This window comes from Zingiber officinale, chromosome 10B (assembly GCF_018446385.1).
Source record: "Zingiber officinale cultivar Zhangliang chromosome 10B, Zo_v1.1, whole genome shotgun sequence".
Lineage (NCBI taxonomy): Eukaryota > Viridiplantae > Streptophyta > Magnoliopsida > Zingiberales > Zingiberaceae > Zingiber > Zingiber officinale.
In genome coordinates, this window is record NC_056005.1 from 96,348,429 (window position 1) to 96,492,607 (window position 144,179).

Here is a 144,179-nt window from a genome sequence, read left to right on the forward strand (position 1 = left end):
AAATCAACCTTAGATTGGGAGGTATAGGTATAAATACCTAGGTCTTTTATTCCTAACCCTAAGTTACTTAAGTTAATCAACTCCCAACCTAACAGAATATCATATGTTTTCCCTCGAATTTAATAATTCTATCCCTTTAAAATATGTCATGTAAATTTAATTAAAATTCCAAAAAAAAAGTTTCTAAAATTCGTAGAATATTTTATAAGTTAATCCTTTAGTTAAAGCTTGTGTGACACATTTTCGTAAATAAATTCATTAATTTCGCTCGTGGGTCCTTACAATAAATGTCTCCCTTATGTGCTAGTCACTATTCCAAAGGCTAGTAGCTGCCCGTGATTTACCTCCTCCGTGTTAGCATTGGAACGAATTGACGAAGACGCTAAGGACGAACATATTCATCTTTTTTGCCACCAAGAGGTAAAATACGACCAATCTTCAATTAACATCATATGGTCACAAATCATGCAAAGCCAAACAAGAACATTGCAAAACATGAACATCAATGCTTACAAAAACACGGACAACAATCACAAACCCAATTCAGCCTTTAAACCTCATGATGTAGCTATCATCATTCGGAACCATGCAAAGTCAAATATGAGCATTATATTGGCTTGAGATCCATAAACATGTCGACAGGGATTTGAATTTTGCGAGAGATCCACTCGACATTTGGAGTAACCCCTTGATACCGGCTCTTATTGTATGCTTCTCATATGTAATAGATCAAGCTTAAGATGCCTAGGTATCGAGCATTTGTTTTTCGACTACCATCTTTGTAATTTCGCCTAAGGACCTGCTGTAATTCATCAAAAGAGTAGAAAACTATATTAATGTTCAACCATTGCTTCACTTTGTTCCATAATCCGCAAGCCATATAACATTCAAAGAAAAAATGATGATTGATTCTTCTTGATGCTGATACAATACATATTCCTTTTTTGGTTTATATTCCATTCTATAATTGGTTTTAAGATTACCATTTGCTAGCATCCATAAGATGAATCAATGTTTTGGCATGATTTCCGATCTCCACACTATAGAATTCCAAGCCACCTTCGAACCCCTTGGCATGAAGAATTGATAAGATTTGACAACTCCTTTTGCTTCCCCAATGAATCAATCCATCATTGTCATATTTGCTCTACCAAATTCTACTTGAGGTGCTTAAGATCTTGTTCTGAATTTCTATATGTCTCTTGAACAAAGGTGAGTCCGAACCCTTGATTTCCCATGCCCAAAAATTAGCCCCTTTCATATAGTGTTGATGCACCCACTTCACTCATAAGGAATTTGTTTTGGCATTGATATCTCATAATATCTTACATAACAAAGCCTCAGTCCATGTAAGAAGGTTCCTAAGTCCATAACCACCATCTTGCTTTGAAAAACAAATCTTTAACCAAGATATAGGTGGGTGCTTTGAAGACCAAACAAACATGCGACAAATTACTTTGATCTTGTCAATTACTCCACTAGGAATTGGAAGCATTGAGAACTAAAAACACTCCATACCTTAAAGAATCGTACCCATTAGTTTCAAACGCCCAATGTATGATAAAGTATGCTTGGGCCAAACATTTATCCTTCTTGTGATAGTATCTAGGAGAGGCTCATAGTTAAGAATCCTTAGCTTTTCCGCCGCTAATGGAATGCCCAAGTATTGAAAAGGAAATGAACCTTCTTGGAACCCCATGAGATCAAGAAGTTGTCTCTTTAAATTTGCATTCACTCTAGCCATATAAACTAGTGTCTTTTGAGAGTTTACCCATAGTCCCGAAATCCCTCCAAAGTGGTCTAAACATTCCACTATGTGTTGTGTAGATGATATATCCGCATGACAAAACAACATTAAATTATTCGCATAAATAAGATGTGTAATGGCCACCTCCTTGTACATTGGATGATAATGAAAAGATGGTAATGTGACGGTGGTCTTGAGCTTCCTTGATAACACTTCAATGCATAGGCCGAACAATAATGAGGAGAGGGGATCCCCTTGCCTAAGTCCTCTTTTGCCACTAAAGAAACCATATATGCCACCGTTTGGTGTGGGGTGGGGACTCGGCCGACAGGAGGTCAAAGTGGTCAACATCCGACAGACGTTCGACCGGATGAATTACCTTCTTCGACCGAGCGAATTACTTTCCTAATCAGCAGGAGGAATAGCAAACCCGACATTATGACAGCTCGGCCTGACGCCGAATTTTTGACGCTCATAAGGAGAAGCGGGAAGAAATGGAGGCCGAGCGGCCATTCCGCTCGGCTAACAGTGGATACGGCATCCGACCATCCGCCTGGAGGGAGTTAGCCGACGTGGCCTCCGCTCGGCCCGGGAAAGGAGCTAGCCGAGCGGTCCCTCCGCTCGGCCCGGTAAAGGACAGAGGGAGCAGGTGGCGAGATCTTCCTAGGAACTAGTGTCGCCGACAAGAGGCATAGCCGGCGGCCTGGTCAGACAGAGAATCGTGCGGTGGAAACTTTCATTGTCACATCAGAGATATGCTCGTGTTATTAAGGTAGGGTATCGGACATGCTTTACTGACACGTCCATTTCAGGTATGCTTTGAGGAGCGTGCATGCCTAGGGAAGCGTGCACACGCCCCTGGGGAACCCTATATAAGGACCCCCAGATTTCGACGGAGATATGCTCACTATGTTACTGTAGCCACAATTCACATTTCTTCTTTGCTTCTTTCCGTCGGAGATTTGACTTGAGCATCGGAGGGCCATCGCCGGGGAACCCCTCCCCGGCTCAGCACTGTGTTTGCAGGTTCACTCGGCAAAGGATCTATGTCTTTGGAATCTTCAACCAATCAACAAGAGCGCCACATTCCCAGCATCCATCGACTCAGCTCTCGGACATGATCACATGGGCGTCGTCTGTGGGAATGTACCTGAATCCGAGTCAAGAAGATGGAAGAAGTTGGACACAGCTCACTGTGACGCTCTTTCAAGAGGAGCTAGACGCGCTCGTACAGACGCGAGCGGCCAAGATCATAGAGAAGCAACAGAAGGCGCTGGCCGAGCGGCTGGCGCAACAAACAACCTCAGCATCTGGAGGCCGAGCAACGCACGAAGACCGGCCGGAACAACTCTCCATATGGGGTCAAAACAAGGGTCCGATGGGAACGCAAGCAGAGGCACCGCTTGCCCTAATCCCATTCCATCGGGCCTTGTCCCAGACGCCCTCTGAGATCACGCAAATAAATCGAGACCGATCTTCCTCAGACGAAGCTCTTGCTTGGGATGCGAGAAAGGGCAAAGCACCCTGAGCCGACTCATCCCTCGAGCGGATCAACCGCCAATTCTCCGAAGCAATTCTGCATGATCCTCTGCCAAGGCACTACGTGTAGGACCGTTGGGCCGGCTAGGAGGGGGTTGTTGAATATCCTGCTAACACAAAGAGAAAAACAAACCCTCCTCGAACTCTTTAAGCTAACACTTGCATAAATAAACTAAGCAGTAAATTAAAAGCATAAAGAAAAAGCGAGGCAAAAGTATTTACTTGGTTACAACCGATGTGGTTGTTAATCCAAGGAAGATTAAGCTCAATAAAACTCCTTCAGGCGGAGAAGCCTCTTACAATGTTGAAGCACAGAAAATAGAAGCTTAGACTAAAAGAGAGCGTGCAAGCACTGGATTTACAATCAGTGAGTTCATTTCACAGCTTCTGGACCAAGGCTATATTTATAGCCTTGGTCGGGGCGCCTGGAAGGGTTCTGGGCACCCTGGGGGATAAAACTTATCCCCCACCGTTCAGATCGAGTCAAAACTCGATCTGGTCAATTTTACTGCTCAGGACACCCCGGAGGGCTCCGGGCGCCCCGGAGCCTAAAGTCAACGGTTGTTGAATTTTTCGTCCGGGACTTCTTCTCTGGTTCAGTCCCACCTCGGTCCGGTTCTTCTCCTCCGGATCCACTTGCTTGGGTGATCTCTGCCATCCGGAAAAGGGCTCACCTGAACCCAACTTCCGGTCTTCTCAAGCAGCCTACCGCTCTCGCTTCTCGTCCCTCGGAATCGTTGCGTGTTTCCTTCTCGTCCACCAGCGTACTCATCCGCAGTCTTCGTCCCTCGGTCGCACCGCGTGCCGACCTTCTCGCTAGCTGCGTCTCTTGCTCCCCGAGCAATCTTCCGCTCCGGCTTTCGTCCCTCAGAACCACCGCACGCTTCCTTCTCGTCCATCGGGGTACTCTTCCGCAACGCCTCGTCCCTCAGACGCACCGCGTGCCGTCCTTCTTGCTAGCTGCGTCTTCCGCTCGAGTACCTGTGCTCCTAAGCTCCTGCACACTTAGACACAAGGTTAAAATAACGCAGGACCTAACTTAACTTGTTGATCACACCAAAACAACCTTGGGGTTCCAACAATCTCCCCCTTTTTGGTGTGATCAACCCAAGTTAAGCTAGGGTTACAAATAGACATAGAATAAAAATAATTTATTGTAATAACATGCAACATGATAGAAAAAATTGAATTTCAACCTCCCCTAGACTTATACTTTCCCTTCTCCCCCTTTGATCACAATAAAAATGGGGTTTCAAGAAAAACAATCTAATGGTTTGACACTTAGAAAAATTATAGTAATCTATTTCAATATTTTTCGGAGAAAAAATATTTCCAAGTTAAAGAAAAAATTTTCTAAGTTAAAGAATGACTTTTGAAAAATTTCTAAGTTTTCACCAAAAATAAATCTTTCTAAGCCCAAAAATTTATGTAAGAAAATTTAAGAAAATTGATAGCATTAAAAAAAATTCTATGCATTTATTTATTTATTTTATACTGATATTTATATCAGCAAGTTTTAAATTTCCATTTCAATTTTTCATAACTTCTCAAATTACACTTTTTCAAATTTAAAGCCACAGATATTAAACATGCAATAATTTGTATCATGTTAATTTCTATTGTTTTTTGAATTTCAACTTCACAAAAATATTCAAATAGCATAGATTCTAACTTGATAAAATTTTTCGACAATATAAAAGATTCTTTCGGCAATGTGCAAAATTCGTTCGAAAGAATATTTTGTAATTTGCAAGAATTTTTTAACAACAAAAATTCTAATTTACAGGAATCTATTAACAATATATTTCTTAATCCGAAACACCTTTTCGGTGACTCAATTTCTAAATCGTAGAATTCCTTCGAGAGAGTGATTTGTAATTCGAAAAATTCTTCTAATTTGCATAATTCTTTTGTCAAAATATTTTTAAATTTGCAAATTTCTTTTGATAATATTTCTAATTTGCAAGACAAATTTGACAATTGATTTTCTAATTCAAAAAACTTTTTCGGTAATTCAATTTTTAAATCGCAAAAATCTTCAGGCAATTTTTCTATTGAATTAACCGGTTGTTCAGAAGGTAGAGACCATACCTTACTTACCTCGTTGGTCGTTGGTTCTCCCCCTGTTGAATTAATTTCTTCCGAAGATTCTCCCCCTTCATCGATCTCGGGATGTACTTCGGCTGTTGGGGTTGTCTCGGTAATTTCTTCCATCTCAGATTCTTCTAATGACGGCTTGATGTCTATTGAGGGGACGACTTCAATCGGTTCTTCATAGAGTTTTAAGAACTTTTCCCAAAGTTCTTTTGCGCTGTTATATTCGCCAACTCTATCAAAGTCTTCGTTTGGTATTGCGGTTAAAATGTTTAATCTGGAAGCCGATTTCTGAAATTAATATTTAATTAAATTTATAACATGGATGGATTTGGATCAATAATATTAAGCATCGTTTACGATCTAAGTCTAAACCACTAAGAACAGGTAAGTTAAATTTGGAATCAATAATGTTAAGTTCCATTTGTGATTCCTAATTTAATTTCTAAAGAACACAATAGGTTGTTAATAAAGGTTCAGAACTTGTACAAAATTTTTGTACAGGGGAACTAGTATGATATTCCGCATAGCAACCAACACTTCGGACTTGATCCCTGGTGAACATGAACTAATCCCTGAACATATGATGAAGCACTCTAAGATAAACATGCAGCATCTTGGCAAAGTGCAATGAATTCTAAAATAGAATCTATTTACTCTAATCAGGTCTGGGAGCTTGTAAAATCATCAAATGGTGTAAAAGTCATTGGATGCAAATGAGTCTACAAAAGAAAAAGAGGGACAGACGGGAAGGTGGAAACCTTCAAAGCATGGCTTGTAGTCATGCTTAAGTCTATCCAGATTCTTTTATCTATTGCTGCTCATATAGATTCTGAGATTTGGCAAATGGATGTCAAGATAGCTTTCCTTAATAGAAGTCTCGAAGAAAATATCCATATGAAGCAACCAGAGGGATTTATTGCGAAGGGCAAAGAGCATCTTATATGTAAGCTCAATCGGTCTATCTATGGACTGAAGCAAGCTTCGAGATCTTAGAACATCCGGTTTAATGAAGTAATCCAATCTTATGGATTTATTCAGTGTCTGGATGAGTCTTGTGTATACAAGAAGAGTGACGGAAACGTGGTGATATTTCTTTTACTATACGTAGATGATATTTTTCTCATTGGCAATAATGTCAAAGTGTTGTCAGATGTAAGAGTATGGTTGTCCAAGCAGTTTGATATGAAGGATTTGGGAGAAAGTGGACATATTCTTAAGATCAAAGTAATAAGGGATCGCAAGAAAAGAATGTTGTACTTATCCCAAGCTTCATACATCGATACTATTCTAGCACGTTTTAGCATGCAAAACTCCAAGAAAGGTTTTCTACCTCTTCGGCATGAAGTACCTTTATCTAAAGAGATGTGTCCTAAGACATCAAAGAAGATAGAGGACATGAAGGTAGTTCCTTATGCTTCGGCTGTAGGAAGCCTAATGTATGCAATGCCATGACGAGACCAGATATCTATTTTATCGTGGGCATGGTTAGCAAATATCAAGGTAATCCAGGATAGGGACATGAGACTGCTGTAAAGCATATATTGAAGTACCTTAGAAGGACTAGAGATTATATGTTGATTTACCAGGCAGATGATTTGCAATCATGGAGGAGTGTTAAGCAGAAATGCGTTTCGGACTCCACCATGGAAGCTGATTATGTGACAGCCTCTGAGGCAGCCAAAGAAGTTGTATGACTCAAAAACTTTTTGATGGACTTAGATGTGATTCCTGGTTTGCCCAAAATTATCACAATTTATTGTGATAATAGTGGTGCAGTAGTAAACTCAAAGGAACCACGAGCCCATAAGACAAGTAAACACATTGAGTGCAAGTACCACCTGATACGAGACATCGTAAAGTGAGGAGAAGTTGTTGTCGCCAAGATTGCATCAGAAGATAACCTGACAGATCATTTCACTAAGGCCCTTTCGGCGAGAGCTTTTGATAGGCATGTTGAGGGAATGGGGATCAGATGTATGACGGCATAGTCTTTTAGAATAAGTGAGAGATTGTTAGAATATATGCTAAAAGCCTAGCTTTTGTATAAATATTTATTTTGAAATGAGAATCACATTGGTCAAATGTCTGCATTTAGTTAAATACAGTTGTCCATTTAATTTATATTGTAGATAACATGGTGTGTAGTGTCACACAGAAGATCATGTTATCAGTTCTTTATAAATTATAAATAGTAGCTCACAACCAAGATGGATTGGGACAAACCATTGGAATGGTTGTAGTGTAATTTGGTATTAGTTTATCTTAACTATAAAATTACACTAGTACACTATGTGTATATTGAGCAGGACCATTTGAAGTTGTTCCTTTTATACTGACTGCATAAAAGAACATACCCTCTGTTATTATGGATGTGTGTACTCTTAATCCCGATATAATAACAAGCACATATACTTAGTATTTATTTCTTTAATTTATCAATGGGTGAGATTTATTCGTTAAATCAATAGGCCCAATAAGTTAGAAAATAATATTATTTATATGATATGTTGTTGATTATAGAAGGAAATAATGTCCTATTTATTAGGATGATGATGTCCCCTTGAGGAGCACATAAGGATTGTCATGTAAACCCTACAGGTGAACTTACTTTTGACATGACAATGAAGTTGAGTGGTACTACTCTTGGAGCTAGATGTTAATTAAGTGAGTTGTCAGTAACTCATTTAATTAATGAACATTCGATATCTCAAACACAGGGAGAATAACGCACTCATGATAATAAGGAGCCCATAATGTAATATGGGATTGGTGCGGTAGTCCAATAATAACTCTTTAGTGGTATGAGTTATTATTGATGAACTTGAGTTGGGTGTTCTAGTCGAACACAGGAAGCTCAAGCTCATCAGGAAGCCAAGACCAATTCCTCCTCTAGGTCCCTGTTGTAGGCTCTATAAAGTCTCGCATTCACCCATTTTGATTATCCTTCCTACTCATGAAAGGGGTCAGCCAAGCCTTGCTTGGTGCCCACGATGTGGGTTGGCCAAGCCTTGCTTGGTGTCCAAGCAAGGGGCCGGCCATACCATAAAAGAAGAGAAAAGGAAGTTTTTATTTAAAATAAAATTTTGTTAAAATCTTTCCTTTTATGGTTATCTACAATGGTTTAAAAGAGAGATTTTAATTTTGTTAAAATCATTCCTTTTTTGTAAACAATCATTATAGGAATAAAAGGAAGATTTTGTTTAAAACAAAATTTTGTCATCTTTCCTTTTATAACTATTTACAATGGTTTAAAAGAGATATTTTAATTTTATTAAAATCTTTCATTTTTTTTTGTAAACCATCCACAATAGAAATAAAAGAAAACTTTTATTAAAACTTTCCTTTTCTGCCGCTAGCAAAGAATATAAAAGAGGAGGAGGGTGGTGCCCAAAGACAACCTAAGTTCTCTCTCTTTTATTCTCTTTGGTAGTCGACCTCTTCTTCGCTCTATCTCTCTTTAAGTCAGCGCTCCACTTCTTCCCTTTCTTCCCTCTAGGGTCGGTACCCATCTCACCTTGGTGGTCACGGGTTGAAGGAGAAGAAGAAGAAGAGAAGAAGCACTTGGTGGTCAGTTGCTTGGAGGAGAAGAAGAAGAAGGAGGAGGCGCCTCTTCACATTACATTCTTTGGTGGCTGAAAGTTTGGAAAGGAAGGAGAAGGTTGGGTGTCTTTGTCTTGGTAGATCGTAGCCCACACGACGTCCAAGAAGAGGAGAGGAATACAGCAGAAGATCAAGAGGTCTTTAAGCTACAAAGAAAGGTATAACTAGTTAATTGTTTCCACTGCATACTAGTTTAGTTTTTCTTTGTATGGATCCTGAAATACCAACACAAAAGGCTAGCGATTTTGTGCTTCGATTGAGATTTCTGTAGTTAAACCTAAGGATACTGTAAGGAGTTTAAATATTCAATTTCTTTGAAAGGCTTTGTCTAGGAAGTGATGGATGATCTCATACCCAAGAAGGTCGAGTGCCTCGCCAACAACCTAGAAGCCAATCTTTGAAATAGATATTTAATCAACTTCTGTAATATAGTTTAACTTCTGATAAACATATGAGTTGAACTTGGATTAATAATGTTAAGTTTCATTTGCAATCCAAGTTTAACTTTTGAAAAGCACATGAGTTGCTAGGAAAAAGTTCTGTGCTTGTATAAATTTTTGTACAGGGGAAATAGAACGGAATTCTGAGTAGCACCCAACAATCCTTACACATTTGGATCAGTGTGGGGGTTGTTTCGCTGTTGCCCAACCGATGTAGCCTTTGCCTGACAATTCTCTTATCAATGACCCAATTTGTTGCATGTTTGGCAAAAATCTGGGACCATTTCATATATGATTTTTCAAATCCACTTGAACACCAGTAGGTAGGGTGATGGGGACTTCATGAGCACATTCACCAATAGTCGGAATCTCCACCATAAGCCTTACATACTCCAACCGTTCCCTTGTCCTAGTCAAATTATCGGTGTACAACGGTTTGCCAATTTTCGATCCAATCTTGCTTAGCACAAATTGGCTCCAACAATCTGGTGGGAGGCCATGGATTTGTATCCATGCTAGCACAAAGCGTCCATCTTCATCAAATAGAAAACATTTGGTCATAATCTTCAAGAACATCGGAACACCGAAGGTAAAGTAAGGTCCTCCTTGAAGAACTTTTTGGCGGTCTTCTTTTTTATGAAACTTGTACAATACCCAACCACTCTTGTGTAGGAAGAATTTGTGAGGTGTCTTCCATTGAGAACCAATGTATCAAACTCCATCTTTGCCTGGATGATGACCCATGAAGCAACCAACCAAACAAAACCCCATTGCATCCTCCACATTGTCTATGTCTTCAAAATGGAAAGTTAATCTTTCTCCTTTTGCTTCGTATTGATCTAAATTCATAGCAAGCTTAGTTTTGCGATTACTTTTGAAAAGTCCAGCCTAATCTTGATTCTTTGGTGGATGATCAGTCCTCTCCTTGTTCACAGCATCATTCCTTCGGTCCGGCAGAGTATTAGGCGCCGAAGCTTGTTGTTCTTGCATCTCCGACAAGGTCTCCCCCTCCTCCACCAGTGGTGGTGGAGGTGGAGGACTTCCTTGGGCTTGTGGTGGCTGAGGAGAAGCCTCTACACGTTGTGGGGTGGCCACCTCATCAGATTCCTTAGCCGCATCAACATGTTCGTCTAACTCAGCAATGTCCGATTTGTCCGGTTGTCCACATGCGCTTGCCACATAGGATGCTTCATTTGCCACCTCATCTTCATTTGCCAATTGTGAAGTATCTTTCATAGTAGCAAATCTATCTTCTTCAAATGACATAGGATGTGGGCCCTTGGTTAGATTCAAAGGAGAGTATTTGAGACCTTTCTTCTTCTTTCCCATTCTGATGCATCCACGTGGAATTCAAAAACCAGCAATGCAAAGTTAACCACAATTGAAATGGAAGAGAAATTCAGACACCACGATGCTTAGAAACCAATATGAATGAGATACGTGCTTCACCAATCACCATGTGCATGCAAAATAAACTTATGGTCCCAACCAATCACCAATTCGAATTTGCCACACTAGCCTTCCAAAAATGCAATACTCGAATTAAAGTCAATAGCTACACCAATTAATAACCTTTAATGTGGAATGATATGGCAAGATATTTCCTTTCCTGGAATGAGATAACCGGAGATGTAGTTCACCGGAAAAGCTTCATCAGAAAACTTCAATAACGTGTATTGCAGCAGGAATTGACTGAGCAAATTTCTTCCTTCAGGAGCCAGGTGAGAGGAGAAAAGAGGAACCAAAGAAAACCAAGGAAATAAAAAAAAACTAAGGAAACTAAAGAAGAAAGGGGAGGAGAGGGGATGAATGACAATACCAGCGAGAAGATAACCCTATGACGGAGAAGAAGAACACCCCGATATAGCCAGTGGAATATTCCTCAGCACCCTCTGAATCCACCCAAGACCCACCGGAGGGAAGTAGTCCACCACGAGTCAACGACCACCTCCAAGAGGAAAGGAAATTGGGGAAGAGCCTTCCAAAGTCACCAGAGAACAACCCTAGGAGTCACTCACCTCACCGTGTGGAAGATGGCTGAAACTCCTAGAGAGAAGTTGGAGCTTCTCTCTCTAGAAAACGGACACCCATCCTCAGAGCTCTTTTGACTGAGAGCTCTTTCACGATTACTGAGAGCTCTTTCATACTAAGAGCTCTTTCACTTTTTTTTTATAAAAGGTAAATTATATATCATCAAGAAAATATGTACAAATCTACATGTCCTACGATATCCAGTCGATCCTGACGAAGTGTCAGATTCGGTTGGCTATCTGAGGTATGGACTCCAATGAGCCCATGTACATGCAATGTACGTTCACTGTACCAGCCTCTCAAAATACATCCAGTCTCACATGCTCTCACTATACCATCCTCCCAAATACAATCAACGTGATGCACTATCACACTAGCCTCTGAAGATACCAAGAAGGCGCCAATATCGTAGTGCTCAACCTCCATGTACCTAATCTCATCAGTCCCAACACTATGCAATGTGTATCCCAGCTCCATCCATGTCTTGTATCTCAATAGTACCGGCCCACTAAAATCTGCATCAAGAGTATATTCGGCCTTGCCCGTAGCTCATCCTCAACCGCATCCACTGGTATCTCCCCGTCCGCAGCAAGTGCCCATGAGTGTATCCGCCTGCTATAGTGCATAGTCCATCCCCTGTATGCTGACGCTACTAATCCACATGAGGTCACAAAGTCACCCATACCAAAGATATCATCCCGCAAAATGTCGTCGCCCCATTTTTACCAAGTGGTTAGCTATCAACGGATTTGGCGTGTCTTTACCGCGAACCATTTGCTGCGGACTAGATAGATTTTTCTGATCGATCTATGAACCTTCTTGGACTTTTTGGAAAAGCCCCAGCCATCAATGGAACTGAGAGCTCTTTCTTTCTTTTTTTTTTTTTGATGAAAGGTAAATTATATCATCAAGAAAAAGGTATACAATCTACATGTCCTAGGATAACCAGTCGATTTTGACGAAGTGTCAGATCCTGCTGGCAATCTGAGGTATGGACTCTGAAAAGCCCATGTACATGTCATGTACTCTCACTGTACCAATCTCTCAAAATACATCTAGCCTCGCATGTATGAGGACTGTAAAATCCCATATATATGGCATGTGCTCTCACTGCACCAACCTCTCCAAATACTCTAGTCTCAAGTGTTGCCACTGTACCATCCGCCCACATACTCCATGTCACTAGCTCGTGAGTATGCTAACCGGGTGTCAATATCTTAATGCCCATCCTCTATGCATCTGATCCCGTCAGCCCCTGCGCAGTATCCACATCATGAGTGTAACTGGCCCTGCCCACATCTCGTCATCAGCCTCATCTACCGGTGCTGCCTTGTCGGTGGCAGTAGTCATAACCATCTGCTACAGTCTGCAATCCAACTATAGTGTGGGAACTACACAGATCCGTATGAAGCCACAAGTTCCTCACACCAAGGCTATCATCCCGCAATCGATCGTCACCCCACTTTTAGCAAGTGGTCAGCTATCAACGGATTTGTCGTGTCCTTACCTCGAGCCATTTGCTGCGGACTAGATAGATCATTATGGTGAATCTATTCACCAGCCTCACCCCTACCTCTCCCCCCTCAACCCCACTCTATCCAGCGTACAATCTGCACTGCCCATCTCAAAATAGCCTCCCTTTACAAAATGACCTTCCTTATACTCTATACCATCTCCCTATACTCTATACCATCTCCCTCACTACATATAATACACAGATGACCCCACCACATAAAAAAACAAGTTGTGGGGCCCGCACAAATCTAACTCTCAGCCAACTCTATCCATGCAGGTCTACTCCAAAAAACAGCCTCAGGCCTCCATGTAATCTTCGTGGCGGCTCCGCAGCGAAACTCCAATGCAGCAAGAAAGCTCCAAACTATGCAATTTTTTCCCCTAAAATCTACACACTGTGCTGTGCAATTTTTTTTCCAAAATCTACACACTGTGCTATGCAATTTTTTTCCTAAAATCTACACACTGTGCAGCTGCACAGATCATAGCTGCACGAATTCAAAATCTGCACACTGTGCAACTGCACATTTTTTCCCCTAAAATCTACAGACTGTGCAGCTGTATAGATCGCAGTTGCACGTTTTTTTTCTAAAATCTACACACTGTGCAGTTGCACAGATCGCAACTGCACGTTTTTTTCTCCTAACAGCTACAGACTGTGCAGCTGCACAGATCGCAGCTGCATGTTTTTTCCCTAAAATCTACACACTGTGCAGCTGCATAAATCGCAGCTGCACGTTTTTTTTCTCCTAAAAGCTACAGACTGTGCAGCTGAACAGATTGCAGCTGCATGTTTTTTCCCCTAAAATCTACACACTGCACAACAAATATAGTTGTGCCGCTGCACAAAAAGCAGCTGTGAAGCTACACAGAAGCTATAAGGGGGGGGGGGGGGGGGGCTGATCTGGGCTCCGTGAGTCTCCTCGCTAGTGGACATCAAGGCAGCTGGTGAAGTATCCGATCCAGGCTGGTGTCCAAGGAACGGTAGACATGGGTCTGGATCTTCCGAAAAACATGGTCCCCATCAAACGACTCCCTCTCAAACCTCAAGCGACTACGTGCCTGCCAGACGTAGTGTATCAGTTCAGCAATAGCAACATGACACGCTCGCACCAACAGTCCTGTCCCTCGGTAGTGTCGCACATAGACCTGCAACATCCTCTGGTATGTCATCATCTCATGAGTCATGTGCAGCCAGTCTCGGATCTGGTCCCAAAGTTGTCGTATTTGTAGACATCCGAAAAAGAGGTGCTCCTTCGTCTCCTCCTCCCTGCCACAAAAGACACAAACCTTGTCGGCATCCCCTAGGTACTCCAACCAATCCCTGGTAGACAACCTACGGTGTGCGAGTAACCATAGGGTAAATCTGTGGCTGGGTTGGATGTGCTTCTTCCAAACTATCCCTGCCCATGGCACACGGGCTCCAGTATCACGGAAGAAATTGTATGCTTGGCTGATACCCCGGCAGCTCAAAGTATGTTGGTTGAACCAACCATGCAAGATCTGCTGCGCAACCTCTATGGAACCAGCTGATGTGACCATCTGCTCTCGTATCTGTGCTACCTCTTAAGAAGCAGAGAATCAATGTGCTTGGCCCTCCATCGCCAAATTTATGTGTCCTGCAGATATGTGTGGTGTACCCATCGGATCCAGAGAGCATCCTGTTGATCATGTAAGCGTCATAGGACTCTAGATAATAAAGCAGTGTTCCATGCAATCAACTCCCTAAACCCTAGCCCACCTTCTTCTTTGGGCTTACACATCTCCAACCATGCAATGGGGGATGCTTGGATGTCCAAAGAAAGCTTCGACATAAGATATAGATACGCTCGACAACTCCTATCGGCAATGGCAAGATCGACATCCAATAGCATTCCATCCCTTGGAGGACAGACTGGATCAACTGCGCTCTTCCTGCATAAGAGAGGGTGAGTTTCGGACATGCATTAATCCTCCAGCTCAAAGCATCAATCAGTGGGGTGTAATCCACAATCTTCAACTTTTCTGATGCCAACCCAAGATATCTATAAGGCATGGTTCCCTCTTGGAACCCTGTGATGACAAGCAAGTCCTGCCTCACATCCTCCTCTACTACAGCCATGTAGAGACAAGATTTGTTGAGGTTCGATCTTAGGTCAGCCATCATCACAAAGTCTCCCAAGCAGTCCATGAGTATAGTGACGGAGGAACGGTCGCCACGGGAGAATAAAAGAAGGTCATCCGCATATGCAAGATATGCAATCCGAAGGTCCTGACACCTTGGGTGAAAATGAAAATCTGCTCTCCATGTCTGCTGACTGAGCATCCGAGTCAAATATTGCATACATATCCTGAATAGGTATGGCGATAGTGGGTCACCCTGCCTCAATCCTCTAGCACCTCTAAAGTATCCATGCATGTCACCGTTAATAGACAATGAGAAACTGGTGGTAGTGATGCACTCACGTATCCAGGCGATGTAAGTGGGGGGGAACTGCAGCCCTGCTAATGCTTCCAATAGGAAATCTCAATGCACGGTGTCAAAAGCTTTCTAGAGGTCTACCTTCATGATGCTCCGTGGAGAAATTTTTTTCCTTGTGTAATTCCTCATCAACTCCTGTGCTAAGTTAATATTATCCGTTATATTTCTCCCTTTGAAAAAAGCAGCCTGTGCTGGATGAAATATATGCCCAATTACTTCAGCAAGTCTGGAGGATAAGATCTTCGAAATTATCTTGTAAAACACCGTGCAACGTGATATGGGTCAGAAATCCACTACTCGACTTGGTTGTGACACCTTTGGGACTAATGAGATGAGGGAATGATTCCACTATTTGAGGAGCTTCCAATGCCAAAAAAACTCAGTTATTGTAGCCACCAAATCACCCTTGAGGAGGTCCCATGAGTGCTTGAAGAACTTTGATCCATACCCATCCGGACCCGGTACTTTTTGGTCACCTATGCTAAAGAGTGACTTCTTGATCTCCTCCTCCGTCGGCATAAGTATCAAGCTTCCTTGCTATTCCAGATTTAAAGTTCTTCCAAAGTTTAGGCAATCGGTGTTAAGTGGTATCCTTTGTAGACTTGTGCCGAGCAACCCTTGAAAAGTTTCCACAAATTCATTTACAATCTCATTCAAGCATGTTGTGGTACCACCATTTCTTTTCTCAATCACCATAATTTCTCTCATTCTATTTGTTCTCTTGACTAAGGCATGGAAATAAGTAGTGTTCCGGTCCACCTCTCTAAAGTATTTGCACTTTGCTTTTTGCTTACAATATAAGAAATCTGCCCTGTTGAGTTGATCTGCCCTTTTCCGGACCAGCTGGTATCCTTCCTCAAAAGTTCCAATAGCGTAGCCAATTTCCTGCATTCTTTGAAACTCCTCTTGCGCCCGAAGTGATCTCTCCTTAACATGCTGAAAATGAAGCCTGTTAAACTGCTTAAAAGTGACCTTTAACCTTTGCAACTTCAACTTAAATCTATACTGTGTCATGCCCCGCCTTGTGTCCAGCCCTAAGTGAGTCCACTGCTCCTCCACCACACTATTGTAATATTCATGAGTGATCCACATGTTGAAGAATTTGAAAGGTTTCTTTGTTTGCTCCATAGCTTCCATAATGGTGACCACACATGGAGTATGATCAGAGATGTAACTCGGTGCTAGGAATTTAGCCATTCCCCTCATGTCCTCTTCCAACCACTTCTTATTAACCATGCAACGATCCAACTTGCAAAAGACCTCGTTGTTGGACCAAGTGTATTTGCAACCTACTTGAGGTAAGTCCTCTAGCCCGTTGCGCATAACACAATCTTGGAAATATGATATTTGATAAGTAGTGATCGACGTACCTCCTTCCTTGTCTTCAACTGAAAGTGGAGAATTAAAATCGCCAAGAAGTATCCAAGGTGTGTCCATGTCATCCCCCAACATATCCAATCCTTCCCATAATTTCCTTCTATTTCGAATGTTGAGCTGTCCATACACAAAGGTGACCTGAAAGGTTCTGTGTGTCACTGCACAAGTGATACATCCATGTAGAAACTGTTCATCGAACTTTATTATCCCAAAGGTGACTTTGTGAAGGTCCCAAACAATGAGTACTCGACTTCTAGAGGAGTCATCCTTGATGTAGTGTTGCATTTCTAGATGTTGAAATCTTCTATCCTTCAATTTCTGCATTATCGGTTCTGTTAGCTTTGTTTCCATGATACCCATCACTGCCAACTTGTGTTTCAGAAAGAAGCTCTGTACTTCTCTCTGTTTGGGGCCTTGGTTAAAGTCTCTCACATTCCATAATGCAATCTTCATGTGGAGGTTGATGGCCTTGACCGCCTTGCCATTTTGTTTCTAATTTGCACTCTATCATCCATTCCAACCCCTTTGTTGCACAAACTGATCCCAGATCTACTACCTGCTGTGCCATCCTGCTTGGCTGGCAAGAATCTGTTCTTCCGGAGGTCAGCTTGTGCCTTTGTTTGCTGTGCCATTCTACTACATGTTGTGCCATTCTGATGCATAGTTTGTTCAGGTTGCTGCAGGTACATGCTGCATTTCTGCTTGCTGTCCCTTTTCTTAACTGAACTCATCCTCTCTTTGACTGCAGAATCCAGTTCTCCACTGATTGCTTTTTGCGCATGCCGACTTTGCTAGAAGGGAGTTGCTGGCAGTGTCGAGACCAGATCAATTTCCTTTTCATTCATTACTCTAATATGCATCTGGTTTGCAAGCATTTGTCTTTTGGCTAATCTTGCTCTGGTTTGCATTGTCCATTACTGCTGTGAATTCAATTCCACTGTTGTGCCAGCATCCGGATCACTGCTACTATTTCCATCATAACTAGTATCAATAAAGCCCTGCATTGGGGATGAGCAGTCCTCTCCTGTATCCGATTGCTATGGGTTGGTGGATTCTGAATTGCATTTCCTGCTATCACTAGTCTCAGACAGACAATTTGATTGGAGTTAATGGCTAATGATAGGTTGTGAGTGTAACTGCTGTGGTAGACAATTTGTTTGCTGTTCGCCATTGATCATTATTCCATCTGATTCTGTTGGTACAACCCTTTGTATTTCATTCCGAATGCATTGGCCAGTATCTGAAAATCCAATGTGTGCACTGTTCTGTAGGCATTTCCCAGTTCCCTGAGAGCACTATCCAATTTCTGAACCTCCCAGCTGTGCATTATTCCAGGGGCAGTACCCAATTTCTGATGACTCAATTTGACCTTGTTGTATTTCAGTTGGATCGTTGCTGCTGGAATGGTGAGCTGTGAACATCCTTGCTGAATGCTGCAACAGATCTTGTGCCATTTCGGCTTGATATGTGCTGCTGGATTTATGAGCTGTTAATATTTTCACTGAATGTTGCAACAGATCTTGTGCACAGTTGGGATTCAAGCCAAATGCCTTGTTTAAATTCTGTTTCTTCCTTTAACAGAGTTTGCGACTTACTGATTTTGGCCCTCGGCTGCTAACTTTGAAACCAACCCTCAAGTGTTTCCTTTGAAGTGCTGAGCAGACTTGTCTTTGCATTGTTATACAGGCAGCTCCATTTGTAGCTTCCTTTGCAATCAGACTTTTCTCCTTGCTTCCAGTGGACCTTACTTCCTGACCTTGCTGGGTATCAATTAATCCGTCCATGTACAGTGTGGTTTTGGCCTGCTGATTGTGTTCTTTGTGTAAGGTTGAAGTTCCTTGTGCAGGCCTCTGTTCTGATGGGGTTCTAGAACCAATGGCGTTTGAAGTTTGAGTAGTTTTAGTGCCATACTGCTGCTGAGAGTGCTCTTGTACCTCTGATACCCTTTTACTAGTTTGGTTCTGCACAACTGTGGCATTCAATGCTCTATTCAGTAATTCCTTGCCTATTACACTGTAGTGTGCCATTGATCTCTGATTTCGCTTAATTGCACTGCTATCTATGGTGCTGTCCGGACCATTAACTGCCTTACCTCCTGCTTTAACTATCTGTGGTTGTTGCTGAACATGTTTGAAGATCTGATAATCCATTTCATTTCTGTCAGATATTGTTGAGTCATTTATGTATCTTGGTCGCAAGTTCTTAACTCGTATCCTTGTCTTTGTTGATCTCTAGACCCTCCTCTTGTTGCAGTACTGTAGCATGCTAGCTCTTTGTGCAGGTTCTGAAAACCTCTGTGCAGATTCTGAATTCCTTGGTGCAGGTTCTGATAGCAAGCCATGCAGAGGCTCACGATTTCCTGAGGTTCCAATATGTGCAGCATTCTCCTTACCTGGCACTACAAATTCCCCTTCTTCATAACCATCATCATTCCTTCTTCTCTGCTCATTCAATTTTGAGAGAAATGTATCCTGCACTTCTTTCAATTGCCTCTCTTGCCCTTCTTTCGATCTATTTACCCCAATATCATCTATTTTGTGTGCTTTTTGGTTGAGCAGTGGAAAATCTTGTTGGTAATGGCCCAGTTTATTGCATGCCAAGCACAACTTGAGTGCAGCCTCGAAGCTAATCTGCAAGTCTAGTTCCCTGTCGTCTGGTAATATTACCGGAATACTCTTCGGCAGGGGCTTAGTGACGTCTATCTCCACCAAGACCCTAGCAAAGCTGATTCTGTCCTTATCTTTCGTGACTTGATCCGTGTAGAGTGGATTGCCAACCATTGACGCCACCTTGCTAAGCCCTGATGGAGTCCAGCAGTCCAAAGGTAACCCAAAAATTTACATCCAAAGCGGTACCTGTGTTTGTGGCTCAATTTGGAAGCTGAAACATGGTGGGATGAGCTTCATATATAATGGACAGCCATAGATAACTTATGGACCACCGTGCAGTACTCGATCAGTGTCCTCCTTCGTATCAAATTTGAAGACGAGCCAGAGGGTATGATGATGAAACAATTTGTGAGGCACCCTCCATCGTCGCGTAAATTCCTTCAGCGCCAGCCAACCTGGGAATCTTCCAATCCCTATGAGGCAGTGCCCCATTGCACTCTCAATGGGCTCCATGTCAGTAGCTAATAGCATTGCTCCGTTCCCCTGCGTCGGCACCCTACTAAGCGTCATTTCACCGTTGCAGTGACGATTGCCCTTAAACAGGTCTGACCATCGCTTCCCTGGCATAGTTGGTGCCTTGTTCACCACGGAGGCCTTGGCCCTCCAAGCACGCGAGGTTTCTCCAAACACAGGTTGCCTTGTGGCCGACGATAGCACTGACCCAACCATCCTGCACTCCAGAATTCGCAACAAGGAAGATGCACAATAGACTAATACTTACAGCCATTGATTTGAGGGTTTTGACTTTCTTTATGTCCTCTGAGACTCTATCTAGTCGTCCAGTCGTCGTCCCACTTTGTTGACCTAAGTATGTGACTGCAACGAATATGTGAAGTTACTGTGTCTGGTAAGTTAAACAGGTTATGGATCTCGCACTATCGGATCTCGCACTATCGGATCTTCACCCATCAACCCAATCCAGCATCTCGCAGCTTTCAAACCTCCCTCCCTCGGGAACGTGAATCCTTATCTTATGGTTGCTGCTCCCTGATTGGTTGGTGCTAGGGTTTTGGCAGAGACCCGTTGGCGCAGTGGGCGATGCGCAGCTTAATCGTCCTCATTCGCTCCGTCGCCGGAGGCGGCAACTCCGTCGCCAGTGGGTCGGCCGCTTCAGCAACTCTAGAGTGATGCCATCGCCAGTGTTATTCAGCCTTCTAGAAGGTTCCCTGGGGAAGTTCCTCTGAAGTGTTGTCGTCGTCCTCCACTCCTAGCGCCGGTGCCCCGGATCTTGGACTTCTACACTGCCTACGGTGCCTATCCGTCGTCAAAGCTGCTTTGGTATACTGTGTCTGATGTTCTCTATGTTTGCCTCTGTGTGCTGTGCTTGTTTTTGTACTTGTGTTGTGCTTGTGTTTATACTTGTGTGGTTTGATGGTGTCGTCGTACGTCGGTGTGACACCCTTGCTCAATCCTTTAGCTGCTCTTGACACACCGTCCCAACGGCTCGCTAACGTCCAGCCCCTCAATCTGCTAACCCCTGTCGTCGCCACGAACGGGACGGGAGAGTCGCGCTCTCTAAATAGGCGTTAATCAAGTGAGTCTGGGTGTTGATGGGGCCTGCAGGAACCTACCGGCGATCTCTCGCTGGCGTCACAGTGTCGGCGGCAGGCCTGGATCTCCACCTGTACCATTGTTTCCTATTCCAACGGCCCCACACACTCCCGCACTGCACAGCAGTACGTCACGCTCTCAACCTCACCAGACTGAAGAGGTGGCTGGAGTTCTAGAGAGAATCCAGAGCTTCTCTCTCTAGTGACGACTGATTGAGAGCTAACTGAGAGCTCTTTCACTATGGCAAAAGGCGAAACACTTGCCCCCAGCGCCCCCGCCATACCCGACCCAAGGCCATCATGGGGGAGGTAAATCGCAGCATCCGAGCAGGCATGTGGCGGACAGGGTGTAATATGAGGATAGGGGATTTATTCCCCAGCTGCACCAAAAATCGACCCTGCCGTCTCATTGTGGCAAGTTCCGCCACATACCAACCCGGATGACCAACGGGGTCAACTGAGAGCTCTTTCACGGTTCTATGGGTGGTGGTGCATGGTCGTTCTTAGTTGGTGACTAAGGACTGAGAGTTCACAATTCTATGGGTGGTGGTGCATGATCGTTCTTAACATCCCAAGACTTTTAGTGAGCACATGGAATAGTTCCCTCTACAACACCGATCAGATGGTTCTAATTAGACATTGGGGGGCATAGCTTCTCAGGTCCGATCGAATGTGACAAGGAACAGATTCCCTAAGCCTTCAAGTGACTAAAACATGATGGGTAGTTGAGTCTTCAAACACCACCTTAAGTCGGCTAAGAGTCCTACCTCCCTACAATGACCTCACGAGTGCTCAGCCTCCCTAAGCCGATTGGATATGATAGTACACCGGGTCCGGTCAGACTACAACAAGGTTGATTCTGCTAAAGGAACATCATTAGGGGCCCATTAAGGCCTCAAACCCCTTAGAGGCTTATTCAGGTTTAAATTCCTCATTTACGAGCCCATAAGGCTTTCTCTTAAGTGACACATGTTCATTATTAAACGATATCAACCAAAGGTCCATTAAGTCGTTTGGCCCACTGTCTCATTTAATGTCATACAGAAGTTTGTCAGAAGATCCCTAAAATGTATCTTTACAACCCATACTTAATGTCATGCCCCGAGGGGACTTTGCCTGCCAAATCGAATAGTACCCCTAGTGACAATATAGAAAGTAACTGATATTAAACAAATTCAAGTCGACATAAAATATTGATGTAATATAATAACACCAAATCACAAATGACAATGCATGTATGTATGCATGAACATGTGAACATACTAACTAACAAGATAAAACCAACACTCAAACATTCGATATAGAAAGAAAACTGTAAATACAAACAATGAAAAATAACCCAAATAACTTGAATAGAATCCAAACTCGAGTGGGGTTGGCAGCCAAGACCTCTGAGCGACACAATACATCCTCTATCTGCTAACGTGAAAGTCAAAGGAAAAGCAAGGGGTAGTGAGTATAACAACTCAATGGGTATAAGAAGATAATGCATGATACTATATATAAAGAGATCAAATTATGCAGTCTCAGGTAAAAAAAACTTATTACAAAAAGTAAGAGAGACAATATAATCGTCTGCTAATCAAAAGCATAACCAACAATAAAATACTCCACTAACATGCTCAATCAGGTATAACCAATAGACCAGAAGTACATACAGTATATCCCAACCTGCACGAACAAATACATAACCGTCATATAACAAGCATATAATCAATCCTGACTAGCGCAATAATATGTGATCACGAATGGGTCTCGTGGGAGATTATATAAATAGTCATTATGTGCTGGAGAACGCTCTATCACAGATGATCCCATAGGCAGACAAGATGAGGTAGCTATCTAGCTTCTTAGTTATTGACTGCAGGATAACGCTTTACCACAGATGGTCCTGTGAGCAGTCAAGGTATGTAAACAGTCGCTCTCTACAAGAGAATGCTCTACTACGGATAGTCCCCTAGGCAGATAGGATATATAAGTGGTCACTGTCTGTAGAAGAACACTTTATCACGGATGGTCATGTGGGCAGACAGGGTATATACATAGCTATCTAGCAATGGACTACGAGTGACAATACATGCTACCAAGAATGGTCCCGTGGACAGTCGTATGTATTATATCGCTAACGACTCTCTCAACTACAAATGAGAGACAACGATCGTTAGGACATAACAAAGTAATTATAAGAAAACAGTGAATAATCACATCTAGTATACTTTTCTATAGCTATACCTCGGTCTAACCTCCCTAGCGTATAGATATGCCTTGATAATAAATCAAGGTCTAATAAAATACTCGATATCCTAAATTATGGTATGATCTTACTAATATATAGGCATGAGTCTAACACAAACAATCATGTCCACAAATTACTAGTCAACCAATCTCATCAAGAGAATACTAGTCATCTAGTCATAAAATCTCAACTAATTTCATGGTATTATCATACATATAATAAAACATTTCTTCGTTTAAATCGAATAGACTTATTTTCTAATTCGTTTATCCTTGTAAAATATAAAAATTTTCTTTTAAAATCTAAAAAAAATCTAATAAATTCTATAAATTCATATAAACATATTTCCTGATTAATTATCTATTTTGTATTATTAATTTCCTAAATAAATTCATTTAGTTTCAATTTTAATCGTTTTAAGTCATTATACTAGATATAAACTATGCATATATATTTTAGAATATCTTACACTTAAGACATGCCTATCATCTCTACGAGGAGATGGACAGGTACTACATGGTGGTAAGATATATTATATTGGAGGTTATATTGTCATGATGAGACACCTCGTTGCATGGGCCAAGAGCCAAAGTGATATATAAGGAGTCTCTTCTCTATACATAGGTAAGCTTTGGAATGTTTTTTACTGTTTATCATCACCATTTTTATAGTTACTCAAATTTAGCCCTGAAATTGACTTGAGTGTCGGAGTGTTTACGCTGGGGACGCATCCTTAGCCCGTCTACTGACGTTTTCTTCTCTCTTGGTTTTCTGTGACGTGGCAAACTAGCCCGAGCCTTTAGACTCCCCCACTTAGAGGTCCTCTTGTAGCTAGCTCAAGACTTTGGACTCCCCCACCTAGAGATCCTCTTGCGGTTGCATGCCATCCACCTCACCAACTGTACATCTTCACCGATTTCAGACAATAACACAATAGTTTTTTTTACACACAGATACTTGTCCATATAACAATATACCGTGATGGTTTATAAATTTCATATTCAAATATTCTGGTGCCATATTCTCAGGTTCATCCTAATCATCCTTTTGGCTTGCTGATTAAATCTTCCTTGGTCCCTAGTGCATAGTTGAGAATGTCCTCTCCTTAGCATTATATACTACACCCACCTTACAATCCAAGGATAAATTCTTTTTGAATCATGGATGGGTAGTTTGTATATCTTCTTTTGTTCATTGGTTTACACAAATTCCTTCATGGACATTTATGTCTTTTGAGTTCTGATAACATTTGATGGTTCAGAGGGATGTCATAATATTTTTGAAGGCATAATTACTCTTTTGCTCATTTGTTAGATTTCTGTTTAAATTCTTCTAATTGTGCAGGATCAAACAACTTGAATTATGAGATGAGCTTGAGTAGTGGCACAGAATGCAGGCAAGTGGTGCTCTAGTTCACAATATAAATCCAAATGTCGAATTCAACTTTACTATATGGATGTAATCAATTATTGGATTTTGAAATTGGCTATTTGGATCTGTTTTGAGATAGTATAGGCTACACATTAGATGCTTTCTTTCAGCATAAAATGCAAGGACCCTGAACTTTAACCATTTGAATTGACCTTTAGCTTTGTCTCTGTTTTTAGTTTTTATGAAGTGTCATTAATGAGGGTCTGATGGCTGCAACAAACAGATCTACTAAAAACTTCATTTTACATTTCTCACGTACCTTAAGGGTACCTTTGCAATTACTCATGTATTTCCTCTCCATGTGTTTGTAATTGTGTTGCAATGGCCTGATGAATTTGAAGCTCATTTTGGCTTTTCAAACTGACTGCCATTTAGTAACCATGTACTTAGATTGTGTAATTATGAATTACCAATAGCAATATTATTGCCTGATGATTTGATCAAAGCCTTAACCAATCATCTTTAGATACAATCAAAATGCAATTTTTTGTGTAAGAAAACATTTTCTTCTGGACACATTTGACAGTTGATACTGCTTTTGAGTTGAGTGACAGAGAATGTTTACTGATTTTGGTTCTCCAGAGACCAGCAGTTAACCAGTCTCAACAAAATAAAAGAGCATTCACCACAAGCTTTTACAGAGTCACACATTGAGTAACAGGTTCAGAGGTTGGTGGTCTGAACTCCTCTTCAGTAAGAATGCAATTGTTGGGGCTGGAGTGAGAATGATGGATGCATTTGCTGCACAGCCTGAAGAAATGACCTGCTGTCTGCAACAGGTTAAACCTAATACACTGTTGTTTCCATTTGTTCATCATAATTTGCCAGATTATTCTTACATTTTTCACATGCCATAATGATTGAAATACTGACTGATACGGTGTGTAAATAAGGGGCCCGATAAGATCCGAAAGTTAATAGTCAAGAGGACGTAGTAGTCAACAGTCAAGGGAAGACGGAAGTTAGGCCTCCTCACGTCACCAGTTGTATAATCCCCGATCGATTATAGGTAGGCGGGTCCTCAGGTCTAAACCCTGGGATGAGTTTTGGACTAGTTTATGGTCTACCCCCTATTGATCGGATCTCCCGAGTTCAAGTTTTACATATGGCCCTGGCACCTTTACTAAACAGCACCCGACCGGCTCTTCAATAGTCAAGTTATGAAAGCTAGGTCCCTAGTCACAGTCTCAGATGAGCCCGGCCGGTTCGGCACAACTCATCCTCTTCATCAAGGCTTAGTCCTTGTAGCATATCTGAGCAATCATCCCGAGTTGTTTGCAGTTGAACTCGAGAGGGACGAATAACGCTAAGCGATAACTGTGTCAAAGATAACTGTCATAAGTCAAGGAATATTCTAGTGGTTTGTCACACACTGAGAGTAGAACCTTCTTCCTACCAATGGGAGGCCGTCAGACATCCTCCCTCACCCGACACGTCCTGACATCCGACATTCTCTGACAGTGATCTGGCTCGAAAGACAGGCAGAGTCGTATCAAAGGGAGGTCCTCTTCATTGGCTAAGTACACACACATCTGCATGCATTTTTAACAGTTCTTTTTTCCTTCCTTTGTACACTGCTTCATCGGGAAAATGACCTAACTTGAATATCGGAGGACCTACGCTGGGGACTTTTTCCGATTCCGGATATGATGAGTGCATGACAATAATTGCAGTCAAGATATGATATACAAAACGGTGAAGTATACTTTTTAGTTATTCATCAGTTATTAAAATCGGCATTAAGCTGAAGTTTGGAAGATTTATCCAGTAACATGCTCAAAATCTATGACCAAGTCCAGGAGATATATTCAGACTTGTGCTTGTGAGTACTAGAATCTGTACATCTCTCAGACAGCAAACAAAAAGAAAATCCACCAAATCCTTATTATGGCATGAGGTCCAGCTCCCTCTTCCAATTTTGAGTCAAACATGGAGCATGAGAGAAGACAACAACATATTCCAGAACCCTAAAGCATCAATAACATTATTTAGATTGAATTGCCACGAGGCGAGGCATTTGGTTTCCCTGATCTGATGACTGAAAGGGACTACCTGAAGATAGTTTTGCTCCCTTCTACGATTGCTCCTTCACTGATCATGACACTGACACACAACATTTTTTTTTAATGAATTGTAAGAGAATTAAGGAAGGTATGGAGAGCATCATCTTTTAAGGATAGGCATGATTGGGTCGGCCATATCAGAAACGATGTTGACACTTTGCCATTCTTAACTTTTGCACAAGAGCATGCATGGTTAATATCCTTAGTTGGAGAGTGAGGAATGTGCAGGTAGGTTTGTAAAGGATTTAGCCAATATAATAGAGATGGCACTGGTTAGCTAGATATTAAAGTTTCAAGGAATTGCCCAAACAAGACCACATGTTGAAAACTGAAGGACCATCCTCAATGTATAGCTCCTGCTAGTTAAATTGATTGATCAAGATATGTAGATGGTTTGATCCGAATATCACTATAAAAAATCAGTCATTCACGATCAACATTTGTGACAGATAATTTTCAATTCTAAATTTACAATGAATTTTAAGATAAAAATAAACATTGTTGCTAATTATCAACTAATTTAATAATGAAATATTTCATCGTAAATCAGCAACTAATTTAAATATATACTGATGCGGCGATAGAGGGAGGTCTATCTAGCACGAGGTCAATTGCTAGGGTGAAAGTCAAAGTCAAGATGGTCAACACTCGGGTACCAAAGGGTCGAACTGAGCACAATGTCAATGGTCGGTTGGGCAGTCAGGCCCCGACAAGTCCAAACAGACCTCTAGTCTAGCTCGGGATAATGCGTAAGATAGTCGACGCTCGATACGGAGCAACAGGGCATCGAGGGAGATGAGTAGCTCGTCCGAACGGAGGAAGACGGGTGCTATAAAACCATCGCATAGAATAGCCACCGAGGTCGACAGAGCGGAGGGGTCCCGGCCGAGCAGCTACCCGCTCAGCCAAGCAGCGGGACTTGGCTATGGACGAAACGGAATCCCGACCGAGCGGCTACCCCGCTCAGCCTAGCAACGAGACCACTGTAGTATCTCTCGGCATCCTTTTTGGAGGTAGTGCCGCTGACACGAGGCATGGTCGACAGACGGATATCGTACGACGGAAGCTTCTATTGTCTTGTCAGAGATATGCATGCCCTGTTAAGGTATGGTGTTAGAGGTACTTTCCTGACATCCCCTTTCATGGGACACATTGGAGAGAGTGCTCATACCTCGAGAAGCGCACAGTCGTCCATCAGGACTCTATATAAAGGGGGATTCATATCACCGGCGGAGATACGCGTTGTCTGCTATTTGCGCATAGTTTTATAATTGCTCCACTTTTCTCCACATTCCGATGATTGACTTGAGCGTCGAAGGGCCAACACCGAGGACTCCTTCCCTGCAGGTTCGATACTGACGTTACTTATTTTACAGAATGGAGTGAAGTTTTTAACCGATCAATGAATTTACTAAATCTCCAACTTTCCAACTTCACATCTTCGAACAAGATCATATGCATAAGTGGATATATAAATTATACAGGCAGGTCATGGTTAATGGGAAGAGCGAGCTAGTTAGCTAGCCACAATTGTTGTCCAATATAAGTCACGAGGAGAAATTTCAAACTATTTGATGTGATCCATCACTGGAAGTTAGGCAGCATGTGAAGAAGAGGTAAGTATTAAAATGTCCCTCGAATGGCATGTAGCTTGGAAGTTGAGTGTCGGATGAACTTGAAGTGGATATAAAACATGCAGGCATGGGAGTTTATATATGTACGACGTACGTATAGACGATGTGCATGGTGGTGGACTGACAGGGAAGAGCCTACTTGAAATGGATAGAAAACATGCACAACTCAAACCATGTAATTCCTTCAGTAATTAACGATCTTGTGCATACATGTGTGGTTAGGGTAATTAAGTTTACTAGCATGGAATAAGAGGACATAGAGGTTGGGGGAAAGTTTGAGCAACTTGAAATGGATAGAAAACGAAGTTGATATATGATTAATTGTTATTATTTTATGATCAAAAGGATAGGAATTTGAATTCTAGAAATAATCTCTTGTAAAAAATAAAATTAAAAATTTGAATTTTGAAAATAACCTCTTTGTAACAAAGTAAGATAAAATTATGAATCTATTCAATTTTTTAATTTACCCCTCTACATTACGACATATTTGATATAGCGCAATCAGTTGGAGATGTGCGATATTATAGGAATAATAGTAAACAATTAAACATGTACCCACGTGCTCCCTCAGTCCCTCGTGTCCCACGTGCTACTCTCCCCAGAGTAAATATTAAAGTTCCGACAAAAAAATTATTATTAAGCGAAAGTGACGTATTATCTGTCATATTAAAAAGGATTTAGGCACCGCTTAAATTAAATCCACCACATTTTTTATTTTTATTTTTATTTACTTTAAGAGAAATTTGGTTCGGGAAAAATCTTTTACGGGCCTCCGGAAAAATAATTAGAGACTGGAATGAAAAATTCCTATAAGGTAAAATGGAAAAATATGAAAACAAGTAGGAAACTAAAATGTTTTTTTATTTATAATGTATTTCACTTACCTCACTAATATTTAGAATTAATAAAACAATTGAATAAGGGGGAAATCCATAAAGTGAAATAAAATTAGATAAATCATCTTTTTTTATATATATAATCTATTTTTGAAAATAATTTTAGCTTTTTAATTCTCGAATATCTGGTATGAAACTTTGACTAGAACTTAATTAAATGCCTGTCAAAATATGAAAAATGATGGGCAGATTATGACAAATATTAAAAATATAATTAATAGAGTTTTAATTGAGTACCAAATACATTATATAATTATAAAATACTAGTAATTTATAAAAAGGAAAATAAGAGCCTTTTTCCATAGAATTTTCTTCTTCTGTTTTTTTTTAATATAGAGGTTGAAATGGATAAAAAAATAAAAAAATGATTTTTTTTTTATTTTATTATTATTATTTTTTTTTGTCTATATAAAGGTGAATGGAGCTGAAGTTGTTCTTCATTCCTCATTTTGCTCTAATCCGATCAATTGAAATTGAACCGAAACTAACTGATCGATGAAGCTGCAGGCGGTCGCCACCGGCATTCCTTGGCCCTCGGCCTCGCCGTTCACTTCTTCGGCGAAGCGGCCGTGCATGGTGGCGGCGTCAACCTCCTCGAAGGCCGCAGCATTCTCGATGCTGAGAGATGATCATCCACCTCCGCCGACGTCCGTAGCGATCAAGGAGCGGTGGCGAGAATACCAGGGAGACAACAACTGGGAAGGTCTCCTCGACCCGCTGGACTCCGGCCTCCGGTCGGAGATCCTCCGGTACGGCGAGTTCGCCCGTGCCGCCTATACCTGCTTCGACTTCGAACCCTCATCGCCCACCTACGCCACCTGCCGCTTCCCTAAAGGCTCCTTCCTCCCCTGCGCCGGCCTTCCGGATACCGGTTACCGCGTCACCCGCCACCTCACAGCCACCTCAGGCAACGCCCCCTGGCTTCCCTTCTCTCCCCGCACCGCCTGGATCGGCTACGTGGCCGTCTGCGACGACGCAGATGAAATCGACCGCCTCGGCCGCCGCGACATCGTCGTCGCCTTTCGCGGTACCGCCACGGTCCTCGAGTGGGCGGAGAACCTCCGGGCCACGCTGACCCACCTCGGCCCGGTGGCCCCCCGCGCGGCGGAGCCAATGGTGGAGAGCGGCTTCTGGAGTCTCTTCACCTCCGGCCACCGGAGCCTCCGCGACCAGGTCCGGTGCGAGGTGCGCCGCCTCCTCGACAAGTACTCCCGCGGGCCAGCGCCGCCAGTCAGCCTGACGATCACCGGCCACAGCCTGGGGGCGGCGGTCGCGGTGCTGACGGCCTACGACGTCACGACGGCGCTGGAAGACGAGGGCCCGTCGACGACGACGGTGGTGTCGTTCGGGGGTCCGAGGGTTGGCAACGCGAGCTTCCGACGGGGGCTGGAAGAGGCCGGCACCAAGGTTCTCCGGATCGTTAACACCGACGACATCATCCCGAAGGTGCCTCCGGCTGGGTTCGTGGCGGAGAAAGAACAGGGGGCGGCGGAAGCGGCGGAAACAGAGGAGGAGGAATCAGGGGCAGGGTGGCGGCTGCCGAACTGGCTAGCGTCGAAAACGGGATGGGCGTACGCGGACTTGGGAAGGGAGCTGCGGCTAAGCAGCGGACGGCGCACCGGCAATGTGGTGGCCTGTCATGACCTCGGCCTCTACCTCAACCTGGTCGACCAGCTCAGTTCCGGCGGCGCCGGCGGTTGTCCTCTGTGCCCGTCGCTCGCCAACGCCATAAGAACGAATTAATTAAACTAATTAAATCCTTCCGTACTCATTGTACAATTAATTAATTAATTAATCAAATTCGATAGATTAGCTTAATTAATCATTAATTTCTCTTACAAATCAATCAATTAATTGACGGAGAAAGAGATGTAAATGCATGTCCACGCTTGTTAAGTACGCACGTACGTGGTTGGCCGGAGAGGGACGTGGAGGAGCCACGTTGGCCGCCGGCCAAGGGCCAGGTCGGTCGGATCGCAGATCATACGTGAATTCTTCTTGAAGTAGTACCCATCGAGTAGAGAGTGTGACAGTTAGTAATTGTCAATATGATCACAGTTATTGTTATTTTATATTATTATAGTCAAAACTTGACAATTATTTTGTCTTTATCTGGGCGTCAATGACGAGATCGGATAAGTCTTTCTATCTCCATGTCATATTCGTCAATGGTGGAACGGATGATCTACCCAGAATGTGGGTGATGAGATTCAATTAAAATTTCATATTCTAAAGATTTGATAAAGATCATCTATTTAAAATGATGTAAAATATTTTTATTAGTATGAGATTTTTTAGAGAGAGTTCAATAGTAAAATCATGAGGATCTAAACTTAAAATGGATAATATCATGTCATTATGGAAATATATAGACATCATTTGAGCACAATAATAGACCATGAGCACCAATATCGATGTCGACACCGACACTCAGGCTAACTTTCTCTTTCGCTTTTACTTTTGTCCTATAGTAAATTTAACTTTTTTCCCTTCTCATCACTCTTGGACACTCAGACTACAGTCCGAGTAGGACTATACCTAGCTCCCCCTTGCGTCGCCCCAACCCACTGTAGATAGCCTCCGGGCACCGACTTGATCAACATTATACCCTGAGCAAATCAACAGTGAAGGAACTCAGATATCGTCAGATTCCGACGTTGATCGCCTCGACGAAGATTCCCCTAGGATCACCTTCCCCCCAGGGTATAATACTGATCGGACCGACAACCAGAGGCCGCCGGCTGTGGGCTAAGGCAACGAGTGGGACACGGGGATAGAAGATTCTTGGGACAGAATTGCCCAAGATAAAAGATTTTGGGGAGAGATGATTTGATAAAATTGCTCGGGACAGGTGTTAAGTTTAGGTACTAGGATAAAATAGGAATCTAGAATTTAAGACCCAGTTACAATATATTATTTGAAATTTCTCTCTTTAATGAACATGAGAATACTGACTGTCAGTCAGGATGGACATTCATATTTACTATTCCAATTTATCCAGTGACAATTTTGTATGGAATTGAAAATTTTCCATTGGATCAGTTAGCTATTTCATCAATTTTTTTAATTAATTATAAAACTTGGCCCTCAAGACTAACTCAGGTGAGTGTACGGAATAATAATTGTACTGGTCGGAGGTTGAAACTGGACGGGAGATTTTATCATCTCTACGAATTCTCATCTATATAATTGTCAATTTTAGTTTCTACCGTTAACATAGCGGTACCATATTTTTTTAATTATATTAATTATAAACTTTCATATATTTCACAAAATTAAATTAATAATAATGATATATAATATATATCATATCGATAGATATTGAAACAATTATTGGAAATGGAAATCTAATAATTTAACATATCTATCACATCATCATCGAATTATAATTTGAGGAAAAAAAACTAATTCCTTATTTAGGGCATGGAGACGTTTTTGGTATGATCATTCAAAGCTTTTTCAAGCATGCGGATTCTACTTGTCAAATCTACACACACATAGTTCATGCATGAAGCTTGAAAGGGACATCGAATCCAAAAAGTTTGCTCAAACCCTTTCATTTCTCCAAACTTGGGGTCATTTTTCAGATATTTTAACAAAATTTTCGATGTCGAGATGTTTAGTGGCTATTTCAATGGCATCCAATACAAATTCTCAACCATCCATTATTTGTTGGCTAGGTTTATTAATGCCTTTCAAAGGTTTAAAAAATGTTTACTAAACCCTTATTGCACGAGATATTTTGTATCTATTTTAGTGGCATCTAATAGACATTTGAACGATGCTTGAATTGCTTATACTAAATATATAAATCACATTTAATTAAAAAAAAACATATCTAGTTAATTAGTAGCATATAATAAAAATGATTTTACTAGATGCATTATTGAAATCAGAATAGAAAAAAAAAAATACCCAAGCCTTTGCACTTTCTTCTATAGATTATCCCAAATTTAAGGCATTTATTAAGTTATTTCAACAATTTAATAATTCCATTTTTTTTAATGTATTTCATGGCTTTGTTTTTTTAGGAATGATAATTACTTAAAGGAAATATATTAACCATATTATGATTTGATTTTGATTTGATATTGACACTTTTTAGGTGGGTGAAGTGAACACGTGTTAAAAGGAGGACTCGAGTTGAATTAGGATTGATATGGCATTATTTGACCATACCAATAGAGGATATGAATCGAATTATTAGTAAAATTAAAAATATATATATTATAAAACTATTTTCAATGTTATGTATAAAAATATTTTTAAATTAAAAAAATTTAAGATCTTATGAACCAGTAAAATAATAATAATAATAATATTTAAATGCACAGCTAATGTAATAAAGTTGTGCGGAAGTCTACAGTATGATTTTAATTTAGGTACCATCATTGAGATAATCAAATTGATTTTATAGAAAATTTTCATTATCTATCCGAATAAATAAAAAATACCAGCTAAACATCTAATATTCTTGAACCGGCCTTAGAAATCTTTAAGGTATATTTAATTGAGGATTATTTTTGATAATTTTAATTATTCATTTTAGATTATCAACAAAAATTCTATTTAATTTAGGTAATCGATGATTCCTGAGTAATGTTTCATATCTGATACGTCGGTATAACGGACATGTAATCCGGAATAAAAAAAATCTCACAAAACTAAGATTTTTCTTGATTCCGGATTAACGAATTTTTTTATAAAAAAACATAAACCTTCCCATAATAAAGAGAAAAATATGAAAATAAAATAAGGACGTAGAAAAAAAGAAAAATATTAAAAAAATACTTTAAAAAATAAAAAAGACGTAAAAGCAATAGAAAATTGTTAAAAAAAAAAAGAAGAAAAAAACAGATTAAAAACGTAAAGAAAAATTAAAGAAAAAAGAAAAATATAAAAAAAAATTGGAGAAGGAAAAAATAAAAAATATTTAAAAAATATAAAGTTTAAATAATAATAATAATAATAAAAAAAAATTATGTATGATTGATTTTATAACCGATTTTTTTTTTTATAAAAAAAAACATAAACCTTGTTAAAAAAAAAAAGAAGAAAAAAACAGATTAAAAACGTAAAGAAAAATTAAAGAAAAAAGAAAAATATAAAAAAAAATTGGAGAAGGAAAAAATAAAAAATATTTAAAAAATATAAAGTTTAAATAATAATAATAATAAAAAAAAATTATGTATGATTGATTTTATAACCGATTTTTTTTTTATAAAAAAAAACATAAACCTTCCGACAATAAAGAAAAAAATATGAAAATAAAATAAAAATATAGCAAAAAAGAAAAATATTAAAAAAAAATAAAAAAATACTTTAAAAAATAAAAAAGTAAAAACAATAGAAAAATGTAAAAAAAAAATAAAAAAAGGGGAAAAACAGATTAAAAACGTAAAGAAAAAAGAAAAATATAAAAAAAATTGGAGAAGGAAAAAATAAAAAATATTAAAAAATTATAAAGTTTAAATAATAATAATAATAATAAAATGATGTATAATTGATTTTATAAATGAGGATAATATAATAAAATATTAATATTTATTAAATGTTCACACAAATATTTTTTTATATTAATTTATGTTTAATCAAATAATATCTGATTTTATTTTATTTCTAATAATATTATTATATGATTATTTGCTGATCATATAATTAAAATTATACAGAGACTCAAATCCGAAGGTAAAAATATATTTATTTTATATTATTTGAGTTATAAAAAAAAATATAGTTAGGTTCATTATTATGAGACGACTGAATTATCTGAGTTGTCACTTTGTATGATTAGAGGATCGAAGACCGTTGTACTTTGTCACGTGCAAGGCAATTAAATGTGGAGGGTGACTTTTATGGCCGTCTTTTAGGAGGGAATCAATGTGAATGAAAAACAACTACAAATTAAAAATGATTTATACGAGTCAAAATGATAATCTAATTGATTCCCTCCTAAAAGACGGCCATAAAACTAACCAAGTGTCTGGTCACTTGATTATACGATCAGAGTCATCAGATACTTAGCATAAAAAAAATTCAAATAGGTCAAAAATGATCGAATATTTGGTGGAAAGAAATTTAAGTGAATCATGAAGAATCGGACATTTGACACGAGAGAATAAGTCCAAGTGGATCAAGGTTGACCGAACACTTGACACGAGGAGAAAAGTCCAAGTGAGTCAAAGGGTTGACCGGACACTTGGTGAAGAAGTCCCAGCAGGTCAAGATTGACAGGATGCTAGATATGAAGAAGTCCCAGCAGGTCAAGATTGACCGGATGCTAGGTATGAAGAAGTCTTAACAGGTCACGGTTGACTGAATGTCACGTTTGGAAACCTTGGACTTGAGTTAAGTAAGTCAAAGGAAGGTCAATCGATCAGCCGATCGATTTAACTGTGATTCAATCGATCAACCGATCGATTGAAGGTGGGACGTGATTGAAGACTAGCCCGATCGATCGATCGATCGATTGGGAAGTAAAATCACGAGCACAGAATGCTACCCAATCGATTGGCCATTGTCAATCAATTGGTTGATTGATTCAGACAGTTTTCAGCAAAGCACAGAGGTGCTCTGAGTCGATCAGCCAATCAATTCAAACTTCTCCAATCGATTGGGATGTAACCATTGCGAAGAAAACATCGAGTTTAAAGTTATCTTCCTCGCAGCGACTCGGTATCTCTCCAAGCTCTCCTCTCTTACAATTTTCACATGGTCTCGTTATTTCTTGAAGTTTTTTGAAGCAAAATGTCGTTGTACTTCTAAGATCAAGAGATATTCTGCACAAGGAGAAGAAATTAGCTAGGATTTTATTTATGTAAAATCTGATGAAAATTACATGTAAAATTTTCCATATATTAATCATATTATGGTTTGATTTTGATTGATATTGATATTTTTTTTTGGTAGGCGAAGTGAACACGTGTTAATATAAATGCACAGTTATGTAAAGTTGTGCGGAAGCCTATAGTGTAATTTTAACTTTTTGAATCAATTAATCGAATTCTATAAATAATTTTTATTATCTATTAGAATAAATAAAAAACATGATCATCTAATCATCTAACATTCTTAAACTGGCCTCAAAAACCTCTTAAGATGTACCGTAACTAACGCTCTAATCCGAGGGCAAAAATATATTCATAAAGCATTATATTACTTAAATTGTAAAAAAAAAAAAACAGATAAATTTAGTTCGTCGTATTGACTATTTTAGGATGATTAAATTTGGTCACTTTGTTGGATTAAAGGATCGAAGACAGTTGTACTTTGCCACGTACAAGGCAATTAATGTGGAGGGTGACTTTTATGGAGGGAATGAATGTGAAAAAAGAATAACAACAACAAATTAAAAATGATTTATACGAGTCAAAATGATAATCTAATTTGTCTTCATCTCCAACAAATCTCAGTCCAAATTAAGCTTTCAAAATCACAGACGTCGATATGGAGTATAGAGACACACACGAGGATCTTGATTCATCTTGGAAAGCATTATTTTAAAAGTAATTATTATTATTATTTTTTTAAAATAGTTTTTTATATGTTTTAATAAAAAAAAATGCGGCCGTACGATTTCGATTTGGTTGGACACTGCCAAAACCGAAAACTGAATACACATTAGAAAGTCCAACTGATTTTGACTTTTGCCAGCACAAGTTATTTTGTGGCCACAAAACTTTTTCTTATGGTTTAATTAATTTATTTATTTTAAACAAAAGGATTTTTTTTAGTCAAATTAATTATTCAATGAATTATTTATATAGAAATAAAAAATATTATCGCTCCTCTCAAGTTCCACGATAAGATATCAAATCAATAAAAATATTTTATATTCGTTTGATCTTGTCCTAATGGTGAAGAGACTGATATTAGGATTATGATGTTCCTATTGATCTCCTATAGACTTTGTTCTCGCCTGTAATATAAACGACATCAGTACCGAGTAAGGAAAGGGGTCCCGATGATGGTCATCCGACATTTAAGTTAGTCTCCCACGAGACAAGAAGCAAAGAGAAATGTATTGCAACAGTAGAAATCGTGAGAAAAGTCTACCTCTGTCGATGTCTGGACCCCCCTTTATATAGGGCTCCTGTAGTGTGTGTGCACGCTTATTAAAGTGAACACGCAATCCCAAGCTTTTTCTGAAGAGATATGCCAGTAAAGTGTCCTTAACACAGTACTTTAATGGGCCGAGCATATATCTGAAATGACAGTGGAAGTTCTCATCGTACGATCCTCTATTTGATCATGTCGCCTGTCAACGACACTAGCTCCCAAAAGGATGTCGAAGGACATCTCGTCGTGTCTGTTGTTTGGGTTGAGCGGAATTGCCGCTCGACCAGGATTTTGATTTCCCTACGTCTGCTGCTACACCGGATGAAATAGCCGCTGGGCTGAAAGTCCCTGTTTGAGCGGAGTGTTTGCTTGGTCGGAAGTCCACTGTCGCGCCGAACGAGAGAGCCGCTTGGTTGAAAGCCCTTGGTCGAGTAGGATAGTCGCTCGGCTCGGCTTCTACGCGCCCCGTGAACGTCAGTTCAATTACTCCATGTCAGAGACGATGGGTCAGTGCTTAACCTACGGTCGAAATATGCCTTGGCCAACCGGCCAAGCCCATCTATCCATTAATTATCTTGACTTTGACCTCCATTGATCTTCACCATAATATCAGGACAGGATCCTTCATCATTACCACATCACCTTTGAAAATTAACATCAAAATTTATGTTAACAATCAAATGTTTCTATAAACCATAAGAACATATTGATTTTGTGTATTGAAGAATAAGTTGGTAAAATCAATTTTCGGTTTGATTTAATTTAATTATCTTGATTTTTCCTCGCTAAGTAGTGAATTTAAATTATTTTTCGTAAATATAAATTTGAATGAATTGGGCCGTCTTCGAAAGAATTGGGCCTTTTATACCATTTTATCATCGAGGCATGAAATCAGATAGTGAATACCACTCCATGTGTTCGACGTCGGTATACCCTCCTCGCCGGCCATCTCTCCGTCTCCTCGCCGGCGTCGTCTTCTGCGACATACTCTCTCACCTTCCAACTTACCGATGCCGTATCCCTGAGCCTCGTTCGAGAAGGGCATCATGAATTACTGACTGGAAATTTGGGAGTACGCACAGGACCCGAGGCTGTTCGAAGAAATGCCTCACCGAAAGAAATTTGGTCCCATGCTCTTTAGTGTCCTTTTGGGAGTCATGGATGGTCTTCTTTTCCTTTTCTTGGGTCATGGATGACCCACAAGCATATTTTTGCATATAGTTTTTTTAAATCATACAACTATACTGGTTAGTGAATATACTATTTGATGAACATTTGTAGATATGGTTCAACAGTATATCACTAATTGGTACATGAGCCATGGATGATCTTTTCCTTCAGAGCCATATAGTTCTTATGTTGAATTCTCTCATTAGTTATACTAAGTTTGAATTTGATAGATAGTAGCTGCAAGTAGAGAGGAACAGTTTAGTATGTATCTTAAGTTTCTGTAAGAGAACCTTCAGAGCAATAATTAGCCTTAAAGGTTTTAGAATTCATGTCTTGCACTCACTCTAGGACAGTAGGACCTTAAATCATCTTCAATTTATCTGATGCCGAGTAAAATATAGATTATTTTTGGACATGATGTTTCAAAGAAATTAATGAAAAAACAAGTAAGAAGTAGCCCAAGTTAGGTTTTAAAAAAAAAACTTCTCAAAAAAATAAGAGCGAGAATAGAAGAATAAAAGAGATGTAGTCGTAACGTGGCTTAAGCGAAACCAATTGATTCAATATCAAAATAATTTATCCTAAACATCATCTAAGCATAAGTTTATATAGCTCTCAAAACCCTCAAAAAAATCTAAACGGAAAAATAACCAACTAGACTTATTCCTTAAGATTTAGGATAAATTAACTAACAAGACTTGGTTTATAAGATTTAGGACAAAATTAAATATAATTAAAAAAATAAAAATCAACGAATAACTACTTAAAAAAATCCAATTTGGATCTCCTCCTGCATCAGTCGCTTGGAGTTGAAGAGAACTCGTCCTCGAGGTTTAGGGTGGGTGTATCTGGCTCTAGAGCACAATGACTTAAGTGTTTTATATTAAAAACATTAGAAGTTTTTAGATGACTAAGAAGACGCAACCTGTAGGCATTATCATTAATCTTTTCTAGTATCTCGCAAGGTCCAATCTTTCGATCTTTGAGCTTGTTGTATTCACGGAAATGGCCACGAGTTAATATAGCCTAAACCATATCATCAACATCAAAAAGAACCTAATGTCCATGCCGATTTGCCCTGATCTTGTATTCAGTGTTGCTTTCTTGAATAGCCTGCTTTAACCTGCTTATGAATAATTCGCAGATGCTCGGCCATCTCCTCAGCCTTGGGGTTAGCTTGTCCTGGACGCGAAATAGGGACTAAATCTAGTACCCTAGATGGATTTCGTCTATAAATAACTTCGAAAGGACTTAAACCAGTGGTTCTGTTCTTTGATCTGTTGTATGCGAATTCTGCTTGAGGTAAAACTAGATCCCATTGCTTCGGTTTGGTTCCTGTGAGGCATCTCATAAAATTTCCTAAGCTCCGATTCACTACCTTGGTCTGACCATTCGTCTAAGAGTGATAGGCGCGGCTAAAGTTTAATTTCGTACCTAGCTTTCCCCATAAAGTCTTCCAAAATTGACTGACAGATTTAGTATCACGATCTAAAGTAATAGTTTGCAGAATACCGCATAAACCTACAATCTCTTTGAAGAAGAGAGTGGCAATCCGAACAGCATCCATGGTTTTTCTGCATGCCATAAAGTGAGCTATCTTGGAGAATCGATCCACCACAACTAGATAGAATCTGCAGTCCGTTGGGTGCGAGGTAAACCCAATACGAAATCCATGCTAACCTCGCACCAAGGGGCTTCGGGAATTGGTAAGGGAGTATAAAAACCTATATTGGTGAGAGTTCCCTTAGATTGCTGACAGACAAAGCAACGATCCACGAAATGAGCTACGTCACTGGTTAGCTTGGGCCAATAGAAGTCGGAAGAGATGAGGGTTAATGTCTTATCTCAGCCAAAGTGTCCTTCGTTATGCAATTCACTGATAATGTGTTGCCTTAAGGAACAGTCTGGAATGCATAATCGTCGTCCACGAAATAGATAACCATTGTGCAAAATAAAGTCATTGCAAAGACCATTATTTACCTCCTGAAATATCTTGCCAAAAGAGGAATCATCAATATACATATCTGAGAAAGATCAAAAGTCGATAACCCTAATGCTCATGGTAGTAAGCAGGGAAGAATGACGGCTTAGAGCATCTACAACACGATTGAGACTCCCGGATTGATGTTTTAGTGTGAAGATGAACTCCTGCAAATAATTTACCCACTTGGCGTGTCGACTACTCAGCTTCTGTGGGTCATTGATGTACTTCAAATCCTCATGGTCAGTGAACAAGATAAATTCCTTCTGCACAAGATAATGACGCCAATACTTCAAGGATTGCACAATAGTGTAGAATTTCAGGTCATAGGTAGAGTAATTTTTCTTAGCACCAGATAGTTTCTCGCTGAAGAAAGCGACATCCTGATTGACTTAGAACACCACCAATGCCAATGTTAGATGCATCACAGTTACTTTGAATAGTTTGTTGAAATCTGGAAGTGCTAGAATATGTGCTTTTGTCATCTTTTGCTTCACTAGTTGAAAATTAGTCGTAGCCACTTCAGTCCACTTAAACTCGCGCCCCTTGAGACACTCAGTGATAGGAGCAATTAAGGAGCTGAAATTCTGAATGAATCTACGGTAAAAAGAGGCTAATCCATGAAAACTTCGGACGTCGTGAATGGTTTTTGGCTGCGACCATTCTAAGATTGCGTTTATTTTTGATGGATTTGCACTAACACCATTGGTAGATACTATAAATCCAAGAAACGAAACTGAGGTTGTGCAGAAAGAACACTTCTTGTTGTTGATGAACAAGTGTTCCGCCTTTAGTTTCTCAAAAATAGTGCGGAGGTGATCAAGGTGCAAAGCTTGTGTCAGGCTATAAATGAGGATGTCGTCAAAGTATACAACCACGAATCTTTCCATGAAAGGTCGCAAGACCTGATGCATGAATCTCATAAACGTGCTGGATGCATTGGATAGTCCGAAAGGCATGACCATCCACTTGTACAACCCATGTTGTGTCTTGAAGGCGGTCTTCCATTCATCTCCGGGCTTAATTCGAATCTGGTGGTATCCACTCCTAAGATTAATTTTGGAGATCTTTGGATTGGAAAGTTGATCCAACATGTCATCTAAGCGAGGAATTGGAAATCTATATTTCACCGTGATTTTATTGATGGCTCTGCTATCAATACACATGGACCACGAACCATCTTTCTTTGGCACGAGTAGGGCAGGGACTGCACAAGGGCTCATACTCTCACGAATATAGCCTCGTCTCAATAGCTTCACAACTTGTCATTGTAGTTCTTCGGCATCCTTAGGGCTAAGATGGTATGTCAGCCGGTTAGGTAAGCTTGACCCCGGAACGAGGTCAATCTGGTGTTGAATGTCTCTCATAGGGGGAAGTCCCGGAGGAAGGTCTTCAACCATTAAATTAGCAAAGTTGGATAGGAGTTGTTGCACCTCAGCTAGTAGATCCGAGTCTAGGTCTATTTCATCGCTTTTGTAAGGAAGCAAAGCATAGACCATGTCTTCGTGCTTTATTTTGTTCAAAAATTTGGACATAGAAAATAGTGTAGAGTTATTGGTTACCAAATTTGAAGAGGTTCCTTCTCGTTGAGGAGTCAATACAATATTCCTCCCTTTAATGCTGAGGGTGTAGGTGTTCTTCCATCCAACGTGGATGACACTACAATCATATTGCCAAGGTCGTCTAACAATACATGACATGCGTCCATTAACACAATATTACACCATGCTCGATCATAATACTTGCTGCCAATAAAAAAAAGTTAAAAGACACCTTCTATTTACGGTTACCTCACTCCCCGTGCTTAGCCATGACAACTTGTAGGGTTTTGGATGACGATCAGCATTTAACTGTAGCTTTTGCACAACTTCTTCAAATACAATATTTTCACAGCTTCTACTATCAATAATCATCTTGCAAACTTTGTCTGCAACTGTGCAAGTTGTGTGAAAGATGCTAGTTCTCAGCCAATCCTCTTCCGATTCTTCCTTGGGACCAGTAAGCTCTTGCGTACGACCAGAGTCTCATGACCATCTCCATAAGGAATCTCGTCATCGATATCATTGTCGTAAATTGACTCATCAATTTGTTCAGATTCACCCTCCATGTCTTCCTCAACCAGCAGAGTTTTGTTTTGTTTTTATTTAGGGATCTTTTACAATCTGAAGCTCGATGCTCCTGTTCAACACATCGAAAACACTTGATAGAGGTCTTAGAATAACCTTGTGGTGGCTGTTGGGAAGGGCACAAATTCTAAGGGCGAACAACTCGATTGTTTTGATCGCTTCTATTTGTTGGTCTACGGTTTAACTATTTTTCAACCGTCAAAGCTCGCTGATAAGCCTCTGAAACAGTCCAGAGTGAGTGGAGGCTCAAGGAATCTTGTAAGAGTTGTTGTAATCCCCCTAAATATCGCACTGTCGTTTGTTTCTCGGTTTCAGATAAATCGTTCCTAGCAATAAGCTGATAGAATTCCTCCATATAGTCGTCGACGGTTCTAGCCCCTTACCTTAATGTATGGAGTCGTTGAAACAACGTTTGTGCATAGCCAAAGGGAAGAAAGTGGGTTCTCATAAATTTTTCCCGATCAGTGATTTTAGATTTACCTTGTCTCTCTCGTGATTGCTGAAGCTGCTCCCACCATGCTGAGGATCGGCCTTTGAACTTGATAAAGGGCAGCCCGATGCACGAAGCTCCCGCCATGCGGGGTCCCGGGGAAGGATCCATTATACGCAGCCTTACCCTGCTTTTTGCAAGAGGTTGTTTCCAGGATTCGAACATGTGACCTTTTGGTCATATGACAACAACTTTACCATTCCGCCAAGGCTCCCCTTCTAACGACCAATTTTACTTTGACGTGATCAGATACTTCCTTGAACTCGAAAATCCTCTCTACTTCGAAACCTGCCTGTTGCGACCACGACCACGTCCACGATGACCCTCCATTGGATCTTAATGAGCTCTGATACCAACTGACGCTGAGCAGAATATAGATTATTCTAAGGCGTGATGTTTTAGAGGAATTAATGAGAAAACAAGAGAGAAATAATGAAATAAGAAGTAGTCCAAGTTAGGTTTTGAAAAAAAAAAACCTTCTCGAAAAAACAAGAGCGGGAATAGAAGAATAAAAGAGATGTAGCCGTAGCGTGGCTTAAGCGAAACCAATTGATTCAATATCAAAATAACTTGTCCTAAACATCATCTAAGCATAAGTTTATATAGCTCTCAAAACCCTAAAAAAAATCTAAACGAAAAAATAACCAACTAGACTTATTTCCTAAGATATAGGATAAATTAACTAACAAGATTTGGTTCCTAAGATTTATGATAAAATTAAATATAATTAAAAAAATAAAAATTAACGAATAACTACTTTAAAAAAATCAATTTGAATCTCCTCCTGCATCATTATCTTCTCACATAACACCTCGTATGAATTGCAAAGTGAGAGATGGCAAGCTACCCAATTTTTGTTAGAGTGTATACTGAAAGTCTAAGCTTTTGTAAACATTTATTTTGAATAAAGAATCACATTTGGTCAAATTGTCTACATTTAGTTGTAGTTGTTCAATTAATTTATATTGTAGATAACATAGTATGTGGTGTCACATACAGAAGATTATGTTATCAGTACCTTATAAATTATAAACAGTAGCTCACGACCAAAATGGAAAGGAACAAACCATTGGAAGGTTGTAGTGTAATTAGGAATTAGTTTATCTTGACTATATAATTACACTAGTACACTTAGAGTGTATTGAGTAGGACCATTTGAGGTCGTTTCTTTTATGCTGACTTTATAAAGGAACAAATACCTCAGTTATTATGGAAGTGTGTGCTCTTAATCTTAATATAATAACAAGCACATATATTTGATATTTATTTCTTTAATTTATCAATGGATGAGATTTAGTTCGATGAATCAATAAGTCCGATAAGTTGGGAAATGATATCACTTATAGTGTGTGTTGTTGATTATAGAAGGAAATTGTGTCCTAGTAATCTAGGTTGATAATGTCCCCAAGATGAGCTCATAAAGATTGTCATGTTAAACCCTGCAGGTGGACTTAGTCCGACATAACGATAAGGTTGAGTGGTACTATTCTTGGATTAAGATATTAATTAAATGAGTTGTCAGTAACTCACTTAATTAGTGGACATTCGACATTTTAAACACAGGGAGACTAACACATTCATAATAAGAAGTAGCCCAAAAATGTAATTTGGGATTGGTGCGGTAGTTCAATAATAGTTCTCTAGTGAAATGAATTATTATTGATAAAATTCAGTTGTGTGTTCGGGGCGAACACGGGATGCTTAATTTTATCGGGAGACCAAAACCAATTCCTTTTCTCGGTCCCTATCGTAGCCTCTTATTTATAGAGTACTATACCCACTTTCGTACCCATGATGTAGGGGCCGGCCAAGCTAGCTTGTGGTTCAAGCTAGGGTCGGCCAAGCCTTGATTCATGGGTGGCCGGCCCTAGCTTGAACCCAAGCTTAGGTGGCCGACCCCCATTATTTTTAAAAGAATTTTAAATTTAAAATTTTCTTATGTGGAAGATATAATTTATTGAAGAGAATTAAAATTAAAATATCTCTTCTACAAAAGATTAAGAAAAGAGATTAGATCTCTTTCCTTATTTGTAGATAGGAAAGATATTTTATTTTTTCTCTTTGTAAATTATTCACATGTTGAAAAATTAAAATTATAGAAATTTCTTTTTATCAACCATGAAGGGATTTTAAAGGGAAATTTTATTTTTTAAAATTTCCAAAGACAAATAAGGAATTTTAATTGTTGATTGAAATTGCTTTGTTTGCCCTTGTTAATGTGGCCGGCCAAGACATGGAGTTTTAAGAAATTTTGTTTAATTTTTATTAATTAATTCATGTCAAAGAAAGTTAAGGAAATTTTATTATAATTAAATTTCCTTATTTGCCAAAGCTAAGGAATATAAAAGAGGGGGTTGGGGTGCCTTCATGACACACAACTTTTATTATTCTTCTCCCTCTCTTCTTCCTTGGTGTGGCCAGCCCCTTCAAGTTCTCTCTTCTCCTTATTGTGGCCGAACCTTCTCTTCCTCTAGGAGATCAAGTGGTGGCCGGATTCAAGCTTGGAGAAGAAGGGGAGAAAGCTTTATCCCTTGGAGCTTTGGTGGTGTTTTCTCTTCATCCTTGGAGGAGCTATTGACTTTGCCGAACCTTGCAAGGAGGAGAAGAAGGTGTATTGGTGGTTTCTCATCTCGGAAGATCGTTGCCCACACAACGTCCAAGGTTAGAAGAGGAATACGGTAGAAGATCAAGAGGTCTTTCTAAAAGGTATAACTAGTATTTTTCCTTTCCGCATCATACTAGTTATTTTTGGAAATAATACCAAATACAAGAGGCATACGATTCTAGTATTTCGAATTTGTTTTCGATGTTGTGTTCTTTTATTTTTTTTCTTTTTCTTGTGATTTGATTGTTCTTTTCGGTTGACCTAAAGTTATTTAAGGAAATTAAATATTAACTTTCCTTAAAAGGCTTTGTCTAGTCGGTGGTGGTTGTTTCCATATCCAAGAAGGCCATGTGCCTCGCCACGTCAGTACTAGGAGCCAATTTTGGAAACTAATATTTAATGAAATTAATAACCTGGGTGATTTGGATCGAACGTGTTAAGTTCCGCAGGAGATCCGAGTCTAAACGTAAAAGAATAAATAGATTAAACTTTGAATCAAACGTGTTAAGTTCCGCAGGCGATCCAAGTTTAATTTAAAAGAACACATGGTAGGTAGGTAAAGGTTCAGATCTTTGTACAAAATTTTTGTACAGTGAAACCATTAGATTTACCGAATAGCAACCAACAATTTTAGGACTTGAAAAACCTTGCCATGTCTTGTTGGAGTTTAGCTACATGGCTGGCAACTATTGTTAGAAAGTTGCGCCGTGTAATGTAACATAACTATGTCATGTTGTATCCCTTCAGTTCAAAATCATGTAAAACATGTTAAATTAGCTAACCTTTCACTATAGATGATTTATATGACTTAGCATATATGGCACAACCTCCACTCAGCCAAGAAAGTGGAAAATTGATCTCTCCACTATTGGTTTCATGGACAATATGGACAATGGCCCTCAACTAGTGGACATAGAGAGAAATAATTTAGCATGTTTTTTTAGTTGCAAAATGAATTTTCACAGCACACACATGGTGTTAGAGGTTTCAGGATTCATTTGTGTAAAGTTACACACCACTACAAAGCTACCATCTTGATAAATCTATGTTGAAACATTCACATTAGGAGCATACATTATTTCCAAGTTCTGAACTCTTAGTCTAAATCCTTATTATGCATGTAGGACACTGACATTGGAAAACTTGCACTTCTAAAGGATGCTGATATCTCTTGGATATGTTTAGTAATTTTCAGAAGTAACTTTGTTGAACACTTAGATCCACTCCTGTGCTAGGCACTTATGTCATAATACCTAGGTCAACTTCTCAGATAACACTGTCAATGAAGTACAAGGTAATAGATGTCAAGGCACCCATTTTGATGACTAGTGAAAAACTAATAGAACTAGTTAAACTATTGCCCTATTGTATCAAATTGTGTGAATAAAATATCATGTCAAAAGGGTATAGAAATAGTTTAACTGTTAGCACATTGTATCATATTTTGAGGACACAATATCATGGAAAAAAGATATGCACCTAGCTTAACTTTTTTTAAAATAATTCTATAATGTAAAATTAGTAAAGCTTGGAACAAAGTTGTTTCTATGTTGTGAAAAATGACAGTTCTTTACATGACATATGTTGCACAGCCTCCACTCAACCAAGAAAGTGGGAAAGAGATTGAATCCTCCACTATGCATTCAAGTTTAGCCATAAAGATACCTGAAAGCAAGGGTTGTCCCCCACTATTCTACCAATAGAGACCCCCATACAAATTTTAGTGCTACTTCAAATCAATTATGGGTTTAGAGGACATTAGAAATTGATAATGTCAAAAAGTGTAATGGATTTTTAATTCATTCTTTTCTCCACCTCACCTCACAGTTATCTCCTATTGACACTTTTCTCCTAGGCTTATCAAGATTGCGTTGTCATCCATCATCTTGTATAATACAATACAATAACAACTAAGTCTTATCTTATTAGATTAGGTGAGATCGACATCTTGTATAATACAATCCAGCCAAGATTCTTTTATCAAACGTTTTGGCTTCAAATAAACCAAAATAAATCAGCATATGATATACAGACACATTTAGCTCAAAATAATTGCTAGGGTGTGACTTTAGTTCCTTAAGAACTTAATTCTCTATTTCCTTTGCGGAGCTCCATGATTGCTCTAGTTTAAAATCCTTCGTTGCATTGAATTCAGATTCTTGTTCTTGCAACGTTTAATGAGCTATGAAATTCTAAAGCCATCCATATCTCACTTCTTGGGAAGAAGTTGCATCTTTGCTAATTGTAATATATATGAACAAATGGGTTTGCTTTCTTATGCGCGTTATGTATTTCTGAAGCTATGATAATGTGGTAGGACATTCAGATTATCACTCAAGTATTTACAGTCTGATTTATCTTGGTGATTTGTAGAAAATTTCTGTGAGATCAAATCAGTCATTATACGAGACTAATTGAGATTATCATTTTGTATGCGCAATATGCGAGACTCAAAAATGGCTCCTTTTGTCTCCGGCGATGACGACTAGAAAGTGGAGGAAGGGCTTGCCAGTTGGCCGGAGTTGCATCGGCCGAAGCTTCCGGCGGTTTGCTTCAGCCGGAGCTCCTGCGCCTTGTTCAGGTACAGCTTCTTGATGTTGGCGCCCTGCTGGCTGAGGAGGCGAGCAAGACTCCGCTTGGCGTTCTCCCGAAATGGTCCACCGGCCGCCCTGAAGCCGTCGACGAGGTGGAGGTAGGCCTCCAAGTCGTGGCAGCACGACAGGTCGGCGTCCGGGCGTAGGTACGGGGAGCTTTGGCTGTCCACCACCAGCTCCCGCCCCACGTGGGCGTACCCTTCGTTCCGAGTCCTCAGCGGAGCCGCCGGTACGCGCGGCACCAAGTCGTGGGCGTTCACCACCCTCAGCACCTTCACCCCCCGCTTCTCCACCCGCTCCGCGAATGCTCGGTTCCCCACCCGCGGCCCCCCGAAGGTGAACACCGCCGTGGCGGCGCGTTCCGGAGGTACAAGCGCCGCCACCTCTTCAGCCACCAGCACCGCCAGAGCCGCCCCCAGGCTGTGCCCCACCACTGTGATGCTCAGCTCCTCCCCCGCATACTCCTTCCTTAATTTCTTAACCTCCTCGACCACCGCCGCCGATAGGCTCGGTTTGTCTCCCAACCCCGGCGTCTTGTATAGACTCCGGAATCCGCATTCCACCTTCGCCACTTCCGACGAGAGTCGCTGTTCCTCTGTTTCCGCCTCCTCCTTTGCCGAGAGGCCCGAGACTCCCTGTTGCTCTGTTTCCGCCTCCGCCTCGTCGAGAGGAACGAGCTCGGTGCGGAAGTTTTCCGCCCACTCGAGGCAGGTGGAGGTGCCGCGGAGGGCGATGACGATGTCTCGGCGGCCCATGCGGCGGATCTCGCGCTCGTTCTCACAGACGGCAACATAGCCGATCCAGCTGGTGGGGTGCGCGGCCATGACCCAGGGCGCCACCGTGTCGATCCACGGGGGGAGCTCGATGGAGGCGGTGGCGAAGAGGTTGCGCGTGACGCGGTAGGAGCGGTCGGGGAGGAGGACGTGGCGGGGGCGACCCGGCGGCGCGCTGGTGGAGTGGAAAGCGTGGTAGGTGGCCTGCACGAACTCGCCGTAGCGTACGAGCTCGCGGCGGAGGTCGTCGTCGAGGGGGTCGAGGAGGCCCTCCCAGTCGCCGACGCCGTGGAAGCGGCGCCATCCGCCGGCGATACTACCGCGCGGGGAAGCGCGGTTGGAATTGGAGAGCAGGCGGCGGAGGCGGGTTAAGCTCCTGGGGGACACCTCCTCGGCTCCGGCGTGCTTATTGGAGAACCCGCCGGCAGGGAAGAGGGCGGAGGTGAGGTTGAGAGCCTGCAGCAGGCGGCTGGTCCGGTACGACGAAGGAGGGTCGCTGACGCCATCAGGCTGCATCTTCGCCGGCGCCGAGGCAGCCGGAGGATTTTCCTGCTTCTGCTTCTCGAGGAGGCGCTCCAAGTTAGCGAGGTGCGCGTTCGTGGATAGGGTGGCAGCGGGCTGAGGAGCCGTGGCGGCGATGCTAGCGTGGACTGCGGTTGCGTGGTGGTGACGAGCGGTGATTGGATTGAGGGGCGAGTTGGGGAGGGCGTTGCGGCCCTGCGAGACGTGGCGCGGAGGAGCTGCCGCCATGGCCAAGGCGATCGACATGAGAAGAGAAGAGAAGAGACCGACTTGGTAAGAGAAGAGATGGACGTGGACGCTATATATAGCCGGAAACATAATTGGTCAACGCCACGTAGGACAACTCGGAAGTCAAAATAAAAGACCGTTGGTCAAATATGATATTTGGTTTGGCCTTCGGACACACAATCCGCGAATCCGCGTGGTTTAGTTAAAACTTGATCAATTGTTTGTTGGAGAATTTAATTTAATAATAAATAATATTGGGGAACGTGGAGGGGTCAATTTTTATTATGGTTCTTGGGTTGTTAATTTGAAAGATCAAGGACATTGACCGAAATACGAGCAAGTAAGAATAAAATCAGCATTTTGAAGGAAAAATTCAACTTGCCCCCTCGAAAAAAAACATTAAGATAAACTCAAACACGTACACTTTGGATTTGTATAACTACTTTGGTCAAGAATGACAATGCAAAGGTTGTACAAAGTGTGTATGCTTGATACTTTAGGTTGTTCATGACTTGTTCCATTCTTTGACTTCTTGAAAGTCAAACAACACTTTTTTGTTGATACTGGTCATCACAAAATTTAGATTGGTTTAGAGACAATTTGGTTGCTTTTCATCTGAGAGAAATTTTAGAAATTCAAGAACAAAGAATTGCATGAGCCATTGGTAGACTAAAGATGTTAGCCAATTGAAACGAATCGAATCGAACAAGCCTACAGCAAGCATTTCTTTGGGAAGCTAAAAGTGTAAACATTTCTTTCAAATGAACTGAACCGATCAAGCCTAGAGCAACCATTGGTAGACTAAAAGCATTTCTTTGAGAATATTATATAAGGTTAGATGCATTTATGCTCAGACGGACTTTACCTGATCGATCATGTACGATCGCGGAGGCGCTCTCTCGGTCTATGATCGGCTAGTTATATGAAGAGAATATTATATAAAGCTAGCTGCCTTTATACTCGGGCGGACTTTATCCGGTCGAGCATGTACGAGTGCGGGAGTGTTCTCTCGATATGTGATCGACCGATACGATACTAAGAATATTATATAAGGCTAGATGTCTTTATGCTCGGACGGACTTTGCCCGATCAAGCATGTACGAGCGCAGGGACGTTCACTCGGCCTACGGTCGGCCGGTACGATACTGAGAATATTATATAAGACTAGATGCCTTTATGCTCGGACGGACTTTGCCCAATCAAGCATGTATAAGCGCGAGGCCGCTCACTCAGCCTTCGATCGGTCGATAATATACTGAGAATATTATATAAGGATGGATGTCTTTTACGCTCGGACGGACTTTAACCAACCGAGCATGTAGGAACGCAGGGCGCTCACTCGGCCTTCGATCGGCCGATAATATACTGAGAATATTATATAAGGTTAGATACCTTTACGCTCGGACGGATTTTGCCCGACCGAGCATGTATGAGCGCGGAGGCGCTCACTCGACTTTTGATCGGCCGATAATATACTAAGAATATTATATAAAACTAAATGTCTTTATGCTCGGATGAACTTTGCCCGATCGAGCCTATATGAACGCGAAAGCGCTTACACGACCTTCGGTCGACCGATAATATACTGAGAATATTATATAAGGCTGGATGCATTTAAGCTCAAGCGGACTTTGTCCGGTCGAGCCTATATGAGCGCGGGAACACTTACTCGGCCTTCAATCTGCCGGTAATATACTAAGAATATTATATAAGGCTAGATGTTTTTACGCTCAAGTGGATTTTGTCCGGTCGAGCATACATTAAGGCAATCATTTGGTCTTTGCTCGACCGATGATTATACCCCTCCTATTTTTCTAGACTCGTTCCTCTTTCACTTACTCGACCCATCTAACATAACCCGTATCATATACCTCAAGAGCAGAAAGAATAATTTTTTCAAGCTCAACCAGCGGAAAGAAAGAGAGAAAAAATTCCAACAAGCTCATGGGCAAGTCATGAAATCGCGGCTAACAGATGAGCAGGCCGCAAGCCAAGTTAGGACACAGAAAACTCATTCCCAAGTAAACACTGCAAGCCAAGTTAGGACACAGTGATCTGCTGCACTACAGTATAGTAAATCCTGCATAACACGACGAGCATAAAGAGTCTCAATCCAGATTTCAGCTATTAAAACATCTTCTCCTGGAATGAATTGGCAGTCAGATATCTCCATACATGGTTCATTGTAGTTCGTAATGTTTATCGTACGAGATAAATACACTATCAACGCTTCTTGATTTCAAAGGAATAGTCGAGCTCCAAATGACATCTATTATCATCATCCTCAAACTGGAACAAAGAATAGGGTGATGAAGGATCAGAAACTTGTAAAGTATGAATTCGGTTGAGATAGTTGTACCTTGAGTTTCGCAGAGTAGATTCCTCGAGCGAGCACCCCAGATGGAGTAGTTTCTTCCTCAAGCAAATGCTCATAGGGATCACGTTGAGGAGCAAACGTACCAAGCATTCCCTTGCTTTGATCCACTAGCAAATCAAATAGTTATTGATGTTATAGAAACTCGGAAGAGCTAATGTATCATATCATTGTCTAACTAATCTGACAGTATAAACTTCACCGAACAAATCAGCTGCTTAGTGCAAAAGTAATTAGTGAAAAAGGATCAGCAGTTACAGTAATTAATGTGAAATGTTTAGTGACTTCAGATACGAACTTTAATCTACTCCTGGCAAATTATATTAATGTGGCAACCAGAGAAGCCAGATTGGCTTTCGTCTCTGAATGATATGGTTAGATTACAACACAATTTGACAATATTTTACAGTAAAATGTACAAAAAAGAGATTCAGATATGATGAATGTACCTTTAAGCCCTCTCTTCCATACTATGTTTGAGTAAGTCAGGCCAGAGACAATATTATGCTTAACACTGAATAATAACTTAAAGCAATATTTTGATCCCTCCTTTAGAGTAAAAAGTACACGGCTTTGGTTTTCTGCGATTGGTAAGGAGGTAACAGCATCAGAATATCCTTCAGATATGACTCCTATTGAATGAAATATGACTTCAGGTTCGATTTGTCCTGCAGATATAAGATGTAGGAAAAGGGTATGAGTAATGACATTCCATAAAACAAGGAAAATATTGTAAGCAATATAAATATATATTTATACAAAAAAAAAACAACCATTTAAGTTTCCATCCACACAGCCAAGTAGTTTTTCCTTCCATCTTCTCAGACTCTCATCTTCCTGGAAGATACATAAAAATGTGATTTTGTTGATATCTTGGATAACTTTTTTCCGGTAAAACATTTACATAAACTAACAAAGATATTCTTCCTGCAGACAGGAATTGGCAGATGGTCTTTGTTTGTTGTTCTTTACATAGCCATAGCAATAAATTGGCTAATTAAACATAGCTTCAAATAATCAGAAATAGTAGGTAGAGAAATAAAGAGACAATGTTTGCTCCATGGAAACAAAGAAAATAGAAGATATAGAGAGACAAGTAAATCTCCAATACCTACTCTAATGTAGTTACCTCAGGAGGACTGCAAAACTATGTTTTAATTCATTTATATCTCTCTGCAAAAGAAGCATGTCAAAAAGAACTTACTACTTATAACAGAAAGCCCAAAATGCAAATATACGTTTGTTTACATGTCCAATGCTTTTGGTTTTAACTTAAAGATCCCCCAATTACATCAACTGTGGTCAGAACATCACAAAGTTCCATTGAGTTGCCATAAAGCACTAACTATTCTGCGTATACTTGGTCATTGAATCTTTGAGACAAACTATGCAGCATGAATGGTTAAATAATCATTATGTATATCTCCAGAAAAAAGGAACATTGAAAAGGCAAAAATGTAAGAAAAAACATAACACGAGTTTAGCGGAAGAAAAAACATAACACGAGTTTAGCGGCTAAGCAGACATATTAGTTGTTACTAGGAGTCATACAACTCTCTAAATATCACTAGCCTTCTTCCTCCATTTAAACAAGTTCATCATTTCAGCTTTGCAGGAACGCCCAGCCAAGAAATCCCCTTGACACATGGCTTCCATTACAAATTAGCAGTGCAACAATGTGAGAGGAGAGAAGCCTCAATTTTTTTTTCTTTCCAATCATCAAACAAGAAGCACTCCGATCCCCTAGTTCTGAACTTTCCAACACACATTGGTCACCATGAATCTACGAAATCTTGCATATATGAACAGATAGTTTCCTCCTTTGACACAAATCCTTGTACCATTGTGTACAGCAACTCTTCCAGCAGAACATACTAGCTAGGAGAATACTTTTGGAGAACCAAATGTACCAATATTATTATCCACTAAGTAGTTTATATTGCATCAGGAAAAACACAGAAAGAGGATCACATTCCATACACGCCAAATTGTGATGATAAAAGTTTCTCAGACAGTAAGGCGCACTATCTAGTTAACACAACATAGACAAACTCTATTACATTACATGCGTGGCACTAATTTTCCTAGTTCTTGGCAACACAATTTTACGGTAGCATGGGTTGATTGTTTTAAAATGCTTGCTTGTTGAAATTTTCAGTGCTAATTCCCCAAATAATTAACAATCAAACTTAGTGTAAAAACAAGAATGGTGATGGGTTATGACAAAACAGTCACAGCCCCAATGTTATGGACCACAGCATAGGCATAGTAAAGCCAAGCCATAGGTTACCGACAATGCCAAATGCCAGGAGAAATCCCATTATAGAGAGACAAAGTGCGATTAACACTCAAGCAACCAAGTAGAGCTTCCAACAACACGAGTTTGATGCCCGATAGATTTGATCGATGGCCACACGAAAGGAATCAAACGGAAAATCGCACCTTTGTAGAAAATGGATCTCAAATTGCCCTAGAAAGCTAAAAAAAAAAAAATCAAACCTTGTCTTTCTCAAGCTGATCCTTGAGGGGGATCAGTGGCGAGGGAACGAACCCATCGTCGGCGGTGGCGGCTTCCTCGTCTCCGTCGACTTCGTCGTCGTTCTCCTCCACCTTGCTCTCTTCTTCGCCCAAATCGTAGCTGCTCTGCGAGGGATCGAATCTGGCAGAAGCAACGGAAGAGGAGGAACTCTCCGCTTCCGCTCGCCGCTGCCCTCCTCCGCCTTCCATTCCTTTTCCCAGTAAAGAGTGACACAAAGGGTAAAAAAGTCGCCTTGCTTTGCCTTTCACTCCTCCACTCGACCAACCAATTTGAAGAAGAGGAAAGAAAGTAGCGTTTTTGAAACAGAGCAAGCAAATAATTTATTCGATGGATCAATTAATTAAACGGAAAAGGAGGAATAGTAAAAGGCACTAATTGTCCATATCATTCAATTTTAGAGCATCCATGGTGTTAATACAACTTAAATGATATTATAAAAAATAATTAACTTTATGGAAGTTTACAGTGAGTATTTTACGTTTCATTTAGAGAAAAAAATATTAAAAATATTATATCCAAATATTAACACTATTAATAAGCTGATTTTATATATATAAAAACAAATTTTAAATATAAAAAATAAACAGGTAAAGTGTGCTAATAAAGGAGACATAACGTGTACAGCCTCTCTATAGAGGTAATGTCCCAACAATATTTTAACATGACTCAAGAGGATCAGTGGGGTTCACCTGGGGAGTCATTGGGGCTCATCTCATAAACTTCTTTAAGGATCAGTGTGTGCAGGCCAATAATAATAATATATTTCTTTGACAACTTTAACAAAAATAGAAGTGATAAATGATAAAAAGAGTATACATGTAGATAAGATAAAGATTCCTGGGTTAATTATAATAAAATTGTTTAACAAACTCTAACATATTTTATCATCTTATGATCGTGAAAGTTATGTAAAGTGATATATAAAAAGAGAGTCCTCCCCGTGATGAAAGTACGCTCATTGACATATGCAATCCCACTTTCGCTAATACATTCTTACTATTCTTCATCTACTTGTTCGGATTGAAACTGACTTGAGCGTCGAAGAACTTTCGTTAGAGGTTACCTCTAGTTTCTAGATAGTGACATTTTTACCAACGCATTATCTCAGCAGACCTTAGACAGGATCACCCAACATTCCTTAATTGTGAATTTTATTTGGAGAAAAAAATTCTACAAATATATCGTTAAATGATATTACAAAAAAAAGATAGATCTGCTACCTTGGCAGCTCCCTAGTACCAACTCCACGGATATGGAGGGAGGTACATACAAGAACACAGACCATAGACATATAATGGGGTAAAGTTAAATGATATTACAAACTAACATGGATGTATGCTATTATATATAGTATAAGAATTTTGACTTTTAATGACGCATAACACAGTTAACATTGTAAAATGTGACATTTTGGCTACACTTGTAGTGTTTCGCGCCGCTAAAAGATAGAACATTAGGAGGGAATTTTTTCACATTTATTTTGTATCATTTAGCTATGCGTTAAACAATACGCGTCGTCAAATGAAGGCCTTCGGCGACACGCACATCACTCCACGTCGCTAAAAGATAGCACAAATTTTCCTTGGATTATTTGGCGACACAACATAGAAAACACGTCACCAAATGTGATATTTTGGCGACGCATTCTGTACTCAATGTCATTAATAGTAGCAGGAATTTTTCCCACTTCAAATTGTGATCATTTGGCGACGTAGAGACATTAAGCGTTACTAAAATAAAATCCAAAATTAAAAATTTTCTCAATATGTGAACAAATCTTATACGAAATTAAAATTAGAAAGAGATTTATTAAATAATTCTTATTTTATTTTATTTTAATAAATTAAAATTCTATTCTCTATGTGAACCCGATTCTCTTTTTTAACAAAATATAAATTAAAATAAATATCATCTCAAAAGAAATTAGAAAGAAATTTATTAAATAATTAATATTTTAAATTATTTTATTAAATTAACCATTCGTATTCCCTTCTAACAAAATTATAAATCAAAATAAATATCAAACAAAATCAAAAAGAAATTTATTAAATAATTCTTACTTTATTTTATTTTAATACATTAAAACTCTATTCTCTTGTTCGTTTGTGCATTTCTTCGTGCATTCTTGCCATTGTCGATTTCTTCTTTTGTGCATTCTCGCCATTGCCGATTTCTTCTCTCCTATGCATCTTGCTCACCAAGGATATCATGCTCTCTTTCAACAGGTAATCCTTGGTTTATCCTTATACTGTATTGTTGCACACCCTTATTATCAGCCATAGACGTGCACAACCAGTGGCCTTTTTTGCGGCACATGACCAAATCGTAACGACTTGCTGTCGCCTCCTTGGCCGTAGATGCGCGCGACCATTGACCTCTTTAGCGACGAGCGACCTATGACCTCTTTGGCAACATGCGACCAAATTGCAGCGACTTGCTACCGCCTCCTTGGCCATAGTCGTTGCCACCGTTAGTTTTCCAACCTTGCTAATATGTATGGTAGTTTCTACAATTACCAACCTTGCTTAATCTCGCATATTGGTTTTTCTACTAAATTAATTTTAAAAATAGAAATATGATGTATTTTGTGCAGTGTGATTGTTCGTGTAACATAAGTCATACTTTATCATTTGATCCATGTTTGACAAATTAGTGATATACTTAAGTAGGTATTTCTGAAACAACTAAGAAAGTAGTTTAAAATTAGTTAACTAAATCTATGTCATGTCATCATACTGAAATTGTCACTCTCTTTTTTCTCTTGGCAATTTATGTTTTAAGTTGGATAATATTTATGGTGTTCTCTACAATTACCCGCCTTGCTTAGTCTCGCGTATTAATTTTTCTAATGAAATTTTTGTTAAATGCTCTTCTGCTTGTGTACAGATTATATGTTACTTGCATCTTAACATTTTTCAATTGTTCTATATATTTTGAATTGGCTCTAGTTTTCACAAAATGACGATTGACAAAAGTTGGATGAATTTAATGAATCAAAGCTCTGGTGAATATAAAAATGGTGTTTGGATGTTTGTACATGTGATGTCAAGAACACCAATGAAGAGGGGAAAAATAAGATGTCCATGTAATAATTGTTTGAATCATCGGCTACATCCACCAAGCTTAGTAGAGATACACCTAGTATGATATGGCATACAACAGTCATACAAAGCGTGGGATTACCATGGTGAGCAATATGAACATCCACCAATAGAGCATAAAGTTTTATCTGATTCTGATACTGATACCCCAGATGAAATGACAAATGTTCTAGCTGATTTGATGGGACCAGTAGAGATTGGAGAATCTAGTGAGCCTATTCAACAAGAATGTTTCCAAACTGAGAATTTCGATGATACGTTGGAGGAAATTGAGAAAGAACTATATCCGGGATGTATAAATTTCTCGACACTTAATTTCTTGGTAAAATCAATGCATGTGAAAGTACTCAACAAGTGGAGTAACAAGTCTTTTGATATGTTACTTAAGTTAATGAAGCAAGCATTTCCTCAAGCAATATTACCCAACTCACACTATGAGACAAAGAGAAAGCTCCATGAATTGGGACTAGAGTATGAGTCAATCCATGTTTGTGAACACGATTGTGCTCTTTTCTGGAAAAAAAAATGTCGGGTTTGAGAATTATCCTATATGTGGCTCGAGTATATGGGTTGACAAAAATACAAAAGGAAAAAAAGTACCAAAAAAGGTGATGCGATACTTTCCCCTAACTCCTAGATTAAAGCGTTTGTATAATTCGCATACCGCAAAAGATATGAGATGACATGATGTTGAGCGACCAAAAGAGAATGGTATTTTAAGATACCCAACAGATGGTTCTACTTGGAAGATGTTCGATGATAAATTTCTAGTATTTGGCATGGATCCTAGAAATGTGTGTCTTGGTTTGGCAACAGACGGTTTTAATTCATTTGGTAGCATGAACACTGCTTACAGTATGTGGTCTGTTATAGTTGTTCCATATAACATGCCACCTTGGAAGTGTATGAAGTCTGAAAACATGATATTGTGTTTATTAATACCTGGACCGACATCTCTTGGAAAAGACATGGATGTATTCCTTCAGCCACTTATAGAGGAGTTAAAAAAATTGTGGGAATGTGTGAATACTCGAGATGCAGTGACTAGTGATACTTTCTTAATGCGTGCAACAGATTTGTTGACCATCAATGATTTCCCTGCATATGCTTTAATGTTTGGATGGAGTACAAAAAGGTATAAAGCATGTCCAACTTCTAATGAAGAAACTCCTTCAAAAGGCATAAGGAGTAAGATAGCCTATATTGGGCATAGACGTTTTCTTCCTCTAAATGATCCAATGAGGCGAAGCAAACAATTTGATGATCAGATGGAAAGGAGATCTCCTCCTAGTGAAATAACTGTTGAAGAAATCTTAGCTCAGTTATAATATGTGCATGTTGGTATTCCGGGAAAATATAAGCAATATGGAGGTATAAAACGCAAGCGTTCTCCCATCGAGCTTAATTGGTCGAAAAAGAGCATATTGTTTCAGCTAGAATATTGGCAACACTTGCCACTTCGGCATAACTTAGATGTAATGCACATCGAGAAGAATGTAAGTGATAATGTTCCCAGTACGTTGTTGAATATAGAAGGAAAATCAAAAGACACAGAAAATGCGAGACTAGATCTTCAAGACATGGGGATCAGGAAAGAGTTGCATCTCTATAAAGATGGAAATAAATGGAAGACGCCACCAATAACATATACATTAAGTTCTCAAGAGAGAAGATTATTTTGTCAATTTATCAAATCAATGAAGTTTCCGGATGATTTTACCGCCAACTTAGCAAAAAAATGTCAATGAGGCCACTAGTAAAATTTTGGGACTTAAGTCTCATGACTGTCATGTTTTGCTCCAGCGTTTATTGCCGGTAGGAATCAGGTCATTCTTGAACAAAGAGGTTCGTGAAACTATTATTGAGTTGTGTAATTTCATTCAACAAATATGTGCCAAGACATTGAACGTGAGTGATCTTAAATTGTTGGAGACAAGTATTGATGCTCATGTAGTGCAAGAACTTAATTCACAACCATTGCAATTAGTGGTAGAATTACCAGAGTTAGAGAATGTCAACTTCTATCGTGATGATATCGAACCAACCGAGGTTATCAATATCGATCATTTGCAGCAAAATATAGGTGATTTTGTAGTTGATGACAACGACTTTAAAGATGACACATTAGAAGAATATGATGAAGAAGATGACGGTACTGTTGAAATTGACGATGATGATAGTATTGACATTGAAACTAATGGCACAACTTTAGAAGAAGTAAGAAATATATTTATATGAAGTAATGTTTGTTTATTCTATTCATGTTGTATATATAGTCCATTTATTCATGATTTATGATTTCATTCATTTATTCATGTTATTAATTTGATTTTTTTTACAGGATGTCTAGTTTGGATGGTAGTAGTTCAGGCGCTAATGAGGGTGGATCAGGAGGTGATGGAAGAGGTAGACAAATGACATAGAGACAACAATCTTGTAGTAGAGTTCTTGAGAAGGCATTAAAGGTAAAAAAAGATAAATTGAAGGTTGAATTTGAAGAGCATACTGGAGGTAGTCTTAGAGAAAATGAAAAATGGTTTAATAACTTGATAGCTCAAATAGTTCAAGACACAATATCTCCTCATATTACGGGTTAGGAGGATGTCTCTTTGGTCAAAAAACAACTTATATTTGATCTTGATGTAAGATTGGGAAATTACATTATGTTCTTTAATGTATTATGTTCTTATTATATAATAATTTATGTTATTTATGAGTTTTTTTTGGCAGAACAAATTTGAATATGAAAAGACAAACTTGGTGATGACAGAGGTAGAGCGGTTTGCCATGAGAGCTATTCAAGAAGGAAGGTATAAAATGAGGAGACATTGGAAGCAACTTGGGGGATTTGGCAATAAAGATGCACCAAAGAGGAAGCCGTACAAGGGAGTAAGCCAAGATGATTGAGATTTTCTTTGTGATTATTTTGGCAAAAAAAATAAATGGTTAGTAATAATTAAATTAGTTGATAAATATTTTTTTATTGTTCCTTACACTAATATTATTTTTTTTATAGGAAATGTCTAAAAAGAATACTAATAATCGGTTTAATAGACCACTTGAAGCCGCCCATGGATCGAAGACTTTGGTTCAACATTATCACAAAGTTGGAAGTTTTATTTGAAAGTAAAATTTCTTATCACAATTTATATGATAATAAATTGTTTCATTTTTTTAAGGTCGATCCTATGACAAGAGAGCTTCCGAGTGTGATCGACACATTTGAGAAATTTTTTCACAAAGGAGGACAATGGAAGAATGATTGGGTTGCACAAAAACATATAAATATCTTTTACTATTTTATCAATGGTGAGCATTGAAAACATGTAAGCTTTTCTCAGTGTGCCATATAAATTGGATGTTTGTCATTCAAAGTACTTTGGACTTATTTACCCAATGCAGAGAGCTAGGAAAAGAAAGAGAGCACTACAATTGTTCCTCATCACAGTTAGTACTGAGCAAATTTTATTTGAAGAATTTTGTTGTTGAAAGTTACATATTCAAGCAAACAGTTCATATATCTTTAACTATGTACATATATAGTATTGTAGAAAAAGAGAAGTTGATGGATAATAATAATCTTTAACTACACTTTGAGACAATGCAAGGCATCCTTTAAAAGGGATGAAATAAGAATATATAAGGCATTCCTTCACCACACACCACGCTTATATTAGAATGACTGAACCTATTTGATTGTTAACATTCATAGCCCCTTGAGTAGATGAGAGCACAGGGGGGTTGATGGTGGCCCCCACCCTCTAACTTTTGACCAACAATTTATAAATTCTGTTGTTAACATAGAATTGGGTAAGACTTTCTGTACCTAATTATGTAATAGGTGTTCGCATGTTTCTATTACTTGCATGTTTCTTAATGTTTTGTTTTAAGAATTTTGTTTAATGAATATCTATACATAATAGTTGCTACTTGATCTAATTGTATTTTGATTGTGTTCTCTGCATATATAGTTAATACGAACTTCACATAATTCCTTCTGCTCCATCGAATTAATGTAAATTCAAATATCATTTGGTTATTTATTTGTATATTTGATGATTAATTTGTTTATAATTGTTTACATATTATTGATATATTTATTCATAAAAATTAAATTCATTAATCCATTGTTTTGCATACTAATATTTTCTTTTAGGCTGAAATGATAGATTTTCGATTGACTCAATCAGAAAGTGAAGTATTCACCTCTACTGTTGATAATGTGTGTTAGCCAAAGGATGTCGATATCATGACGCAAGTCTTAGACTCACGGTCTCATTACGTGAAGGGTTTAGGTCCATTACCTAAACTATCTGTAGTGGGTGGTTCTAGAGCCACAAACATCAGTTCAAAATATCATGATGATTATGAAAAATTTGCAACTATGCAAAAAACAATCGATGAACAGAATCTGACAATATGTGAGCAACATCAAAGATTTGAAGCATTATTGCACCAACTTCAACAAGTCATTCTTGGCTTCTCATTTCAAGCTCCACCGACATGCTCTTTAATTCGATCTCCTCCACCACCTCCCCCACCCCCATCATCGACTATGTAGTTTTATGTTTTGCAACATTATGTAATGCGTATTTTGCTACTTATGTTCTTTTGGATAATATTTGACTAGTTGTCTTCATGTTTTAAAAATATTTGACTAATTAGTAGTAAATTGTACTTTTGTGATGCATTTTAGACACATTATAAAGTTGCCACTGAATGAACAATATATTTTGTAATGCATAGAATGTGTCACAAATAATTAAAGAAAAAATGTAGCAAAAATACATTTCACGATGCATGAAATGCGTTGCAACATGTTAGAACCTTTTGGCGACACATAAAAGGTGTCGCCAATATTAATGTTGCGAAATGACATCACCTTTGGCGACATCATTTGGTGACGTAATAAAAGAAGGTGTCGTCAATACTTGCGTCGCGAAATGTTGTAACCTTTGGCGACGCGTACCTTAATGTGTTGTCAAATATTATATTGACATTTGCATACGAACTAATTGCGATGTATGTCGGCGACGCGTGTTTGCATCATAAATTGTTCTACGACATATTTTATATACATATGATGATGAACTCCCGTCATGCGGGGTCCTGGAGAAGGATCCATTGTACGTAGCTTTACCTTATTTTTTGCAAGAGATTGTTTCTAAAATTCGAATCCGTAAATTTTTGATCACATGATAATAATTTTATCGTTGCACTAAAATTCTCCCTTCAAAGTATATTAATAAAAGAGATTAATATAATATATACCTTTTATTAATATAATATATACTTTCTAGGTAAATTCGATCCTTTCTATACCGTCAGTAGTCAGTGTCCCGACATAATTCAACAGCGTCAGTGGGGTCCTCAAGAGGATCAGTGGGCCCATCTACCTATACAGATCGAATTGTGTCTATTTTCCATAGTATTTAAAAACATAACATATATGATTGTTCAAAATAAATATTAAACAACAAAATGATAAATAAAATTGTTTCCTGCGTCGGCACGTTCCCTTGTCGATACACTGCTACGAGTCGCAGTATCTTTGACCTAAATCGCCATTTGCGGTTATATTTCTTAGTGTTCTTGGATTTGTCAACTGCGGCTGACAAAAGTCACTCTGACTAAAAAATTTTGGGATTCCCGTCAAGTCATCCGCAATATTATTATTATTTTTAATTTATATGAAAAATATATATATATATATGATGAACGAGGAATCCTGACTGACCACTTTTGTCTCTCTCAAAGAGCACAATGAAGCTAAGCGAGCTCCAATCCCAGCGTTTCTTACGACTAACTAACTTAATTTACCAAGTTGCTTCTCATAAGTAATGCAGTGCAGTGCAGTGCAGTGAGGTGAGGTGAGTGATGTGAATTATCTCCATGCATGCAACCAAACCGGTTCGTTTCCTTCCATTATTTGAATCCGATTCCCTGAGTTGTCATCTGCATCTGCATCATCTGAATGCTGCAGCTAGCTACCTCTCTTGGAGGAGTTGTCCCAGTGTCCATCACTGTTAGTCCACAGTGGTCGAAGCAGGTTCAGTACAGAGCAAGCCACTGCAACGTGGCCAAACACTCAGCTTTTGCTTCGACTGCAATCATACAACGAGTTTTATATTTTCTTTTTGGCCTTCCGAAAGTAAGTTTCTCTCGATCAAAATCCTTAAGAATATGCATGGCGCCTATGGGTTGCTGTCCTATCGTCAATCATTTGCACTCTCCAGCTCATGAGTCATGGCCGCGTAACTAGCTAGCTAGCTGCAGTATCCATGTGCATCTGTATAATATACAGTTTTATGAGCATGAAGTAAACATGTATAAAATAAATAAATTGAGAGGAAAAGAAAAATATTATTGATCATGTCTGAGTGTTGAGTCGATAGATGCTGGGACGTGGTGTTCTCTGTTATCTTTGACTGGTGATGCGGATCTCCGGCGGATCTGCAAAGAAGCCGAGCCAGGAGAGGTTTTCCGACGACGACCCTCCGACATTCAAGTCAGACAGCGAAGAAGAAGAACAAGGCAACGTTACTGTGGCTAGAGTGATGAAAATTGTATAACTCCGTCGAAATCTGGGGGTCCTTATATAGGACTCTGAGGACGCGGGCACGCTTCTCGATGTGTACACGCTTCCCCAAACATATCTCGGTAGGATTGTGTCAGAAAAGCATATCTGACGTCATTCCACAATCGTCCGAGCATATCCCTTATATGACGGTAGAAACTTCCACCGTACGATACTCTGTCTGCTCCGGCCGCCAGCCATGCTGTTTATCGGCGGTAGGCGTCTCGAGGATAATGTTACCAGTTGTCCCTTTTGTCTCCTTACGCTCTTACCTGTTCTCGGTCGAGCGGATCAACCGCTCGGCGCTCATGACTTTCGGGAATGCGCATACCTCGGCCAGGGCGGGGGAAGCCCTGCTCATGTGCTCGGATGGGATTGTGCCTTATTGTCCTGTGGCCCGGCCGAGCGGCCTGTCCGTCCGGCCTATAAACTCTTTCTCCTTGAGCATCGGAAACTCGACCCTTGGTCGGACTGTCTCTCGTCCGGTCCGGGAGATCCTTGGCCGGATGTCAGGTCGGACGGATGCTTGGTCGGCTTACTATTCCGCTCGGCACGACCTCTATCCGCTCAACACGACCTTGGGGTTGACCCTCTTAACCATTGACATCTACGTGTCATTGACCTCCCGTTAATAAAGATCTCCTGTCTTTATCACCGGATCAATTATAAAAATAAATATCTACTGCTTTTTCTTATGAGTTAGCTCGTTTGATATATATGAACTCCCAAATTCCTTGCGATAAAACCTTCTGCCTTGTCTCTGCTGTGAGCCATCTCAGATTTGATTGATTATATCAGATACATATTAAGCCTTTGTTTTTTTTTTTTTTTAATCCTCTTTGGATTTACCTGCTTCAGATTATATTATTTTATATATATATAGCTAGAGGACTGAACCACAACCAACGGTAAATTTTTTTTTGAAAAAAAAATCAGAATCTGACACTAAACAGGGATGGGATATTGGACATCCATTGCCCCAGAATATTATAAATATATAGGTAATGCTGCTATATTTATTGTAAAAAGCATTTATTTACAGCTTTTTCAGGAACAGTGCAGTGTAGTACATATTGAGAGAATTTTACCAGCTTTTACGATGCTGAAGAATAACTTTATGAGTAGTTGGTTTGAAATTATTCTTGATAATTTTAATTATTTATTTAAGATTATCAAAGAAAATTTTATTTAATTTAAGTAATCGATAATTTTTGAGTAATATTCTATATCTGACATGTCAGTAAAAAAGACATACAATTCGGAATCAGAAAACTTAGGAAAATTGAGTTTTTTGTTGATTTCGGAGTTAACAAATTTTTTTTATTCAAAATATCCTTGAATAAGAAAAAAAATGTGATAAAAAAATATATATAAAGAAAAAAAATAAAAAAATATAAAAAATAAAATAAAAAACTTTTTTAAAAATTTAAGAAAAATGTAAAAAAACATAAATCAGATTCTGCCCAAAATTCATTTGGTAAATTTTTTCTTTTGAGCATGCATCTCATACTTTCAACAATAGTTCTATTTTTCCTTTCATTTACATCATTTTTTTGTGGTGTAAAATGAGCTGTCAACTCATGTCTTATATCATGTTCTCTAAATATTTCTCAGCTTCATTTGAAATATATTCGCCACCACGATCAGTTCTTAAAGTTTTGATACGAAGCCCAGTATAATTCTCAACTTCAATTTTAAAATATTTAAAAGCTTGAAATGCTTGTGACTTTTCTTTGAGAAATTTAATCCATACCTTCCTTGTGAAGTCATCAATGAAAGTAATAAAAAACTTACTCCCACCAAGTGATTCTGTTGGCATATTTCCTCAAAGATCATAATGAACAAGCTTCAATGGTCTTTTTGCTCTCCAAGTTGTTTGTTGTGGGAATGGATCTCTGTGTTGCTTTTCAAGTTGACATGTTTCACAAACTTCTTCAACTTGATCAATCTTTGGCAGCCCTCTAACCATCTCTTTTGTCGATAACAACTTTAAACTTCCATAATTCAAGTGTCCAAAGTTTCTTCATTCTTACTTTGATGAATAAAAGCACTTTCAGTTTGCTTGTCATCTTCTTGCTTAAACCAACAATCTGTAGCTTTATGTCCAGGCTTGCAACAGTGACTACACTTGATGTAACCATTTTTTTTATCATATGTTTGTTTGTGCCAGCAATCTATAGCTTTATGCCCTGGTTTTTGACAATAGCTACATTCAATATAACCATGCCCTCGACCTCTTTGATATCCACCATCTCCTCTTCCTCTTTCAAACTTAAAACTTTGGTTTTCATTGCTATTATTTTGATGGTATTGTTGAATATTTCTTCCTCTTCCGTGAGAGCTTGAATCACCACGCCCTCTGAAATTTTTGCCCCTACCATGATAGGATGAACTACGACCTCTAATTGAAAGTTGGGATTTAAGAGTTTGATCAGATTGTTGTAATTGGGGAAATAATAGACTAATTTTCACTTCGTGGGCTTTCAGAATGCTTTGTAGATCCTCCAAAGTCGTACTCTTCAAATCTCTTGTCTGCTCAATAATATTAACAAAACTAAAATATTTTTCAGGAAGAGAACGAAGTACCTTTTGTACAATTCTGAGATCATCCAAAAGACCAAAACTTCACCATTCAAAGCTGATCCGGCAGTAAGGTCGGGGGACCCCTCTGGAGGGGAGTCAACGCCACATGGAGGTCAAAGGCCAAAAGGGGGTCAGCAGGAGGCCCGGCCGACCGGAAAAGGGGTGGGTCGACCGACCGATCGGGTCCGGACGGAATCAAAGACAACCCGATGGGGAGTCGAGTTTCCGACGCTCATGGCGAACAGGGTCGCCAGGCCGAGCGGGCAGTCCGCTCGGCCAAGGCGTAACGTATCGAGACTGTAAAGTAACAGTCTCAGCCGAGCACGCGATCAGGAATCTTCCCGGTCGGACGGAGAGGTGCCTTCCGAGCGGTTGGACACTCGGCTCGGGGAGAGAAGAGACAAAAGGACAAGGGGACATTGGGGAATATCTTCTGACAATGGGCATGTTCGACGACTAAGCATATGCAGAATCCCACGGCAGAAGGTTCTGCTGTCCCATCATAGACGTGCTCGGACTGTAACAGTATGGTGTCAGACATGCATCTCTGTGAAACTCATGCTACGGTATGGTAAAGGACACGTGTACGCCTCGGTAGGTGTGCATAAGCCTCCCCCACAGCTCTATATAAGAGCCCTTAGACTTCGACGGAGGTACGCGATCACACGATTTCTCATCTTGGGAGCCACTTCATTATTTTCCTCTTGCCTGACCTGAGCGTCGGAGGGTCGTCGCTGGGAACCCCTTCCCGGCCCAACTTTCTTGCAGGTTCGCGGGAGATTGGTGTAGCTGGTTGGAGATAGCGGAGAGCGCCACGTGCCCAGCGTCCGTCGACTCAACGTTCGGACAGGATCAGAAGCCATTTGATTCACTATAGACCCGACTTTTGTAAAATACTCGGCAATACTATCATTGTCTTTCATCTCTAATTTTTCAAATTCTTATCTCAAAATTTGAAGTTGAATATTCTTCACTTGTTCATCACCTTTATAAGCTTTTTGTAGAATTTCCCAAGCTTGCTTTGATGTTGTTGCTTTGAGGATTTTCTCATACACCCTTTTGTCTATTGCGAGATTGATCTGATTAAGAGCATGAGTGTCCTTCTTCTGATTAATCACAAAAACTTTCTTTTCAGCATCACTCAAGGTGTCTTCATCTTCAGGCTCAATGAACCCTTTATCGATTATATTCCATAAGTCGAATGCTTTCAACCAAACTTCAAATCTGCTGCTCCAATAATCATAATCTTCTCCGTTGAAAGTATGTGGAAATGGAGTAGCAACATTTCTAGATGTCATTTTTCTTGAGTTTCAACTCGCTCTGATACCAATTGATTGGGGGGGGAGAAGAGGGGGGAGAAGATAAGATAGTTGAGAATAGAAGAGAAGTGTAACAATTTAGAGGAGAAATATAGCTAAGAAATAAATGTAACCTTTTTTTTCTCTATCTATTTTTCATGATACAATTTGGCTTATATAGCCATGACAAAGGAAATCCATAAACAATTTAGTTCTTCCTACATTAAATACATTATTATATCAAATGCTTGGACTTGACAATTTAATTCATTATGCTAACTTTATTAGGCACTAGATAATTCAATCAAACTTGATTTGATGAAGACCAAATCAATTTGGTTTTGAGTTTCAACAATACAATTTGGTTTAGTCTTCAAAGCATGCAATTTGGTTTAGACTTCCAACATCTTCTGACTTAAGCATCTGAGAGTCTGCGTCGGGATCTTTTTCCTGATTTTCGCTCTAATGTTTTCAGGTGCTTGGTCTGTGGTGTCTGTAAGATAGTGGGTATCATCGGCAATCCCCTCCCAAAGATCCTGATTCCTCTCTTCGTCAATATTCTCGTCATCGTCACCGATTTATCCATTTGACTCAGTTTTCGGATGGGATCATTATCTATTCTATACTGAAACAAGTTATTATAATCCATCGTGCGCGCACAAGACTTAAGTTTTGATGTAATTATTATCTGAATAGAAAAGTACTCAACTTTCACTCCTGCACTTGGTCCTCTCTTATTGAATGAGATATGAGCAGAAGCTATCGATTTGGAGGGACCATTTGATTATTTCAAGCATGGGTTAAATCCCAAACGCAAATCACACACTTCAATTATTATTTATTTTCGAACAAAACAACAAAATATAGATGAGGCCAAACACATGCACTACGTTCAGTCCCACTCTAAACTCAGTCTGTATTGTCAATTTTGTATATATTTTTACATGCAATTATCATCTTATCCTCTCTGTGAATTAACCTTGCCAGAAATGGAAAGGAAGTGATTTATTGTCAAAATAGAAGAACTTTTAATTTTATAATTTATATTTTTCAAAAATATTCATAAAAGTTTAAAATTATCAAAATATTTGTTACTTATTGTGTAATCGTCACATATATAGAGAGCTGAATATTTGATTAAAATCGGACTGAATAAATTAAATAAATAAAAAAATTTCCGAATAAATTGAAAGGATTAATTTTTTTTTTATAAAAATGGAATAAACCGAGCCAATTAATTATAAGTTAATTTAATTTTCGACTAAATTTACCGAATCAACTAAAATTTTAAAATCCAACTAATCAAATTTAAAATTTATTTAATTAATTACTTATTTTATTTAATTAATTATATTTTAAAATAAAAATGATCACAGTTTAATGGAATTATAAATTTTAAAATTAAAAGAAAACTGAATTAATAAAAAATAAAAAATAAAATTAATCCAACTGAATTCTAAATTTTTTATTCATCCCTAATCACATAGGGATAATAAAAGGGTTAAATATTAAAGGTTTGTTTTTAATAATTTAAAAAAGTTAGTGTAGTGTGAAGAAAGAGATGTAACTTATGTAAAATTAAATTTAAAAAGCAAATTATCTGAAAATCCCCGAATACAACTTAAATTGTATATCAAGTTAGCATATAAAAAAATATTTTTACTCTTTACATATAAAATTTTATTTGCCTAAACTCCCAATATATAAATATTATTACCTATTTATTCCTTATTTTTTTAGATATAAAAAATGAAATGAGATATAATTCCTTCTAAATTTAATATATTTAAATTTGAATCGAGTATATTTTTCATCAAATTGAGTAGGGTTTTTTATCGCTAATAGAAGATTTTTTTCTCGCTAATATAATTCGTCTTAAATTTAGCACCATTTAAAAAGAATCTAATGTATTTTTCATCAAATTGAGTACCATTTAAACAGAATCTAATATATTTTTATTTGCTTCAACTCCCTATATATATAAACATCGTTTCCTCATTTTCTTAGGTACAAAAAGTTTAAAATGAGATATAATTTTTTTTTTCTAAATTTAGCATATTTAAACTTAAATTTAGTATATTTTCTATCAAATTGAGCATGACTTTTTCACTTAATATAATTTTTTCTAAATTGAGCATCATTTAAAGATAATCTAGTATATTTTTCATCAAATTGAGCATCATTTAAAGAGAATCTAATATATTTTCCATCTAATTGAGTACCATTTAAAAAGTCGTACTCAATTTGATAGATAATATATTAAATTTTAGTTTTAATATGTCAAATTTATGAGAAATTATAATTCATTTTAGATTTTTTGTAAAAAAATAAAAAATAATTAGATAAATTGATATCTATTATATTTGGTCCGGGAATAAAAATATTTTTTTAAATACGAGGACACGATATATAAAGTTTAAATTATGTTTGAGAATTTTAAGATAATTTTTCTAGACTTGAAGAATGAATGATAAAGGGGTTAAATATTGAAGATTATTTTTTTAAAAATAATTTCAAAAAGTTAGTGTAGTTTGAAGAAAGAGAGGTAACTTCTTGGATGTAAAATTAAACTTAAGAAAGAAATATCAAAAGCAAATAGTAGAAAAGGTTAACCTTTTTTTTTTGTTTTTTAATACGTTCAGCAACAACTTCCGCATAAAATAATATATGCAGGTAAATATAATAAACTTTACCTGCTCTGTCTCAATCGGAACAAGGTATATAAAACCAAATCCAATTATTTTCCTTTTTCCACACCCACAAACACGCACACGTTCTCCTCTCTCTCTCTCTCTCTCTCGCTCTCTCCAGTCGCCGCTGCGATTGAAGCAGGAACCGGCGTACAAGAACCTGCCGGGTGCCGTCTCGGCGGGAGGTTGTGGCAGCGGTGGAGGCGGAGGGAGCGCGGCGGAGATTGAGGCAGTTAAAGGCCGATAAGGTAGCCGGTGCTGGGTCTCCCAGCCTTTTTCTGACCTCCCCTCACTTTTCCCCCTGATCTATGTTTCTTTCCCCTTTTCCCCGGCTTGGATTGGATTCCTCCTCTGTGTTCCGTACTCATTTTTTTTTTTGCCCTTTCGTCCTTTTCGGAGAGGGGTCTCGATTACTGCAGCTTGGAATGTTGCTTCCCTCGCTGGATTTTGGTGGTCGATTGTGTTCCGAGCTGAAAGTTTTCAACTTTCTCGGAGCGTTTCCGGTTTCGCTACTGTCGCGCTTAATAATTTGGTCGATTGATTGAGTACTCTCTTTGATAAACAGCACCTGGCTCTTTTGGACACTATAACGAGAAAAAGTGCTGATTTTGTTCTGATTTCCCACCAGATTGCCAGACGGCGCTTGGTTCTATGATAGACCCTGTGCCCACTCAGCCTTATTTGGAGCAATATTCTTCCACCCCTGTAATTATCTTGCAATTTCCTTTGCTAAAATGACTTTTCGTTTCCCTCGGTCTTATTAGGCGAAGCTAGGAATCCAGCTTTCTGCTCTTTTTATTTGCTAAAAGATTTTCTAAAGTAATTTTGGTTCATATGATGCTTCCTGTCCCGAGGGTTTGTTTGCTTGTTTTTCTTGCTTTGCATTAGTGCATTTCTTTTGCCCCATGCATTTGACTCTTTGTGTTGTGTTTTATTTTGAAGGTTTTTGCTGGTATTTTTGAGAGCTGTGTTGATCCGTTCCCAAAGTTGTGAACCTTGTTTTTCAAGTCAAAAATTGTTATTCTTTCCTTTAATGGTTTGCTTCTCATGCTTGCATATTGTGTTTTTGTCTCAAATGCTAAATCTTAACATTCAATACCTGCCTTGCTTTATATGTCTGTGCCTTCCATCAAATCTTTTCATCTATTATGATTTCTGTTTCCTTTGATTAGCCTAGGGTGGCTTTCTTCATCATACCTGTGCCATGTAAAAAGATAGTTTTCAAGTTATGGAAGCCTTGTGATCCGTTCCTGTAATATAAGTGGTCTGATCTGTTTTCTCATTTATTTTTAACATATAACTTCACTATAGTTTACCTTTTTTTGGTAAAAAAAGTTCACTACAGTGTCTTGCATATCTATATATTTGTCAATTTACTGAACAGCGTGGTCAGGTTTCCATAATATCAAAATGCGTACTCAACTTTAATATTTACCAAACACGTAACTTTTTTCCATTATGCCCTTATTGTTATGTGGTAGTCTAATGAGCTTGTGACAAAACAATTCAAGGCTATGTCGATTTTAGAAACCCACAACTTTCTATCCTAGCCGAGAGTATGACTATACTCAGAAGGATGTAAGGAGTGTAATAAACTTTGTTTGAAGTGTTCCTGAGGTACCTAAGACTAGGAGTGCAAATGAATCAAATCGAACCGAACAATATGAAAATATTAATATTTGAGTTCGAGTTCATTAGATAGAGAGCTCGGACGGGAATTTCACATCTCAGATAGAGAGATGTGGGTTTCTAAACTTGGCACCGTCTTGAATTATTTTGCCACGAGCTCATTAGACTACCACATAATGGGAGCACAAAAAGTTTAGCGGATTGTTATCGCATAGCAGTCGACTGCGGGTAAAGGAGGGGCATAATGGGAAATAACTATGCGTTTTGGTAAATATGAAATTTAGGTGCATATTATGGTATTAAGGAAACCTGGCTACGCAGTTTAGTAAATTCAAGCTATATATTTGGTCTTAGTGGATCTTATGTATTTACATAGTGGATCTTGAATGTATATATAGTGATTCCTTCATTACAACATTAGTCTTAAAGTTATGTGAACATATATGAAAAAAATATCCAAGTATAGGTCTGATTAGCTTTGTAGGATCAGTGAATTGTAATTGTCAAGTAAAAAAAAATATATATTTTTTAGAAAAGTAAACAATATAATGGTTTCATATACGACACAACAAGTCACGAGTTCGAATCCTGGAAACAGCCTCTTGCAAAAAGCAGGGTAAGACTGCGTACAATGGATCCTTGAGTAAAGTAGAAGGGGAGCCTTGGCGCAATGGTAAAGTTGTTGCCATGTGACCAAAAGATCACAGGTTCGAATCCTGGAAATAGCCTCTTGCAAAAAGTAAGATAAGACTGTGTACAATGGATCCTTCCTCGGGACCCTGCATGGCGGGAGCTTCGTGCACCAGGTTGCTTTTTATATATATATATATATACAACACAACAAATGATGCTCATTCATAATAAGATTTTATATCATGTATAATTAACTATTATCACAAATCAATAATTATCATATTATTATTATTGACGAGAAAAAGCTAGGAATAAGTAGTTTTGAATCGAGGGCTTGTGCTCAAAAGTCATTCAAAATTATGACTAAATCAAAGGTAGTTGCTAAAATTATGGCCTGCCATGAAGCTGTTCTTGTAAATGAAGTCATCCATTTTCCATTTTCTTTTAGAATAACGTCCCACTATATAGGGGCTGTTGCATATCTACATAGTTGATCTTACATGTCCACATAATTGATCTTTCATGTCTACATAATGATTCTTGAATGTCTATACACTGGGTCTTGCATTATGTTTGTGTCTTATGATAAAAGTGATTTGTCTGCTATACAAAATAGGAGTTCATTCTTTGGAAAACATAGAGAATTTTGCATTTTCTGTAATGTTGATTTTTATACATGGTAAAAAATTTCATTCACTATAACATTTCTTCTTTCCCCCTCTACAAATTCTTTCTCCTTTTATTTTTCAACATAGTTTGTTTTAGCATCAATGAGACATTACAGATATCTCTGTCTATCGTCTTTTTCAGGCAACTCAGTAAATGGTGTCACTAGCAAGTGAGATGGATCCACTGGATTCTTTTCCAGGATGCATGGGAAGAATGATTAACATGTTTGACGATGGTACAAGCATAACCAGAACCAAAATGGTGACTGAGAGACCACATAGAGATGGTACTTCTCTTAATCACATTCAAGTATCGGTCTTCTTTAGCTTGATCAGTTCTGTCATCAAAGGCTAGGTGTTTTGTTCAATCCTCCATGAATGTTTGCAATGTCTTCTAATTTGATTAGGAACCTTGCCTCCAGCATCAGTTCCAGTGATCTGTCTTTATCCTTCCTTTTGGGGTTCCTATGTTGGTCTTACTTTTTGAGCTAATCACTTGTTTAATCATCTCCTTTTTTTTCATTTAATTTTATTATCTTTAACTGATATACAGTTTGCAGCTTTCTGATTTTGGATGTTATGAACTTGGCTGTATTCTGATCTAGGAAATGTATTCCATTCTCGAAGTTGCAGTTTATTGAGTAAAATAATCTGTTGGATTTTTGCAGTTATGAGGAACTGTGCAGATATACCGAATGAGCCTATAGATCCTGTTGGAGCTAAGATGGAGGGCAAGCATGTAGTCATTCTAAACTTTCACTGTCTAGCCATCCATGTGCATGAAACCAAACTTATTTCTTAATCCTCCAATCTAATTTACATTTTTATAGATAGCAAGTAAAGACAGGAGTTCACCAAACAAGAAACCAAGCGGAACACCAATCAAAATGCTTATGTCACAGGAGATGCTGGGTGATATAGAGTTCGGACAGAAGCCTCCAAGTGTTGTCGCAAGACTAATGGGTCTTGATTCCTTACCTATGCAGCAACCAGTTTTAGTTGACCAGAACGTCAGAAACAAGGGGCATCTATTTGATGATTTAGCAGAACTTCAACCTCATCGACAGAAGGAAGTTGATTGCTTTGACAAATTTATGGTATGTGATAGTCAGTCTTTCATCCATGGGGAAACATTTAAAGATGTATATGAAGTACAGCAACCACCACAAAAGAGTGTTTGGATCGAAAAGCAATCTCTGCAGAAAGAAAGATTTGATGACAATTCATATCAAAGGAGAATGAGCCTTGTCCGTCAGAAGTTCAATGAAGCAAAACTCTTGGCTACTAACGAGGAGTTCATTGATTCTAAGGAGTTTCAAGATGCCGTGGAAGTTCTTAATTCAAATAGAGATTTATTTCTTAAATTTCTGGAGGAATCGAATCCACTTTTCACAAAGCATCTCATTGAGCTCCAGAGTGTGCCTATACCTGCACAAAAAACACGAATTACTGTTCTGAAACCTTCCAGCACCACTGTGAAAAAGATTGACAAACATATTGAGAGGCAATTACTTACAGATTCAGTGGAAAGTATCAGAAAAGATAATAATCATCATTATTGGACCCGTGAATTATTGCAGCCAAAGGGTCAGAATTTGTCTCAGTCGACAAGGATAGTGGTTCTGAAGCCTTGCCGCGAGAGAACTGATTGTGTGATGACTAAACTTCCTAACAATCTGCCAAAACTGACGGATGGTCCACTTTCTGGTGAAGCTATGGCAAATGGTGAATTGACAGGTTCGAGAGAAATAGACAAGGGGATTGTTCATCAGCTGCAAGAAAGCCTGAGTTACAACAAAGAAGATGTATTTTTATCTTCTGTATTGTCAAATGGATATATTGGGGATGAGAGCTCTTTTAATCAGTCAGAAAGTGAGTACATGGAAGATGACATTGGATCTACAAGCGACATGGAAAATGCAACTCCAGCAACAGAGCATTCTTGCAGTTGCATGCATAATATTTACAGTCCTATCTCAGCTCCCTCCTTTACACGAGTATCTCATTCACCAGAGTCATCTGTTACTCGAGAAGCTAAGAAACGCCTTTCAGAAAGGTTGGCTTTGGTAGCTTCAAGTGATAATTGTCATGAGCCAAGCGAATTATGCAGAACCTCAAGCACCTTAGGTGAAATGCTTGCAATTTCTGAACTAAAGATTGAAAGAAGCAAAGATGGACTTGCTCTCTCTAGGAGCAAGTCATCCAAGGAGGAAAATGACACAATGATATCCTCGGCATTCCTGTCTTCATCTGGATCTAAGAATGATGAAAATTTGCATGGCAGCTTATCAAGATCAAAGTCAGTTCCACTTTCTCCATCAGCTTGTGAAGTTGATATGTTGAATGGGGAAATCTCTGGTCCCCTGCTTGGTAAACCCATTGTTCAGATTGAGGGACCCAAGACAAATAATAGGAGATCATCTTTCAAGGATATGGTCTCTAGTTTTTTCTTCTCTAGAAGCAAGAGATCAAGCAGAGGGAAGTCCTTCAGATCTGCCTCAGTGCAGGATGAACGAGTACAGTTGCAAAGTTTCAGCAGTAATAGTAAACTGAATGATGATTTTTCAGAATCTTTTGAGGAAACTCCCTCAGCAGAGATCATACAGTGTACTGAAAACTTACACGATGAGTCAACTGAAGGGATATTTCATAAGGTAAAAAAACTTCACAAATTGGCTTCATAAATTACACCTTATTCTTTTAATTTCCTGTTTGCTTATTAAATGTTGGTGAATTTGTTAACCTAACTAACACGAGTCAACAATGAGATTGAGGATATCTTCCGCATTCATTTGACTCCTCTTTGACTATACTCTATGTTGTACAACAATGTTTATGATCTCAATCATTCATAGTGATACCCATACCACACCACACCACACCTTCACATTTTGTCTTTGCTAATAAAAAAGAATGATTCTTCTATGTTCTTATACTTCTAGTATTGTTATATGCATAATCAGGGTGTTGATTCTCTTGAGAAACCCGAGATAATGGGAAACTGTAACCAAAGTTGTTTCAGCCAAACTTTGGCAGCAGACGACATCAATAATACTATGTCACAGTTCTGCGCAAATGCCATCTCTGGTCGCCCACGTAAGTATTTCCCACCTCCTACCACATGTATATTTAGTTATCTCAAGTAATAGCATTCCCTTTATCTTTGTCTCCAGAAGCACTTTCTAGGTCTCCACCTATAGAGTCAGTTCCGCGGTCCTTGATGAGAAGTAGTCCGTACATAGACGTAGCATCAGTAAAGCCCTTGATGCCTTCCATGATTATCTCCAAGGCAGATGAAGAATATGATCAATTTGTTTTTGTGCGAAAGCTGATCCAATCATCTGGGTTAGAGAACAAGAAGAGCATGATTTTTGGTAGGTGGCATTCGCTCGACAGTCCATTGAATCCTTCATTGTTGTATGATTCATTGCACATGGATGACGAGGAAGCCAAGCGAACCGTGAGCCACAGACTCCTTTTTGATGCTGTAAATGAAGCATTATTAGACATTAGCCAATCCACACTGTTTGCCGCCTGCCATGGCCATCATAAGTTTGACGTGATGGGTGTTTCAACATCCGGAGAAGTGTGGACGACTTTAAGAAACCGGTTATCAGATGAGAAGCGCGTGCCAAGTGAACCCATCAGCAGCAGCACAGTCGTAGAGTGGATAGTGAAAAATGAGGTCACAGGAACAGCATGGATCGAATCGAAGTGGTTGGAAATTTGTGAATTCTGCAAAGATATTGCTGGGAAGGTGTTGGAAGATCTGATTGAAGAGGCACTGTGAGAATCATAATGCCATTCATGAAGCCAAGGTTTGTTTATCATGTCTTTCTTTAGGGGCCCCCTTTTGCTTAGGGTTATCATTGCCCTTTCCAAGTTAATTATAATACTAGTGTTCATTGTCTATATGCACTATATTAGTAATTCTGGAGCCTGATCAATAGTTCTCATATATTGTTGAGTTGATCTTAATTAGTCAGTCTCATTATTTTAGATTGCGACTTGGATCAGTTTTTTCTGTATAAGAATTATGTAGCCAATACCAAATAGTTGGGATTCACATCTCTTATTATTGTTGTATGAAGATGTTTAAATCTAACATGGGGTTAGTATTTGGATTCGTTTGTTAGAGTAAATCTAATTCTTGTTCAATGGATGTATGTTTACTTGAAATTTAAAAACAAGAGACAGGTTGAGAGTACTTGCAGAGTTTTGTTTTTGGCAAGTCTTAACTTTTTTAGTTGATCTAATTGATATTTTTGGGATAGGCTAAAATACCTTTAACCTCCTGTGTTTTCTATTTAATAGTTTTTTGTCCCATTTGTGTTTAAAAAATAATATTTAACCCCCTTGATAAAGAAAAGTCAAATGTGAGAAATTTTTTAAAAGATAATTATGTCTTTGTTTTTTTTTTCATTTTTCAATAATAATTTCAAGAGAAAAAAAAATATATTGAATTGACTATTATATTTTTCGATATAAATCTTCACAAAATTCATGTATGCATTAGCATAAACAATAGAAAAGCAATAATTCATGTGCACTAACATAAACAATAGAAAAGTAATTATTCTGAAAGGGATAATCAGTCAAAAATTGATTTCACCACCTTCATCAAATAAAAAAAGATAGAATTTTAAATTGATGAATCAAAATTAAATGAAGATGGAACAAAGTTTATTATTAAAAATCTTCTCATCATCAAATTTGATATACAATGAAGTAGGAGTGATTTTTGTTTATCAATTTAGAATTCTAGCTCTCTTTTGGTTTAATGAGGGTGGTGGAATAAGTTTTTAACTAGTTATCTTTTTCAGAGTTGTTACTTTTCTGTTGTTTATGTAGGTGTATGTATGAATTTTATGAGAGTTTTTATCGAAGGATATTGATCCTGTCCGAATCACCGAACCAAAGGACGCTGGGCACGTGACGCTCTCCTAGTCGATGACGCAGGCCTCCGAAGCTCCGGCGATCCTGCACAGAAGTCGGGCCGGGCAGGGGTTCCCGGCAGCGACCCTCCGACGCTCAAGTCAGGCAAGCAAGTAGTAAAGAAGGTGGCTCCAAAGCTGGTAGAATGCGTACCTCCGGCGAAGAATGAGGGTCTTTATATAGGGCAGCGAAGAAGTGAGTGTGCACTTATCGAGGTGTACACGTGTCCATGGCCCATACTCCAGTAAGGACTTGTCAGTGAGCTTACCTGACCCATACTACTACAGTCCCAGCATGTCCTCGATAGGACAGCGGAATCCCCTGTCACAAGATTTGGAGCATGGCCCACACGTGAAACATACCTGCTGTCAGAAAAAGACGTTCCTTGTCCTTTTCCCCTTTGCTCCAAATCTGGCTTCCGGGCGGACAGCTCCCTCAACATCCGGCCGGACATATGCGGTGGTTTACTTGGGGAGGTCCTCCCTCACGTGCTTTATGGGGACTATTAGCAGTGTTACCTTATGGCTTTGGCCGAGCGTGAGGTCCGCTCGGCCCACTACCTTTTCCACTGAGCGCCGGAACCCTGATTTCGACAGGGCGCCTTTAACCATCAACCGAATATCGTCCGGTCGGCAAGCCGATCGGACCCCACCCCTCTCCGGGCGTTCGAATCCATCAGCCGGCCGGTCAGCCGGTCGGACTCGGCCCTCTCCGGACGGACAACTGCCGCTGTGGCTTCCACGTGACGTTGACTCTACAGGGCGGGGTCCCCTGTTCTTACTACCGGATCAGATATAATGATCAATTCAATGTGTTTTTTTCCTCTCGAGGTTATTATCAAAACATAATAAAAAAGATAATTGTACAATTATCTTTTATTCATTGTATGTCACATTTGATGATGGGGAGAAGATTTTTAACAATGAATTTTATTTCATTTTTATTTAATTTTGGTTCATTAACATAGAATTCTGGCTCTTTGTTCATTTGATGAGGGCGGTGAAATGAGTTTTTGGTTGGTTATCTTTTTTATAGTTATTATTTTCTGTTATTTATGTTGATACATGTATGAATTTTGTGAGATTTTATTGAAGGATATAAAGATTAATTCGATGAATTTTTTTCCTCTTAAGATATTATTGAAAGTGATAAAAAAAGTCGCATAATGATCTTTTATAAGATTTTTCACATTTTAGTGAAAGGGAGTTGAATATTATTTTTTAAATATAGGAGGTAAAATACTGGATAGAAAACATAGAGAGGGTTAAAGGTGTTTTAACCTTTTGGGATATGTAAAGCTTTGATTAGAAGCATGTTTGTGGCTCATCATGTCGATGTCTTGTTCACGAGGACCTCGCCAGAGCAGAGCAAGGAGTAAACATGATCTCAACCGCCGATTGAGCAAGCACATTCTTGCAATTTTCTTAGTCAGTTTGCTCTTGTGGCCAAATTTTCTTCCATGGACTAGCTAATGAGGCCCCCTCTTCTGTGTCATCTTTCACATATTGCCTTTCAAGTTTCAGCTGATGTAGTATGCTCAGCTTGCACGAGTTTCATAAATTATGATGACAATATCTTATGCGTTAGCAACTAGACCATCTAAGTGGACACGAGTTTCACAAATTATGATCATAGCATAGATTGCTCTTGACATCACTCATTGAAGGGTTAAGTCGACATAGTCTATTCTTTTAAATTTTTAATTTGGAAGTGGAAGGTGTAAAAATGAATTGAGAGCTTAAAGAGTATCTTGCATTACCTATCTTTAGACCATATATGTGAAAACCCACAAAGTCCTATTTTAGATGAAGGTGAGTTTCAAATTTGATATTTTAATAATTTTTAACACTTTGATATATTTGTGTTCCTTCAAAAATCACATTTCTATGATTTTATAGTATACCAGATGTATCTATCAGAAAACTATGACATCCTTTCAGGGCCGTTTCAAGGTCGATGAGGTCCTAGGTTAATAAAAATTTAGGTCTTTAATATTTTTTTTTAAAAAAATAAAAGTTTCTCTCATATTTTTTCATTCGGACTTGAGATCGACAATGGATTTATTTTTTTTAAATGTAAAATATTAATTTAAAAATAAATTTTTATATAAAATTTAGTTTTCTAGTTTTTTTAAATATAAAATTATTAATTAAAATTTTATATTCAAGTTTTAATGATAATTTTTTTAATTGATAAAATTACTAGATTATTTAATCTATCTTGAGACATTGTTGAACGTAAATAGGACTTTATTAATTTTAATTTTGAAAAAAAAAATTTAAGTTATATTAATAAGTATAGTTAATAATATTCTATAAGCTATCCATGCATTAGGAAAATAATTTAATTATTTTATAAGGTTCAATATCTCCAAGTGCACTTTTTAATTCTAGATTTATTATTTCTTTTAAAATTTTTAATTTTAAAATAAATTTAAACCATCAATATCAGATAAGATGTCATGTGTTAAAAAGTTTTCAAGATTTAAACATTTTATTTTTAAAAACTCATCATCAAGTAATTTTAACTTTTTCATGTCATATAAAAAAATTTAAATTATCTTCATATGTTTTAAATTGTTCAAATCTACTTTGGAGTGAAGAAATAGCATGGTCAATAATTTAATTAAAGTAAATAATTCTATAAATTCTTCAAGTGAAAGTTTTACCTCATTAATTTTATTCTCATCAAATAGTTTATTTCTTCTAATTAAACGTTTTTCACAAAATTTTGATTCTATATTCATTTCATTTACAATTTTTTTTTGATAGAAATCATAACAGATATGAATTTTTTTTTTCTATAATCATTAAAAAAAAAGAAACAAGACTATTTAACTGATTTAATGCAATAACAATGTTCATATCTCTATATTGTAAAAATTTACTAATAATATTAACCACAAATAATATATCATACCAAATAAAAACTCAAAATTTTCAAACTCATATGTTGCTAAAGAATTGGTTTCACTTTTTGTTTTAGGATCATCACTAGTTTATGCAAGTTTATATAAATCTTCTCTTATGTAAGGCTTGATATTTTATTGCTTTAACGCTTTCAAGATGACTTTTCTAACGTGTTTGTGATAATGGTTTAAGAGTTAAATTAGAAACATGGTCTTGTAAAATTTTTCATTTTTTGTAGAAGAAGAAAATAATGAGTAAATACATTGTACCACACTAAAAAATGTTATGGCACTAAGACAAGAATTAGTCATATCACATAGTACTAAATTAAGACTATGACGATCACATGGTGTATAAAAAACTCTAAAATTTATGTTTAACAATTTCTTTTGTACGCTTTGTTATCTACCTTTCATATTAGCTTCATTATCATATCCTTGTCCTCTTATGTCATTTACTTCCAGTTCAGTTTTCGTTATTACATTAATAAACGTATCAAAAAGACCTTTTTCGGATGTATCATCTACTTTTAAAAATTTTATAAAATATTCTTCTATTTTAATTGGACTGTTGAAATATCAACACATTTTAATATAAGAGATATTTGTTCTTAATGACTTACATCGGGAGTACAATTAAGTATAACTGAAAAGTATTTTACTTCTTATATTTTTTAATTATAATATTGTTTATTTCTTTTCCTAATATATTTACTAACTCATTTTCTATATTATCACCGAGATAATGATTATAAATTTTACCATTTTGATTGCATTATATCAATTAAACCTAAAAAATTTTCATTATTATCTTGATAAATTTTCTTACCACAAAATGCCACTTATTTTTTTGCAAGATTTTTAACTATAGCAATAATTCTTATTTATACTCTTTCAATGTTCCTTTTCCTTATTTATTTTTTTTTATAAATTTTGATCAATGATTTTATTTTTAACCAATCTCATTTCAATATAAACCAAATATTCATATTTATAATATGTTCATCGCTTGTTTCATGACATTTAAGCTTGACACTAAATTTTTTCCAATCTCGACATCCTTTGTTTGCTAATTGAATTGTAATTGATTTTGACTAAATAATTTACAACAAAAACAAAATACTTTATCTAATTCTTTCAAATATATTAATCATTTTCTATCATGTTTTTATCCATTTTCGAATGTAATAAATCATAGAAAAATGTCTAAAATTTTTATTATTTGGAAAAGAAATATTGATTTATCTAATTGGACCCTTTTCAACTAATAAATCTATTAAATTTATATTTATAATTTTCCATTATGCTGGATCATAGATACTTTGAATAATAGTTTCATCAATATTGATTCGGTAGTAAAAAGCCCCCCCCCCCCTTTAAGCAGAGTCAACGCCACATGGGAGGTTGAAAGGTAAAAGGTCAACCAGAGGCTTGGCCGAGCGGATAAAGATTGGGGCGATCGGTCGAATGTGCCGAGCGGAAGCAAAGACACCCCGGCGGGGAGTCGGGGTTCCGACGCTCATGTTGAACAGAATCGTATGGCCGAGCGGGTAGCCCGCTCGGCCGAAGACATAAAGTAGCAACACTGCGGACAGTCCACATAGCACACGACTGGAAATCTCTCGAGTGGACTAACACATACAACCGGCCAGACGTGAGGGAACTGCCGACCGGCCGGACGTTCGGCATGGGGTAAAAAGAGAAAGGGACAAGGGAACACCTTTTGACAGCGGGTATGTTCGATGATCAGGCCATACGCAGGATCTTATGACAGAGGGTTCCGCTGTCCCATCAGAGATGTGCTCGGACTGTAGCAGTATGGTGTCAGGTTAGCTTTTCTGACAAGCCCATACTGAGGTATGGGCTAAGGACACGTATTCGCCTCGATATGTGTGCGTGAGCCCCTTCCCAGCTCTATATAAGGAGCCTCACACTTCACCGGAGGTACGCATTCTCTGAGATTGAGAGCCACTTTTTTGTTGTCCACTTGCCTAACTTGAGCGTTGGAGGGTCGTCGCCGGGAACCCCTTCCCGGCCCGACTTCCTTGCAGGTTCACCGGAGGTCCGTACGACCGGTCGGAGATCCACGTCAGCAGTTCAGAGAGCGCCACCTGCCCAGCGTCCGTTGATTCAGCGTTCGGATAGGATCAATTTGGCGCCGTCTGTGGGAACGCTCCTGCATCCGATCGGAAGCAATGGACGAAGCTGGACGACCGCACTCGGTGATGCTCTCCATAGAGGAGCTCGACGCTCTGATCGAGACAAGAGCAGCTAAGCTTGTGGAACAGCAGAGACAGAAGTCGCAAGCCGAGCGGATTGAGCAGCAAGCAACATCAGCATCAGGGGGCCGAGCGGAAGCACCCACGGCCACGGTTCCATTTCATCGGGCCCTATTCCGCACGCCTCCTGAAGCCACAGCAGTTAATCGTGATCGAGGATCTTCATCAGACGAAGTGCCAATACGAGACAACAGAAAAGGCAAAGCCCCCCGAGCGGACGCCTCCCCCGAGCGGATCAACCGCCAGTTTTTGGAAGCCATCTTGCGGGACCCTCTGCCAAAGCACTATGTGCCCCCGGCGATCGGTGAATACAATGGAACTACCGACCCGGACGATTATTTGGGTAAGTTCGACAACACGACTACCCTTCATCAATACACAGATGGAGTGAAGTGTCGAGTTTTTCTAACCACCCTCTCGGGATCGGCTCAACGGTGGTTTCGGAGACTGCCGGATGGATCCATCGCAAGTTTCAAAGACTTCCGCACGGCCTTCCTCCACCATTTTGCAAGCAGTCGGCGCTACCAGAAGACTAGCGTCAGCTTATTCGCCATCAAGCAAGAGCCCAGAGAGTTGCTCAGAGCTTATATCCAGCGATTCAACCAAGTGGCCATGAACATTCCAACGGCCACCTCCGAGACAATGATGAACGCATTTACGCAAGGCCTCGTGGACGGGGACTTCTTCTGCTCACTCATTCAGAAGCCGCCCCGAGACTACGATCATATGCTACACCGGGCCAATGAATACATCAATGTGGTGGAAGCCCAAGCGGCCCGAAGGAAGGAAACTCCAACCGAGCGGGCGCCACCTCCCGAGCGAAAGTCGCACACTGCTCATTAGCCGCCCAGAGGACCGCGAGCTGAAGCAGCTCGCCCCCAGCAACATGCAAGATCCCACGTCATTCAAGAAGTATCTACCGAGCGGCCCAAGCCTAAAAAGAAAGTATGGACCCCAATGTTTTGCTCATTTCACCGGACAGACACTCATAATACAAGAGATTGTCGGAGCCTTCCCCTGATTGCCCACCCCGTGCCCCGGGGTGGCCACCGTCGATCGCCATCATCCGACAGGTGACAGCGCCCTCGTGAAGCCGATCGGATGATATCCGACAGACGACAAAGACGAACTCCCGAGCGGCACAATACTCCGAGGCGTGAGGACAATCCCCGGAGGTCTAGGGAGCAGCCTAGGCCATCCGCTCGGGAAGAAGAAAATATAAGTAACACTTCCCGAGGCGAAATCAACATCATTGCTGGGGGGCCGACTGGAGGCGACTCCAACAGAGCAAGGAAGGCGAGCGTTAGGCAGCTTCAGATCCATACGGTCGGCTGCAGCCAAGAATGGGCGAGCGGGCCCGAAATCAGCTTCGGGCCCAGGGACCTGGAGGGAGTCGAAGTGCCACATGATGACGCTCTCCTCATGAAAGCGGTAATAGCTAACTACACTATTCACCACGTTTTCATTGATACAGGAAGCTCGGTCAATATTATATTCAAAAAGGCCTTCGACCAACTACAAATTGATCGAGCCGAGCTGCTGCCCATGACAACCCCCCTCTACGGGTTTACGGGCAATGAAGTTCTGCCGGTCGGACAGGTCCGACTGGCTATTTCCCTGGGAGAGGAGCCGCTCAGAAGGACGCAGACGGCAAACTTCGTCGTGGTCGATTCTCCTTCAGCATACAACGTCATTTTGGGGCGACCGGCGCTCAGCGAGTTCCGAGAGGCCGTCTCCATCTTCCACCAGAAAATCAAGTTCCCAGTGGAGGATAAAGTGGGAGAAGTACGAGGAGACCAGTTGGCGGCTCGGCGATGTTATGTCGAGATGGTCCGAGATGAAGCTGATTCTGCTCGGAAGACGCCGCGGATCGAGGTGAACGCTATAACCGAAAAACCACCCACTTTGGTTTATGAAGAAAAAGAGGAAGTGCAGATTCACCCGATCCGATCGGAGGCCACCACATTCATTGCAGCCGATCTGGAGGCAAGCTAGAAAGAGGAAGTAATCAAATGCCTCCAGAGAAACTGTGATGTCTTCGTTTGGTCGACGCATGAGCTGCCCGGAATTTCGCCGAGTATAACGCAGCATGAGCTCCACGTCCGACCTGACGCTCGGTCGGTGAAGCAAAGGAAGAGGGACTTCAGCGCCGAACAAAATGCCATCATCCGAGCGGAGGTCGAGAAGCTCCTGGAGGTCGGCCACATACGCGAGGCCCAGTTCCCGAGTTGGCTGGCGAACGTGGTACTAGTCTCCAAGCCGGACAACAAGTGGAGAGTTTGCATCGATTTCTGGGATCTCAACAAAGCATGCCCAAAGGATTTTTATCTACTACGCCGGATCGATCAACTGGTGGACTTCACAACCGGTTGCGAGTTGATATGCATGCTCGACGCATATCAAGGCTATCATCAAGTGCCGCTCGCCCGAGAAGATCAGGAGAAGGTTAGCTTCGTTACAGCCGACGGTACTTACTGCTACAATGTGATGCCATTCGGACTAAAGAACGCTGGAGCAAACTACCAGCGCTTGATGAACAAAATGTTCAAGGAGCAGATCGGACGCAATTTGGAAGTGTACGTGGACGATATTCTCATCAAGTCCGTCCGATCGGCAGATCTCTTTAAAGACATGGAGGAGACTTTCCGAACGCTGAGGAGGTATGGAGTTAAGCTGAACCCTCAGAAGTGTCTGTTCGGAGCAAAAGGCAGGTGTTTCTTGGGCTACATAGTGATCGAACGGGGCATCGAGGCAAATCCCAGCAAGGTGAAAGCATTACAAGATATGCCGCCCCCAAGAAATCTGAGGGAAGTACAACACTTGACCGGTCGGATAACAGCATTGTCCAGATTCATCTCGAAGATGGCCGATCGGAGTCTCCCGTTTTTCAAAATCTTGCGCAAGGCTACCAAGTTTCATTGGGATGAATAATGCGATCGGGCGTTCGAAGAACTGAAGGCATACCTGAACTCTCTGCCTGTGCTAGCCAAGCCAGCTATGGGTGAACCACTCTGTATTTACTTATCTTCGACCGAGCAAGCAGTAGACTCGGCATTAGTAAGGGCGAGTGGAGATGAACCCGTGTATTTCTTAAGCCATATTTTAAAAGACGCTGAATCTCGCTACACTGGGCTTGAGAAACTAGCTTTTGCCTTGGTCCTCGTCGCTCGGAGACTTCGCCCCTATTTCTTGGCACATTCTATCATTGTCCGGACGAATAGCCCTTTGGGAAGAGTGTTGTTGAACCCAGAAGCGTCCGGATGGCTCATCAAATGGATAACGGAGTTGAGCGAATTTGATATTCAGTATCAACCCCTCTTGGCGATAAAGGCGCAGTCCTTGGCAGATTTTATCACTGAAGTGCAAAGGCCAGAGCCCAAAGCTATGTGGAAAATATTTGTGGATGGATCGTCCACTCGGCTCGGAAGCGGGATTGGCGTACTATTACTCTCTCCTCAAGAAGAAAAGATGCACTTATCCGTCCGGCTGGATTATAGAGCTACAAATAACGAAGCAGAGTATAAGGCCCTTATAGCCGGCTTGCAGGCCGCCCGGCATGTAGGGGCTGGTCGGGTAACCCTCCATTCAGACTCTCAGCTTGCCGCCCAGCAGCTCTCAGGCACTTTTGAGATTAACAACGCTCGGCTCAAACTCTACGCTGAAGCCTTCGAAAAGCTCAAGGCCAATTTCAGAGAAGTCATTATCCAGAAGATACCCCGAGTGGAAAACCAGGCGGCAGATGAGTTAGCTAAACTCGCAAGTTCAATAACGCCGGTCGTCTTCCAGCAGCCAATTGAACAAGTATCTTTGGTGGCACACGTCGACCGGATGGAGGGTCTCGCATTTCCGAGCAATTGGAGGACAACCATCATACAGTTTTTGCGCTCGGGTGTGACACTATCCGATCGGGAAGCTGCCCAACTATTAAGAAGGAGAGCCGGTCGGTTCACACTCATTGGAAACCAACTCTACAAGAAGGTTTTCTCCCGCCCGCTTTTGAAATGTGTGAGCTCGGAAGACGCAGCGTACATCCTCCAAGAAGTGCATCAAGGATCGTGCGGAGGGCATCCGGGCGGACGATCGCTGGCTAAGAAGATCCTGCTGACTGGATACTTCTGGCCAACCCTGCAAGCAGACGCCGCTCGGACCGTCGCGACGTGCCTTTCCTGCTAGAAGTATCACAACTTCTCCCACCGACCGGCGGAGGAAATGAAAGCAGCTACCGTATCCTGTCCATTCGACCAGTGGGGAATGGATATTGTGGGTCCATTTCCTATGGCGACCGGTCAACGGAAGTTTCTACTGGTGGCTGTCGACTATTTTTCCAAATGGGTGGAGGCCGAGCCACTAGCCAAGATCACCGAGCAGATGGTCAAGAAGTTTATCTGGCAGCATATAATTTGTCGTTTCGGCATCCCTCGTCGGCTCGTATCTGATAACGGACGACAGTTTGCGGGGAAGCAGCTCGAAGACTGGTGCAAAAGTTATGGTATTGAACAACACTTTACTTCCGTGGCGTATCCATAAAGCAACGGCCAAGTGGAAGTAACCAACAGAGAAATCCTTAGAATTCTTCGAGCCCGACTGGACCACATGGGAGGAAGCTGGGTGAACGAGCTGCCAGGTGTCTTATGGGCTATCCGCATGACCCCAAAGGAAGGAACGGGCGTCACGCCATTCCATTTGGTGTATGGCGGCGAAGCGGTGATCCCGGTTGAAGTCGGCGTCGAGTCCGTCCGGATCCAGAATTATGATGATGATAACGCCGAGCGGAGGAACATGGAGCTGGATTTGGTCGACGAGGAGCGAGTCAAGGCGTCCGTCCGACTGATGGCGTACCGGCAAAGGATGAAGCAAAACTACAACCGGCGCGTAATCTCCAGAGCATTCCAAGTTGGCGACCTTGTCTGGAAGAAAGTAAAGCCGGTCGGCGACGTTGGCAAGCTGGAGGCTCCTTGGGCGGGCCCCTTCAAAGTCATCGAGAAGCTCCGCTCGGGTGCTTATTATTTGGAGGATGAAGAAGGACGGCGGCTGGACCGACCATGGAGCGCGAATCATCTCCAGCCGTACCGAGCTGGGTGAGAGGTGCACTAAATGTAATTTTATATATGTTTTGGTCGTCCATGTCCTTGTAATGCAGGAAGCAAAATGATAAAAGATGGCAAATATCTTCGCCGAACGGAAGTGTTAAAATTAACCTTGAAGACCGTCGAGCTCCGACGTTAAAAATCGAGAGTCGAGCCGGCGACTATAAACTCTCTGAGCGGAAGACCGTCGAGCTCCGACATTAAAAATCGAGAGTCGAGCCGGCGACTATAAACTCTCCGAGCGGAAGACCGTCGAGCTCCGACGTTAAAAATCGAGAGTCGAGCCGGCGACTATAAACTCTCCAAGCGGAAGACCGTCGAGCTTCGATGTCAAATATCGAGAGTCGCGCCGGCGACTATAAATCCTCCGGTCGAACGTAGGCAATAAAGAATTGAGCAAGTACCCAAAGGTATTCGCTGTCAATACCGTTCGACCGCCTATACTCTCCGCTCGGCCAAAGGTACTTGACGAACATCCAGCGAACAACTTCTGTCGAAGTAAGACATATTCACCCGAGCGGAATAGCTACGCAAAATACTTTGCGAAAAATCCTTTTCGAACACAAGAGGTGTGATAAGAGCCGATCGGGACAACACTCATATTGACTAGCAAAAGGACAAAGCAAGCAAAAGGATATCATATTAAAGAAACTAAGGCCGAGCGACCAAATTACAAAAAGGGTAGTCTTTAGCCAAGCGGCCGAATTACATATAAACTTCTATTCTAGATAATCGTAAAGATCCTTCGGGATGTTGTCAAGGAGCGCCACTTGATCTGCGGCCGGGATGAGAGCCGAATCGGGAAGAAGACCCTTGGACTTCAAATATGTTGTGGTGGCGGTCATAGCAAGGTCGAAGGCAGTGTACATCCGTTCGCAGACTTTCTCTGAAAATTCGGCCGAACGGATGTAGTTTAGCCTCAGGGCTGCGACTTGGCTAGGCTCTGCCTCTTGATATTCTTTGAAGGCCGCTTGGGAGGTGGCGAGGGACTCCTGTAGAGTTTTCAGTTCATCCTTATGCTTAGTTGCATCGGCCGAGCGGCCCGCCTTCTCCTCATCGAGCCGCTCCATCAGCTCTTTAACTTTTTGCTCCAGCCCCCGAGCCTCTACATTCTTCTTCTCCAGATCGGAGATAGCTTTGTTCTTCCGCTCGGTCGCCAGGCTTATCTTGCGATCCAGTGATTTATTCACGCGATCAAGTTCAGCCAGATTGTGAGCCTGGTCGGCCGTCTTCTTCCGTTCGGCCTCCAACAGATCTTGGGTCTTTTTGAGCTCCTTCTGAAGATCGACATATGAAGGGCCTTGGGAAGGAGCGCCGCCTGAACTCCATAGCCTTTGGAGCTCCTCATCCACCATGGCAAGTCGATTGGAGACAGCAATCTCCTCCACCCATATCTGACAAAAGAAAAATTGTTAGTAGCCGATCGAAAAGAATGTGTAAAGGACTTAAGAAAATGCACTTACCCCGGTGGCATGTTGCATGTGGCTATTGGCCAAGTTGCTGAGTGGAATCATCGCCACACGCGCTCGAGCGTCGGCCCACATTTCGGCTAAGGGCCCCTTCATTGTGATCATGTGCTCGGGCGCGGTTGGTCGATCGGCCTCAGGAAGCAATTCTTCGGTCGGGAGGTGAAGTGAGACTCGGATGGTGCGGCGCCGACCGGGGGTCGTTTGGGCGGACGCCGGGGAAGGATCGGAGGCCGGCGCAGAAAATTGGGATAAAATCGCTGACCGATGGACTTTGCGGGGAGCAGGTGGAACGACGTTGATCGGAACGGCCTCAAGGGGGTTCGCAGACGCGTCTAGTTGAGAGGGCGTCCGATTGGACGAAATCACCTCCACCTCTGGTGCCTTGCCTCGAGAAGCGGCGGTGGTCCGCTCGGATGGATGGATTGCAGAAGTAGCCGAGCGGAGTGGCGCTTCCGCCCGGCATCTTTTTTGTCGAAGCGGGCGCTCTTCTTCTTGTGCCGAGCCCTCCTCCCGGACGGAAGGCTCCCGACTAGCAGTTGTACCAGCCGCTGGCTCCTGGATAGAAGCCTGAGCGGCCGATGCCCCAGCGTTTGTCTCGCTCTCCCTTTCATTGGAGCCGACCGGCTGGATGTCAAGCGTCTCCATCTCTTTGGCAACTGCGGCCTCGAGCGCCGCCGCCTTCCTCTTCAAAATACCAGCCATCACCGACTCCATGACAATATTAGCTGCAAGGGAAAAAGGAGAAAATCAGTTAGCAATTAAGGCAAAGGTACGAGTAAAATTTTTACCGAAGCCACTCGGGAGGGGGGTTCTGATCGGACTCAAGCCGAATATGTACATAACCCCTTCTAGAAGAAATTTGTTGATGTCCAACCGCAGACCGGCAAGCATGTTGGCGGCGTGGAGATAATCCGGCCAGGTCTTGAACCTTTTGAGTTCTGGGGAGAGAGGATGCCCGACCTGCCATTGGGTTCGGAAGGGAGCCCGCTCGGGAAGGCGAATATAAAAATAGAATTCTTTCCAATGCTTATTGGAAGAAGGTAGTTTTTTTGAAGAAAACTAAACCTGGCCGAGCCTGGAACACGTAAGTGCCCGGCTCGGACTGTTTAGGGTAATAGAAATAATAGAAGACCTCCGGTCGGAAGGGAATGTTATAGATCTTGAATAAGACGACAACGCCGCATAGGAGGCAGAAGGTATTGGGGACTAGGCTTCTGAGCGGAATGCCGAAAAAGTTGCAAACTTCTACAAAGAAGGGATGGATCGGAAATCGCAGACCGGCTACAAACTGGTCGCGGAAAACACAGAAAGCGCCGCGCGGCGGTTTGTGTGGCCGAGCGGAATCTGTGGGGAGGATGATTTCAAGGTCGGAGGGGATGTCAAAACTATTAATCAGAATATCGGCGTCGCGTCGATCGAAGCGCGACTCCATGGTAGAGTACCATAGGCCGAGGGTTTGGTCTTCGGGTTGAGAGGAATGGGTCATTGTCCGAACGGACGAAATCAAAAGAAAATGAGAGGATAAAAGGAAGAAGATGGCAACGAAACAGTAGCCCGAGGACGAAAACTTGGGAAAGAAATGCAAAGAAAACGCCAGAACCAAAGAGAGGAAGAAGGAGAACCTTACAACGAAGAGGAGGATCGAGGGAAAAGCACCGGAGATCGCCGAAAACAGAGGTGCAAGATCGCCGGAAAGCTAGAACGCGAGAAGAAGCGGTGAGCACGCGACAGGAGAAGTGAGGCGAAGGGAAGAAGAGAAGCCTTTATATGGTGGAACCCGAGCGGCCTCCACCGTTGGATCCAGGTCGCGAGAATCGGAGCACGCATCGCGCCGTTCATTTCGAACCACCTCGATCCCGTCAGAACCCGACGCTGCCGCTGTACAATGACGGCAGCACAACCACGTGGCATTCAACCACTGGAACACATTTAATGAGCGCGTGCTCGACCTTAATGATGGAGATTGGCGGAAACTTCGAAGAGATGCTGAGAGATGTTGGCGTTGACTGGTGTTTTAGCTACCCCCTTGTTTCAGAGCGGATGGTAGTTGCAGGACGCCGCTCGGCCCAACTGATGGTCCAGTCAGTCGAACTAAGCGCCTCCTTCGACTAGACTTGAAGGGGAGGCAAGTGATCCGACAGTAAGGAGGGGGGCCCCCCCTTTAAGCAGAGTCAATGCCACATGGGAGGTTGAAAGGTAAAAGGTTAACCAGAGGCTTGGCCGAGCGGATAAAGATTGGGGCGACCGGCTGAATGTGCCGAGCGGAAGCAAAGACACCCCGGCGGGGAGTCGGGGTTACGACGCTCATGTTGAACAGAATCGTATGGCCGAGCGGGTAGCCCGCTCGGCCGAAGACATAAAGTAGCAACATTGCGGACAGTCCACAGAGCACACGACCGGGAATCTCCCGAGTGGACCAGCATATACGACCGGTCGGACGTGAGGGAGCTGCCGACCGGCCGGACGTTCGGCATGGGGTAAAAAGAGAAAGGGACAAGGGAACACCTTCTGACAGCGGGTATGTTCGATGATCAGGCCATACGCAGGATCTTATGACAGAGGGTTCCGCTTTCCCATCAGAGATGTGCTCGGACTGTAGCAATATGGTGTCAGGTAAACTTTTTTGACAAGCTCATACTGAGGTATGGGCTGAGGACACGTATTCGCCTCGATATGCGTGCGTGAGCCAATTCACAGCTCTATATAAGGAGCCTCACACTTCACCGGAGGTACGCATTCTCTGAGATTGAGAGCCACTTCTTTGTTGTCCACTTGCCTGACTTGAGCGTCGAAGGGTCGTCGCCGGGAACCCCTTCCCGGCCCGACTTCCTTGCAGGTTCACCGGAGGTCTGTACGACCGGTCAGAGATCCACGTCAGCAGTTCGGAGAGCGCCACCTGCCCAGCGTCCGTTGATTCAGCGTTCGGACAGGATCAAATATTATTTAAAAAATTATCTTCATGATCTTTTAGATTGTCTTTTTCTTTTTCTGAATTATAATTATTTTCTCCCTTAATAATATTTGATGAATTTAATTTGTGATAATTAAAAAGTTCTTGATAGATTTCTTTTTTCCTAAAGTATTATCTTCTAGTAAAAATTCAATTAGTTTCTCATTTAAATTTTCAATTGTATTATTTTATAATTTTTTATTTTGATTATTAATAATAAATCTATTTTTTTATATATCCAGAATCATATTTTTCACATACATATTTATATTAAAATAATAATAAAAAAGGAAATATAAGTCCCTACTATTTTATTAAAATAAAATTACTTAGAATTAAATTAACAATAAAACCTGATTTATCCCGTGTAATTTGAATTTGATAATGTTTCAAACTTTAACTATTACCTGCACAAATATAATAAGAAAATATTAAATATTACATTTGATTTGAACCAATTAATTTAAGTAGTTTATAATAAACTGCATTTAATAAGTATATAATAAATTAGATAAGTGCATTTAAAGAATATTAAAAATTTATAAATCATATTTTGTAAGTGCATAAATCAAGTTTATGATAGTAATAATTTGCTTGCATCGAAATTTGAAAAATAAAAATGGAAAAAAAAATTCATATAACTGTTAATAATATATTTTTCTAGCAACAATATTTGAGTTTATTTCATGGGAAAATTTGCATGTACTCCTCATTGGTTAACATAACTTTACATGCAGTCCCCATCCATGAAAAACTTATTTTTCACTCCCCAATCAAACATATTTACCTAATTGCCCATGATATTTTTAGGTACAAAAAGTCTAAAAATCAGTATAAATCCTCTTAAATTCAGTATATTAAATTAGAATCTAGTATATTTTCTATCAAATTGAGTACGATTCTTTTTTCACCTCAAAATATACTCGATTTTAGTTTAATGTGCTGAATTTAATAGAAAATATACTCGATTTTTAATATAAAGTACTGACTTTAAGAAGAATTATACTCATTTTCGGACTTTTTGTACTCAATTTTTGACTTTTTGTACCTAAAAAATATGGGTTAATTTCGATAGAAAATATACTCGATCCTAGTATAGAATACTGGATTATAGTGTAAAGTGCTGAAATTAACAGGAATTATATATATTTTTAGACTTTTTATACCTAAAAAATAAGAAGGACAATTTTGATAAAAAATATACTCGATTTTTAATATAAAGTACTGATTTTAAGAAGAATTATACTATTTTTCAGACTTTTTGTACTCAATTTTGGACTTTTTATACCAAAAAAATCTGAGGGGCAATTTAGGTATCAATATTTGCATGAGGGAGTTGAAACAAGTAATACTTTGCATGCAGGGAGTGGAAACAAAGTTTTTTGGACATGGGGATTACATGTAAAGTTATGATTACCATTGTGGATTTTTCTCTAATTTATCATTATTTTTTCATCCATAATTTATTATTTATATATATCAATAAAGAATATTTTGAAAAAGAAGAAAAAAATCGAAAAAAAATATTACTGAGCAATCAAGGAAGGCGTAGGACGTCTTTTGAAACTGAGAAAATCATTGACGAGCTAACGAAGGATAAAAAAACACAGAGGATGAGACTTAAGTGAATAAGTGAGAATATGTATAATTAATATATAATCAATTGAAATAAGTGAGAATATGTATAATTAATATATAATCAATTGAAATTGCTGTTGTCGTTGAAATCATGGAATGGATTGTTGTTGTGCATGGCAATCGAGGAGTCAGGTGTAAAATGAAGCGTCGTTTAGATCATGAATTAAGTTTTAATTAGTAACTCTATTTAAATTTTTTTTAACACTAATGAGCCCCAATTTTATTGGAGCTCTAAGCATATATTTTAATGACCTATGCCTTAAATTTAGCCTGCATTCTTTCTCGACTATCAGCTGAATTATTGGCAATGATTCATTACTAGTTTTTAGGGTTTTATTGGTGGCAAACTTTCCTAAATATAAAATTTATTTTAAATTTTATATAAAAAAATATTTACATTACTTATACTATCTATTTTCAAAATTTAGAAAATAAAATATATTTATAAATATTAAAATATTATTTAATTTAAGAGAGAGAGAAAAGAAAGAGAAGTGGAAAATAAAGGAAATATATGAAAAAAAAGATAATAAAAATTTTATAATAGTTAATATAGTATACAGTAAAAAATGATTATTTAAATTTAATAAAATTGATAATTTATTCTATATTTTACAGATATTATAAAAAAATTTATATGAATAATTATTTTGATAAACCAAATCCATTATCTCAATGATTTATCCATCAACCTCACAATCATTTTTAAGGAGACACATGACTCCCAGTTACCTTTTCTGTCCAGTATTAATCGTAATTTATTTCCTCTAAAATTTTGTGGGGCCAGGACCAAGGAACCATGACGATTCCACCTTTTCTTACCAATTTTTAAGGAGACACAAATTGAAAAATTATAATCAATCATTATGGTCCATCGCATTATATCATTCACGGTTGTAAAAAGACGACTATATTTAACTCCTACTAATCCATACGTATCATATCATTCACACACCTAACTCAACTCATTTCTATCATTGTCATTATCATTATCAATATAGGAACAAGACAATGTCTTCTTACTCTTAACCATGTTTTGTCTTTTCCTCTCCATCCATAAAATAACAAGCTAGGTAATTAATGCCATGCCATAGATATGTCCAGAGACTGATTAATGTCATATAGAAAAAGATAATATATATCAATGCCTGTCTGGTTTGGTTCCGTTAGAATTCTGTTATCTTATGGAAAGTTTATATATATATATATATACGACATGACTGGACACAAGAATTAACTCGTTGCTTCTTTGATCTAACATAGTGGGCATGTGCATAAGAAATGCCAAGCAACGGATGGATTTATGGCAGTGCACAAGCGCTGTCTAAGCACAAGTCGAGCGGGAGGTCGACTTGACGATGACGAATAGATGCGAAGAGCGGGCGCGCGGAATCGAAGCATTTGGCCAAGCGTGGCTTGCAGAATTCATGAGCCATGGAATGATACAGCAAAGGGGTCCATTCGGCCCAAGCCCATGAAGCAAAACCATGGGCCAAGCATAGGGGTACATGCTGGCCTTTGACATGGCGCCACAGCAGCATATGATGTGGCTAGCAGTTTAGGACATGTGGCATGGTAGTTGAGGAAACTACCATGCAACCGCTTGTAACCACCAAGTCAACCCTGTCTATGAATTATAAATAGGCATGTGTGTGGCAAAGGCAAGAGACAAGAGAGATTGTATTGAGCATTCTGCCAAGAGAGTCACTTGTAATCCTTTGAGTATTAATACAAAAAGGTTGAGAGTTTTCCTGTACGTTGGCTTGTCTTGTTGGTGCTTGTCTTATGCATTCTCTAGCACAGTGGTGGTGCAATTCGGAGGCTGAATCAAGTGGGGTGCTTGGTTGCCATGCAGGAAATTTCTAAGGCAGAATTTACCCCTGTGACAACTGGTATCAGAGCGCAGAATCATGGCTGGTGGCAACCACGAAATTAGAGAAAAACTTTCTTCTGTGGAAGCCTTGCTTGGTGCGGTATCGGATGGAGAGGATGTTTGCAATCTGGTTGCAAGGATCCTCAACTTGGAGGCAAATTTGGAGCAAATCCAATAATCTCTACTAGAGGAGATGACGCAAATACGGAAGAATAATGAGGATCTACGCTATGAAATTATTATTCTGTGAAGAGTAATGGCTTATAGTGTAGAAACGGAGCATCAACGTCCATTGATAAGAGTTTCTGAACTGAAGTCTTTTAGAGGCACGCGGAGTGCCAAGGAACTCGAAAATTTTCTGTGGGACATGGAGCAGTACTTTATTGCTGCCAAAGTACCTAAAATCGAGAAGGAAATAATTGCTAGCATGTACCTTATTGGTGATGCAAAACTTTGGTGGCAGACTCGCATGGTAGATGATGCAAATGCGGGTCGGCAAAAGATTAATACATGGGATCAGTTGAAGAAGGAAATGAAGGACCAATTCCTTCCAGGCAATACTTCCTGGATTGCACATGATGGCTTGAAACGTCTCAAACAGAGCAGTTCTATGCGAGACTATGTCAAAGAATTTAGTTCTTTGATGTTGGACATTCAGAATATGTCCGAGGAGGACAAGTTGTATAACTTCTTGTATGGTTTGCAGCCTTGGGCGCAGATTGAACTTCGTAGGTAGAACGTGAAGGATTTACCTAGTGCAATTGTTGTCGCTGATGCCTTGGTGGACCTTCGCATGAGCAAAGAAAATCTGAACACTTCTTCATCTTCAAAGTCCAATTTTATCCGCAAGGATAAGAAAGGATATTGGAAGAAGGAAGTCAAGAAGGATGCCAAAAAGAAGGATTCGGGGAACAACCATGGCAAAGGAAAAGCGGAACATTCGGCTGCCCGAGGGAAAGACAACTTGAAGAATCAGTGCTGTTTCTTATGCAATGACCCTCATTTTGTCAAGGATTGTCCGAAACGCAAGAAGCTAAATGCCCTCCTATTGGGTGATAAAGGGGAAGATTATGAACAGGAAGTTGTTACACTTGTCAACCCTTTACAATTGCTCAATACAATTGTTGATTATGAGTCCATTGAATTACTAACAAATATGTCAAAAGACATGGTGTGGACTCATTCTCTACTCCTGCACATTTTTTGTGATGATGAACGAGAAAAGTGCAAATGCTATGGTAGATACAGGGGTTACTCATACCTTTGTATCTGCCAAACTGGTGCAAGACTACGGGCTGTCAATAAGCAAACGCCCAAGATACATCAAGTCGGTGAATGCCAATGCGCAAGCAGTTGTGGATATGATTTACAATGTACTTTTGACTGTTGGAACTTGGGTGGGAAAAGCAAATATGATGGTAATTCCTCTTGAAGATTTCCAAATAATACCGGGTATGGATTTCTTACAAAAGATGAAGACGGTGCTTATGCCTCATCTAGATGGAGTGATGGTAATGCAAGAGTCCAATCCGTGCTTCATACCTATTGTGCATCCTTATGGAAAGGGCCAGAAAAGGGGAAGACCAACATCATATATGCAATATCATTGGAGAAAGGCTTGAGGCGGGGCGAATTAATTAACTTATTTGGCTACCTTGATCGACGCAAAACCAGACTAGAATGTTGAATTACCAATTGGTGTTCAAGACATTCTGTCAAAATTTGAAGATGTGATGCCTTCGGGGTTACCGAAATGCTTACCACCAAGGAGGAATATCGACCATAAAATCGAATTAATCCCTGGTGTTGTCCCTGTTAGAGTGTATACTAAAAGCCTAGCTTTTGGTATAAACATTTATCTAAAAATAAGAATCACATTGGTCAAATGTCTACATTTATGATAAATGTAGTTGTTCAATTAATTTATATTGTAGATAACATGGTGTGTGGTGTCACACACAGAGGATCATGTTATCAATACCTTATAAATTATAAACAGTTGCTCACGACCATAATGGAAAGGAACAAACCATTGGAAGGTCGTAGTGTAATTAGGTATTAGTTTATCTTAACTATATAATTACACTAGTACACTTAGAGTGTATTGAGTAGGACCATTTGAGGTCGTTTCTTTTATACTGACTTTATAAAGAAACATAGACCTCGGTTATTATGGAAGTGTGTGCTCTTAATCCTAATATAATAACAAGCACATATATTTGATATTTATTTCTTTAATTTATCAATGGGTGAGATTTAGTTCGATAAATCAATAAGCCCGATAAGTTGGGAAATGGTATCACTTATAGTGTGTGTTGTTGATTATAGAAGGAAACTGTGTCCTAGAGATACTAGGTTGATAATGTCCTCAAGAGGAGCTCATAAGGATTGTCATGTTAAACCCTGCAGGTGGACTTAGTCCGACATGATAATAAGGTTGAGTGGTACTACTCTTGGACTAAGATATTAATTAAATGAGTTGTCAGTAACTCACTTAATTAGTGGACATTCGATATCTTAAACACAGGGAGACTAACACACTCATAATAAGAAGGAGCCCAAAAATGTAATTTGGGATTGGTGCGGTAGTTCAATAATAGTTCTTTAGTGGAATGAATTATTATTGATGAAATTAAGTTGTGTGTTCGGGGCGAACACGGGATGCTTAATTTCATCGGGAGACCAAAACCAAGTCCTCCTCTCGGTCCCTATCGTAGCCTCTAGTATATAGAGATTTATACCCACCGCATACCCACCTTCTTACCCATCCAATGGGACCGGCCAAGCTAGCTTGGAACCCAAGCTAGGGCCGGCCAAGTCCAAGTGGATGAGCCATGTAGGTGGCCGGCCAAAGCTTGGGTCCCAAGCTTAGGTGGCCGGCCACTAGAATATTAAAAAGGATTTTTATTAAAATTATTTCTTATGTGGATATCATGATTTTAAAGAGAGTTTAAAAATTAAAAATTTCCTTTTATAACTTTCTACAAAAGATTAAGAGAAGAGATTAATCTCTTTCCTTATTTGTAGATTAAAAGGATGGTTTTAATTTTGGTAAAACTTTCCTTATTTGTAAATCATCTACATGTTTAAAAGAGAGTTTAAAATTTGAAATCTTTCCTTATTTGTTGATTAAAGGAGGATTTTAAATTTTAAGAAAACTTTCAATTTTAATCATGTTCATGATTTAAAAGAGAGTTTAAAATTAAATATTCTCTTTTATAAGTTTCTACAAAAGATTAAGAAAAGATTTGATATCTTTCCTTATTTGTAGATTAAAAGAGATTTTAATTTTTAGAGATAACTTTCTTTTTATCCACATGTTTAAAAGAAATATTTTAATTTATAAAATTTCCTTTTTATTAACCACCATGAAGGGAAAAATTATTTGAGAAATTTTTATAAATTTTCGAAAGCAAATTAGGAAGTTTTAATTCTTGTGTGAATTAAAATTTCCTTGATTTGTGGAATGGTGTGGCCGGCCATTGTATTTGTAAAAAGGAAATTATTTTTAATTAAATAAAATTTTCTTTTTCATGGCAAAATAATTAAGGAAGTTTTTAATTAAATTTCCTTATTTGCCAAGACCAAGGATTATAAAAGAGGGGGTAGAGAAGGCTTCATAGTGAACAACTCTATTCTATTCTTCCTCTCTTTTCCTCCTTGGTGGCCGGCCCTAGCTTCTTTCTTTTCTCTTCTTCTTATGGCCGGCGGCAATCCCTCTTGGAGCTCTTGATGGTGGCCGGTTCTAGCTAGGAGAAGAAAGAGAGAAAGGAGGTTTTATTTCTTGCATCCCTTGGAGCTTGGTGGTGGTGGCCGGACCTCTACTTCTCATGGAGAATTTTGGTGGCCGAAACCTAGAAGGAAGAAGAAGGTGCTTGGTGGTTCTCATCTCGGAAGATCGTTGCCCACACAACGTCCGAGGTTAGAAGAGGAATACGGTAGAAGATCAAGAGGTCTTTCTAAAAGGTATAACTAGTATTTTTCCTTTCCGCATCATACTAGTTATTTTTGGAAATAATACCAAATACAAGAGGCTTACGATTCTAGAGTTTCGAATTTGTTTTCGATATAGTGTTCTTTTGTTTTTTTTCCCTTGTGATTTGATTGTTCTTTTCGGTTAACCTAAAGTTATTTTAGGAAATTAAATATTAGCTTTCCATAAAAGGTTTTGTCTAGTCGGTGGTGGTTGCTCCCATATCCAAGAAGGCCATGTGCCTCGCCACGTCAGTACTGGGAACCAATTATGGAAATTAATATTTAATGGAATTAATAACTTAAGGTGATTTGGGTCGAACGTGTTAAGTTCCGCAGGAGACCCAAGTCAAAACCTAAAAGAACGAATAGATTAAGTTTTGGATCAAACGTGTTAAGTTCCGCAGGCAATCCAAAATTTAATTTAAAAGAACACATGGTAGCTAGGAAAAGGTTCAGACCTTTGTACAAAATTTTTGTACAGTGGAACCTCTAGGTCTTCCGAGTAGCAACCAACAATTGGTATCAGAGCTAGGGTTTTGCCTCTGTGTATTTGGTATTAGTTTAATTATGCACATGTCATACATAATTTAGGCAGGTTAATAGTAGGATGTGCTAACTTTGTGGATGCAGGATCCAACTATTATGACTTATAGTTATTATGTATGTGATTGGACCCTTGGACATGTCAAGGGCATTTTATTGTGTGTGCATGATTGTATTATAAAATACAGCAGGAGCTGTATTTAGTTTTATTAGGATTTTATTTTTGATCTAGTTACATGTACATTCCTTTTATGGAATATAGGATCGATGGATGTAAATTTTATTTTATGTTCGATCTAGTTTACATGTACATTCCTTCGAGGAATATAGGATCAAAATATAAAATTCTATTTATGTCGTGGATCGAATCTTGCAAAGCGTGGAACCTTCTAAGGACCAGAGGCGCAGCAGAACTAGGAGATCACTAAGTCCATTAATAAGATTATGCCCCTTCCGTTGGGGAAGATCACACGCTCTTAATTAACTTCCTATAGTCATCCAAAAATGGAAGTCTGTTCTAGTGATCCACAAACAAGCTCATCCGTTATGGAGGAAGGCACTCAGAGCCAACGCGCAAGCTTGTTTGCATCACTTACAAACCAGTAATGGAGACCATGGGATTTACTTAAAAATCCCTCTTCCACTTAGTTATTTATAAATGAGGAATTTTAACTATGCTAGCCTACTAAATATGTAAACTAACATGCACACACAGCACAATATAAAAGCAATAAATAGAAAATCTAATTTTTCAACTATTATGGCTTTTATCTCTTGTTGTCCTCCATATGTTGTCATCCCAAGCTGCTGCCATATTTGGCCACTGCCACCGGGTCTAGCTGTCGCATCCATCTTGCTCCTAGTTCCGCTGCGCCTCTGGTCCTTAGAAGGTTCCACGCTTTGCAAGATTCGATCCACGACATAAATAGAATTTTACATTTTGATCCTATATTCCTCGAAGGAATGTACATGTAAACTAGATCGAACATAAAATAAAATTTACATCCATCGATCCTATATTCCATAAAAGGAATGTACATGTAACTAGATCAAAAATAAAATCCTAATAAAACTAAATACAGCTGTATTTTATAATACAATCATGCACACACAATAAAATGCCCTTGACATGTCCAAGGGTCCAATCACACACATAATAACTATAAGCCATAATAGTTGGATCCTGCATCCACAAAGTTAGCACATCCTACTATTAACCTGCCTAAATTATGTATGACATGTGCATAATTAAACTAATACCAAATACACAGAGGCAAAACCCTAGCTCTGATACCAATTGTTGGTTGCTACTCGGAAAACCTAGAGGTTCCACTGTACAAAAATTTTGTACAAAGGTCTGAACCTTTTCCTAGCTACCATGTGTTCTTTTAAATTAAATTTTGGATCGCCTGCGGAACTTAACACGTTTGATCCAAAACATAATCTATTCGTTCTTTTAGGTTTTGACTTGGGTCTCCTGCGGAACTTAACACGTTCGACCCAAATCACCTTAAGTTATTAATTCCATTAAATATTAATTTCCATAATTGGTTCCCAGTACTGACGTGGCGAGGCACATGGCCTTCTTGGATATGGGAGCAACCACCACCGACTAGACAAAACCTTTTATAGAAAGCTAATATTTAATTTCCTAAAATAACTTTAGGTTAACCGAAAAGAATAATCAAATCACAAGGAAAAAAACAAAAGAACACTATATCGAAAACAAATTGAAACTCTAGAATCGTATGCCTCTTGTATTTGGTATTATTTCCAAAAATAACTAGTATGATGCGGAAAAAAAAATTACTAGTTATACCTTTTAGAAAGACCTCTTGATCTTCTACCGTATTCCTCTTCTAACCTCGGACGTTGGGTGGCAACGATCTTCCGAGATGAGAACCACCAAGCACCTTCTTCTTCCTTACAAGTTTCGTCCATCAAAACTTCTCCTAGGATGAAGAGGTTCGGTCACCACCACCATGCTCCAAGGGATGCTAGAAAAGAGGCTTCTCCTTCTTCGCCTTCTTAGATCCGGCCACCAAAGCTATCTCCACCATGAGAAGGTTTCGACCACACAAAGGAGAGGAGAGGAAAGAAAGGGCCGGCCACACCCAAGGAGAAAAGAGAGGAAAAATAGAATAGAGTCATTAGCATTGAAGCCTCCTCTACCCCCTCTTTTATAATCCTTGATCTTGGCAAATAAGGAAAATTTAATAAAAACTTCCTTAATTCTTTTTCCATTGAAAAGGAAAATTTATTTAATTAAAATAATTTTCTCTTTTCAAATTTATATGGCCGGCCACCTCTTTCCCCAAAACAAGGAGAGTTTTAATTAAAACAAAAATTAAAACTTCCTAATTTGTTTCTAGAAATTTATAAAAATTTCTCCAATAATTTTAATCCCTTCATGATTGGTTAAAAAAAGAAATTTTATAAATTAAAATCTTTCTTTTAAACATGTGGATAATTTCTAAAAAGGAAAATTATCTCTAAAAATTAAAATATCCTTTCAATCTACAAATAAGGAAAGATATTAAATCTTTTCTTAATCTTTTGTAGAAACTAATAAAAGAGAATTTTTAATTTTTAAACTTTCTTTTAAATCATGAATATAATTAAAAGGAAAGTTTTTACCAAAATTAAAATCAACCTTTTAATCTACAAATAAGGAAAGAGATTTTAACTCTTCTCTTAATTTTTTGTAGAATCTTATAAAAGGAAGGATTTAAATTTTTAAACTCTCTTTTAAATTATATTATCCACATAAGAAAAATTTTAAAATTAAAATTCCTTTTTATTTTAATAGGGCCGGCCACATGAATTCACCCATGAACATACCCATGGCCGGCCCTAGCTTGGTCTCCAAGCTAGCTTGGTCGGCCCCTATAGGATGGGTAAGAAGGTGGGTATAGGTGGGTATAATACTCTATAATTAAGAGGCTACGATAGGGACCGAGAGGAGGAATTAGTTTTGGTCTCCCGATAAAATTAAGCATCCCGTGCTCGCCCCGAACACACAACTTAATTTTATCAATAATAATTCATTCCACTAGAGAACTATTATTGAACTACCGCACCAATCCCAAATTACATTTTGGGCTCCTTCTTATCATGAGTGTGTTAGTCTCCCTGTGTTTAAGATAACAAATGTCCACTAATTAAGTGAGTTACTGACAACTCATTTAATTAATATCTTAGTCCAAGAGTAGTACCACTCAACCTTATTATCATGTCGGACTAAGTCCACCTGCAGGGTTTAACATGACAATCCTTATGAGCTCCTCTTGAGGACATTATCAACCTAGTATCTCTAGGACACAGTTTCCTTCTATAATCAACAACACACACTATAAGTGATACCATTTCCCAACTTATCGGGCTTATTGATTTATCGAACTAAATCTCACCCATTGATAAATTAAAGAAATAAATATCAAATATATGTGCTTGTTATTATATTAGGATTAAGAGCACACACTTCCATAATAACTGAGGTCTTTGTTACTTTATAAAGTCAGTATAAAAGGAACGACCTCAAATGGTCCTACTCAATACACTCTAAGTGTACTAGTGTAATTATATAGTTAAGATAAACTAATACCTAATTACACTACGACCTTCCAATAGTTTGTTCCTTTCCATCTTGGTCGTGAGCCACTGTTTATAATTTATAAGGAACCGATAACATGATCTTCTGTGTGTGACACCACACACCATGTTATCTACAATATAAATTAATTGAGCAACTACATTTATCATAAATGTAGACATTTTACCAATGTGATTCTTATTTCTAGATAAATGTTCATACCAAAAGCTAGGCTTTTAGTATACACTTTACCAATGTGATTCTTTTAGTTCTTTATGCTTCGGCTGACAGAAGCCTAATGTATGCTATGCACGAGATCAGAAATCTGTTTTGCCAAGGGCATAGTTAGCAGATATCAAAGTAACTCTAGACAAGGACAGTGGACTGCAGTAAAGCATATATTGAAGTACCTTAGAGGTACTAGAGATTATATGCTAGCTTACAAGGCAGTTAATTTGGTCCTTGTGGGTTACATGGATTTTGATTTCCAATCGGATAGGGACAATAATAAGTCAACCTCGGGGTTTTGTGTTTACTTTAGGAGGTAAAGTCATAACTATGGAAGAGTGATAAGCATAGGTGTTTTTCTGGACTCCACCATAGAAGTTTAGTATATGGCAAGCCTCTGAGGCAGCCATAAAAGCTGAATGACTCAATAACCTCAAGATAGACTTAGATATGATTTCTGGTTTGTCCAAAGATTAATACAATTTATTGTAATAATGTTGGTGCAGTAGCAAACTCGAAGAAACCATAAGTCTATAAGGCAAGTAAACACAATAGAGCGCAAGTACCACCCAATACGAGAAATCGTATAAATGAGGAGAAGTTGTTGCCGCCTAGATTGCATCAGGTGATGACCTATAGATCCTTTCACTGAGGTCCTTAAGGCGAGAGCTTTTGATGGACATGTTGAAGGGTTGGGAATCAGATGTATGGCAGCAGATATGACAGCTTAGTCTTTTAGTATAAGTGGGAGATTGTTAGAGTGTATACTAAAAGCCTAGCTTTTGGTATAAACATTTATCTAAAAATAAGAATCACATTGGTCAAATGTCTACATTTATGATAAATATAGTTGTTCAATTAATTTATATTGTAGATAACATGGTGTGTGGTGTCACACACAGAGGATCATGTTATCAATACCTTATAAATTATAAACAGTTGCTCACGACTATAATGGAAAGGAACAAACCATTGGAAGGTCGTAGTGTAATTAGGTATTAGTTTATCTTAACTATATAATTACACTAGTACACTTAGAGTGTATTGAGTAGGACCATTTGAGGTCGTTTCTTTTATACTGACTTTATAAAGAAACTAAGTTATTATGGAAGTGTGTGCTTTTAATCCTAATATAATAACAAGCACATATATTTGATATTTATTTCTTTAATTTATCAATGGGTGAGATTTAGTTCGATAAATCAATAAGCCCGATAAGTTGGGAAATGGTATCACTTATAGTGTGTGTTGTTGATTATAGAAGGAAACTGTGTCCTAGAGATACTAGGTTGATAATGTCCTCAAGAGGAGCTCATAAGGATTGTCATGTTAAACCTCGCAGTGGACTTAGTCCGACATGATAATAAGGTTGAGTGGTACTACTCTGGACTAAGATATTAATTAAATGAGTTGTCAAGAACTCACTTAATTAGTGGACATTCGATATCTTAAACACGTGAGACTAACACACTCATAATAAGAAGGAGCCCAAAATGTAATTTGGGATTGATGCGTAGTTCAATAATAGTTCTTTAGTGGAATGAATTATTGATGAAATTAGTTGTGTGTTCGGCGAACACCGGATGCTTAATTTCATCGGAGACCAAAACCAAGTCCTCCTCTCGGTCCCTATCGTAGCCTCTAGTATAGAGATTTATACCCACCGCATACCCACCTTCTTACCCATCAAGCGGGCCAAGCTAGCTTGGAACCCAAGCTAGGGCCGCCAAGTCCAAGTGGATGAGCCATGTAGGTGGCCGCCAAAGCTTGGGTCCCAAGCTTAGGTGGCCGCCACTAGAATATTAAAAAGGATTTTATTAAAATTATTTCTTATGTGGATATCATGATTTTAAAGAGAGTTTAAAAATTAAAATTTCCTTTTATAACTTTCTACAAAAGATTAAGAGAAGAGATTAATCTCTTTCCTTATTTGTAGATTAAAAGGATGGTTTTAATTTTGGTAAAACTTTCCTTATTTGTAAATCATCTACATGTTTAAAGAGAGTTTAAAATTTGAAATCTTTCCTTATTTGTTGATTAAAGGAGGATTTTAAATTTTAAGAAAACTTTCAATTTTAATCATGTTCATGATTTAAAAGAGAGTTTAAAATTAAATATTCTCTTTTATAAGTTTCTACAAAAGATTAAGAAAAGATTTGATATCTTTCCTTATTTGTAGATTAAAAGAGATTTTAATTTTTAGAGATAACTTTCTTTTATCCACATGTTTAAAAGAAATATTTTAATTTATAAAATTTCCTTTTATTAACCACCATGAAGGGAAAAATTATTTGAGAATTTTTATAAATTTCCAAAGTAAATTAGGAAGTTTTAATTTTTGTGTGAATTAAAATTTCCTTGATTTGTGGAATGGTGTGGCCGGCTATTGTATTTGTAAAAAGGAAATTATTTTTAATTAAATAAAATTTTCTTTTTCATGGCAAAATAATTAAGGAAGTTTTTAATTAAATTTCCTTATTTGCCAAGACCAAGGATTATAAAAGAGGGGGTAGAGAAGGCTTCATAGTGAACAACTCTATTCTATTCTTCCTCTCTTTTCCTCCTTGGTGGCCGGCCCTAGCTTCTTTCTTTTCTCTTCTTCTTATGGCCGGCGGCAATCCCTCTTGGAGCTCTTGATGGTGGCCGGTTCTAGCTAGGAGAAGAAAGAGAGAAAGGAGGTTTTATTTCTTGCATCCCTTGGAGCTTGGTGGTGGTGGCCGGACCTCTACTTCTCATGGAGAATTTTGGTGGCCGAAACCTAGAAGGAAGAAGAAGGTACTTGGTGGTTCTCATCTCGGAAGATCGTTGCCCACACAACGTCCGAGGTTAGAAGAGGAATACGGTAGAAGATCAAGAGGTCTTTCTAAAAGGTATAACTAGTATTTTTCCTTTCCGCATCATACTAGTTATTTTTGGAAATAATACCAAATACAAGAGGCTTACGATTCTAGTATTTCGAATATGTTTTTCGAAGTTGTGTTCTTTTATTTTATTTTTCCTTGTGATTTGATTGTTCTTTTCGGTTAACCTAAAGTTATTTTAGGAAATTAAATATTAGATTTCTATAAAAGGTTTTGTCTAGTCGGTGGTGGTTGCTCCCATATCCAAGAAGGCCATGTGCCTCGCCACGTCAGTACTGGGAACCAATTATAGAAATTAATATTTAATGGAATTAATAACTTAAGGTGATTTGGGTCGAACGTGTTACGTTCCGCAGGAGATCCAAGTCAAAACCTAAAAGAACAAATAGATTAAGTTTTGGATCAAACGTGTTAAGTTCCGTAGGCGATCCAAAATTTAATTTAAAAGAACACATGGTAGCTAGGAAAAGGTTCAGACCTTTGTACAAAATTTTTGTACAGTGGAACCTCTAGGTTTTCCGAGTAGCAACCAACAGTCCCACCTGTAAGTTCGCCATATCGCATGTCTCCCTTGGAACTTGCAGAATTACGTAAGCAATTGAATGAATTGTTGAAGGCAGGATGTGTGCGACCATCAAAGGCTCCTTTTGGTGCGCCGCTGCTATTCCAAAAGAAAAAAGATGGTGGATTGAGGATGCACGTGGACTACAAGGGTCTGAACAAAGGGACGGTGAAAAATAAGTACCCTGTTCCACTGGTGCAAGATTTGCTGGATAAGCTGTGCAAGGCATCATGGTTTTCAAAACTCGACTTACGATCGGGTTATTGGCAATTCAGAATTGTAGAAGAAGATGAGGCCAAGACAATATGCATAACTCGTTATGGCTCTTATGAGTTTTTGGTCATGTCTTTTGGCTTGACAAATGGCCCTGTCACCTTCTGCAATTTGATGAACGAGGTGTTGTACGACTTCCTTGACAACTTTGTTGTAGTTTACTGGGATGATATTATTATCTACAACAAGTCATTAGAAGAGCACTTGGAGCACTTGGGGATGGTGCTCGATCGGCTAAGGAAGCATCAACTCTTTGTAAAGAAAGAGAAGTGCGAATTTACTAGCCAAGAAGTCATGTTCTTAGGACACATGGTCATCAATTGCCATGTGCGGATGGAGCCAAAGAAGGTGCTCGCCATTGTTGAGTGGCAACATCCTTCAACTATCCCAGAACTACGTTCATTCTTGGGCGTGGCAAACTACTATCGTAAATTTATCGTTGGATACTCAAAGAAGGCTGCCCCATTAACAGACCTATTACAAAAGAACATGCAGGTTAATGGTCAGATGCATGCAAGGTTGCATTCGAAAAATTGAAGATGGCAATAGCATCTGAACCAGTGTTGTGTTTACCGGACTTCGAATTGCCTTTCGAAGTACATACAGATGCTTTTGATAGAGCTATTGGTGGCGTGTTAATGCAAGAAGGTCATCCCGTTGCCTTTGAAAGCAGAAAACTCAATGCGGCTGAACAAAAATACTCTGCCCATGAGAAAGAAATGGTTGTGGTGGTGCATTGTCTATAGGTTTGACGGGTACACTTGCTGAGAATAAGATTTCTTGCCAGAATTGATAATGTTGCTAACACTTTCTTTGCAACCTAAAAGAAATTGTCTCCTAAGCAAGCCCATTAGCAAGAATTCTTGGCTGAATATGACTTCGCTTGGGAGCACAAACTTGGATGACACAATCAAGTAGCCGATGCATTAAGTCGGAAGGAAGTGTTTGCTACTTTCTACTCTATCTCAAGAGTAGAATCAGATATGTTGGATAGAATCAAGGCTGTTACTGCAAGTGATACAACTTATGAGAAGTTGGTGCAACAAGTAAAAGATGAGATCATACGACGGTATTGGATCGAGGACGATCTCCTTATTTACATGGGGGAGAGGAGAATCTTTGTACCTGCAGTGGGTGGGCTGCAGAAAGAGTTGTTGAAAGAAACTCATGACTTACAATGGGTTGGACATCCGGGTGTCGAGTAGATACTTGCTCTGTTAGCCCATTCTTACATATGATCAAAGATGGAGATCGACGTAGAAGCTTACGTCAAAACTTGTCTTGTGTTGGACATCCGGGTGTCGAGTGGATACTTGCTCTGTTAGCCCATTCTTACATATGACCAAAGATAGAGACCGACGTAGAAGCTTACGTCAAAACTTGTCTTGTGTGCCAACAAGACAAGACAGAAGGAAAAAAGGAAGCGGGACTACTTTAGCCGCTGCCTATTCCGGAGAAACCTTGGGTTTCAGTCTCTATGGACTTCATCAGTGGCTTCCCGAAAGTTGATGACATGTCTTCCATCATGGTGGTGGTGGACAGATTCTCAACGTATGCTATATTCATTGCGGCTCCTTCGGCTTGCCCCTTAGATGTTGTTGCGGAATTGTTCTATCGTCATGTGGTAAAGTTCTTTGGCTTGCATAATGACATTGTGAGTGACAGGGACACTCGGTTTACAGGGAGATTTTGGATGACCTTATTCAATATGATGGAGACTGATCTAAAATTTGTTAGCCCCTTAAGTCGACGGCATGGCTGGGCGCAAGGATTGACTCGTTGTTCCTTGGATCCAGCATAGTGGGCATGTGCGCAAGACATGCTAAGCAGCGGATGGATTTGTGGCAGCACGCGGGCGTTGCCCAAGCACAAGTTGAGCGGGACGTCGACTTGATGGTGGCGAATAGATGCGAGGAGCGGACACGCGGAATTGGAGCATTTAGCCAAGCATGGCTTACAGAATTCGTGAGCCATGGCATGCAGCGGGTGCATGCAATGTAGCATGAAGAATGATGCAGCAAAGTGGTCCATTTGACCCAAGCCCATGAAGCAGAACCATGGGCTAAGCACAGGGGTGCATGTTTACTTTTGACATGGCGCAAGACAGCATATGATGTGACTGATAGTTTAGGACATGTGGCATGGTAGTTGAGGAAACTACCATGCAACCGCTTGTAACCGCCAAATCAACCTTGCCTATGAATTATAAATAGACATGGGTGTGGCAAAGGCAAGAGATAAGAGAGATTGTACGAACATTCTGCCAAGAGAGTCACTTGTAATTCTTTGAGTGTTAATACAAAAAAGGTTAGGAGTTTTCCTGTACGTTGGCTTGTCTTGTTGGTGTTTGTCTTGTGCATTTTCTAGCACAGTGATGGTGTAATTCGGAGGTTGAATTAAGTGGGGTGCTTGGTCACTGCGCAAGAAATTTCTAAGGCAAAAATTATCCCTATGACAACTGGTATCAGAGCGCAGAATCATGACTGGTGGCAACCACGAAATTAGAGAAATGCTTTCTTCTGTGGAAGTCTTGCTCGGTGTGGTACCAGATGGAGAGGATGTTTGCAATTTGGTTGCAAGGATCCTCAACTTGGAGGCAAATTTAGAGCAAATCCAAGAATCTCTACTGGAGGAGATGACACAAATATGGAAGAATAATGAGGATCTACGCTACGAAATTATTGTTCTGCGAAGAGAATGACTTCTAGTATAGAAACGGGGCCTCAGCGCCCATTGGTAAGAGTTCCTGAACCGATGTCTTTTGGAGGCACGCGGAGTGCCAAGGAACTCGAAAATTTCCTGTGGGACATGGAGCAGTACTTTGTTGCTGCCAAAATGCCTAAAACCGATAAGGTAACAATTGTAGCATGTACCTTATTGGTGATGCAAAACTCTGGTGGCGGACTCGCATGGTAGATGATGCAAATGCGGGTCGACAGAAGATTGATATGTGGGATCGGTTGAAGAAGGAAATGAAGGACCAATTCCTTCCAGGCAACACTTCCTGGATTGCGCGTGATGGCTTGAAACGTCTCAAATGGAGCGGTTCTATGCGAGACTATGTCAAAGAATTTAGTTCTTTGATGCTGGACATTCAGAATATGTTCGAGGAGGACCAGTTGTATAACTTCTTGTATGGTTTGCAGACTTGGGCGCAGGTTGAACTTCATAGGCAAAACGTGAAGGATTTACCTTGTGCAATTGTTGCTGCTGATGCCTTGGTGGACCTTCGCACGAGCAAAGAAAATCTGAACACTTCTTCATCTTCTAAGTCCAATTTTATCCGCAAGGATAAGAAAGGAGATTGGAAGAAGGAAGTCAAGAAGGATGCCAAAAAGAAGGATTCAGGGAACAACCATGGCAAAGGAAAAACGAAACATTCGACTGCCCGAGGGAAAGACAACTTGAAGAATCATGGTTGTTTCTTATGCAATGACCCTCATTTTGCCAAGGATTGTCCGAAACGCGAGAAGCTAAATGCCCTCCTATTGGGTGATAAAGTATAAGATTATGAACAGGAAGTTGCTACACTTGTCAACCCTTTACAATTGCTCAATACAATTGTTTATTATGAGTCCATTGAATTACTAACAAATATGTCAGAAGACATGATGCGGGCTCATTCTCTACGCCTGCATATTTTTGTGATGATGAATGGGAAAAGTGCAAATGCTATGGTAGATATAGGGGCTACTCATACCTTTGTATCTGCCAAATTGGTGCAAGACTATGGGATGTCAATATGCGAATGCCCAAGATACATCAAGTCAGTGAATGCCAAGGCGCAAGTAGTTGTGGGTATGACTTACAATGTACCTTTGACTGTTGGAACTTGGGTGGGAAAAGCAAATATGATGGTAATTCGGAAGACGAAGATGGTGCCTATGCCTCACTTGGATAGAGTGATGGTAATGCAAGAGTCAAATCCGTGCTTCGTACCTACTATGCATCCTTAAGGAAAGGACTAGAAAAAGGAGAAGACCAACATCATATCTGCAATATCATTGGAGAAAGGCTTGAGGCAGGGCGAATCAACTTATTTGGCTACCTTGATCGATGCAAAACCAGCCCAGAATATTGAATTACTAGTTGGTGTTCAAGACATTCTGTCAAAATTTAAAGATGTGATGCCTTCGGAGTTGCCGAAATGCTTACCACCAAGGAGGAATATCGACCACAAAATCGAATTAATCCCTGGTGTTGTCCCTCCTGTAACTTTGCTATACCGCATGTTTCTCTTGGAACTTGCGGAATTACGTAAGCAATTGAATAAATTGTTGAAGGTAGGATATGTGCGACCATCAAAGGCTCCTTTTGGTGCACCGGTGTCGTTCCAAAAGAAAAAAGATGGTGGCTTGAGAATGTATGTGGACTACAGGGCTCTGAACAAAGTGACGGTGAAAAATAAGTACCCTGTTCCACTGGTGCAAGATTTGCTGGACAGGCTGAGCAAGGCATCATGGTTTTCAAAACTCGACTTGCGATCGGGTTTTTGGCAAGTCAGAATTGTAGAAGGAGACGAGGCCAAGACAACATGCGTAACTCGTTATGACTCTTATGAGTTTATGGTCATGCCCTTTGGCTTGACAAATGCCCCTACCACCTTGTGCAATTTGATGAACGAGGTGTTGTACGACTTCCTTGACAACTTTGTTGTAGTTTACTGGGATGATATTATTATCTACAGCAAGTCATTAGAAGAGCACTTGGAGCACTTGGGGATGGTGCTCGATCGGCTAAGGAAGCATCAACTCTTTGTAAAGAAAGAGAAGTGCGAATTTGCTAGCCAAGAAGTCATGTTCTTAGGACACATGGTCATCAATTGCCATGTGCGGATGGATCCAAAGAAGGTGCTCGCCATTGTTGAGTGGCAACATCCTTCAACTATCCCAGAACTACGTTCATTCTTGGGCATGGCAAACTACTACCACAAATTTATCGTTGGATACTCAAAGAAGGTTGCCCCATTGACAGACCTATTAAAGAAGAACGTGCGGTGGGAATGGTCAGATGCATGCAAGGATACGGTGGGAAAGAGTTGTTGAAAGAAACTCACGACCCACAATGGGCTGGACATCCGGATGTTGAGTGGATGCTTGCTCTGTTAGCCCATTCTTACATATGGCCAAAGATGGAGAACAACGTAGAAGTTTACGTCAAAACTTGTCTTGTGTGCCAACAATACAAGACAGAAAGAAAAAAGGAAGCGCGACTACTTCAATTGCTGCCTATTCCGGAGAAACCTTGGGTTTCAGTCTCTATGGCCTTCATCAGTGGCTTCCTGAAGGTTGACGACATGTCTTCCATCATGGTGGTAGTGGACATATTCTCAAAGTATGCTATATTCATTACGGCTCCTTCGGCTTGCCCCTCAGATGTTGCTACAGAATTGTTCTATTGTCATGTGATAAAGTTCTTTGGCTTACCTAATGACATTGTGAGTGACAGGGGCACTCGGTTTACGGGGAGATTTTGGACGACCTTGTTCAATATGATGGGGAACGATCTAAAATTTTCTATAGCAAATCATCCGCATACGGATGGACAAACCGAAAGAATCAACCATGTGCTTGAAAAATACTTGTGGCATTATGTGATAGCAAGTCAAAAGAATTGGTTGGAGTTGCTGGACAGTGCACAATTCTGCTATAATCTGCACAAGTCATCATCCATGGAAATGAGTCCGTTCGAAATTGTATTGGGCGAGCAGCCAACAACTCCTATGGAGATAGCCAAGCAAAAGTCTGGAGGAAAGTGCCCTGCAACTTATAGATATACAAGGAAAAATTAGGAGTTGCTCAAAGAAGGCCAAGACAGTTTAAGAAAAGCGGTTAGAAGAATGAAAAAGTATGCTGACAAGAAACGAAGACCCTTGGAATTCTCTGTCGGGGGCAAGGTATTGCTGAAACTTACTCCTCAAATCTGGAAGAGAATAAGCAGCAAAAATGCTCACCGGGGGCTAATTGCCAAGTATGACAGACCCTTCGAAATTGTGGAGAAGGTTGGGAATGTAGCTTACAGGCTAAACTTGCCTGAAAGGCTAAAGGTACATCCTACATTCCATGTAAGTTTCTTGAAGAAATTTCATGCAGATGACATGGATCCATCAAGAAGCTATGCCAAGAGAGCTCCGCCAGTTGTAAGGAAACAATTCAGTGATGATGTTGCGGAGATCCTGATTCATAGAACATTTGGGATGAGCAAAAAGAATAGAAGAATAGAATTCTTGGTTTTTTGGAAGGGAAAACTCAAGTCAGAGGCTACATGGGAAAGAGATGTTACTCTATGGCAATTTGAGAAATAGATTCAAGCATACTTACAAAAGCAATCGACGAGGGCGTCGACTTCTTTTGGTGGGGGTGGTTTGTTATCCCCTTAAGTCAACGACATAGCTGGGTGCAATGATTGACTCGTTGCTCCTTAGATCCAGCATAGTGGGTATGTGCGCAAGACATGCCAAGCAGCGGGTGGATTTGTGGCAGTGCACGGGCACTGCCCAAGCACTAAGTCGAGCGGGAGGTCGACTTGATGGTGGCAAATAGATGCGAAGAGCGGGCGCACAGAATCGAAGCATTTGGCTAAGCATGGCTTGCAGAATTCGTGAGCCATGGCATGCAGCGAATTCATGCAATGCAGCATGAAGAATGATGTAGCAAAGGGGTCCATTCGGCCCAAGCCCATGAAGCAGAACCATGGGCCAAGCATAGGGGGTGCATGCTGACCTTTGACATGACGTAAGGCAGCATATGATGTGACTAGCAGTTTAGGACATGTGGTAGGGTAGTTGAGGAAACTACCATGCAACCGCTTGTAACCGCCAAACCAACCTTGCCTATGAATTATAAATAAGCATGGGTGTGGCAAAGGCAAGAGACAAGAGAGATTGTATGAGCATTCTGCCAAGAGAGTCACTTGTAATCCTTTGAGTGTTAATTCAAAAAGGTTGAGAGTTTTCCTGTACGTTGACTTGTCTTGTTGGTGTTTGTCTTGTGCATTCTCTAGCACAGTGGTGGTACAATTCGAAGGCTGAATCAAATGGGGTGCTTGGTTGAGAACCATGATGATACGGTTAGTGATGGAGGGTCCCAAGAGGAAAGGATTAGAAAAGTCCAGGCTATGTGGCGGTCAAAAGTCACGAGGAGGTGGCGGTCAATAGTAATGGCGACTTGGCAGTCAAAAAGGCAGGCTGACAGGGCAGTCAGGGCTCAGCATAGGCAGAAGCGGGTTGGGAGCGGCAGAGCTGATCAGAAGCAGCCCGAACCACAGACCTGCGGTTGAGGGCCAGGAAGTACAAAGTGCAGGATGCAAGTCGGTATCGGCAGAGCTAAGCAGAGGCCAAGAACTGGAAGTATAGGCCAATGGGTCGGAAGCGGCAGAGCTGATCAGAAGCAGCCCGAACCACAGACCTGCGGTTGAGGGCCAGGAAGTACAAAGTGCGGGATGCAAGTCGGTATCGGCAGAGCTAAGCAGAGGCCAAGAACTGGAAGTAGAGGCCAATGGGTCGAAAGCGGCAGAGCTGATCGGAAGCGGCAGAGCTGATCATAAGCAGCCCGAGCTACAGACCTGCGGTTGAGGACCAGGAAGTACAAAGCGCAGGATGCAGGTTGAAGATCAGCGTAGCTATGTCTAGACAGTTAGGGCTGCAGGTCTGCGAGTGGGAGGCCTGGAAATGCGAACCACAGGTGTAGGCTGGTGCGGGGGCACAATGAATCGGGGGAGCTAAGTAATACGGGAGCGGAGAATCTCAATGGTCCGTTAGGGGTAATCATTACATACCAACAATGCGAGCGAAGGCGAAGGTTCCTGAAACGAAAAGATGCCCTCGTAGCCAGTAGTAGCCTGCCAGCTGTCTCTCACTACAGGACAAAACCCAAGTGCGAAGGCGGAGGTTCCTAAACAGAAAGATGCTTTCACAACAAATAGAAGCGCGACAGGTGTCCATGACTAGAGGACAAAGCCGGGCGTCCAATGTTTTCTGACAGGAGGGCAGGTTCTAGCAGGAGGACGGATAAAAGGGGAGAAATCCCTCGTACGCGGGTACGCGCACACACTCTCTCGTCACTTTTTTCCACAACTGTTTTTCTTTCTGCGTCTCTCTGTTCTTTCTGGGGAAAAAGGACCTGACTTGAGCGTCGGAGGGCCTGATCCGGGGACTTTTTCCCTGGGTTTCAGTCCCTAACGTGAGAAGGGGAGAGCGTCTGAGTGGGTGCAGGGTCCTGCAGCCGCATCATCCACCCGTGGGGAGCCTGCGTCGTCCGCGACTTTCCGTCAACGCCTAGTCCACCGCGACTGGCCTTCGTCCGACTCAGCTTCCGGACGGGATCAAATTTGGCGCCGTCTGTGGGAAAACAACAACCTGTTCCGGAGCGTGAAGATGGAGGACTCCGGTCGAAGCTCTAGCCGGAGGATCAACGTAACTATGACTGCGGGGGAGTACGAGCTTTTCAAGGAGGTTAGGAAGCAGGCCGCCTCCGAAAGACAAGGCACAGTTTCACGACCTCGCCCAGCCCTCGAGGTATCCAAAGAACTAGCTCCCGCTTCCGACAGGAGCTCAAAGAGGAAGCAGCCGGAAGAACTTCCGCGTGCCTCATTCCGAGAGCCTCGCCGCGATTATCATCGGGCCGGACCTCGCGGGCGTAGTCCAAAGAAGGAGGAGCCGCCAGCCTCAGTGGCGGAAAGCTCTCTACACCCGCCTCGGGATTCAGGAAAGGGGAAGGCCGTGATCATGGCTGAAGATCTGCCCGAAGATCCTGACGATAAGGTACCTTTCTCTGCCCAGATCTTGAAAGAAAGCCTGCCGCGGGGTTACCGAGCCCCAAACATTGGAGAATATGATGGGAGCAAGGACCCAGAAGAGCACCTGAGAAAGTTCAAGAACGCGGCTATATTGTATCAATATAGCGATGCCGTCAAATGCCGAGTCTTCCTGCACACTCTGTCTGGATCGGCGCAAAAGTGGTTCGATGGATTGCCCCCAGAATCCATCAGCCGCTTCAGGGACTTCAAAACGGCCTTCCTGCGCCGTTTCGCCAGCAGTCGTAAGTATCAAAAAACCGACCACTGTCTTTTTGCTCTTAAGCAGGAGTCAACTGAGCCCCTGCGAAGCTACATCAATCGATTCAGTCAAGTAGCCAACGACGTCCCCTCTGCCACCTCTGAGATACTGATGAGCGCCTTCTCCCACGGATTGCGAGAAGGGGAATTCTTCAGGGATCTCATCAAAAACCCCGCCCGGAGTTTTGACGATATGGTAGAGAAAGCTTCGTGCTACATCAAAGTGGAAGAAGCGCAGGCCGCCAAAAGAAGAGCACCACAGCCAGCCCAGCCCTTCCAGCGCATTCAACCCAGGCCTGCCCCCCAGCCCGTTCAGGGAGCCAGGCCAGCTCCGCGAGTCGCCGCCATACAAGCGCCCAGGCCTGGACCAAGGGGAGCACCATATTGCACATATCATCGGTCCAGGACACACGATCTCAGCAACTGCTTCCAATTCGCCCGGGATTCCAGGCGAGCTGCGGAGCAAGGTTTGCCCCCCTCGGCGCTGGCGCCCCAAATACAGAGAATGGAGGAAGAACGGGCTGCAGCTGGACGTGCTCGGCAGGCCCAGCCCGACCTAGCTGGCCCATCTAACCAGGCTTGCCCCGGCGAAGACCGAAGAGACGTCGGAGAACTCGATAATCGGGGCAACATGGCTGTGCGAGAAATTGGTATGATTTCAGGAGGGCCCACTGACGGAGACTCAGGCCGGGCACGTAAAGCACATAGCCGGCGACTATATGTGGGGGCCGTGGGATGCAGCTACGAGCAAGCATCTGGCCCTGCCCTCAGCTTCGGGCCCCAAGACTTGGAGGGTTTAGAGCTGCCCCACGATGATGCCCTCATAATCAGGGCCGTTATTGCTAATAGCCGAGTGGCTCGGGTCTTTGTGGATACTGGGAGCTCAGTTAACATTTTATTCAGGGCTGCGTTTGAGGAGATGCAGATCGACGCCGCTGAGCTACAACCTGTAACCACTTCCTTGTACGGATTTACAGGTAATGAAGTCAAGCCCATGGGTCAGATCAAGCTAGCCATTTCCATGGGCACTGAGCCATTGGTGCGCACGCGGAGGAGCACTTTCATTGTGGTGGATTCGCCTTCCTCCTACAACGTTATCCTGGGAAGGCCAGCCCTGCATGAGTTCCGGGCTGCCGTTTCCACATTTCACCAGAAGATCAAGTTCCCAGTCGGCGAGCAGGTCGGAGAGGTCAAGGGGGAGCAGAAAGCGTCTCGTAGCTGCTACATAGACATGGTCCGAGTAGAGCCGCGCAAAAGCCGGAGGACGCAAGGTGGGGGAGTACTCGCTATCCAAGAGGAACCGCTATCTATTACTGAAGAATCGATCTCTTGGGAGGAGGTCCAGCTACACCCCGACAGATCAGAGAGCATCACTCGCATCGCCAGTGACTTACCTCCGGAGTTTAAAGCGGAGCTGATACAGTGTCTGAGCCGCAACCGAGACGTCTTTGCTTGGTCGCCAGAGGAGTTGCCCGGGGTCAGACCAGAAGTGGCCGAACACAAATTGCATATTATACCCGAGCCTAAGCCAGTCAAGCAGAAGAAGAGAAACTTCCCTGCCGAGCAGAATAAAATTATCCGAGCTGAAGTAGAGCAGCTCCTGAAGGCTGGACACGTCCGAGAGGTGCAATTCCCGTCTTGGCTCTCTAACGTCGTGTTGGTAAAGAAGCCAAACAACAAGTGGAGGGTGTGCATAGACTTTCGCGACCTCAACAAAGCCACTCCCAAAGACTGTTATCCTCTCCTGCGTATCGATCAGGTGGTGGACTCAACGGCTGGTTGTGAAAGGATATGCATGATGGACGCTTATCAGGGATATCATCAAATACCCTTAGCCCAGGAAGACCAGGAGAAGGTCAGCTTCATAACGGCTGACGGTACTTTCTGCTATACCGTCATGCCATTCGGACTCAGGAACGCTGGAGCTACCTACCAAAGGATGATGGACAAAGTCTTTCGGGCTCAGATCGGGCGGAACGTAGAGGTTTATGTTGATGACATCCTGATCAAGTCCCCTCTGGCGTCCAGTCTGATAAAAGATGTAGAAGAAACCTGTGGGACTCTGAGGCAATATGGGGTGAAGCTGAATCCCTTGAAATGTCTGTTCGGGGCCAAAGGAGGGAAGTTTCTGGGCTATCTGGTGACCGAACGAGGGATAGAGGCCAACCCGAGAAGGTGCAAGCACTTGAACATGGATCTCCTCGAAACAAGAGAGAAGCTCAAGGCTGACAGGCCGGATAACCGCCTGTCCCGATTATCTCCAAATCTGCAGATAGGCGCCCTTCTTCAAAGTGCTTAGAAAGGCCAAGTTTCGGTGGAACGAAGAATGAAGAGCTGAAGCAGTACCTGGAGTCTTTGCCATCACTGTTCAAGCCTGTTGTGGGAGAGCCCCTTTGGGTCTATTTGTCAGCCACCCCCGAGGCCGTGGGGGCCGTGCTAGTTAAGGAGCAGGATAATGTACAACGGCCGGTGTATTTTTTCAGTCATTTATTGAAGGGGGCCGAGTCTCGATATACGGCCCTGGAAAAGTTGGTCTATGGACTTGTTCTCATGGCTCGGCGTCTCCGACCGTATTTCTTAGCGCACCCCATTACCGTCTTGACGAACAGTACAATGGGCCGAGCTCTCACCAAGGTGGAAGTGGCGGGTCGGCTTATCAAGTGGGCAACTGAGCTAGGGGAGTATGACATACAATATCAGCCTCGAACCGCAATCAAAGCACAGGCTCTGGCAGATTTCCTGACAGAAGTATACCCAGTGGACTCAGAAGAGGTCTGGAAAATCTACGTGGACGGATCGGCTACCCATCGGGGGAGTGGCATAGGAGCCCTGCTCATATCCCCATAGGGAGATATCATGCAGTTGGTCGTGCGGTTAAATTTCAGAGCCACCAACAATGAGGCAGAATATGAAGCTCTACTAACAGGCCTGCAAGCAGCTCGGCATGTGGGGGCGAGCCGAGTCATCATATATTCCGATTCCCAGCTGGTAACACAGCAGGCAACCGGGAAATTTGGGGTGAATAGCGAGAGGATGCAAGTTTATAAGGAGGCTTATGAAAAGATGAAGGGAGAATTCAAGGAGGTCACAGTCACGAAGATTCCTAGAGCTGAAAATGAAAGAGCGGATGAGTTGGCTAAAATGGCTAGTTCCCTGAGTACATGGACGCTCGACCGATCTATAGCGCAGACCTTCCTTGTAGCCCAGATAGATTTACAGAATAACGCGGGAGAGGTAATTGATTGGAGAGCGCCCATAATGAGCTTTCTTCAGCAAGGAACCATATCCACCAACCCCGAGGAAGCGCGTATGATCAGGAGGCAAGCCCACTCTTATGCAATGATTGGGGATCAGTTGTACAAAAGGTCTTTCTCCAGACCTCTACTCAAGTGCCTGAATATGGAGGAAGCGGACCAGGCCTTGCGAGAGATACATTCGGGGTGCTGTGGTAATCACGCTGGGGAAGAACGCTGGCTCGGAAGGTATTGCTAGCTGGTTATTTCTGGCCTACCTTGCACAGAGGTTGGTGAATACTTGTCTATCATGCCGAAGTACCAGAGCCTGACGCACAGACCTCAGAGCTGCTGAGAACTTCTACAGTATCTTGCCCTTTCGACCAATGGGGTATGGATATCGTGGGGCCTTTCCCGATGGCTACCGGCGAGGCGCTTCTTGTTGGTAGCCGAGACTACTTCCAAGTGGGTAGAAGCGAAGCCCTAGCCGGAATCATCAAGATGCGGTGATCCGCCTTATGGAAAAATATCTTTGCAGATTCACCCCATAAGTTAGTGTCGGACAATGGCAGACAATTCCAGGGACGCAGGATACAAAATTCCAACAGGCCTTCACCTCGGTGGCTCATCCTCAAGTAATGGTCGACCGAGGTGGTCAATCGAGAGATAGTACGCGGGCTTAAAGTCAAACTGGATCACATGGGAGGCATGGGTGGACGAGCTCCCGGCATTTTGTGGGCCTACCGAACGACGCCCGAGAGAGCACAGGTCCGACACCTTCCATCCGGTCTATGGTAATGAAGCGGTGGTTCCTCCGAGGTCGGGATACCTTCATAAGAAGGATGATGTCTGCAAGAGAACATCGAGCGGCGTGGCTGAACTGATTTCATCAAGAAATTGTGAGCAACACTGCCAGTGGAAGCCTCTGAGGAGGATGAGACAGAACTATAATAGGAAGGTGATCCCTCGGTTCTTCGGAGAAGGTGACCTGGTCTGGAAGCAGATAAAGCCCTTAGGGGAAGTGACGAAGTTAGCTCCTCAATGGGATGGGCCGTACAAGGTTATCAAGAGATTGACATCGGGAGCCTACTATTTACAAGACGCTCAAGGAAGGAAGTTGGATCAACCTTGGAGTGCCAACTACTTGCGGCCCTATCGAGTTTGAGGGGGTTGTCTCTGTGGACGTAGGCTGGATCAGACGAGGGGCGTGAAAACAGTAGGATAGTCAAGTGAAAACTCGAAAAGACATATGTACATGTAACGATTTCCCAGTTTAAGTGGCTAGTACAGATCATTTGAAAGGAGCAAAAATCTCATCCGGAAAGCCTTGAATGATTAGGTTGTGATTCAAGAAGTCTGCTGCGGGGATGGAGCTCAAGAAGCCCTGCGCGTTTAGTTGCCTGATAACTCCCGCCGCCATATATGGCACAGTCATAGCAAAGCGTGCCCCAGCCTGGGATAGAAATTCAGGGGAAGTCAGATACGACATTCGGCTTCGCAGGCAACGAGCTTCTTCCCCCTCTTGATAGGCTGACAAGGCTGTAGACACTACAGTTCCTCCCTCAAGGCCTGCAGCTCTACTTCCTGGGCTGCCAATTTAGCTGCCTGAACCTCCAGCTTAGTGTCCTTCTCCCGCAGCAGGGCATCTCTGGACTGAGTCTCCCCAACCTGATGGGCGAGCTGTTGCTGATGTCCCGCCTCTTGTGCAACCTTTTCTTCACGCACAGCTCGGAGCTCATCTCTGACCCGCGTCAGAGACCTTTTTTGTCGCTCAGTCTGGTTGGTTAAAGCTCGAATCTCGGCTCGCAAAGCGTGGCTGGCTTGATCGGGATCATTCAGTTGTAGCTCGGAGACTTTGTCCCGGAGGTCTTTGCTTTCATGATGGAGGGTGTGGAAGGATTGGTTCAGCACTAAGGATTCTGCGTGAGTCTGGAGCAAGAATAACAGCCCTCAGTTAAAACAAACTCGCATTCAGGAGAAGGAACGGGGTACTTACTTTAGCCCAAGACTTCGAAAACCTATCCATTTGAGCTAAGGGCGACAAGCTGCCCATTTGATTCATGCTCTCTGCCCACAAGTCGCCAAGGCAGCCCTTCATTGCCAAGACGCTAGTAGAGACATCATGTCGTCGAGCCTGAGCTGCTTCAGAGGGGATAGTGGTCCTATAACAATGGCGGGCAGGTTGAGAAGGGTCGGCGGGTTGAGAAGGGCCTGCGTCTGAGCCAGGAGGAGCAGGAGGCGACTCGGGAGTGGGCTCGCCTGATGTCGGGCCACGTCTCTCACCGGGGCTGTCCTCCTCCTGAGGAATGGGGGTAGAACGAGATGCAGAGGGTCTTCCCCTGTAGGGGTTGGGGGAGGCTGCCAGGGAAATAACGCGACAATAACAAGAGGAAATGCTGTTAGAGCCAGCCAGGAGGACAGCAGGGAGCACTGCGGTGATAAAGGAACAGCATCGAGTCCGCGAGAAGTCAGACCTGGTCTTCGACGCCGTCTTTGAAGTTGGGGCTGACCATCAGAGCCAGAATCGTCAGAATTAGGCAGACCCTGGGAGGGGGCCGTGGCATTGCCACCTGCAGCGCCTCGACCAGACAAGTTTCGACCCGCGCGATGAAGAGCCGCGCGACCCCTTCGGGAGGCCCGGGGGGCTCCTCAGAAGACCCGCCTAGCTCGATGGCCGGTCTGAGCGTGACCCCGATCCCCGCTTGGGGCGACTGGTGGAGGAGGAGCTTCATGCGCAGTAGGGTCGGAAACGGGTTGAACTGCCGCCCCAAAGGAAACGAGGCCGGGATGAGGGAGTAGCCTCCTCTCCAAGATTACTCGACCACGTCGCATTATTTCCAGGTCATCTAAGGGCAGGGGCAGAACTTCTGAGGCACGATACAAGGCCTCCGCTATAGGCGTCGACACGGAAGGTTACCCTTACAGAGAAAACAAGCTTAAGCAGGAGAGGAGAGCTAAGCGTGGATTTACCTAAGGAGCGCGGAGCCCCGGAGAAGGAGGGATTCAGCCGGAAGAAAGAAAGCATGTCTTCAGATAACAGTCTCGTCAGATCCAGGCGCCAATGCTCCATTCTTGTCGCGGCTGCAGCATAGGAGAGGTCCATGTGAAACTCTTCCAACGCCGGAGGCAGAGGAAGTTCATATTGCCAATGCATAGGCCAGCCTGTCTCTTCAGGAAACCGGAGAAAAAAGAATTTTTTTCTTCCAGTTGGCGTGAGGAGGAGGAAGACGAGAGAAAAAGGCAGTTTGACTGCGAGCTTGAAAGTCAAAAAGACCATCGGCACGCCGAGCGAGAGCGAAAAAGCAGTGAAAGAGAGGAGCAGATCAGGAAACTTCGCAAACCTCACAGAGTATCACGAAGCCACATAAAATCTTTATGGAGTTGGGAGTTAACTGACCCAAGGGGATGTGGAAGTAGCGGCACACTCCAGATAGGAAAGGATGTGGAGGTAGACGAAGGCCAGACACAAATTGCTCAGTGAAAAAAGTACACGAACCCGGCGGAGGATCGAAGTAAAGGTTTGCACTAGTAGGGATGATAGGGCGGAAGCTAGCAGGGATTTCATAAGTGTACCGTAGGTCATCCCAATCTAACTTGGCGAAGTTCGAAACGCCTGGGAAATGCTCCGCCAACAGAGAGGCCCAGGAAGGAGAGGCCATAGAGGAAGATAACACCTTAGAGGGTGGAAAGGACAATCGCAAAGGAACGCCAAAGGAAAAGGGACGGATCACGGCAAGGTCTCGGAGGAAATTAGTCGGCGGCGACGACGTTTGAGAGCTCTACTGTGATGATGAAAGAAAGAGTCAGATGATACTTATAGGTATGGTGGGTGCAGGACATTTTCGTAAGTTAGCAACGGACGGTAGATGCAGGGTTTGGAGTAGACGAGGAACGCTCTGTGATGAGCTTCGAGAAGGTAACCAGGGGGTATTAAGGGAACGACAAGGGCTCGATATACGAAGCGTCTCCCTAGGAAGTTGTTCCAAACAGGACAGAAGTGTACGAAGGGGTCACCAGAAGGCGGATAAGTCAAATCAGCAGGCTGCACGGACACGCGAGGTAACCTTTAGCCCAGGCAAGCTCATTAGAAGGGCGGCGATGGGAGGAAAGGCTACGTAGCGAAGGAGAGTAGATAAGGGAAATCTGATCATCGGAGCTCGGCCAAAACCAACGAGCAACTTGCCGAAGAAAGCAAGCTATAAGTACGCGAAGGGGACGCGGCACAGTTGTAGGATCGCAGGGGAAATCGAAGACAAACGGGCCGAGGTCAGTACCATTACACAAATACCACCAAAGAAAAGCCGGTATCAACGCATCAAAAAGTAAGCAGCATAACATAGTTCTAATTACACTACATTCGGAGAAGGAGGAGACGGGTCATCAAAAGCCGACAGAGGGGGTGCCGGGTCGGCCGGCTCAGCAGGAGGAGGGGGAAGGGCATCAGAAGCTTCGGGGACGGCGACAGGAAGATCCTGGGGAGACACCTCTATGGGGGTTGGATCGGCCGCAGGAGGAGGAACAGCCTGGAAGAAGAGCCCGTCATCCGCCTCGAAGGAGGGGAACGTGTCCTGCGGCAATTCCCTGGCCAGGCGAGCAGTGTCCAAGAAAGTGGCGGGGGGCGCTGCACGCAAATAACCTTGCTCGAAAGCTTGTCTCACCCCGCCAGCAGCCCCGTAACTCAGCAGCAGGACCATCCAGCGCCCCAACTTCTAAAGGAAGAAGGAAGAACGAACATAGGCCAAGCGGTAGGCCTTCAGCCGCTCGAGCTCTCCCGCCAGGTACTCTGCTAGGGCATTCTTGTCCTGGGCAGCCTCCGTACGAGCTGCAGCTAGGTCACTCTGGCCATGAGACACTGCCTCCTGGGCCCGCGAAAGCTCCGTCTGCAAAGATTGAAGCTGGGCCTGGCAGGCTTCCCACTGAGCTCGCAGGGTGGTTTCCCGACCCACAACAGCACTGGACATGGTTTGGGCTTCAGCCAGCCCCATCTGTAGGAGCTCTCGACCTTGCTTCAGCAGAACCAATTCCCTGGACTAGGCAAGCAGCTCTGCCTCTCGGTTTTTCAGTTCAGAGGTCGCCGCCTGACGGCGTTCCACTTCAGAGGCCAGAGAGGACTCACTGGCCTTTAAGGCCGCCTCCAATGCCCGCAGTTTGTTGGATGCGGCGTCAGAAAGGGCCCGGGCAGAGGCCGCTGATTCCCCGGCGGTAAGCAGACAGGAGTCCAGGCCTCCCAGGGAGGGCTCAGAAGGAGCTGTGAAAGATGAAGGGGGTTCCAGTTCCCGGAGACTGGCCTTGAGTGCCGCATTCTCCCGCTCTAGCTCGGCCGCTCGCTGAACTACACTCAGACTCGCCGAGCAGGTCTGCAAGTGCCCATAGGAAGGGAAATGAGGTTATGGAAACACACGCATGCCCAGAAGAAGGAAAAAAGGAAAGAAGAGACTCACCGCGACCAGAGAACAAGCAATCTGATCGAACTCTTCCAGAGGGCAGTCGCTTTCCCAGAACTGCCAATTAGCCGATTGCCAAGAGTTGGCCAAGGCCCCGTGGAAGTCGACCTTGCCGAAAAAAGGGGAGGGGTCAGCAGCCGGCACGTTGGTCGGGTCAATCTCCGAAGGAAGCCTCCAGAGGGACCTAAAGGCCCAGTCCGAGGAGGGCGGTTCCGAAATAGGCACGGCCGAGCTCGTTGGCATCAGAGGGGAGGAGGCTGGAGGAGTCAACGAATCCAAGGGTTGGCCACTAGAAGATGAAGGCGGGGCGGGTAGCACGCTCTGGAGTGGCGCCGTGGTAAGTCGGTCTAACGGCGGGCTTGCCGCCTCCAGGTCATAGGCCTGTTCCTGGCCCAAACTTGTCTCCTGAGCCGAGCTCGTGCCCGAAGACTTGGAGGGGGAAGAAAGAATCACCACGCGTTGGCGCTGTGAAGGTGGAGGAGAAGTGGCGGTGACCGGGACCGTCCGTTTGCTATTGCGCGTCACACGCAGCCGCAGAGTAGGACGGAGAGGAGGAGCCTATCTAGTGGGCGAGGAGGCAGTCGCCGGTTGATCGGAGGTGTGAGACAATGCTGGGTCTGCAGCGCTGGGGGAAGGTAGCACTGAGAGCGGCGGGGCAATCACAACATCAGAGGTCGGGGGTGCTGGAAGTTGAGGACCGAGGGCAGCAGCCGGATCAGAAGGTAGGCCTGGTGTCAGCTCCTGATGCAGGGCTTCAAGGACAGCAACTGCGGGCGTCTCTTGACAGGCGAAGGAACGGAGGATAGTGGCCGCTACAAGAATAAAAAAGAAAAGGCACCTCAGTTAGCGAAGAACGGCGTGCAAGAACAGACAACTTACCAAAGGGAGCTCCGATTTCTGCAGGGACGGGACTAAGACCGAAGGTGTATAAAATGCCTTCCAGCATCAACACAGACAAGCGAACAATAACACCGGTCAACTTGTCCGCAGCTGCAAAGCAAGAGATGCATGAACATGTGGGGGAAAAGCCGAAGCCAGGATGGGTCGCCACTGAGAAGACCCGGCTAAGGGGGCGGGGGGTTTAAGAAAGAAAAAGCGGGACCTCCAACCCTTATTGGAAGAAGGTAGGCCGTCAAAGAACTTATAACCCGGCTTGGCCTGAACGTTGAATATCCCCGCCTCGGCTCGCCGGAAAGAATAGAAGTGCTGGAATAGGTGAGGCGTCAAGGAAATTCGATAGATACGGCATAAGATGACGGTTCCACAGATAGCCCGAAATACATTGGGAGCAAACTGGGAGACGCCGATGCCGCAATATTGGCACAAGTCTGAAATAAAGGGGTGCAAAGGAAAGCGAAGACCGCCCATAATCTGATCTCTAAAGACAGTGATACAGCCTTCAGGAGGGGACGAAGGATGTTCATTAGGTGATGGGAGTCGAAGCTCATAGGAGGAATCCAATTGCAGAAGGGATTGTAATGCCGACAGGTCACGATGGTCCAAATCCGAAAGATAGCATGAATACCAGGGGAGGTCCTTACCATCCATCGTCGCGGGGAAGAAGCAAGCAAGAAGGGTTGAGGCGAGAAGGATTACAGGCCAGGAACGATCAGAAGGGCAGAGGGGTCGCGAGCTCAGGGCGGAAGATGGCAAGTTGCACTGACAAGGACGAGCACGGAGGAGGAGAGGAGGAGAACGAAGCGTTGGAAAGGAAGCGGCAGATGACCTTTAGGGTTTATAAAGCCCATTCAGGCCTAGGGAGCATCGAGAATCAGGCCGAGTATCTTTTTGGGTAACCCGCCTCGCGCCGTCTAAAGGGAAGTAAGCAAGGAGGCGTACGAAAAAGGTATGGAAACTGACGTCAGGAAGCGTGGGCCATAAATACAATGGACAAGTGTCAGCATAAGAATAAACCTATTAAAGATAGGCGCGGCGGGGTAATCATGACAAGGTGTGGCTCTAAAAAAGAGGCATCCCTCGGTATAGTCAAGCGGGAGATTTTACAGAGCTACAAAGGCCAGGCGATTCAGTAGGGATTGCGCAAGAAACAGGGCTGATCAGCGGAGGTTAGGAAGGCACGGGTGGGCGGCCAGGGGAGCTGCTTACTCGGAATAGCTAGGCAAGCATCTCGGTGGAGACAGCCCCCAGGCCGGTTCGTTAACCACACCAGCATGCAAAGGCACGCGAAGCTCCCACAAGCTAGAAGAGCGTTGCGTGCCCAGGGCCGAATAAGGTTCAGGTTCCCTCTCTTCCGCCCACATCCTATACTATGCATGATATGCTTGCAGGAAGACGAGGGATGCGGCAGAACGAGCGCAAAACTGGCGAATAACGCCCAGCCCGGTAGAAGTAATTAAGGCGGTGCAGATGAGGCATATAGAGGCTGAAGAGAGCATCACATTTGTGCTACTAGCGAGGAGGGTCCAGCAGGTCTCAGACCAGCGCCATCGCCACCGGTCTCGGACCGGAATATCATTACTAGTCTCGGACCAGCGCCATCGCCACCGGTCTCGGACCGGAGTATCATTACTGGTCTTGGACCAGCGCCATCGTCACCGGTCTCGGACTGGAGTACCCAGACTCTCGCCCCAGTGCGAGTTATAAGTGAGCTCTGTCCTCACGCCCAACGACCTTCTTAGGTCGGCTCCCATGCGAGAATTAAAAGTGAGCCCCGCGCTCACGCCCAACGACCTTTTAGGTCGGTAGTCCCAGACTCTCGCCCCAGTGCGAGTTATAAGTGAGCTCTGTCCTCACGCCCAACGACCTTCTTAGGTCGGCTCCCATGCGAGAATTAAAAGTGAGCCCCGTGCTCACGCCCAACGACCTTTTAGGTCGGTAGTCCCAGACTCTCGCCTCAGTGCGAGTTATAAGTGAGCTCTGTCCTCACGCCCAACGACCTTCTTAGGTCGGCTCCCATGCGAGAATTAAAAGTGAGCCCCGCGCTCACGCCCAACGACCTTTTAGGTCGGTAGTCCCAGACTCTCGCCCCAGTGCGAGTTATAAGTGAGCTCTGTCCTCACGCCCAACGACCTTTTTAGGTCGGCTCCCATGAGAGAATCAAAAGTGAGCTCTGTCCTCACGCCCAACGACCTTCTTAGGTCGGCTCCCATGCGAGAATTAAAAGTGAGCCCCGCGCTCACGCCCAACGACCTTTAGGTCGGTAGTCCCAGACTCTCGCCCCAGTGCGAGTTATAAGTGAGCTCTGTCCTCACGCCCAACGACCTTTTTAGGTCGGCTCCCATGCGAGAATCAAAAGTGAGCTCTGTCCTCACGCCCAACGACCTTCTTAGGTCGGCTCCCATGCGAGAATTAAAAGTGAGCCCCGCGCTCACGCCCAACGACCTTTTAGGTCGGTAGCCCAGACTCTCGCCTCAGTGCGAGTTATAAGTGAGCTCTGCCCTCACGCCCAACGACCTTTTTAGGTCGGCTCCCATGCGAGAATTAAAAGTGAGCCCCGCGCTCACGCCCAACGACCTTTTAGGTCGGTAGTCCCAGACTCTCGCCCCAGTGCGAGTTATAAGTGAGCTCTGCCCTCACGTCCAACGACCTTCTTAGGTCGGCTCCCATGCGAGAATTAAAAGTGAGCCCCACGTTCACGCCCAACGACCTTTTAGGTCGGTAGTCCCAGACTCTCGCTCCAGTGCGAGTTATAAGTGAGCTCTGTCCTCACGCCCAACGACCTTTTTAGGTCGGCTCCCATGCGAGAATCAAAAGTGAGCTCTGTCCTCACGCCCAACGACCTTTTTAGGTCGGCTCCCATGCGAGAATTAAAAGTGAGCCCCGCGCTCACGCCCAACGACCTTTTAGGTCGGTAGTCCCAGACTCTCGCCCCAGTGCGAGTTATAAGTGAGCTCTGTCCTCACGCCCAACGACCTTCTTAGGTCGGCTCCCATGCGAGAATTAAAAGTGAGCCCCGCGCTCACGCCCAACGACCTTTAGGTCGGTAGTCCCAGACTCTCGCCCCAGTGCGAGTTATAAGTGAGCTCTGTCCTCACACCCAACGACCTTTTTAGGTCGGCTCCCATGCGAGAATCAAAAGTGAGCTCTGTCCTCACGCCCAACGACCTTCTTAGGTCGGCTCCCATGCGGGAATCAAAAATCAGACCCTCTGCGAAAATCATAAGCGAACTCGGTGCATATGCCTAACTACCTTTCCGAGAGATGTGCCCCACCTTGAGCAGATCGTTTTCCATAATCAGGTCAGCTATATTTGGATTTATTTTATGCAAATTGCAAATATGCAGCAAACACGCAGGGCAAGGGGTGTGAAAGGCCATCTACCCTACTCCTACAGCGCAAATATTAACTACAAAATCAGGTTTTACACGTTCATCTCAGTTGCAGTTTTCAAGCACTACATTGACTTTATTATCCGAAATACATGCATGAAAAGAAATCATGAAGCGACTCTAGGCTCTTACCCAAGGGCCAATTTCTAAAAATATGTTTGCTAGATGAAAATTGAGCAGGAGAAGCTGGGCCAAAAGGGGACAGATCGACGAGCGTAGCAACGCCTTTCAGCAAGGGAGGGATACAGCCTAGGCCACAAGCAGAAGCGTCGTTTGGCAAAGGAGCCATTGAGACAACTATTCCCCAGGCCAGCTTTCACTCGTGGAAAGAATTGGCCCGGGGGAATGAACACTTCCGCGGGAAGACCTGTCGGGGGATTCGGGAGCGTTCACAGCTTGAGCCAGCTCCGCGCGCAAAGATCTGATGACCGCTTGCTGCTGAGTGATAGTACGTTGCTTATCCTCAAGGCCTGCGCGGAGGAGGGAGAGCGCTTGTTCATGCTCTTGACGCAACTGTTCCTGGATACCGAGTTGACGCTGCAGGCTAGCCTGGCACTGCTCCTTCCTCGTCCTCTCCACATTCACGCAGTACTTCGCAAGGCGGTACTGGTCTTCCATGGAACGCAGAGCAGCTACTTGGCGATCTCGATCCTGAGACACGCGATTCAACTCACGCTCTTTTGAGACAAGTAGCGTGGTGAGTTCGTTTACCATCACTCGGGAGGGTGGTTGGTCAACTTCCTGAGAAGGAGGAGGAGAATGCATCGTGTGGAGGAGCGGTTGGCGGAACACAGGAAAGACAGCGTAAAAAAGAAGCGATAGCACGGAGAAGCAACCTTAAGGCTCCTTATAAAGAGGAATGGCAGCTGAATCCAAGCAACTAAGTGGGCGCGGCGCCCCAAGCGGTTGGCAACACAGTAAAGGAGGCATGATATCCCAAGCAACGTGACACAAAAGCTGATGCGTGACGCAGGAAGCAAGGGGCGCAGAGATATGCTGAGATCATAGAGATACGCTGAGGTAGATACACAGAGATCTGCTGAAGTCACAAAGATAGGCCGAAGTCACAGAAATGTGCAGAGGTCTAGTCAGTCAGACTGTCGTCCTCCTTCGACTAGACTTGTGGGGGAGACTTGTGATACGGTTAGTGATGGAGGGGCCCAAGAGGAAAGGATTAAAAAAGTCCAGGCTATGTGGCGGTCAAAAGTCACGAGGAGGTGGCGGTCAATAGTCATGGCGACTTGGCGGTCAAAAAGGCAGGCTGACAGGGCAGTCAGGGCTCAGCATAGGCAGAAGCGAGTCGGAAGCGGCAGAGCTGATCAGAAGCAGCCCGAGCTACAGACCTGCAGTAGAGGGCCCGAAAATACAGAGCACAGAGGCCGGTCAGAAGTGGCAGAGCTGATCAGAAGTAGCCCGAGCTACAGACCTGCGGTTGAGGGCCAGGAAGTACAAAGCGCAGGATGCAAGTCAGTATCAGCAGAGCTAAGTAGAGGCCAAGAACTGGAAGTAGAGGCCAATGGGTCGGAAGCGGCAGAGCTGATCAGAAGCAGCCCGAGCTACAGACCTGCGGTTGAGGACCAGGAAGTACAAAGCGCAGGATGCAGGTTGAAGATCAGCGTAGCTATGTCTAGACAGTTAGGGCTGCAGGTCTGCGAGTGGGAGGCCTGGAAATGCGAACCACAGGTGCAGGCTGGTGCGGGGGCACAATGAATCGGGGGAGCTAAGTAATACGGGAGCGGAGAATCTCAACGGTCCGTTAGGGGTAATCATTACATACCAACAATGCGAGCGAAGGCGAAGGTTCCTGAAACGAAAAGATGCCCTCGTAGCCAGTAGTAGCCTGCCAGCTGTCTCTCACTACAGGACAAAACCCAAGTGCGAAGGCGGAGGTTCCTAAACAGAAAGATGCTTTCACAACAAATAGAAGCGCGACAGGTGTCCATGACTAGAGGACAAAGCCGGGCGTCCAATGTTTTCTGACAGGAGGGCAGGTTCTAGCAGGAGGACGGATAAAAGGGGAGAAATCCCTCGTACGCGGGTACGCGCACACACTCTCTCGTCACTTTTTTCTACAACTGTTTTTTCTTTCTGCGTCTCTCTGTTCTTTCTGGGGAAAAAGGACCTGACTTGAGCGTCGGAGGGCCTGATCCAGGGACTTTTTCCCTGGGTTTCGGTCTCTAACGTGGAAGGGGGAGATCGTCTGAGTGTGGGCAGGGTCCTGCAGCCGCATCAGCCACCCGTGGGGAGCCTGCGCCGCCCGCGACTTTCCGTCAACGTCCAGTCCACCGCGACCGGCCTTCGTCCGACTCAGCTTCCGGACGGGATCACATGACAATATATATTTTTTATATAAAATAATCATAGAAAATTAGCTAAAATTATCGATGAGAAAAATTTTCAATAATATATACTATGTCATAGCTAAGTCTCAAATTCTAGATTATTAATTGATTAATGAGATTTTTTTTTAATAATACATTGTAGCTGAGTCTTGAACTCTAAATTCTAATTGATAAATCTCTTAAAATTACTAATAAATTTTAAAATTATTTTTAGTAATTGAAAAAAAAATATTAACATAATTTAATTTTAAACTTTATCAAATTAATTAAGAGTTAGTTAGTAATAATTAAAGTTAGTAAAATCTGATTCTGAATAAACTAGTAAAATTTTGTGATAAATAAATTTGGTAAAGACAAAACGAAAAAATGTTACCATAATTTAATTTTAAACTTCATCAAATTATTTAAGAATTAGTTAGTAAAGATCTAGATTCTTAATAAACTAGGAAGATTTTTCATCTAGTAAGACAAACGATTGCATCGATTCTGAAATGAAAATGGAATGGATTGAATTAAGTAGTTAATTACACTCTAATTAAACCTCGCTCGACGGATTGGGCTTCATTGGTGGGCCGTGGGTTTGCCCGACGCTGCAGGCGGCGCGACAGGTGGGGCACGACCCCTTCGTCGCCAGCCACTGCTCGACGCACCGCCCGTGGAAGCCGTGGCTGCATGCTGGCAGGACCCGTACCGCGTCGCCCTCCGCGAACTCGGTCAGGCAGATGGCACACTCCGCCACCGCCCCGGCTAGCCGTGTCCCCGCCGCCGAGAACAAAGTCGTCGGCACCGACACCGCCGCCACCGCCACCGCCACCGCCGATTTCTCGGGGTCCACTTGCTCCTCCGAGGGGCGGCGTCGGGCTAGGAGGAGGCGGACAGCAGCGGCGAGCAAGAAGGCTAGGAGGACGGTTGAGAAGAGGGCGGCGAGGATGATAGCCATGGTGGTGCCGAAGTCGCCGGCGGCGGAGAAAGGGCCCCAGGAGCCTCCGCCGCCGGGGGTGGGTGGCAAAGGCAGAGGATGGAGGAAGAGCTCATCGTCGGCGTGGGGAGGCGGCATCGCTCGATCGAGGCTTCTTTTGGATCGTTGCGAATTTTCTTGCTTGTTCGTAATTTATAAATCATAATGATTTGAGTCTTTTTCTTTTTCTTTTTTTTTTTTTTACCCGAAAGATCGAGTCAGTAAATTAACTGAAATACTATTAAAAAAAATAAACAGTCATTTTTTTTTATTGTTATTTGATTGTATTTGTTGTTTAGTATATAAATCAAAGGTTATAATTATTTGTTATAGTTAGTTTTAGTAGAAACTTTATTTGGATAGTAAGTTTCATTGATTTTAATTGATATATTCTATTCTTAATTTTCTATTATAAATCCTACTGAATCAAACAATTTAATTTGAAAATTTCAAATCTAAATATTTGGATTTGATATACAGTCGAAAAGCAATTGATCTCATCCTAAAGAATTATACATGATAATAATGATGCTGATGAAAATAATAATAATAAATAAGTGTGACTTAAATAGGAGGGCACTTGGCTCACTTAATAGGATCGATCAATCAATTTAATTAATGGAGGAGGAAGCCGTGTAAAGTAGGGAAACGAAACCATCCTATTTAATCGAATTAATTCCAAGTACGTATAATGCCAAGCACTTGAATTTTCATCAAAACTAAATAAATATATATCGTGTGCGATAGTGGACACGACATCCAATATGGATAGTTTGATATGGTTAAAATTAATTTTTTTTTTATTTCTCTGATATGTATGTAATTTTTTCTCTCCGGTATGTATATTGATACTGATTTCTATAAATCAACATCAACATGAAAATCAACACAAACACGTTAGTATTCTTGCTGGTTTGTGCAAACTAGCACCACGCTAGTGTTGATCTTTAAAAATCAACACTAATAGTGGTACAAACCAGCACAAATTAGCACCACATTGGTACTAGTTTATATAAAACAATACCACATTGGTGTTGGTTTTTAAAAATCAACATCAATAGTGGTGCAAACCAGCGCAAATTAAATCAGTACCAACGTGGTGCTGATTTGAACAAACCAAATGCCAAGACACCACGTTGGTATTGGTTTGCGAAAACTAGCACCAATGTGGTGCTCTTTGTGTTGGTTTGCACCACCGTTGGTGTTGGTCAATAAAAATCAGCACTGACGTAGTGTTGATATGCGATGCTGATTTACGTTGATTTGCATTAGTTTGCAACCATTGTTGGTGTTGATCTTATATTGTAATAAAGATGATTACATTCATCTTAGATGTCTCTTATAGGCTTATAGCATGTTCTCAGAAGGGAGATAAATCACGACATCCCTTATAGCCCATCCCAGATTATTTGGAGGGAGGTAAATCACATATTCAACTTATAGTTGACCACCATGTTGGCTATGTTGGTGCTGGAAGTATCAGCTAATTGAACTTATGTTTTGATATTGGTAAAAGTTCAAAATTAAGAGTTATTGTAATCTAATAAGCTTATTTGAGTGTGCAAGAAAGTCCTAGTTGAGGCTAGGCAAAATATTCTTTATCAAGTGGATTGAGCAAGAAGTCCTGGTTTAGTGGATTACGCATGAAGTCTTAGTCGAGTGGATTAGACAGAAGTCTTGGCAGATAAAAGACATCGGACAGAAGCCTTGGGGGTCGCAGACACTAGGCGGAAGTCTAGGCGAGTCGAGGATCAGACATCTAGCGAGAAGTCTTGGAGGTCAAAGATCGGATGCCGAGCAAAAGTTTAAATAGGTCTAGAGGACCGGATGGTTGGCAAAAATGTAAACTCTCCTATGAGGAGTAAGTGAGGATGCATTTCTCGTTAAGGGAATGATAGACGTAGGTTTAACCTAGGATTTAAGAGAAATCTAAAGTTAGAACTGAACAGTCTTGAGACTATCCAAATCATTATATTGTCAGTTTTTCTAACTCTGTGATGCAATGAATAAAAGCTAGAAGTTGGCTAGAAAAGGAACTTTCAAGTGCTCAAGAAAAGTCCAGGCGCCTGGAGTCCAAGCACCCCAAAGAGGGTCCATGCGCTCGGATGAGTCAGTATCGAGCTATGCGAGCGATGAGTTGGTAAACTCCTGTTGGCCGACACACGTTAGAGTCCAGGAAGAAAGAGTTTCACCGAGGGGAAGCCATGTCAGCCTGATGGGGGCACTCAGGGATCAATCCAGGAGCCCGGATGAACCTATAAAAAGAGCCTTCAACCAACAGCTCCAGTACATCATTCCAAACAACTTTCATACTCGCATGCTATTCCGAAAAGCCTTCCATAATGCTAAAACGCTGCTTCGACGAGAACACCCAAGTCCTTTACTTCAAAGTCATCTATATCATTGTTTTTCATTTACTCTATACTTGCAATTATTTTCTTTGTAATTATTCGAGCTATTAGTGAATTATCGAACGAAAGCACTCAATGAGTGCGAGCCTTAAAGTAGTGTTGTCAGGCTACGAACCAAGTAAAAGTGTTAGCTTTGTTTTTTTCTATCTTTACTTTTGTTGTTTTAACTTGTGATTTATGAAAAAGTGGAAAATGATTCGAGCTATTAACCCTCGGGCCCGTCTAGTGCGTTTTAGGATCCTACAATTGATATCAAAACGGGGGTGTTCTGAATTGGTGCAACCATAACCGACCCTGGGCTAGGGCTACCAGGGCCCTTGCCAGGACCCAAAAATACCAAGGGCCCATTTTGAAATTTTAATATATATAGTTTTTTTTAAAAAAAAAATCAACTATGTTTTTTCCCCTATAATCAATTACATTTTTTTTCTATGTGCAATTTTTTTTCTCATTTCCATCTAAGCTCGTTTTTTTTCTCATTTACTCACCGAAGCCCTAGCTCTCTCATTGACTCCCCTCACGATTCTCCTCGCTAAAGGCCCAAAGCACTCCCTCGCAGCCTTCCCTCCCTCGCCGTGATGACTACGAGTCCTCTCTCAAAGGTGCCCTCCATCGGCGAGATAAGTACTCTTTGGCTCTCTCTACCCCTGTTAATTTTCTTGTTGTGCCCTGCACTCCCTCACTACGACGAAGCTCCCTTGCCATTCATGATTTTCATTTTCTTGTTAATCACATTTTGTTTCTAACAAATTGACTTAAGTATCTAAGGATGTTAGATAGATGCGACTAATTCTTTTCTTCGGATTTCGCATTGCATTCTTTGCCTTATTGAAAAAGATAGGTAGAAGAGCTAGCTAGAACTAACACAAGAATATTCTACAGTTATACCAGGATTTTTATATTTTTCTGAGACACAATATGTCTTCCCTACTCTGTTCCTTCAAATTTAGCTACAACAACAATGCAACATGTTCGTTTTCATGCAATGGAGACAGTAATGGCTTGCTAGGAGCTTGAACAATCACTGTAGAGCCTTACAAGTCAACTACATCATATTTATTTTAAAGATTTACCACTAACTTGTCTTAGCTGATTTAAGATGTTAAACTTTAGATTCTAAGAAAATATGTTCATAGTCAAAAAAATATCGGAACAAAGATCTCTAATTACCATTTCTGATGGCAAATGTCTTTTCATAGATGCTCATAGATATTTGTTTGTAGATTGTTCTGTTTTCAATAACATTGCAAAGCTTAATATCAATTTGTTCTGCACTACTTCCTAATGATCTCATGAGTAGAGTTCTTTTTATATTTCATCATAGGTTTAGAATAGTTGACCCACTTAATTTCTACTTTATACCTCAGCTTTGTTTCCTTTTCCCTTGAGTAAATGGGAAGCAATATCATAACCCGACCCCGATGAAAGGTTGAAGATGGATTCAAATCTTAATACATAACAAAGAAAATGTCTAACCCCTATCATTTGTATAAGTATTAATTTAACCACTAATTAATTATATAGTTAAATAAGTTAAATTAATTAAATTTAAAAATCATAAAATTTTAATTAATATAATTAAAAGTAATTAAAGATGTTTTGATATTATTTCTAATATAATTATTAAAAAATCAGATAACTATTTTTAGGTGCAACCATAGACCCAAATGCTTAAGCTCAAGCTACTCATCTAAACTTTATGAGCATTGTTTAATATTTCACCTCTTGGTACCAATTGACACACTTGATTCATATGAGAAAACAAATTTTAAACTCAACTATTAACCAAAAATTCTTGTACACAAATTAACTTTAGTTCACTTGTCTAAGCTCACAAACTCTCTTTATTTCTTAATTCATCATATTGAGACTAAATTAAGGTATCATAATAGTACCTTGCATAGAGGTTTAGAAGAGAATATGATTCGTATATAGATAATTTGATACTAAAACAACTTATCATCTTAATGAAAAACAAATCAGTGTGCTATTTGATCTATTGTTAACTGCCTAGTGCAATAATTCTAATGTGCCTATTAATTGTGTGCCTAGGCCTAATAAACTCATGTGTGATTTAAGGCCATAAATAAACCTTGTTTTCCAATTTTGCACACTAGTAAATCCTGCTTTATGGTTTGCAAGGGATATTGATTGGAAATTGATATGGTTTGGGCTTTCTATTCATTGGAGCTTAGAGAACACGTTGAGGTTCTTTGGAGGATGTAGGATATTAGATTTGTTTTGGAGAGGAAGATTTTCTTCTTGAAGAATTTACTCTTGGGGTTGGGGGCACTCTAAGGTAAAAGGTTAATGATGAAGGGTAAGAGGGCTTTAATGTAAGGTGCAGTCATTGACGTATCTAACATTTATTATATATTTCTTTTGTAATATTAAATTTTGATTCGTTTGGTGAAGTAGGATGTAATATTAAATTTTGTATATATTTGATGATGGATGATGTAAAAGTTTCTTTTTGAAAGAAGCAGTGCTCAGAAGATAAAATTGAGGCATAATTTATAATTTTACCCAGGGCCTTTAAACAACAAGGACCGACTCTGAATGTAACCATCGTTCAAGCACTTTTCCATTTTCAATTTTTGTGTCTTTTGTAGTTAATTAGAATTGGTGTAATCACTCCTTTTGATAAAATGTTACTTTTCGCTCATGTTTTTTATTTCTCGAAGTTGGTGCTATTGACAATAGAATTCATACACTTTATTAATGATAATATGTGGTATATAAATACCATTACAAAGTGAAAAATAGAAAAACACATAAAATAAGAAAACATATAAAATACTATAAAACAAATAAGTATTTTCTAATAATAATTATTCTCTAATAATTATGAAACAAATAAGTATTTACTAATAATAATTATTTCCTAATACACCCCCTCAAGATGGTGTTCCATAAATGACACCAATCTTGCTGCAAATAGTAAACAGCCGAGATCGAGAAAGTGACTTAGTAAGTGCATCAGCCAACTAATCCTCAGCAGGAATATAAGTAACTCGTAGTTTGGAGGCATGCACCAGATCACAAACAAAGTGATAGTCAGATCCTTGCGTGTTGACTCTGAGTGCCTCCCTCCCCATCGGATGAGTTTGTTTGCAGATCACTAGATCAAACTTCCTTTATAGATGGTTATAGGAAATTATTTAGAAGCGTGTGATCTTCTCCATCTGAAGGGGCACAATTCTATTTAATGGACTAAGTATCAAGTAATGGTATACACTTAGGCACAATTAATAGTATCCTCAACATCGGAGTCACTGCTATTCTTTGTGTGACCGAAGGAAAAATCAACTATTAATTTTATTTGTCATAAAATTAGGTTGACAAGAATAAAATTAATGGGTAAAACCTCCTCTTACAAATGTTTAATTTTGTATACGTCCACACTATCGTGGCATGCAAAATTTACGGTGTTTGAGGTATTGGTAAATTTAAATAATATTGTTTGAGGAATCAATATTATTCTAAATTTAGAGTCTTGACCAAAGTTTATTTTGTGATTCTTAGGATGACTTTCAACCCACTGGCCATTATACTGAAAGAGAACAAATTTACTGGTCCCAATTACATAGATTGGAAAAGAAATATGGACATTGTCCTAACTGCTGAAGGCTATAAGTTTGTACTGTTGGAGGTCTACCCTAATTTGCCTAATAGTGATTCTAGTGAAGAGGAGATTGAGACTCATAAGAAATGGGTAAATATAGATGAGATAGCGTGATGTTACATTTTGGCTTCAATGTCAAATGTGCTGTAACATCAGCATCAGACCATGCCTACTGTTTATGACATGATATACAATCTCAAGGAACTCTTCGGACACTAGAATCAAGTTGTCAGACAAGACTGTATGATCTCTAGGTACTGGACTAAAAGCAAGAATGAAGAAGCCGAAAGACAAGTGCTTCATTTGCAAGCAGTCTAGACATTTGTAGGCAGACTACCCTCGTAGGAAGAGAACAATATAGGTATATCTTATTCTCTAGTAGTTGAAACATGTTTAGTGGTGTTATCTACCGATACCTGGCATGTAGATATGAGAACCACTGATCATGTCTGCAAATCATTGCAAGGGTTCCAGGAAACTCGACAACTACACGAAGGAGAAATCACTGTTTACATGGGCAATGCTACAGAAGTAGCAGCTGTTACAGTGGGAGATGTTTATAGGAATAAAATATTAGTTTTAAGAAATTATCTTTACGTACCAAGTTTTAGAAAGAACTTGGTTTCAGGATGGATATTCTGTCTATTTATGATAGCAAAGGTGTTATCAAGATAAATAAGGAAGTTATCTGTTCTGGTATGTTGGTTGATAATTTATAATCCAATAACTCCCACGATGCAACAAATGGAAATTAATAACACATCTTCTAACTCTATTAAGAGAAAATAAGCTTCGGAAATGAACCAATCATATCTTTGGCATCTAAGGCTAGGTTATATTAACTTGAGTAGGATTCAAAGGATAGTAGCCGATGAACTTTTGGGTTCATTGGTAGTGGAAAACTTTCCAACCTACGAGTCCTACTTGGAAGGAAAAATAACCAAGAAGCTTTTTAAGTCGAAGGGGTATGGGGCCAAAGATGTGTTGAAACTGGTTCATTTTGATGTGGTCCTATGTCTATCCAAGCAAGATGTGGTTTCGAATATTTTATCTTTTTTATAGATGACTATTCGAGATATGGGTACATTTACTTGATGCGCCACAAGTCTAAGTGTTTTGATGAGTTCAAAGAGTACAAGACTGATGTGGAGAAACGTCAAGGTAAAAGTATCAAGACTCTACGGTGAGATCGTAGTGGCAAGTACCTCTTAGGAGAGTTTAGAAGTCACTTATCAGAAGTCGGGATTCAATCCCAACTGACTGCACCTGGTACACCCCAACAGAATGGTGTAATAGAATGAAGGTATATGACTCTTATGGAAATAGTTAGATAAATGATGAGTTATTCAGAATTACCAAATTCATTTTGGGGATATGTTTTGGAAATAGTAGTGTACATTCTGAATATGGTACCTTCTAAGTTAGTACCCTCTACTCCCATAGAATTATGGAATTAGCGTAGGCCTAGTCTGAGTCATATTCGGATATGGGGTAGTCCAGCACATGTGCTGAAGGGAGATACTGACAAGTTGGAATCAAGTATAGGAGTTTGTCTATTTGTAGGATATCCTAAGGGAACGAAAGGTGGTTTGTTTTATAATCCTAAAAATCAGAAGATCATTGTTAGTACCAATGCTCAATTTTTAGAGGAAGATTATGTAATAAACCATAAACCCATGAGTGAAATTGTTCTAGAAGAAATGCAAGAGGACATGCCTACTTTAGTACCAACAGTGCAAGATGAAATATCACAAGAAACTGCAACATGTATCACAAATGATACACGATTACAGACAGTTCCTCGTCGTAGTGAGAGGGTTGTTAGGCAACCTAAAATATTCATGTTTTGGGAAAGTCTTTGGACTTGATCCTTGGTGAACATGAACCTGATCTCCGGACATATGATGAAGCGCTCCAAGATAAAGATACAACATCTTGGCAAAGAGCAATGAATACAAAAATAGAATCTATGTATTCTAATAAAGTCTAGGAGCTTGTAGAACCACCAAATGGTGTAAAAACCATTGAGTTTAAATAGGTCTACAATAGAAAAAGAAGGATAGACAGAAAGGTAGAAACTTTCAAAGCAAGGCTTGTTGAAAAGACTATCAATTATAAGGAAACCTTTTCACCGGTAGCCATGCTTGAGTCTATCCAAATTTTTTTATCTTTTGCTACTCATATGGATTATGAGATTTGACAAGTGGATGTCAAGAAAGCTTTCCTTAATGGAAGCCTTGGAGAAAGCGTCCATATAAAGCAACTAGAGGGGTTTATTGCAAAGGGCAAAGAGTATCTAATATGTAAGTTCAATCAGTCTATTTATGGACTGAAGCAAGCTTTAAGGTCTTGGAACATCCGGTTTAATGAAGTAATCCAGTCATATGGATTTATTCAGTGTTTAGATAAGTCTTGTGTATACAAGAAGTGTGATGGAAATGTGGTGGTATTTCATGTATTATACGTAGATGATATTTTGTTAGTTGGAAACAATATCAAAGTGTTGTCGGAAGTAAGGGTATGGTTGTCCAAGCAATTCGATATGAATGACTTAGGAGAATGTGCATATATTCTTGGGATCAAAGTAATAAGGGATCGCAAGAAAAGGGTGTTGTGCTTGTCCCAAGCTTCATATATCGATACAATCCTTGCTCGTTTTAGCATGCAAGACTCCAAGAAAGGTTTTCTACCTTTTAGGCATGGAGTAGCTTTATCTAAAGAGATGTCTCCGAAGACATCAAAGGAGATAGAGGACATGAAAGCAGCTCCTTATGCTTCGGCTGTCGGAATCCTAATGTATGCTATATTATGCACGAGACCGGATATCTGTTTTGTTGGTTAGTCCTAAGAAAATTGTTCTGGTTTCACTGTACAAAAATTTTTGTACAAGTATCAAACCTTTCCTTAAATAACCTATTGTGTTCTTTAGAAGTTAAATTAGGAATCGCAGACGGAACTTAACATCATTGATTCCAAATTTAACTTATCTGTTCTTAATGGTTTAGATTTGAATCGCAAGCGGAACTTAACACTATTGATTCAAATCTACCTAAGTTATTAATTCCATAAATATTAATTTTCAAAATTGGCTTCCAGGATTGCATGGCAAGGCACATGGCCTTCTTGAATATGGGAGTAACCACCACCGCCTAGGCAAAGCCTTTTAAGGACAGCTAATATTTATTTCCTTAAATAACTCTAGGTTAACCAAAAAGAATAATCGAATCACAAATTCGAAAAAGAAGAAAACACAAACTCAAAAAAACTATTTCGAAAACTCTAGAATCATATGCCTCTTGTGTTTGGTATTTCCATAAATAACTATACAAAGAAAACTAGTATGATGCGGGAAACAATTACTAGTTATACCTTTCTTTGTAAGCAAAAATAACCTCTTGATCTTCTACCGTATTCCTCTTCTAACCTCGGACATTGTGTGGGCAACGATCTTCTGAGATGAGAACCACCAAGCACCTTCTTCTTCCTTCTAGGCTTCGGCCACTAAGAGCTCCTCCAAAGATGAAGAGGTTCGACCACCACCAAGCTCCAAGGTGTAACACCCACGAAATTATAAGATAAGTATATGGATAGTATTTTCTTTAGAGCATGAAAGTAAGAGGAATCAAAAAGAAATAATAGAAATAAGAAGAGGTGAGGTCAAGGTTTGAACCTTGAACCTCCCACAAATAATGAAGATAAATTGATGTATAATAACCACTAGG

At 41.1% G+C, this 144,179-nt stretch overlaps 6 protein-coding genes across 8 annotated transcripts; 3 read left to right on the top strand and 3 right to left on the bottom strand.

Moving 5' to 3' along the window:
- Nucleotides 1-29,784: 29,784 nt before the first annotated feature.
- On the top strand, nucleotides 29,785-31,032 carry LOC122029294 (phospholipase A(1) DAD1, chloroplastic-like). The gene has a single exon (XM_042588225.1). The coding sequence runs from the start codon at nucleotides 29,785-29,787 to the stop codon at nucleotides 31,030-31,032; it is 1,248 nt and encodes a 415-aa protein (XP_042444159.1).
- Nucleotides 31,033-47,985: 16,953 nt separating this feature from the next.
- Nucleotides 47,986-49,973, bottom strand: LOC122030563 (phospholipase A1-Ibeta2, chloroplastic-like). The gene has a single exon (XM_042589772.1). The coding sequence runs from the start codon at nucleotides 49,924-49,926 to the stop codon at nucleotides 48,205-48,207; it is 1,722 nt and encodes a 573-aa protein (XP_042445706.1). The 5' UTR covers nucleotides 49,927-49,973; the 3' UTR covers nucleotides 47,986-48,204.
- Nucleotides 49,974-51,752: 1,779 nt separating this feature from the next.
- Nucleotides 51,753-55,071, bottom strand: LOC122030424 (rho GDP-dissociation inhibitor 1-like). The gene is made up of 5 exons (XM_042589625.1): nucleotides 54,710-55,071; nucleotides 52,984-53,047; nucleotides 52,660-52,878; nucleotides 52,196-52,320; nucleotides 51,753-52,125 (listed from the first exon to the last, which is right to left on the bottom strand). Exons 1-5 carry the CDS (start codon nucleotides 54,935-54,937, stop codon nucleotides 52,060-52,062), a joined length of 702 nt encoding a protein of 233 aa, XP_042445559.1. The 5' UTR covers nucleotides 54,938-55,071; the 3' UTR covers nucleotides 51,753-52,059.
- A 15,968-nt stretch (nucleotides 55,072-71,039) lies between these two features.
- Nucleotides 71,040-78,054, top strand: LOC122028780. Of its 3 annotated transcripts, none has more exons than XM_042587667.1 (6): nucleotides 71,040-71,246; nucleotides 74,071-74,215; nucleotides 74,597-74,667; nucleotides 74,759-76,582; nucleotides 76,892-77,024; nucleotides 77,102-78,054. In XM_042587667.1, exons 2-6 carry the CDS (start codon nucleotides 74,083-74,085, stop codon nucleotides 77,716-77,718), a joined length of 2,778 nt encoding a protein of 925 aa, XP_042443601.1. In that variant the 5' UTR covers nucleotides 71,040-71,246; nucleotides 74,071-74,082; the 3' UTR covers nucleotides 77,719-78,054. The 3 variants fall into 3 exon arrangements, with proteins under 3 accessions (XP_042443601.1, XP_042443603.1, XP_042443602.1); XM_042587669.1 differs by having other exon boundaries at nucleotides 77,105-78,054; XM_042587668.1 differs by lacking the exon at nucleotides 71,040-71,246 and adding an exon at nucleotides 71,571-71,703.
- Nucleotides 78,055-111,968: 33,914 nt separating this feature from the next.
- LOC122029295 (uncharacterized protein K02A2.6-like) lies at nucleotides 111,969-114,146 on the top strand. The gene is made up of 3 exons (XM_042588226.1): nucleotides 111,969-112,593; nucleotides 112,705-113,009; nucleotides 113,127-114,146. Exons 1-3 carry the CDS (start codon nucleotides 111,969-111,971, stop codon nucleotides 114,144-114,146), a joined length of 1,950 nt encoding a protein of 649 aa, XP_042444160.1.
- Nucleotides 114,147-133,949: 19,803 nt separating this feature from the next.
- LOC122030244 (RING-H2 finger protein ATL79-like) lies at nucleotides 133,950-134,638 on the bottom strand. Its single transcript, XM_042589420.1, has one exon. The coding sequence runs from the start codon at nucleotides 134,518-134,520 to the stop codon at nucleotides 133,999-134,001; it is 522 nt and encodes a 173-aa protein (XP_042445354.1). The 5' UTR covers nucleotides 134,521-134,638; the 3' UTR covers nucleotides 133,950-133,998.
- Nucleotides 134,639-144,179: the final 9,541 nt, after the last annotated feature.

Excerpts from the sequence above, each read along its gene's own strand:
- LOC122029294 (XM_042588225.1), top strand. The coding sequence starts at position 29,785 with ATGAAGCTGCAGGCGGTCGCCACCGGCATTCCTTGGCCCTCGGCCTCG.
- LOC122030563 (XM_042589772.1), bottom strand. The coding sequence starts at position 49,926 with ATGTTTCCGGCTATATATAGCGTCCACGTCCATCTCTTCTCTTACCAA.
- LOC122030424 (XM_042589625.1), bottom strand. The coding sequence starts at position 54,937 with ATGGAAGGCGGAGGAGGGCAGCGGCGAGCGGAAGCGGAGAGTTCCTCC. Across the intron at positions 53,048-54,709 it reads ATCAGCTTGAGAAAGACAAG|GAAGATGAGAGTCTGAGAAG; the intron begins GTTTGATTTTTT and ends TGTATCTTCCAG. Across the intron at positions 52,879-52,983 it reads TGTGGATGGAAACTTAAATG|GACAAATCGAACCTGAAGTC; the intron begins GTTGTTTTTTTT and ends TTATATCTGCAG.
- LOC122028780 (XM_042587667.1), top strand. The coding sequence starts at position 74,083 with ATGGTGTCACTAGCAAGTGAGATGGATCCACTGGATTCTTTTCCAGGA. Across the intron at positions 76,583-76,891 it reads CTGAAGGGATATTTCATAAG|GGTGTTGATTCTCTTGAGAA; the intron begins GTAAAAAAACTT and ends ATGCATAATCAG. Across the intron at positions 77,025-77,101 it reads TGCCATCTCTGGTCGCCCAC|AAGCACTTTCTAGGTCTCCA; the intron begins GTAAGTATTTCC and ends CTTTGTCTCCAG.
- LOC122029295 (XM_042588226.1), top strand. The coding sequence starts at position 111,969 with ATGTACCTTATTGGTGATGCAAAACTCTGGTGGCGGACTCGCATGGTA. Across the intron at positions 112,594-112,704 it reads GCTAAATGCCCTCCTATTGG|AAGACATGATGCGGGCTCAT; the intron begins GTGATAAAGTAT and ends CAAATATGTCAG. Across the intron at positions 113,010-113,126 it reads CTCACTTGGATAGAGTGATG|GGCGAATCAACTTATTTGGC; the intron begins GTAATGCAAGAG and ends GGCTTGAGGCAG.
- LOC122030244 (XM_042589420.1), bottom strand. The coding sequence starts at position 134,520 with ATGCCGCCTCCCCACGCCGACGATGAGCTCTTCCTCCATCCTCTGCCT.